Source organism: Aptenodytes patagonicus, chromosome 17 (genome assembly GCF_965638725.1).
Source record: "Aptenodytes patagonicus chromosome 17, bAptPat1.pri.cur, whole genome shotgun sequence".
Taxonomy (NCBI): domain Eukaryota; kingdom Metazoa; phylum Chordata; class Aves; order Sphenisciformes; family Spheniscidae; genus Aptenodytes; species Aptenodytes patagonicus.
Genome location: NC_134965.1, coordinates 299,334 through 424,639, shown reverse-complemented (window position 1 = coordinate 424,639; position 125,306 = coordinate 299,334). Strand labels below are relative to the sequence as shown.

At 55.9% G+C, this 125,306-nt stretch overlaps 4 protein-coding genes across 6 annotated transcripts; 2 read left to right on the top strand and 2 right to left on the bottom strand.

The window, feature by feature from the left end:
• The first annotated feature begins 4,371 nt into the window (after positions 1-4,371).
• STX1A (syntaxin 1A) lies at positions 4,372-101,681 on the top strand. Its single transcript, XM_076354399.1, has 10 exons — positions 4,372-4,436; positions 19,632-19,709; positions 20,939-21,038; positions 67,696-67,770; positions 71,401-71,474; positions 84,938-85,046; positions 95,236-95,309; positions 95,641-95,778; positions 97,557-97,667; positions 98,356-101,681. The coding sequence occupies exons 1-10, from the start codon at positions 4,407-4,409 to the stop codon at positions 98,431-98,433; spliced, it is 867 nt and encodes a 288-aa protein (XP_076210514.1). The 5' UTR covers positions 4,372-4,406; the 3' UTR covers positions 98,434-101,681.
• A 303-nt stretch (positions 101,682-101,984) lies between these two features.
• Positions 101,985-107,538, bottom strand: BUD23 (BUD23 rRNA methyltransferase and ribosome maturation factor). Of its 2 annotated transcripts, XM_076354298.1 has the most exons (13): positions 107,479-107,531; positions 107,356-107,393; positions 106,921-107,016; positions 106,603-106,685; positions 106,409-106,505; positions 105,497-105,593; positions 105,077-105,127; positions 104,390-104,475; positions 104,123-104,168; positions 103,739-103,800; positions 102,527-102,616; positions 102,290-102,375; positions 101,985-102,195 (listed from the first exon to the last, which is right to left on the bottom strand). In XM_076354298.1, the coding sequence occupies exons 1-12, from the start codon at positions 107,524-107,526 to the stop codon at positions 102,321-102,323; spliced, it is 849 nt and encodes a 282-aa protein (XP_076210413.1). In that variant the 5' UTR covers positions 107,527-107,531; the 3' UTR covers positions 101,985-102,195; positions 102,290-102,320. The 2 variants fall into 2 exon arrangements, with proteins under 2 accessions (XP_076210413.1, XP_076210414.1); XM_076354299.1 differs by having other exon boundaries at positions 101,985-102,375; positions 107,479-107,538.
• Positions 107,539-107,616: 78 nt separating this feature from the next.
• Positions 107,617-113,567, top strand: DNAJC30 (DnaJ heat shock protein family (Hsp40) member C30). Of its 2 annotated transcripts, XM_076354409.1 has the most exons (3): positions 107,617-109,163; positions 111,222-111,283; positions 112,601-113,567. In XM_076354409.1, the coding sequence occupies exon 1, from the start codon at positions 107,617-107,619 to the stop codon at positions 108,256-108,258; it is 642 nt and encodes a 213-aa protein (XP_076210524.1). In that variant the 3' UTR covers positions 108,259-109,163; positions 111,222-111,283; positions 112,601-113,567. The 2 variants fall into 2 exon arrangements, with proteins under 2 accessions (XP_076210524.1, XP_076210523.1); XM_076354408.1 differs by lacking the exons at positions 111,222-111,283; positions 112,601-113,567 and having other exon boundaries at positions 107,617-108,746; positions 109,052-110,570.
• Positions 113,568-120,934: 7,367 nt separating this feature from the next.
• Positions 120,935-123,480, bottom strand: VPS37D (VPS37D subunit of ESCRT-I). The gene is made up of 4 exons (XM_076354513.1): positions 123,358-123,480; positions 122,196-122,367; positions 121,762-121,844; positions 120,935-121,583 (listed from the first exon to the last, which is right to left on the bottom strand). Exons 1-4 carry the CDS (start codon positions 123,478-123,480, stop codon positions 121,095-121,097), a joined length of 867 nt encoding a protein of 288 aa, XP_076210628.1. The 3' UTR covers positions 120,935-121,094.
• Positions 123,481-125,306: the final 1,826 nt, after the last annotated feature.

Sequence of the window (125,306 nt, the reverse complement as noted above, 5' to 3'; positions counted from 1 at the left end):
GATGGGAACTCTCCCCGCTGGTGGGATGTGCAATAAAGCTCCTCTGCCCACATGCAAAAGAGCATGGGGAGACACTGGTGGGAGGGGGAGCCCAAATAACACCCGGCCGGGTCCCTCCCAGGAGCCACCAACCCATGTGAGTCCCATCTGCATGAGCCTGGGGGAGCACAGAGGCACAAGGGCAGGTGGGAACCCAAATTAGGGACTTGGAGGAAGGGACACCCTGTCTGGGCCCCTCCTGGCAGAGCCTCAGCCTCAGGGTCCTGGTGTGACGGCACCTGCTGGAGTGAGGGGGGTTATGTCTGCCTGGGGGCATGGGAGACATTTCGGGATGCGGGGGATTGCACAGGACTTGTTATGGGATGTTTAAGAGAGGACGCGAAGGTGGGGAAAGGGATGGATCTGGGTGATTCAAGAACAAGCATGGGAAAATAGAGGGATACAGGGACAGAAAGGGCAGGTTGCATGTGAACAGTTTGCTGGTCAATGTGCTCATCTGGCCGTGCCCCGCACCTAGAGATCAGCGCAGGCTGACTTACTTTCTTATTGCACTCCACCTCCAACTCTGCCCTGGGCGAGGGCTCCGTATCCCGTGTGCACGTGTGTGCGCGTGGGGGGCAAGCGCGGCGACTGGAGACCACGGCTCGCAGGGGTGTGTGTCTGAGCCCGGCTGCTGGGGGGATCCACGCTGTTTATGTACATCCACGCTGTGTCTATACGTACGTACATATATGTACGTTCCCCAGGGAGGGGAACAGGACGAGGCTATCGGTGCTGACTGTGTGTCTGTCAGTGCTGGTCTGTGTGGCTGGCCGTGCATGCGTGTGTGTGTGTGTCTGTGTGTGTGTGTCTGTGTGTGTGTATCTATCGGAAATGGATGCTCAGCCTCGCTGCTGGTTGGAGTGGGGTGGATGGACCTCGCCTCCACTGGCTGCTGGATCCAGCCCGGTTCCCTGACACCTGCCTTCTCCTCCTGGGTTGGTCAGGCCTTCACCCATGCCCCTGGGATGGAGGGGATGGAGCTGTGCTTGGGATCGGGAGCTCCTCCGGGCAGGCTGAGCTGGCCAACCTGATGCAGAGCAACACCTGTATGATGGACACCCGCCGTGTTCCCTTTCTGGCCATAAATGCCAACTTCCTAAAGCAGTAATCGCTGTTCCTCTGGCATCGGGTCCTGCCCAGCACAGCCTGGCTCTCTCCTGACTGTGTTACTTGTGTCGTGCCACTGCTGAACTGCCAAACAGGCAACGAGTCCGAATCCGCAACTCCAGGCTGGGCAAAACCCTCCTGCTTACACCCCAGCGTAGCAGCAGGTGGGACGTAGCCAGAACCAGGGGCTCAGAGTGCCCCTCGAAACACAGCCATGGTCGTGTGCCATGCAAAATTCCCCTTCGCCCTCGCTGCCGAGGAGGCTGCCCAGGCTCCTGCTCCACCCGAGGAGTCCCTGTCCCTCCTCCGCGTCTGCTCCCAGGAACCAGCAGCCCATGTGAATCCCACCTGCACGAGCCTGGGGGAGCACAGAGGCACAAGGGCAGGTGGGAACCCAAATTAGGGACTCAGAGGAAGGGACACCCTGTCTGGGACCCTCTCGGCGGAGCCTCAGCCTCAGGGCCCTGCTGTGAAGGCACCTGCTGGAGGTGGGGGCGGGTATTTCTGCCCGGGGGCATGGGAGACATTTCGGGAGGCGGGGGATTGCACAGAACTTATTATGGGATGTTTAAGAGAGGAAGCAAAGGTGGGGAAAGGGATGGATCTGGGTGATTCGGGGAAGAACAAGCATGGGAAAATATGGGAATATCTGCGGCTGCCGGGAGCCACAGGGCGAGGGCGATCCTGGCGTTAACCCGGGGGGGGCTGTCCCCGGGGGGGGGGGGGGCGGGGGCTGAGCTGGCAACGGCCGTCGCTTTCCCGGAGGAGCGGGGAAGGTGCCCGCCCCCGCCCCCGTGGGTGCCGGGGTGTCCCGCCCGGGGCGGGGGGGGGGGGGGGGGGCGGTGGGTCCGACCCCCCGCAGATCCCCGCCGCGGCCGCCAGGGGGCGCCGCGCCCCAGCGCTGCGCCGGGAGCGCCCGGCGCGGGGCAGCCCCGGCCCCCCCCAGCGCTGCGGGCGGGGGCGAGCGGGCGGCGGCGGCGCGGGGTGAGCCGGGGTGAGCCGGGGCGAGCCGGGGCTCGGGGCAGGGCCCCCCCCCCCCGCCCCGACGGCAGCCCTGCCCCAGCGCCTTGCTGCGGCGGGGCGTAACGGCCCAGCCGCGGAGGTAAAACCGGAGCCGCGCTCCTCGGAAAGTTGAGCAAAACGTCGTTGTTGACGGGCACAGCGGGACCGACCGTCAGGCAGCGCTTTGCCGGCAGAGCTGCAGGCGGCAGGAGGAACAAGCGGTGTGTCGTTCCCCGAGGCGCTGCCAGCCATGGGCAGGGGTGTCTGCCTGTCCCTGTCGCTGGGGCTCGGGAGGACAAGTCACCCGCTAAGTGAGGATGAAGCCTGGGCGTCCTCCCCGCCACAGCTCCGGGCTGCTCCCGTGACGCAGACAGACCTTCGCACCCCCAGCGCCAAGCCCCAGCACCAGCGTCTTGGGATGGAGCACGTGGAGGGGTCAGGGCTCTCGGAGGCAGCGGAGAAGCCACATCCCCGTCCTGGAGCCCAGGGCAGCGGAGAATGAAAGGCCAGGAGGAGGGCTGGAGGGAAGAAGCTGCTAAAACTCACCAACACCAAATTTATCTGTGGCAGAGGTGGTGCAGCACGATGAAGGGAGCTCCGCTGTTCCCCCAAACCCTGGGCTCTCGTCCTGCAGCCACGTCCCTGCCAGGTGCGTCGGGAGCCCCAGGCTAAGCCCATGTCTGACAGGCTCCCAAGAAATCTCTGCGCATCTCCTCCGACACAGGCACGCGGCATCTCCCAGTCGGCTGGTGCTCCTTCATGTCATAACCCACAGCACTTTGCTTGGCAAATGGCATCTTGCCAAGCAGTTGGCATCCCATGGATGTTTAATCCATGCATCTTAATTTTTCTATGGAAACATTAAAACCTGAGCAGGGTTTGCTCAGGCCATTTCTCATCAAGATGTAGGTCCGGTTCCAGGGATTATCTGGTCAGTGTGTGAACCTGGAGGACCATGGGGAAGGGGTCTTTGTCAAGACACTGAGTTTTGATGGCTGGATGTTTCCCAGGGAACAGGAACAGGGTTTTGCTGGGACATTTCTGCTTGACTCCCACCTGCCTGGCTTAGGACACCGAAAGCTGTTCCTGTGCAGAGCCACCCCCCACACTGGTGGCTCTGGAGCTTCTCCCTGGCACAGGAGCACTGGGAGGAGGAGACCCGAGTCTCCGCACCAGGTGCATCCCAGCAGTGGTCACCCCAGGGATTCTGGACACATCCAGGGCTGCTGGAGCTGCGACCAGTGGCCCTGAGGCTGGACCAGCTGGCCCCAGGGCAGTGCTAGGACGTGCAGGAACCCACGGGCACGGGCTGTGGGACGTCCCGTTCCTGCTCTGTCCCTGGGAAAGGGGGAGCATAGGGGTGTCTCCCCAACACTGGCAGTTCCCCCAAAAGCAGCAAACTGGCACCACCTGTTTGAGCCCCGCTGGTGCCTCGCTGCTCCCTGTGGCCCTGCAGTTGGGGTCCCCCAGGGTGGCCTCTCCCCCCCCCCCGCTTGTCCCCAGGCCGGGGGTCAGTGCAAGCCCCTCCTGCCGGTGCCCCCAAACTGGTGTCTGCCAGATCCCCAGCCCCTGCGCTGCCGCTGCCCCAGGGACCCCCGGGTGTGACCCTGCAGTCGGGGCTGCCCTGCCATGTGTCCCCCCGAAGAGCCCCCTGATGCGATGTCCTGCAGATGTGCCCCCCCCAGGTGTTACCCCCAGGTGAGAGACTGCAGCTGAGCCCCGAGTGTGAGCCCCAGATGTGACACACACACCCCCCCCCGCGTGTGGCTCCTCCAGGTGTGACTCTCCCAGTGTGACCCCCCCCCGCGACCCTCCCAGGTGTGCTCCCCCCTTTGACCCCCCCTTCCGGTGACTCCCCCCAGTATGACCTCCCAAGGCGACCCCTCCCCCGTGACTCCCCCCAGCGTTGATCCTCCCCGGTGTGAGACCCCTTGTGCCCCCCTGGGTGCGACCCGCCCCCTCCCCGGTGACTCCCCCCGTTTCGACCCCCCGCAGCTGTGTCCTCCCCAGCTGTGCCCCCTCTTCGGCGTTGCCTCCCCCCCCCCCCGTGAGACCCCATGCGTGTCCCCCCCGCGGTGTGACCCCCCGCTGCCCCTCCCGGCAGCGCCCTCCCCCGTCGCGCCCCCCCCGCCGCCGGCCCCGGCCCGCTCCCGCCGCCGCTCCGCTCCGCACGGCTGCGCGCATGTGCCGCGCCCGCCCCTCCCCCGCGCGGCGGCCGGACCCAGCGGCGGCGGCGGCGGCGGCGGCCGGGCAGGATGAAGGACCGGACCGGGGAGCTGCGCGCCGTGAGTGGGGGGCGCCGGCCGCGGGGGGGGGGGGGGCAGCGCGGGCAGGGCCTCTGCCGCTGCTCGGGAACCGCCCGGCGCCGCCTCGCCCCCCCCCCTCCCCGGGCCGGGGGCCGCCGTGCCCCGAGCGGCGGCGCCGAGGGGGGTGGGTGGGAGGGTGGGCGGCCGGACGGGGGGGGGGGGCGAGGCCGAGCCTCCCCGGCCCTCGCGGGGGTGTCGGAGCGGGAGCGGGGTTCCCCGGGCCGCGCCCCCCTCCTCTCCCCGCGGGCCGCTCCGGTTCCCCCCCGGCGCCGGGCGGCTGCGGCTCCCGGGCGGGCGGTGCGAGGCGCGGGCGCTGCCCCGGGGGACCCCATCTCCCCCGGCACCGGGTGACCGGCTGCCCGGGAGGCCGAGCCGGCTGAAAGCGATCCCAGCCGGAAAAAAATAAAATGTTTTATTTTTACCCGGCGCAGGGAGGGCAGCGCCCGGCGGGGATGCTGCGGGCAGAGGATGCCCCGCGGGCAGCAGGGCCCTGCCCGTGCCGTGCCGTGCCGTGCCGTGCCGGTGCCGTCTCCCGCCCCGGCCGCCCCGCTCTGCACCCATTTTGCTTTTTCATCCTCCTGGCTCTGCTGATGTCATCTGGCCTGGGAAGAGCCCGGGGCCGCGCAGCCCTTCGGGTGCTGCCTCGCCGGGGGCATGCCAGCCGGTGCCCGCGGGCTCCTGCCCGGCGCTGCCCGGTGCCCCCCACTGCCCTCCGCCACCTGGGCCTGGCACCTCCGCTGCCGCTGCAAACGGCCGCTTGGCGCCTGGTGCCGTGGCCCGGGGGTCCCGCCGAGGCCGTGGGAGTGACCGCGGGGGTGAGCGGGGTGTCAGGCACCGTCTGCGGCTGCAGCCTGTCCCGGGGGAACACCTGGGCCTGGTGGCACCCGCACTCTGCCCCACTGGTGGGGCACTCGCAGGCCCTCGGAGACCCCCCGTGGGTCACAGGGGCTTGGGTGGTGGTGAGCGGGCAGCAGCTTCGATGCGTGCCACGGCGGAGCCCCTCACTGCCCCTTTGCTGCCTGTCCCCTTACCTGCCTGGGACTGCGGTGGCGGCACCACCCGCGCGAGCACCGGGACCCCAGGACCCCCCTCGCTCACACTGGGGTGGGGGGTGCTGCCACCCACGGCGTGGGGACGAGCTCTGCAGTGTGCGGCGGGCAGTGGGGATGCCTGGGGGGGGCGAGAGCCTAAAATCCCAGGGCGCTGCTCCAGCATCCAGCCTCCCGCCTCGTGCCATCACACCAGTGCTTGCTTTGCTGCTTTTTATTGTTGTGGTTTTTTTTTTTTAATTACTTCACGATTGGGTCTGCTGAGCCCCCTGGGAGGTGAGCGGGAGTCTGGCCACGCCGTCTGTGCTCCATCCTGGGGGGGTGACCTGCAGGAGGGGAGGGGGTGACCCAGACTGGAGCGAGGGGTAGCGGGGACAACTGTGGGTGCCCAGGCTGGCTGGTCCCTGCAGAGACCCCACCACCAGAATTGCTTCAGCCGGGAGTTTGGCTCGGTCTGGAAAGTGCCAGGAGGACGGAGCTGAGGTGACGCCAGCAAGGGGACGAGGGGGTGGCTGTCGATGCTGGAGGAGGAGGGGGCTATATAAAGAACAACTGCATCCTCCCCGCTCAGCCGGAGCGCCTGGAAAGCACCCAAACGGGGCTCTCTCCACCAACAGCACAGGCTGTGAAATAGGATTGGAAAATAGGCTTTTTAATAATAATAGTAAAAAACCAGCCCCGTGAATGTCCTCTTGGCAGCCGGTGCTGGCTGAGAAGTGATGCCGTAGAGTATTTTAAAATCTCTCTGTTCCTTTAAATATGTCTTAAGAAAAATAAAGTGCATTTTAGGCTCACTGCTGCTCATGTTCCTTATTCATCAGCCTAATGCTGAAGGGCTGCGCAGCCCCCGGGCGCAGCATCGTCCTCGGGGCTCCCTGCTGCATCCGGGGGCTCCTGGGGATGGAGGTCTGGTTTGGAGCATCCGGATGCCCTGGAACTGAGCAGGTGCCCACGCCGGGGCAGAGCCTGGCAGGGCTGCGGGGAGCGGGGCAGCGCGCATGGGAAACGGGGATTTACAGCCTTGGTGGTGGCGGTCACCTGGGAGGAGCGAGATGCTGCAGTGGACGGAGTATAGGGAGTGTTTGGGCTTGTTTTTTCCGTGCTGCCAGTAGCCAGCCTCATTAATAGCGTGGGCCAGTTTCTTCCCGTTTTAATATAGTGTCTAAATTCTGCCAGGGATGATAAAAAAGAAGAATTAAAAAAAAAAAGAGCTGGCTTTATTGGAGCCGAGGAGGGGAAGCAGGGCTTCCACTGCTGTGCAGAACAAGAGCTTCATGTCTTAATGGGATTTTTAAAATGGTACTTGAAATTCAAAATGCTAATCCCGTGTCTTTTCTGAACCTTGGCGCTCCGGTTGTGTTCAAACCCACTTGAGCTTATCTAGTGCCCTGGGGGTGGTGGTGCTCCCAGGCCTGCTCTGAACCAGGGACAGGAAATTTAGTTTACAGCTGAAAAATGTCCTCTTGTTGTGGAGGAAGAGCAGCCGAGGACTGGCTGTGAAGGATGCCCAGAATAAGACCAGCAGAGCTTTGCTCTCAGCTGCTCGTGGGTAGGTGCCATGGCTCTGGCCACGGGTGGTGTTTCCTGCCCATCCAGAGCGGAGCTGGAGCCGGTCCCCTTCCCCGAAACCCCCAAAAGCAGCCCCTCCTGCTGCGGTTGTCCCTCTGCAGTGTTGGTGACAGAGCAGGGATGGGACAAAAACTATCCGAAAAATAATTTGTTTTGCTTTTGGGACAGTCTCTAAGCTGCTTCTCCCTGTGCTCCAGGCACCTAAAATGTCTTGATTTAGGCTCAGCTTGTGTTGTGTCCTACAAAGCCTGAGGAGAGCTGGCGCTGAGGGTGCTGCATTATAAAGAGCCATCAGCCGCTGCGGATGGAGGAAGAGCCTGAAGCTCTGCTCAGTGTGCGAGGGCTCTGCTGTCCTGGCTCAGCAGGGCACCATGGCCAGGGTGCTGCGGGGCTGGGACGAGATGGTGCACGCGTGTAGGACTGCGAGGGTCCCATGCTGCTCCGTTCTGCCTGGGAGGTGACAGCTCAGTTTAGGTGAGACGTCGGGATTTACAGGGTGTGAGAGAGGTCCAAATGGTAAAATAATTATGAGTGATGTTTTGAGAGAGCGCGGGAGGTGAGGGAGTTGAGCAAGTGTCATGGACTCACAGGATGGTTTGGGCTGGAAGGGACCTTCAAAGGTCATCCAGTCCAACCCCCCTGCCGTGAGCAGGGACATCTGCCACTAGATCAGGTTGCCCAAAGCCCCGTCCAACCTGACCTTGAACACTTCCAGGGATGGGGCATCCACAGCTTCTCTGGGCAACCTGTGCCAGTGTCTCACCACCCTCATCATAAAACATTTCTTCCCTATATCCAGCCTAACCCCACCCTCGTTCAGATTAAAACCGTTGCCCCTTGTCCTGTCGCTGCAGGCCCTGGTCAAGAGCCTCTCTCCCTCTTTCCTATGAGCCCCCTTTAAGTGCTGAGCGGGCGCAGTAAGGTCTCCCCAGAGCCTTCTCTTCTCCAGGCTGCACAACCCCAACTCTCTCAGCCTTTCTCCATAGCAGAGGTGTCCCAGCCCTTGTTTTTTTTTTCTCCAGCGATGTCCATGCATTTGTGCCACACCGTCATCCTCCCCAGCCGGCTGAAACCCCCCGTTCCTGCCTGCCTGCCGCGTCCCTGTTCCAAGCGCTGCCTCCTGCCCGTGGGAGTTGCGGGGAGGTGCGCGTTAAAAATAAAAGGAGAGAGAAAGTGAGGTCAGCTCCAGGTCCGGCTCCGTGGATCCACCCTCTTCCCTCCTGCAGCAGCTGAAATCTGCAGCGCGGCCCCCCAGGACTCGCAGCCAGACCTTGCTTCATCCCCCCTTGTTTATAATCCTGTGCTGCTCCTGCTGATGATTTTTCTCTCGGAGGCACAAATGTGAAGTCAACCAAAGTTGCTGTTTGCAGCTGGAGTTGGGTCTTGTCAATCTCCATCTGGGCAGCGGGGCTTTTCTGGAGCCACCCCTGATGCAAAAGTCCCTGCTGACCCTGGAGATAGATATATTTGCTTATTTAAATGCTGTCTTCCTTTCCTTTTTTTAACCATCTTGGTTGCCCAGCGTGCTTTCGAGCTCTTCTATTCAACCAAAAGGGTCACGTAAATAATTCAGTTTTGCGTCTTCCCTCACCCATCAGGGAGCCGGCGCCGTCACGTGGCGGGCAACAGCCGGTGTCTCCATATTGCGTGTCCGCAGCCTGCACAGCTGCCTGGTCTGGCTGTAGTCGACGGGGTGGGTAGCAATGCTGAAAAGCTGATTTTCTGGGGGCTGGAAGGAGCAAAGCTGCTGGGGAAGGCTGTGCACCATGGCTGCCCTTGGACCACGCCTGGCCCGACCGTCTCCGCGCTGCGCGGGTGCGTCTCCAGGGCAGGGAAGCTGCTTTGCCTGCTCCCTCGTGGTCCTGGGGAGCAGGAGGGGGTGAGACACGGGTGAGTCCTTGCTCCCTGGGGTCTGCTGGGCCTGTCAGCTGGGCATGGCAGAAGGTAATGGAGGTGATGTAGAGTGAGCCCACAACACCTGCCTTGCACGCTCTCTGTCTGAGATGTTCTTCTGCTCCTGAGCATTTGTGGGGTCCTGGGTGTCCCTGTGCTGCAGGGAAGCCATTAGCAGCAGCGGGCTAGGTAGGGCACCCGAGTAGGGCAAGCCAAAGAAAACTTAAAATTGGGAAGACCCTTTGACGTGCTTTAAACGCAGCAGCATCCAAAGCCCAGCCTCTAGGTCAGCTCTGGATGGTGTTTCATGTTCCCACCCTGGGAGGAGACTGGGGTGTGCAGTGGGGCTCTGCACCCCGTGGGGGAGCGGGGTGATGGATGGGGGTTTGGAGGACAGGTGGGCTCAGCCCCCACCGGCACCGGCCTCGGAGGGGGACGCTGAGCCCTGGAGTCCCTTGGTGTCTGCTGGGGAGCTCAAGGTCCGGTGCGGTGGGGGCTTGGTGGTCCCACTGAAGTCAGCCTGAATGCAGAAATACCCTTTGCCTCCTGAAACCCGGTGCCATGCTGTGGACGCCGAAGGGTAATGAGACGTTGCATTTGCAAGCCACATACGTTGGCTGCGCGCTGGATGTCTAAAAGGGCTCGAGCCAAAGGGGTTTTGACTAGTTCCTGTTGTTCTAATTGCAAGTGTCTTTGTCTTTGTGCGAGCTGCTCGGAAGCTATACAAATGTTTGTTTTGCTATGTATCTCCCCGTTAACAAGATTTCTCAGGAAGTATGCAAAATTATCACTACAGGCAGAACATGTACAGTAAGGCTCATTAAGCTAAGTACTGTGATAAATTGCTACTTCCAGAAAATTACGTATATTAGCAAAAAGGAGGAGAGTGAGCCCAAGTGGAAGACCCGGGAAGACAGAGTGTGCAGTAACGTCCCGGCTCCGGGCGGCTGGAGGGTGACCTGGAGCAAACCCGCGGCAGGGGATGGCTGAATGTCCTTGGGCCGCAGCATCTGCGGGATTTATCTTTAGAGGAGATGCATGGGGAGGGGAAGGCAAGTGGAGAAGGATGGTGTGGGAAACAGAAACAGAGCGGTGCTGTGTCAGGACCAGACCAGGCATAAAGCCAACGGGACCATCTTTACTTACAAAAATAGAAAACGAGGCAACTCTGGAAGCGTAAGGAGTAGAAAGTTTTGCTGAGCTAGAAGGCAGGGGGAGAGGGCAGGGGCGATGTGCCACAGGCTGCCTGCATCTCTGCCTTTGGCGGCCAGCGGCAGGGCTGGTGTCTGAAATGTACGTGCTGCCTTTCCCCCCAAACGGGGGAGCAGACAGATGGCTGTGAGCAGAGGACAGGCTGTGGCATGGGGTGTGTCATGGACTCACAGGATGGTTTGGGCTGGAAGGGACCTTCAAAGATCATCCAGTCCAAGCCCCCTGCCAGGGGCAGGGACATCTGCCACTAGATCAGGTTGCCCAAAGCCCTGTCCAACCTGACCTTGAAAACTTCCAGGGATGGGGCATCCACAGCTTCTCTGGGCAACCTGTGCCAGTGTCTCACCACCCTCATCGTAAAACATTTCTTCCCTATATCCAGCCTAACCCCACCCTCGTTCAGATTAAAACCGTTGCCCCTTGTCCTGTCGCTGCAGGCCCTGGTCAAGAGCCTCTCTCCCTCTTTCCTATGAGCCCCCTTTAAGTGCTGAGCGGGCGCAGTAAGGTCTCCCCAGAGCCTTCTCTTCTCCAGGCTGCACAACCCCAACTCTCTCAGCCTTTCTCCATAGCAGAGGTGTCCCAGCCCTCGGACCATTTTGGTGGCCTCCTCTGGACCCGCTGTACCAGGTCCATGTCTGTCTTGTGCTGGGGACCCCAGAGCTGGACGCAGTGCTGCAGGGGGGGTCTCAGGAGAGCGGAGCAGAGGGGGAGCATCCCCTCCCTCAACGTGCTGGCCACGCTGCTGGTGATGCAGCCCATATGTCTTTTTATGTGATGCTGGCATGGGATGCGGTGATATTTGGGAGGTGATGGTGTGAACCCGGAGGCACCCCACTGCCATTTCTGCAGAAGGCCGTAGGCATGGCTCTTCTCTACTGCACTTCTCCATTACCTGCTCCACACTACTGTGTTTGAAAGCCTCAAATCACATCAGGAAGAAAGTTTCTTCAAGACCTCAAATCTGCAGGACTGGTGCTGACCCAGTGCAAGCAGCTCCGGGTGACTGGCTTAACCAGGCATCCTTGAATGTGGGCTGTGATAAGAAACCCACTGTGACTCCACTTTAATTTTGGTGCTCACCTTTTCTTGAGCTGCGTACCCGTGTTGTCTAGTTCGAGTTTTGTAAATAGATGTTTTATTTGCTTTTCTTTAACCTGCCTTGAATACAAGGAGATCCTTAGTGCTCAGGTCCCACATGAGAGATGTCCTGAAGCAACTTTCAACCTTCTTCAGTGTGATACTCTGAGTATTTCCAGTGGAGGTGCAGGAGATACCCCTGTACAGCCACTCTCCTCTGGCAGGAGGGTCTCTTCACCTCGTCACCTTTTGCAGGAGCCTTGGAAGTAGTGAGTGGAGCCCAGGACATCTGCTGACTGCTGGCCAAAAACTGTCCTTGGGGGCATCCAGAGGAGAAGGGGAAGTTCTTCTACTGCAGCAGCCACGGAGAGGTCAGGCTAAGGAAAAGCTTCCCCTCAGTACTGGCGCTGCCCGTGGGGAGAGGTTGTCCAGGTCCCTTTGAGGTTGAGGCCAATGCCAATGCCGTGCGTGTGTGGCCGCGTTTGAGACCTTGCTGTTGCACACAACCTCGTTGGCCCATTTCACAACCTTGTCGAGACCTGTTGTAGAGAAGTCGCTTGTCCCTGCTGCTGTTGGACAGCCGTTGCAGGACCACAGTCATCGAATCGTTAAATGGTTTGCGTTGAAAAAATTCAAAGATCATCTAGTCCAACCCCATTGCCATGGGCAGAGACATCTTCCACTAGATCAGGTCCTGACTGGGTTGTAAAATTCCAAATCTCCTGCCCCAAATTAATTGTGTTCATTTGTTCTTAGGCCAGTGTTCTCCTGCTGGAGAAGGTTCCTCCTCCCTGCTGCCTGCTCCTCTGGTGTCCACCGGCACCTTGGCATTCACCGCCAGGTGCAGGGGACAAATCCAGGCTGCAGAGCATCAAAATCTGCTGCAAGATGGGACTGAGCTTTCTGTTAATAGTGCGGTATTTCAGTTTCTAGTGGATACTTACAGACCCGGGTTTCTTTTCATGGGAACTAACTAAAAAATAATTAAAAATAAAATCTTCTGCTCACGTTGTCCTGTGAGTTTTCAGAAGCTCACTGCCAGCCACGGCCACTTCCCGTCGTGCAGTACTTCTGCTGTGATGTCTGCTGCGGATTTTCTAGTATTAAGTCTTCCTCTTTACCTGCCATTGCTTTCAGATCTTCCATCAAGTCCTGTCAGACTTTGGGTTTGTGGTGTATGAAACGACTGTTCGTTTTGGTTTTCCAGAAGACATCTGCCTTCTGGGAGGGTCGGTGTCTCACCTGGATGGTGCTAAGGTTCCTTTGTATGGTCTAGGCAAGAGCACCAAAGAAATGTCATTCCCACGTTTGAGCATTCATGACCATTTGAGCAACCTGGTCTAGTGGCAGATGTCCCTGCCCATGGCAGGGGGGTTGGACTGGAGGATCTTTGAAGGTCCCTTCCAAACTAACACGTTCCATGAGTGTCTGTTTGTAGGCAGCGCAGTCTGATTTGAAAGATAACCATTTTACGGACTGCCTTGATTTTCACATGTTGATCCTCTCCTGGTGACGCGGGCCGTGGGAACTGTGGTGCCGCCTGCGTCACCTCCTCTGCCTGAGGCTTTCCTTCTCTTTTTGCCGGTAGCTTCCTGGTACAGACCTTGCGGTCACTGGTGGGCATCACCAGGGCTTGGTGTCAATCGTAGAGCACTTGGTAGACACCAAAGCATGGTGGTGATCCTGGCAGAAACCTCTCTGAGTGCTGACCCTGGTGAATACACGATGGGGCGGAGAGGAGAGATGAGTGCTGTGGCTGCAGGTGCTTCTGCTGCCCGCATGAAGCTCTGGTCTGCACAGAAGCCGTAACAAGGATGGTGCCACCGTCAGAAGGATGTTAAGAAATTAATTTCAGATTAATTAAGTCTGCTGTTTTTCACCCAAATTATTCTTCAGCTATGATTGCAAATTTGTAAAGTATTGACTGTAAAGTATCGGTGCCTTTCCAGTAGATCATAGTACTGTCCATGTTCTAGAGCTACAGGAGGAGGTCGGTGAGCTCAGCTTGCCCTCTGCAGGACTGGTGGCACCTCTGTCACCTCTGACACTTGTTCTTAATAGTTAAGTGGAATTTAAATGCTTGCTTCTAAAACTGAGCTTAAGAGTTGACCACAGCTCTGATAAAAGGGTTGGGCTTCGTGCCAAAGGCCGGTAACGTAATTCTGCAGCAATGAAAGCCAACACCTAAGGACAAAACTCTTGGAAATCTTGTTCTCCCTTGCACTGCGAGTGTTGGAAATTGGAAACGCCTACTGACTCATGCAGATGTTGCTGAATGCTAAAGTCATTTGTGCCTTAAACTTTTATTCATCAAAAAGTTGTTAGTGGGAAGTATGGGCTGGTTTTGGTGAATATTGGAATTGGACATAGCTGAGTTGAGGCCTGTGTGCTATAAAATACCCAGTTTATTATGCTGCATAGCTGTACTATATATATAATCTGCAAAAAATGCTAAGACTGAGGCTGTAGGTAATTTAAGCCGTGGTCTCAGGTGGTTCAGTTCTCCAGGGCTTTCTCCTGGGAGCAGACCCTCCAGCTGTCCTCGTCCTCAGCCTTGACACCACCTCCCTGAAAACCCTCTGGAGCAGGACTTCTGCCTCTGGACTCCTGAGGAAAGATTTCGTTTGGCTGCTGCAAAACGCTAAAGCAAACTCTAAGGTGTGAAGGGTCAATGCAGCCTCCCAGGATGAGGGTGGTGGTAGTTTGGTGGGTAGGAGATCCATGGGTGCTTTGGACCTTGTTCATGTGAAGCTTCAGCAGCAGAGCCACGGTGAGCTGCTCTTCTGCTGCCGAGCATCGCAGAGCTGAGCTGGGATGTTTCCAGGGATCTGGGCACCCATATGCTTTAATATGTGTCTTGTAGGCTTTTTAAGATGGCTGAGAAGAGATCTCGGTGCAGCTCGCTGCTGAGTTATTCTGACCTTGTCCTCCTTCTCAGCGACGTGTGCAGCTGCACGCCGGAGCCGTGGGGAGCGAGCTGTCGCAGGAGCTCTCGGGTGCCAACAGCAATGCCCTGGGCTCGTGGACTTGGACATGGGGAACAAGGCAACTGGTGTTGGACCCCCCTGTGCCGCTCCATGCGGCGACGCGGTCCCAGCCATGACCCACTGCTGCTCAGAGAGCATCCCCTCACTGAGCAGCCTTGTGTTGTGCATCCCGCGGGGTGCTTTGGTTTTGGTACAGAAAGGGTGGTCATTTTGCAAAGAAAGTCAAGCCCAGATGGCTGAAATTTCTCAGGCTGGGCAGATCACTGCAGAGGTGTCCAGTAAATAAAAAAAAAACAGATTCAGCCTGGAAGTGAAGCTGGCAAGCAGCATCCTGCATCTCTTAGGGACAAGGCCTTTTTTTGCTTAACTTAATGGTCCCTAAAAGGGGGTAGCAGCTGTTGTGGCTTTCTCCTTTCGTTGTGCTTTTGTGAAGCTTGCCTTATCTCAGGTGGGGATGGGAGGCAGCGCGTGGCGTTGGACCCCGCAGCCCTGGGTGGCGGCGGGAGGCAGGGCCAGGGCTCGCTGCCTGCTGCCTGCCTCCTCTTTGTGTGCGGGTGTTTCCTGGGAAAGGGTGGGCTGGCGCGGTTGTGAGTGCCGCCGGCAGGCCTTGGCGGGGGGATGAGCCGGGGGGTCAGCACGGTCACCTGGGATGCAGAGGTGCCCAGCGGTGGCCGAGCCCGTTGCTCCTCTGCCCTGGCGCAGCTCTGCTGCCCGTACCGGCTCCGCAGATGCATCTGGACACGGTCAAATTAATCTGCAACGCTAACAGAAGAGGGCAGGAGCTAAAGCCTGCGCGTAGCCACTGCTGAGATAATAGAGACCTCATTACGCCCTGCCACAGCTCGCCCTGCCTGCCGCCTCTTGCTTTTCAGAGGAGAGCAGGCTTTGAATCTTCTCGGTTGGTTTGTGCTCCTCTGCCATCTTCCAGAAAGCGCCTGCAGAGGGAACGGGGCTGGTTTGAACCAGAGGGATGTAATCTGCTCGATAATGAATTTATTAGCGGTGTGCTTGTTGCAAAACCCACAGAGCTGCGATGCTCCAGGGCTCTGGACCACCTTCCCATCCACTGCTCCGCTTTGCCAGGGACGGTATCGCAGCTCGGCTCTGCCTCCTCTTGGGATTTCCTCTTGGGATTTCGGCCCTTGTGGAGGGGCACGTTTAACCCTGCGAGGCCCTGAAAGATGCTGGAGGATCTCTGGCTGATCTGCCCTCCCCATCCTGCTCCCCACGCTCAGCAGCACTGGAGGCACCAGGGAGGCAGTGGCTCCCAGAACCATCCCTGCTGCTGGCACGCTGCCCGCCGTGCTGCCCGCCGTGCTGCCTGCCGCTTGGCCTCCAGTGGGCTGGAGAAATAAAAAACCCTGAGAAAGAAGGGTTATCTTCACCTATCCTGTGGGGGGGGCGAAAGCCCGGCGACCCGGGGTCCCTGGTGCTGCCTGAAACTGCCTGAGGCAGCAGCGGGTGTCGAGGGAGGTTGATCAACCCCCTCCTGCTCTTCTGCTCTGGATGTGCCAGTGGCAGAGCACCCGCTCCCCATGCCAGTGACGCAGGCAGCGATGAGCACTGCCGTGTGGTACCTATACACATAAAGTGGGCAACACTAGTGACCCACCAAGGCTGCAGGGCAGCGGAGCTGCTTGCTGGCTGGTTGTGTTAATCAACTTGGGCTCGTCGCCTGCTGTAAGCTGTTTTTAGAGCTAGTCTCACCTAAGGCACTTAGACTTGCAGCGCTTTGCTGTGTCTCCGTTTCTTCTCTCCCCTTAAGGAGGCTTGGGGCAGCCTTTGCTGCCTGAGGTTGCAACGTCAGGCGCACCCAGCGGATGCAGAGACGGATGGATGGCTGTTTTGGCAGCTGAGAAGCACCGGGAGGATGGCATGCCCGGTGTGCTTGCGTGGCATTGGGAGTGCATGCTCCTCGCCTGTTGCTGGCAAGCAAGCCCAGGCTTTTGAAGGCTGTGAATTGTTTGCTGCTTGTGTTGAGCAGCACCAGTGGGTAGCTTTGACTTAGGCCAGAGCTTCCCATGTAGCTTTGAAAACCTGGGATGCTCACAGCTGGGATGCGTGAAGCCAGAATGCTGTTGGCTGGGCAGGCACTTTAGGTTTCCTTAGGAAAGGTATTTTGGTTTTGTTTCTACTTTGGCAGCAGGGGAGACACTTCAAGCCTGGGGTGAGAGTGCCTGTGAGGGCCGGCAGCGTGCCTGGACCGAGCCCCGGGATGGAGGGAGATGCTGGGAGCAGATGATCCTTCAGTGCCCTGCATCCTAGGGAGCTATGCTTGCCCGGTGGTATCTCCTCTCCCTTGAGTCCTGGTTAGCCCCACAGCTAACGCTGCTGTTGCCTCCCTCGTGCGGGGGTGTCAGGTTGGGGGTGGTGGGGCCGGGCGATCAGCCTGACGCCATGTGTCGGAGGCGGCATGGCACGGAGGGTATTTCCAGTGACGTGGGTTGGACAGATGGTGCCCTTCTCCAGCCTGGAGTGACATGTGCCCTCCCGACCAGCAGGCTCCATCCTTGTAATTTCCTCTTCACAGGGCTCCCGGCCGGGCTTTTGTGCCGCTCTCCCCGTGCGCAGCAGGGCAGTGCTGCATTCAGTGCCTGCCCTAGATAACCATCGCCCTGCCTGTGCATCAGCGCTCTGCTGCGCCTGGAGGGCGAGCTGCCTTGAAAATAGAAGTGCCTCCAACAAGACTGTGTGTGGCTTTGGCAGAAACCCTCTCCCTGGGCGGTGGGTTGCCTTCCTCTGGGATTTCTGTGTCTAACAAATGGCAGGGTCCAGTGGGCAGCAGGGATGGGACCAAGCAGCGATGTGGCATCCTGCGTGCAATGAGCCAGGACCATTTTGGATGTGGAAGGGATGGGCAAGAGGTGACAAGGAGATGGGCGTCTTTGCAGGCGGCATGCTGACCTGCTGCCTTTCCTCTGCTGCCAGTACTTTCTGGCCTGTGTGGTCATGGTACAAGCCTGACTTCAAAATTAATGACGGGGAATGCTTTCCTCGCAGGCTTCAGAAAGGGGCTCAAAGTTCCTGCAAATTAAGATCCTGCCAGAATGAGGGCAAGAAGAGCTGGACAGGCTTGGGGGAAGTTGTGACGGAGGTGTGTTTTCCTGTGCAGGGCTGCAGAGGCTTGCTGGTGCTTCCTATCCGGCTCGCCCTGGGAGGGGGCTTTCATAGGATCACAGAGTGGTTTGGGTTGGAAGGGACCTTCAAAGGTGATCCAGTCCAAGCCCTCTGGCAGGGGCAGGGACATCTGCCACTAGATCAGGTTGCTCAAAGCCCCGTCCAACCTGACCTTGAACATTTCCAAGGATGGAGCATCCATAGCTTCTCTGGGCAACCTGTGCCAGCGTCTCACCACCCTCATGGTACAACATTTCTTCCTTATGTCCAGCCTAACCCCACCCTCGTTCAGTTTAAAACCATTGTCTTGTGCTGGGGACCCCAGAGCTGGACGCAGTGCTCCAGGGGGGTCTCAGGAGAGCAGGGCAGAGGGGGAACATCCCCTCCCTCGACCTGCTGGCCACGCAGCTGGTGATGCAGCCCAGGAGACGCTTGGCTTTCTGGGAAGCGCACATTGCCAGCTGATGTCCCATTTGTAACCCACCAGTATCCCCCAGCCCTTCTCTGCAGGGCTGCTCTCAGCTCCCTTTCCTTTGACCCTTTCCTGTGGATGGCCATCCTGTTGGGTGCGTGGTGAGGTGGCACGGGGCTGCAGGCAGGACACGTATCCCCTGGATGAGCTGCTCTGCATGCAGAGCCTCGTGGGCCATCTGCCCCCAGCCTGGGCTACAGTGCCAGCCCTCACCCCCTGCACAGCCCCTGCGCTGTGGGGTAGACCTCCGGTCAGGACGTTGTGGTGGGCTGCATGCCGTGAGATGCAGGGATGAGCCAGTCTGTCTGTGGTGGGTGCTGGGACTGGGTCGGGTAGTGGGCTGCTGCCTGAGGAAAAGCTTTGTGGCCCAGAGCTGGAGTCAGCAGAACTGGAAGGACCACAGAAAAAGTAGTGGTGCGGCGGGTGTAGGAGGTAGCAAGAGGTGCTCATCCTCAGGTTGATCTCGCCCAGCTCCATCGAAATTTAAATGCACTGACCCGTTCCCGGGCTGGTGGCTCCCGCCATGCCCCAGCCTCGCTGTGCTGGCAGCTCCTGCCTGCTGAGCCCTGGCTTGGGGGCCCAGCTGTGGCCAAAATGGACAACTCCTGAATTCCTGGCTTCAGGGAACATTTCTTCTTTGTGCCCACAGAGTGGTGGGTCAGGGCAGCAACATGCCTGCTTTTCCTTGTCAGGGTGAGATTTTCACTTGAATCATGGTAGCTCTCAAATCTCAAGGTCTTTGGATAAGCCATTCATGAAGCTGTTACCAAAGCAAACGGTGCCACGAATGGTGGCAAGGCTGAAAGCTGAGGTCTCCTCTGGGTGACTCCACCCAAATCAGTCACCCTAGGTTGAAAAGACAATTTTAGGGGGAAGGATAGGTATTTCATCTGACTTATTTCAAGGTAAGAGGCATCTCTGTGGAGACTGTATTGGCTAGCTGTGCAAAGTGCGAAGGGGCCACGGGGTGACATGTAATCATCTGCAAAATGTGGGACAATTATGACATGAGCAGAGACAGTCCTCTCTCTTAAATCTTCTCCATTCCACTGGCTCCTTCTCTCTAGTGAAGATGGAGTAAAAAGAAACTTTGCCACCCCATTAATTTTTCATTTTCCTCCGTCATGTATCTGCTTTGGATAATAATATTTTAAATGTCTCCTTACACAGAGGACTGTAATTTTTCTTTCCCCTACGAGCTCGCATCCCCTGCCTCGCTGGGACAGGAGGTGTTTTCATCTCTGGTGACAATGACACACACGCTGCTGCACACAAGGACAACCCCTCATTTGCCTGCTCTGGCTTTACTAGTTCTGTTGTACTTTCTGTTCTCTCCCACCTTTCCTGCGCTCCGTGGCACCCCTTTTATTTTCCCATCGCAGCATCCCTCATGTTTTCCCCTTGCAGCATCCCTTGTGTTTCCCATCACTGCTGTTTGCAGAGCTGTTGTGCTCACGCACAGCTGAGGATAGCTCATAAAGTTTCCCCCTCCAGCTCTCTGTAAATACTGTTAGTCTTGTTCTGCGCTTGCCACGGGAGGCCGTGCAGCGTGGCAGCTGGCTGTGGTGGCGTTTTGTGTCATGCCTTTATTGCTGGAGCTGGCCGTCCTCTGCTCTCTTGTGCACAGTGCTCTGGTGTGGCAGCATCTGGGGCATCCCACGCTCTGGCTGGCATTTACCCCAGCTCCTGGGAACAAGTGAGCAAAGGAGAAGGGGAGGATGCCCCTGAGGAGCTCCTGAAATGGAGACGCAAACTTCGCAGGAAGCACTTCTTGATGCCTCTCTCCATGTTGTTGCAGGCGAAGGACAGTGACGATGATGATGAAGTCACCGTCAGCGTGGACCGGGACCGCTTCATGGACGAGTTCTTTGAGCAGGTGAGAGGTTTGTTTCTCCACTGCAGCTTTAAAGCCAGTTCAGACCTTTCTGTTAGCGCTGGAGCAGGCTGTGGGGCTGTGGTATGGTCTCCCACCGCAGGCGGGGAGCAGCGGTCAGGGTGGGGATGGGGGTCCTGCCCTGGCTGATGCCGCGCAGCTGATGCTCGGGCTCCTCGGGGGTTACGCTCAGCGTGCTGATTAGTAGGAACCCGGCTTCTACGCAGACCTGGGGCCGTCGTGGGCTTACCTGGCCCTATGGATGCTTTGCTGCGCCACCTCCTCTTCCAGAAGCCAGTGGGGCAGCTGGGCCAGGTGACCAGTTGGGGGGAGTGGGTGAGCCTTGCAGCCTGCCTGCCTCCAGCCTGCCGCTAGAGCGGACCGGCTCTCAAACCTCTCCTGAAAGCACCTCTGCGGAGTAGCAGTTTCTGCATGGGATTGATTTAATTTTGTGCCGCTCGTTACCAAACAAGAGGTTGTCTTCTGGCATGTGGGTGGCTGTAAGATCTGCATGCAGATTTTTAGCACACCCTTAGCATGGCATGTGTGTAGGGGGTGTTAAAATGTATCTGTGCAGGCAATGGATTGTGGAATGAAAAAAATCTGACATGCAGATGGAGGAAGATGAGCAAAGTGGTGGTGCGAGTCGAAGGAGAAGACAGAGCTAGAGGGTGGGCAGGCCGGCAGGCAGAGGGCACAAGTAGAGGTTCCCCCTCTCGGCAATGCCGGTGTGTCTCCTTGTAGTACAGGAGTGCAGAGAAGATGCCAGCATGGATTTGCTGGCAAATTTGGCCTCCCTGGGCTGTGGGGTGAGGGTGAAACTGAGCTTCTCAGCCCCTGGAGCAAAAAGCCATGGGGGACTGAGCTGGGACTGAGCCTGGCTTGTGCAACCTCAGCAACGTTCTCCATGCCAGAGGTGCAGAGTCTGGGAATCCGTAGATCTGATGCTAATTTAAATAAACCCCAAATGTTTCTCAGTGCATCGCAAGGATACAGGACATAGAGTCTGTATTACATTGCTGTGACTGCAAAGCTGGCTGCTGTGATGTGGAAGGTCTGATTTCACGGTGGTCCTACAGTTCGAGGATCCAGCTGGAAAATATTCGTCCAGCAAGATGTTTGCTGTGATTCAGATGTGTCATGGTTGCTTTGGGATAGGGTTTAATAATCCCTCCCCTTTCCAAAAGTCCAGGCCTCTCACAGGAGACCTGTCTTCTTGTCCATCTCCACAGGTGGAAGAAATTCGAGGGTTCATCGATAAAATTTCGGAGAACGTGGAGGAAGTGAAGAGGAAGCACAGCGCCATTCTTGCTTCGCCCAACCCCGACGAGAGTGAGTGAGCCGTGATCTGCTTGCGTCCCCGTGGGCACCTGGCTGCGCTGGGCTGGACCGTTTGTGGGGTGGACGGAGTCAGAGAGAAGTCCTCTTCTCTTCAGGTGGCCATGGCTGGAAAGCCACAAGCTGTCGAGGTGGCTGATGGCCGGGGTGAGGGAGGGCTGGGACCTGCGTGGGTCTTGATGGCTTTCTGACCTTGAGAGGTGGTGAGGGTCCAGCGAGGCTGCCGGAGGGGAATTCCTGAAGGGTGGGGCAATGTGGAGGCTGAAAAGAGCAAATGGCTGTTTTTATGCTGGTTGGCCATTGTCTTGCCCTGGGCTGCCTGCGGAGGGTATGTGGATGAGGCAGCACTTGCAGAACAGGCTGAGCGTTGCCTGCTTGGCCCAGAAATGATGCAGCTCTTCTTTGAGCCCGCGGTGTGCACTTGTGACGCTGTCCTCTCTGTCCTGAAGGACATTTTGTTGCTGGCTCACCAAAGAGTCTGTCCCTTCCAGACCTTACTGATGTATCACTGTTTTCTTCCCCAGTCTTGTGTTCCTGAGAAGAGGTTTGTTGCCAGGAACAGAAGTTAAGGATAGCAGCACCCAAGAGGTGGCAACATTTGGGAGTCTGCAGGATCTGGCAGAGTTAGAGCTGTGGGTGATGAGTTCCCCTGTCCCCAGGTGCGAGCAGTGCATCTCCCAGAGGAGCCGGAGGAGCCGGCACTGGCCGAGCACCTGGGGGTGGTGGGGTCAGCTGGGCTTCCTTAGCACAGAGGCTTTCCAGCTTTGGTGTCTGCAAACCCCTCGTTGGGGAGCAGGTGGGACTGAGGTGCTGAACTGTGCAAGGGAGAGCGGGGTGAGCACAGCTGAGCAGAGCTGCTTATCGTTGGGGCTGGACCAGGGGTCCACAGGCTCACCCACTGAGGGACATCATTTGAATGTCTCTGCTGCCCCAAGCCCGTCCTTCAGTCTTGCCATGAGCCCATGTGGGCCATGTCCACCTCCCTCATGGTGCTGGTGGTCGCAGGGCTGATGGTTGCTGCAGGGATGACCGTGCAGGATGGCTCTGAGCTGCTGGCAGCCCTTGTCATTGGCAAAAGTGTAGCTTTCATGAGGCAGTGGGCGGCTGCTGAGGAGCTGAATGCTGCTTGTGCCCTCCTGGCTGCAGTGGTCCTCGCACAAAGGTGAGATTGGGGGCTGGAAAGCTGAGACCAGGTCTCTGTCTTGCCATCCACCCTCCTCCCATCCAGTTCTCTTCATTTGCCCAGTGCAATTCCATGTCTGCTTGTCTCCAACTGTGAATTGTTTCTAGAGGTCCCAGGAGGTTGTCTGTACACACAATTTCTTGTGTCCAGCCCTATGTCAAACCAATAGATATTGCTAATTGCTTGGAAGAACCTCATCCTTCCTAAATTGTCTCACACTCCCCTCTCCTGGCAGCTGCTCTTCAGCTAAAATTCACTTGGCCAAGGCTGGAAGCAAGAGATTTTCTCAAGGGAATTCATGTGTCTCAGACTGTTGTTCAATCATCCTCCAGGCCCTTTTGGTCTGCACTTGCACTGTAAGATTTTGCAGTGTTTCTGTTTGGGTGTTTTCAGGGAAGAGCTGTCGTTGCTTTGCTTCTGGCTGCTGGGCTCATACGGCATGCGTCGGCACGGCGTCCGCTCGGGGCAGAGCCAGAGTTTGGGCTGCAAAGGGCACTCGTGGCCTAAAAGAATAATAATCTATTTAAAAGTCCGAGATCTGCAGCGAACAAGATACTGTGACATTGACGTGACTTCCAGAAGCATCCAGGACGTTGGGAGTGCTGGTTTTGTTTTACAGTGTTACTTGCCTTGGTATTGTAGAAAATTCAGTTGATAATGCCAAAAACTGTTTGGGCAGTGAAAGAAGAGCCCACACCTTGTTTAGAAATTAGTGTTTTATAATATTGTGGTGTGTCCAGGAGGTGCAGTGGGGCTGATTAGATGCTCAATGGTAGATAGACTCACAGACTCACAGAGTGGTTTGGGTTGGAAGGGACCTTCAAAGGTCATCCAGTCCAAGCCCCCTGCCAGGGGCAGGGACATCTGCCACTAGATCAGGTTGCCCAAAGCCCCGTCCAACCTGACCTTGAACACTTCCAGGGATGGGGCATCCAGCTTCTCTGGGCAACCTGTGCCAGTGTCTCACCACCCTCATCGTAAAACATTTCTTTCTTATGTCCAGGCTAACCCCACCCTCGTTCAGTTTAAAACCGTTGCCCCTTGTCCTGTCGCTGCAGGCCCTGGTCAAGAGCCTCTCTCCCTCTTTCCTATGAGCCCCCTTTAAGTGCTGAGCGGCCGCAGTAAGGTCTCCCCAGAGCCTTCTCTTCTCCAGGCTGCACAACCCCAACTCTCTCAGCCTTTCTCCATAGCAGAGGTGTCCCAGCCCTCGGACCATTTTGGTGGCCTCCTCTGGACCTGCTGTACCAGGTCCATGTCTGTCTTGTGCTGGGGACCCCAGAGCTGGACGCAGTGCTGCAGGGGGGGTCTCAGGAGAGCGGAGCAGAGGGGGAGCATCCCCTCCCTCGACCTGCTGGCCACACTGTTGGTGATGCAGCCCAGGAGACGCTTGGCTTTCTGGGCTGCAAGCCCACATTGTTGGCTCATGTCCCTTTTGCCATCCACCAGTATCCCCCAGTCCTTCTGGGGGGGACGGGGTGCTCTCCATCCATCCATCCATCCATCCATCCATCCATCCATCCATCCCCCGGTCTGTGCTGGTACTGGGGATTGCCCTGACCCAGGTGCAGGACCTTGCACTTGGCCTGGTTGAACTTCATGAAGTTCACACTGACCCACTCCTCACAGATGCATCACCACAAATCAGCAAGAACTACTTCACCATGACTGACCCCTCCCAGCTGGGTGGACGCTGAGTGTTGTCTCAGACCAGCCTCCAGCTCCCCCAGGCTGCTGTGTACCGGGGTTGCTGGTGGTGTGGTGTCAGCTGAGCCATGTTCCTAGGGCAGCACCCATGTGCCAGAATCACTGGAGCAGGACGTGCACCCCGTTGAGCGCTGCTCCTTTCTGTCCCATGGTACCTGGGGGTGGGGTGTTGAAATGGTCCTCGGTGTCCTCAGGACAGGAGACAACCTTGGACATAGCTGCAGGGGTCTGCTTAGATGATCTAGAGAGGCATTAAACTCATGTGGCCTTGTACTGGGACCGTGGGTCAGCTCTTGGGATAACTCAAGGTTGGACTAGATGATCTTTAAAGGTCCCTTCCACCCCAAACCATTCTGTGATAACTGATGATGTACTGCTCATAGCTTTTCCATTTCCCAGTGACTCAGCCAGACCGAGAGCAGCATTGCTCCATGTCCGTCTGCTCCTTCAACCCCTGGTGAGACGCATGAATGTGGCAGAAGTTCAACCAAAGGCGGGATTAACCTCCATGTTAGCCTTGGCTGGAGCTCAGTCCTGTGCTTCGGTGGGGTGGAGGCAGTGCAGGGCCCCATGGCGGTGAAGGCAGTGCAGCAGGGAACAGCGGGTGCCGGTGTGGTGCCTGGCTGCCCCCCCCCCCAGCCTCCCCGTGCTCCTGAGCCCCCAGAGAACCTGGTAATAAATGCAAAGGCTTGTTGTAATCCAGGGAAGTGAACTTATTGAGATTAATTTGGAAATTAAGAAGCAAGGTTTCCATGAGGCATGAGAGGGGGATGCAGCCAAGGGGCACTGAAACGTAGGCGGTGAAAGGCCTTGGTGTGCGCTCACTGGTGTTTGCTTTTTAACATGGCAAATGAATGACACCTGTGATGACAATCAAGCCAAGATGTTGCTCTTCGCAGGGGCCAAATTCGCTGGGGGTTTGGGGTGCTGCTTGTCCCCTTGGAACAGCACCTCAGTTATTTCTTAGTGATCTCTAAGCACTTTAGCATCATATGAAACCTCTGCTACAAAGGTGATGGGAAGTCATCCTCCAGGGTATCAGAAGAAAGACACAGACTTCTCATTCTCGTCTGGAGGCAAACGTGCTGTGCGTGGTGCAGCTCGGTTTGGTGTGTGGTGCAGCTCCTCCGTCAAGAGATTCAAACTCCTTAAACACCTCCTAGAGCTGGAGGACCTTGGAGTGGGGCTTCAGAAGATCAGGACAGAGCTGGGCTGGTAATTTGGAAAACGGATGAACAGTGGTTGGACCTGCTGTTGGAGCACTGAGTGGAGGGAGGGATGGATAGATGTACAGTGTCTGCTGGCTGAATCGCTTGCTGCTTTTTCAGGGTCTCTTGATAGACGAGGGAGACTCCACAGGTACAATCCTACTGGAACCTGTGTCTTAAATGACCGTGTGCTTAGGCAGATGCAAGCCCTTGGTGCTCTCCTGCACGTGCTCTGCTGTTGCAAAAGAAGGTGAGGTCCAGGTGTCTGTGTGAGACCTGGATTTACCCACCTGCTCGGCGCGGGGCGGAGGTGCTGGGCTGGATCCGTGTTGCACAGAAGGGCTCATCCTTCCCCTCCCCTCCCTTCCTGCTGATCCCTCTTCTGGCTGCACAGACTGTTCTCGGATCTGTGTTGCCGCTGCTGTCTGGGCTTATTTTGGCGCCCGGTGGGTGAGCAGCTGGCTGGCTTTGCCATCATGCCGGCAAGGTGGCAGCCCCCCGCCTGCCTGCCTGCGCCTTGCAGCTCCGGTGGGCTCGCGCCTGGTAGCGGGGGGGTTGCGGAGGGCCTCCCCGCTGAGCAGCTCCGTGCCGCAGGGTGGGCAGCATCATGTCAGGGCTTGAGTGGGCTCAGAGTGGCTGAGGGGCTGTATTCCTCCTCGGGTCAGAGCCGTTGCTGCTGCTACTCCTGATTTGAGTAACAGCTCCTGGTAAACCTGTTCCTAAAATCCTTCCTGGTGAGCTGCTGCATTTGTTGTCACTCCTGGCACGTGAAGCAGGCTGTTCGTCCTCGGTCCTTGGTCCGGGCCACCTCTCAGAGGAGGTGGCTTTGAGTGGCAAGTTGCCAACCAGAGAGGAATGAAAGGTTGTGGGTTTTTTTTCCTGGAGCAGTCGGGAAGGACTTCTCTGCCATTCGTCTTCTCCGTGCATCGCATCCCTCCCCGTGGCCGCGCTCCGCGACTCCTTGTCACTGTGTTACGTAACGGATGCTGTTCACTGAATGCATTGCCTCCAGGAACATAAATCTTCAAATCTGAAGTCGTGTCTTTCAGCCTGTCAGCTCAGTCCATCTCCACAGGCTTCGGAAGTCCCGATAAATATTTCAGACCTGGAAGCAGGTCCATTATGGCTCTGCACCAGGATGGAAGGGGAGGTTCAGTTGCATGTACACTTGACCTCCAGTTTCATAATTTAAGCTTTGCAGACTCAAGGTGGTGGCTTTGGACACCAGGGCGCAGGTCCCGGGTGACTTTGTTCAGGCTCTCTGTCTGCTGGAAGAGATTTCAGTTATTTGGAGAGCGGCTTCTGTAATTCCTAGCAGACCATCTCCTGGCAGAGATATGTGCCAGGTGATCAATGAGACAAATCGTAGCTGCTCACCTCTGTCTAATGCATTGAGGCAACACTGGCCGATGCCAAAAAGGCAATTTGGAGTTTTCTTGGTGGCTAGGCTCTGACCAGACACCCTGAGCAGGCTCTGTGCTCTCGCGAAAGCATAACCTTGCTACTCACCAGGTCTTTTTGGTAGGTGTCACAGCTGGAAGCCCACTTTGCTCAGAGGAGATGCTGCTCGGGTGCTGCGGGGAGGAAGGGAGGCTGCAGCTGGTTCTTGCTGGAGCTGCCCTCCTTGGGCACTGCTTTCCGTGCCCTCTTAGCTTTGTTTCCCACCATACAGTGGTTTTTCTGGGGGTACATTCCCTGTGGTGCCTGGTCCCACCAGGGCAGAGAAGAGGTGTCCTTGAAGACCAGGAGTTGCAGTCATGCTGTGTTGGAGGCTTCAGGCTCAGGCTCATGTGATGTTCCTTCAGGAGGAGCAGTGTGAGAGGACAAACAAGGGTTTTGGTGAAAAGCCTGACTTTGTTCTCCTGGCCTCTCTTTGCTCCTCCACCCTCTGTGCTGCTTCTCCTGGCTTCCCTGGGATGGGAAATCAGAGCCAGCCCAGACTTCAGCAGACCTTGGAGATGGAGGTGAGAGGAGCTGGAGTTGCGGTGAAGCAAGCGCAGCCCCAGCAGAGCAAGGGACCTGGCGAAGGGTGTCCAGGCATGTCCTGGACACAGAAAGCAAAGCAGCCTGTCCCCCCATTCACCATGCTGCTCTCACCCCTGATCTGCAGCCTCGTTGGTGCTGCCCCTGCCCCACTTGTGTCCCACTCAGGTCTGGCCAGGTGAGGTTTTTGGTGCAGGCAGGGCTGTGAGGTTCATCCTCGGTGCAGCACAGGGACATAGCAAAGGTGGCTCCAGCTCCTCAGCCTGAAGCAGGGATAGACACACAGAGTGGTTTGGGTTGGAAGGGACCTTCAAAGATCATCCAGTCCAACCCCCCTGCCGTGAGCAGGGACATCTGCCACTAGATCAGGTTGCCCAAAGCCCCGTCCAACCTGACCTTGAACACTTCCAGGGATGGGGCATCCACAGCTTCTCTGGGCAACCTGTGCCAGCGTCTCACCACCCTCATCATAAAACATTTCTTCCTTATGTCCAGCCTAACCCCACCCTCGTTCAGATTAAAACCGTTGCCCCTTGTCCTGTCGCTGCAGGCCCTGGTCAAGAGCCTCTCTCCCTCTTTCCTATGAGCCCCCTTTAAGTGCTGAGCGGGCGCAGTAAGGTCTCCCCAGAGCCTTCTCTTCTCCAGGCTGCACAACCCCAACTCTCTCAGCCTTTCTCCATAGCAGAGGTGTCCCAGCCCTCGGACCATTTTGGTGGCCTCCTCTGGACCCGCTGTACCAGGTCCATGTCTGTCTTGTGCTGGGGACCCCAGAGCTGGACGCAGTGCTGCAGGGGGGGTCTCAGGAGAGCGGAGCAGAGGGGGAGCATCCCCTCCCTCGACCTGCTGGCCACACTGTTGGTGATGCAGCCCAGGAGATGCTTGGCTTTCTGGGCTGCAAGCCCACATTGTTGGCTCATGTCCCATTTGTCACCCACCAGCATCCCCCAGTCCTTCTCCACAGGGCTGCTCTCCGTCCATCTGTCTGTCCATCCATCCGTCCATCCATCCATCCATCCATCCCCCAGTCTGTGCTGGTACCAGGGGCTGCCCCAACCCAGGTGGAGGACCTTGCACTTGGCCTGGTTGGATGGCAAGGTGTGGAGTGGATTTGATGGACGTAAAATCATGAGTGGCCCAGGGAGGTTGAACAGGGTCTGGTTGCTCACCACACCTCCCAGAGCAGGTCTGGGGGTGGGAAGGACACCAATGCAGCTGGTAGATGGCAGGGCCCCCACCAACAGAGGTGGTTCTTCAGCCTCGTTGAGGTTGGCAGGGCATGGTGTGGCAGCAGAGCTGCTTGCTCGCTGCAGGACCCAGGGAGCACGCGCTTTGCTTGGGCCCTGCTCGTTTAGGGAGTGGGAATGGGGAGCCCCATCTTCCTCCCCTGTAACTGCCCCTGCTGCCTCCAGCGCTGGGAGCAGTGGTCCTGCTGCCCGCCTGCTTCCTCCTGCCACGTCTTTGAGGCAGGTGAGCTGATGCTGAAATGAGAAGCCGTGTCAAAGGTACATTGTGCCGGCAGCAGTGTGCACGGGAGGGCGCAGGTGCTCGTGGGGACGGTGGGGGAGGAGATGCCATCTGCCGACCTGGCTCTCAGTATCCTGCCTCCCTGCGTCCTACTCCTCTTCCTCCTCTGGGCCGGTCCCTAAGGGGAAGGTGTTCTCAGGCTGTCTTTGCACCCCGAGCTTGGTGCAGCCGTGGCAGGGGATGGCCCTGTGGTTCTGCTGGTGCTGCCCGGCGTAGCAAACCTAGTGTGAGATGGAGAAACTGGAGGGGTGCTTGGTGCAGGGACGTGGGATTCCTCTGCCCACCAGGGAGGTCCAGGAGCTCCTGCAGAGCAGCTCCAACACCTGGCTTGGCCTGGGCATCCCGAGCAGAGCTGCGCTAACGATGCCCGTGGTCATCATGGCAATGCCATGCTGTGCTCAGGGGCTGCCTCAGGTGGCTGTGTCCTGTCTGTGTCACACAGAGATGCTTTTCGTCACCCTTTCATGCATTTCTCCAGCTCCATCTTGAACAAGTTTTGTTTCTTCTCCCAGTAATTCTTGTTGAAGGGCTGCTCTAGGACTTAACCTCCAGTGGTCAGGAGCCATCTTCTCATTTCCAGCCTGAGTCTGTTTATGATCGATTTACATACCAACGTCATCCCAGGAACAAATATATTTAGCTTAAATAGCTGTTTGCCCTTCTGGCTTCATCCTGTCAGGTCCACGCAGCAGCTCGGTCGTTTTGCAGGGGCTTTGCGCAATCCCTGCCTTCACTGTCCCCATCACCTGCCCCAGCTCTGGTTTTGAAGGGCTGGGGTACCCCGGGGTGTGAGGTCTCCAGAATTTTTGGGGAGACCTGGCTGCTGGTCAGCATTTCTTGAGCTTTTCAGACTGGGTTGCCCTTCTCTTACCTTGTCATGTTGCTACCCCCATGGAAGTTGGGGTCTGTCTGCGTGGGATGGGCCAGGGCTTCCCGTGCCCGGGGGGTGGGTGCTGGGCCCAGGCACCCGCAGACGATGAGTGTTTGAAGGAGATGAACAGAGTGAGGGTTGGTGGGTTGTGGTGGCACCTCTGTGTGTGGGCAAGAGGCTTGGCTGTACATCAGGTTGTGGAGACGGCTGTCCAGGGAGTGGACAGTCCATCCCTCCCCGGTGTGTCCGGGGGATCCCTAGTGGAGCTGGGGAACAAGCTGGCAAAACGCTTCCCTTCAGTGCTAAACCAGCCCAGCACCTCCCAGCACCGATTCAGTGGGCATCGCGGGGTGCAGGCGGAGCAGGGGCGAGCGTGGGTGCAGGGATGCTCATGCTGGTCCTCACCTTCCCTGGCCACTGCCGCCGCTCAGCACGGACCTGTGTGAGGCTCCCGCAGCTGCGTTGCACCTGGAACGGTGGCACCTGCTGCCAGCCCTCGGGTACTGCCCATGGGAGCAGGACGCATGGACTTTCTGTGCATCATCCTAGCGCCACAGCGAGGGTGCCTGGGACATCTCTGTCCTCTCTCCTTTGTGCCCGTTTGGCCTTTTCTTTCATGTCCCCTTGACATGCCACATGTTAGTCCAGGTGAGATTCCCTTTTACCATGCAGCGGCGGTGCAGCCCCCTTGCACGCCCGAGCTTCATCATTGCCAGCACCTATTGTCTGCTCTGTCATCCTGAACAATGCTGGGTGATCTGCGACACCAAGCGAATGCAGAATAAATATCAATTAACTGTAGTCTGATTCATGGCAACATAAAAAAAAGAATAAGAATCAGCCGCTCTGTAATTATTTTGGGCTTAATTTAGACCAAACAGTTAGTGGCACTCCTGGAAGACGTGTTATTGCTGCCACAAGATGCAACTTTTGCTGAAAAACTTTTATCTCCTTTGGGCTGTGCACCCTGTTGCACCCCAGAGCCCATTGCATGATGGGCAACAAGGAGGTGACGTTTGGAGCAGGAGCCCGTCCTTGCTGCTGGAGGTATTGCTGCTCCTGTTGTAGTGCAGGAGAACTCCTGTGGCTCCTTGGCTTTGTGCATCTTGCAGCAGCGTAGCCCTGGGACGGTACCACAGCCCCTGTTCTTGCTGTGTCCCGGGTGGTCTGGGACAGAGTGACTGGCAGGAGGTGAGCAGCCCTGGGGGTGAGGGGACATAGGGCCATCACTGCCCCGAGCCCCGCTGCCTGTTGCACCCTAGAGTCATAGAATCATAGAATCATTGAGGTTGGAAAAGACCTTTAAGATCATCGAGTCCAACCAGCAACCCAACACCACCATGCCCACTAAACCACGTCCCTAAGTGCCTCATCTACACGTCTTTTAAATACTTCCAGGGATGGTGACTCCACCACTTCCCTGGGCAGCCTGTTCCAATGTTTAACCACTCTTTCAGTAAAGAAATTTTTCCCTCATGTCTTTCTCCGCTGGCTCCTCTTGTCTGCATGTGAATTTGGCCCCGTTCCCCACCCTGCATCTCCTCCCCTTGAGCCTACCAGCCTTGGCTGGTCCTTGAGCTGTGGCTGGGGTCCAGGCAGGTGGGTGAGCCGAGCTGGGCTGGGGCCATGGCATGCTGCGCTGGTGGTCCTGGCTGCATGGTGAGGCTGCCTGCCCTCTCCCGCAGCCCGAGTTGTTTGGCCTGGGGAGTTTGGAAAGAGGGAGGAAGAAGGGAAAGGAGCAAAAATGAGAGGGGATATGGCAGCTGTGCCCTTTGCAGTGCTGGCTGAAGAGTTTAGCCCTTCTTGCCCAGCAGGTTGGCCAGGTTGGGGCTCTTCCAGCAAGCGATGGGTTCAGCAGGCTGGGTTGCTGCCTGAGGCGTGCAGCTGCATGGCTGTCCTTGGGCTCTCCGCACCACTCCCTGCTGGATTCCTAGCAGTTGGCACCGGCTGGGCCCTGGATGCCGGGGTGAGAAGAGGAGCCAGAAGCCCCTCTGCAGCAGCCAGGAGCCCCGCTCCAGCGGGCAGCAAGCCAGGATGCAGTGCTGGCCCCAACAGATGGGATGCTGTGTGGCATGGGGACACGCGTTGCAGTGGCACCGCTCCTGGGTGTTGCTTGCTTTTGACTCCGGCCTGTGTTTGAGTTTCTCTCATCTGCTTACAGCAGCCAGAATCCACTCCCCATCCCCTTCTACGTGCCACAAAAATTACTGTGTTTTCTAATGCTTTTACCTCTCGGGCTTGGTGTTGGTGGGGGCGGCAGGCGAGGGGGGCTTGAAGGCCAAAGGGTGAAAGAGCAGAAACGTGGGGCTGCTTCGGGAAGTGCTGGGAAAAGGAAATGGCAAGATCAGGGGGTTTCAGCCCAGCGTCTGTGTGGTGGGCAGGCGAGCCCTGCCCTGCACGCCTGTGTGCACGTGGCTTTTGCCTCTGACGATCTTTGGAGCCACGTCCCCGCTGTATGAGCAGCCATGTCGCCCTGCAGTGCGTCTCGGTGCACAGCAGCGCGCTCTCACCTTGGGGCTGGCACACCACAGGGCTCTGGGGGTGTTGCCTGCGCAGGCAGAGAGGGGCAGAGACCCTGAGGTGGGGTAGGATGCTCCCCAGCAGACCTCATCCAAACCTAGCAGTGTACACTTTGCAGCTAGATCTCAGCTTTCTCTTGCTAAATCTCCATTGTCTCGGTGTTGACACCGGGGGATAATCCGTTATTTGCAGAAATGAGTTTAGGAGGGCTGAGATGAGCAAGCTGTAAATCCTGTTACCGTGCTTTCCCAGGATTACTTTGGCACTGCTGCACGCTGCGGTGCGGGGAAGGCTTTGTGCTTTCTAGGCATGCCGAGAGCAGGGGGGCAGCCTGGACCTGGCCGGCAGAGCAGGGCAGGGGCGCAGGCAGGAGGAGGAGGAGGATGGCCAGAGGTCCTGTGATCTCCTGGGTCCCCAGCATCACCTGCGCCTGGGGACTGTGCTGCAGGCACTGCTGCGGCAAGGGGCTCCTGCTGCAGGGGGGTTCCAAGAACTGGCTTTACAGAGCTATAGCTAATTTATGGAGAGATGAAAAAGTCGGGGATGGTGAATTGGAAACTGCTGGAAACAGCTTGGGGAGGAATTACTGGTAAAAACCCATCGGGTTTGGGGCAACTGGGAAAATAGCAGCTGTGCATGTGTCTTTGGGTAACCTTTACCTGGATGCCGTGGGGTGGTGTGCGTGGTTGTATTTCAGGTGGAAGGAGGAGAGGAGAAGGAGTTGATTAAAGTGGAGATTTTAGGCAGGTGGTGGGAAGAAGCAGGCGGACGGAGCAGGAAATCTGAGTGCTGAAGGACCCTGAGAGCTTTTACAGTGTGGAGAAACAGGAGCACAGCAAGGAGCGCACGTGGGCTGGGTCTGGAGGAGGAGGTGGGACAGGTCCCTGGCACGGGTGTGCGGGCGCCGTTTGGCTGGGCTGGTTAGGTGGGCGATCACGTGCTGAGGAGCGGAGACTGTGACTGCAACACAGGAGACTTTATGCTAGACAGGGCTGTTGTTTTGCCAGAAGTGTCTCCTCTTACCTGTTAGGCTGTGTCATGTTCAGGTTGGAAATGGGGAGTCCTTGGGTCTTCTGTGTTGTCCTCTGGAGTGAACGGACACGAGCGCTGCAGCCAGTTTGGCTGTCCATGGTTTGAGAACAACGTGCATCAACTGATAAAGACGTTGAGGAGAAACTGAGAGAGCGACCGAAGGGCTGACAGCTGAGGTACCCAGTGGGAGACTGGGCAGCCTGCTGGGAGAGCAGGTTGGATGGTGATGGGACCAGCTCTGAGACACTCCTGCAGGGACCAAAGCCCTGACGGTCGCTCTTGGTGCCACAGAGCACCCAGCTAGACAAGCCCAGCCAGGGAGTGGGTTTGATATCAGGGTGGGTGGCTCGCCGCTGGGAAAGGGGTGCCTGTCCCATCCCTGACAATTATCAGTGGAGAGCAGAGGTCCTCATAAAACCAGTTCAGGAAAGAGCAACCAGTGTCTGAGTGGGTCAGGCTGGGAAATGGCAGGAACTGGTGAAATGAGCTGCTCTGCCTCGGCCCGCGGCAAACCCGGCTGCTGGGCACATCTGCCCCGCGTGGGCAGGACCTGCCGAGCTGCCCACCGCCCTTCTCTGCCGGTCTGCGGTGGGTGCTTACTGCTGAGCTTGCTTCACTCCTTCGAGAACGAGACCAGAGTTGTTCAGAGTTCAGGCAACACCGATAGTGCTGCTGGAAGTGTTCATGAGATACCTATGACCTTTTTACTTCTGAATAATGACAAAATAAGGACACCTAGAATAGGATCGTGGGACAATCCAGTCCAGTTGTGCTGGCCCGTTGCATGGCAGTGGGGCTGTGTGGCACGTGGATCTGGACCCAGAGGGGCAGAAACCACCGCGCTCGAAAAATGGGAGAATACTGAAAATAGAGAGAATTTCCACTCTTGGCTTGGAGACCCAAACCAGTATTTTACCCAGTGCTCAAAAATAGCATACAGAAGTGTGGCCTAATATTACAATGCGGTAAGGCCAAAAAAAATTATTCTTAGGGGAAGGTTTGGAATATAATCCTGTTCCTTTTTTTACAAGGTGGTTAACACAGTGCTGCTGTATATTTGATTGAATTGCTGCAGTAATCAAGTGTTTGAATGTTGTTCCAAATCTTTTCAGCTCTTGTTTTAGGAGAAAATATTCTCACAGAAAACATCTCCTATTTCCCCCTAAACTCTCCCCAAAATCCCTGTATTTTATTGCCTCGCGACACCGCCCACCTTCAGCATGTAGCTCCTGCCTACTCTCCCGACACGTCGCGCCAGCCCCCTCTCTCTCGGGTCTCTGCCTGCCGCACTCCTACTGCACCCGCGTTTTTGATCCTGGGGGCTGCTGCCTGCTTGCCCGCTCCTCAGCGCTGCTGCCTGCCTGCCCCCTCCTCGGTGCTGCCGGGCTGTGCATCCCGCGTTGGCGTGTGGGTGCATCAGCAGCTGCACGGGGGTAGTTGAAAAGAACGATTTCCCTGCAACCCAGGAAGATGATTAATCGCCACAGGGGGTATTGCTGCCCATTTGCCGTTAATTGGGAGCCCTGCAGAGAGCTGGGTGGCGGGGGTCTGCTTCCTGGCAAATGCCTGGGAGCTGCCAATTCGGAGCGGTCGCTGCTCCGGCGGCTGCCAGCTCCAGCCCGTGCAGGCAGAACCCCACTGCCTGCCCAGAGCTGGGTGCCTGCCCACTGGGGGCTCGTCATCTCCGTTGTCAGAGGTGGCCTGATGTTTAACGAGGGCATTGGAGGTGCTGGCAGGAGCACCCGCAGGTAGATCCAGGCTGTTCCTTGTGCCTTTGGGAGCTGCTGCTCTCCAGCCTTGCTCCCACCTGTGCGGATGTCTGCATGGGTGTTCGTCAGCCCTCCTGTGGGGTGTGCATGGACATCCACACTGATGTTCACCAGCCCTGCCACCCGCGCGCCAGGCACGCAGCCCAGGCATCCGTGGGACATTACTAGGTACGACTGTGACCTCCGATTTCCCAAGCTGGGCATTGTTTGTGGCTGGGAGCTGCCCAAAAGCTTGATTAGGACTTGGGGTTTGTTTTTGTTTCCCCTTGTCAGGCTCCTTTGCTGTCTCCCTGGATTGCCCACACTGGGTGGCTTGTGTCCACCTCCCTTCTGCCCAGCTTTAGGTATTGGCGCAGGGGATGCAGGCGTGGGAGGAAGCCTTATGGGCCTGGCACGGAGGGGTTGGCTTCATGCGTGTTCCAAAGCCAGGACCAGTGTGTCCCCTGGCTTCTTCCCCCACCGTGGAGGTGGACTCTATCCTGCTGGACAAGACACCAGCTTATCTCAGGTCCTGGTGAGGCTGAGGCTGTTTGCTCAGGGAATTTGGGGTGAATAGCAGGGACTGTGGTTGCTTTGCAAGTCTGGGGATGGCAAGGCACTGGGGAGCTTGTGGGTGGGCGATGGCTTTGGGTGTCAGGGCCGCAGTTGCAGCTTCAGTTTGCAGACAGGAGAAAACCTGCTGCAGCGCAGGCTCTCCACGGGGTCACAGCTTTCTTCAGGGCATATGCACCTGCTCCAGGGTGGGGTCCTCCATGGGCTGCAGGGGGACAGCCTGCATCACCATGGTCTTCTCCAGGGTCTGCACGGGAATCTCTGCTCCAGCGCCTGGAGCACCTCCTCCCCCTCCTTCTTCACTGACCTTGGTGTCTGCAGAGTTGTTTCTCTCACGTTTTCTCACTCCTCTCTCACAGTTGCTGTTGCACAGTGTTTTCTGCCCTTTCTTAAATACGTTATTACAGAGGCACCATCAGTGTCACTTACGGGCTCAGCTTTGGCCAGCGGTGGGTCTGTCTTGGAGCTGGCTGGCCACAGCTTGCTGTGCCCAGCAAGGGGGCAGCTCCTGGTGTCTTCTCACAGAGGCCACACTTGCAGCCCCTCCGCTGCCAACGCCTTCCCATGTAAAACCAATGCACCTTTGTAAAAGCTCAACCTCCTTAGGCTTAAAAATGAATAAGTGGCTCGCTCATTAAGCCAGCCAGGCTGTTGGCCTTGGTCATCAAACCTCACATCCTTCACTCTGGTGTGTCTTTAACTCCCTTTGCATGGAGCGGGTTCGTCATGCTGGTGCCTGTGCACATTCCCATCCCAGCAGCCCCTGTACTGCTGGGTGTGAAAGTTCATAAAATCATGGACTCACAGGATGATTTGGGTTGGAAGGGACCTTCAAAGATCATCCAGTCCAAGCCCCCTGCCAGGGGCAGGGACATCTGCCAGCAACCCTAGATCAGGTTGCTCAAAGCCCCGTCCAACCTGACCTTGAACACTTCCAGGGATGGGGCATCCACAGCTTCTCTGGGCAACCTGTGCCAGCGTCTCACCACCCTCATGGAACAACATTTCTTCCTTATGTCCAGGCTAACCCCACTCTCGTTCAGTTTAAAACCGTTGCCCCTTGTCCTGTTGCTGCAGGCCCTGGTCAAGAGCCTCTCTCCCTCTTTCCTATGAGCCCCCTTTAAGTGCTGAGTGGGCGCAGTAAGGTCTCCCCAGAGCCTTCTCTTCTCCAGGCTGCACAACCCCAACTCTCTCAGCCTTTCTCCATAGCAGAGGTGTCCCAGCCCTCGGACCATTTTGGTGGCCTCCTCTGGACCCGCTGTACCAGGTCCATGTCTGTCTTGTGCTGGGGACCCCAGAGCTGGACGCAGTGCTGCAGGGGGGGTCTCAGGAGAGCGGAGCAGAGGGGGAGCATCCCCTCCCTCGACCTGCTGGCCACACTGTTGGTGATGCAGCCCAGGAGACGCTTGGCTTTCTGGGCTGCAAGCCCACATTGCCGGCTCATGTCCCATTTGTCACCCACCAGCATCCCCCAGTACTTCTCCGCAGGTTGCTCTCTGTCCATCCATCCATCCACCCCTCTGCGTGCTCCCCCATTCTGTCATACCCGCTGCAAATGGTTGTATTGGTCAGAGGTGAAAAAAATTCTAGAAAATTAGGAAGGGTTTGAGTCAGCGTCTTTCAAACCAAGCGTCGTAATTTTTTTCTTCTTGTTTTATTTAGCTTGAATAAATAAGTTGCAATGTCAGAGCCTGAGCTCCGTTTCCAAGAAGGAACATCAGCCTTTGGGAACTGAAGGACTGAATAGAGGTCATAGATGTCCCAAATCTCTTTTGGCAAATGGGACTGCAGCTGGAAGGTCTGTCTCTGCAGGGCTGCTCTCCATCCATCCATCCATCCATCCATCCATCCATCCATGCCGCAGTCTGTGCTGGTACTGGGGGTTTATCCTACCCTGGTGCAGGACGTTGCACTTGGCCTGACTGAACTTCATGAGGTTCGCACGGACCCACTCCTGCAGCCTGTCCAGGTCCCTCTGGATGCCACCCCTTCCCTCCAGCGTATTGACTGCACCACTCAGCTCGGTGTCATCCGCAAACTTGCTGAGGGTGCACTCGATCCCGCTGTCTGTGTCGTTGATGAAAATATGAAATAGTATTGGTCCCAGTACAGACACCATTCATTACTTGTTTCCACTTGCACATTGAGCCATTGACTGCAACAATTTGGATGTGGCCATCCAGCCAATTCCTTATCCATCTGTAGTCCATCCATCAAACCCATATCTTTCCAATTCCATTTTCTCCAAGTTTCCCTGGCTTTCCCTCTGGTGAGAGCTCTGCTTCAGTGCCAGCTCACTTCAGCTGTGATTCAGCAGTCGTGCTGGAAGCTATCTTGCTTACGCCAGCGTCTCTCTCATTTCTGTACTGGTTTGAACCTCCAAGGTCATGGCCATGCCCGTGTTTGCTAGCAGCGATGGCTGCAAGGAGGTGTGCTGCAGCCATCGGTGCTCCTGTGGTTTTCTGAAGCACTGTGGCCAAGCGCCAGCTTGCCTGCCATGCTGGGAGGAGAGAGATGGCACCGGGGCCATGCACCCTGCCCGCAGTGTGGCAGGGTGCATGCAGCCAGCTTCCAGCAAGCAGCAACGTGAAACACCTGCAGTGAAGCAGCACAGGAGAGGAGCCATTCCCACTGCCCGCTGCCGGGACAGCAGAGTGCCTCCCAGTTGCCCAGCTGAAGATTTAACCAAAAATCATCCTCTGCAGATAAGGTCCCTGCACAAACCCACAGGCTGCACGGCTGAGTTGTGAGTCCGGCATCCTTGCGCACTCTGGGGTCTGCAGGGGCTGTTGCACACATCAAGTCTTCTGCATTGTCGTCCCCCCCCCCAAATCCTCCTATTAAGGGAAGGTGCTGCCATAAGCTGGGACAGTTGCTGCTTATGAGCTAGAGATTATTCAGAAGGAGAAAAAAATCCTGTTGACCTGTCACTTGGCTTCTTCCCCTGCAATTTGCTGCTTAATTATCAGGGCTTAGATCCCCTACCTGTAATAAGTGGGTGCACCCTGGACACCCCCTCACTCATTTGGTGCACCCAGCCCACTGGGGCTGTCCCCGATGGTGATGTCCTGGCCTGTGGCTCGGGATGGTTTCATGGGATGTGGCACTGCTGAATAATTTTTCTCACACCTGAGATGTTCTGCATAACGTGGCTGGCTCATAGATGCAATTAATGCAATCAGTAGATTGCTGGGCTGTCCTTCCAGGGACTTGTCATGTCGTTAGCACAGGTCAGTTCCTTTCCTGTTGGCAATGGCGTGCCGTGTTTGGACCAGTCTCCTCTGGAGACAGTGACATGAGGACGCGTGGGCTGGGGAGGTATTACCATAAATCCTGGCTTGTGACTGAGATATTAGAAATGGGGTTTGGGTTGATATTCCAGACTCAGCAGCCTGAATATATGATGTTTGCAGGTGCTGGCTGATAGGGACAAGGAAATTAGTTGTTAATCTGTCACCCCAATAGCAACGCCTGCACCGTGTTAGTGACAGTGATGGTCAGTGGCTGTCTGGTCATCCCTGGCAAGCCAGAGATAAGAGAAAACTTGCATGGCCCTTTCCTCTGCCCAGTCTCTCAGCCTGGGAGGATTTTCTTTTTTTAGGGGCTTTCATTCAGTTTTATCTATTTTTTCCTTGCTGGTGAGGGCTTTGGTCCAGGTCTCAGCTGGCAGATCCTTCCCTCTTGGCTCTTCTCTGCCAATGGGCACCAGAGCTCGGTGTCCCACATTGCTTCTGGTGGCCACAGGGATGAGTAACACTCTCCTGGAACTGGTTTCTTTTTCCAGTGAGTTCTTGATGACTTCTTGAAGGCCAGGCTTTCCCCTCTTCTCCCTGTGCTTCCTCCACCTCTGGGAGCAGCCCTTGACGTGGTGCATCAAGGGTTATTACCGAAGCCATAAGGAGAGTCTGGAGCTGCGTGAGCTGAAGTTGCTCTCCATGAGTTCACTGCTGCCCTCACGCTGCCTCCACATATTCCCCTGCTGGTGTCTGGTCTTAAGAGTGATTTTCAGGCAAAGGCTGCATTTGAGTTCTTGATGTCTTGGACTGTGGGCTGCTGCATCCTGTGATGACGTGGGAAGTGTTGATGTCCTGCGTGGGTGGCTGTTAGGACAGTGCTGGCACCTTGGGAGAAGAGCGGTTCGGCAGGGTGGACACTGTCTGGACCTTGGGTGGTTTGTGAGCCCTATTTTGGAAAGTTGCTTTTCTTCCTCCCTGCTTTTTCAATTTTTTGGGCAAAAACCTTACAGTAATCAAATGGACCTCAAAATACGCGTTCTTGTCCCCTTAGGGGGGGATGCTCTGATGGAGTTGGAAGTGAGTATCTGCCGGCGGTCACTGACTCAGGGGACTTGTCTTTCTTGTTTGCCAAGTGGAAATATTTCTGAAAACAGGTTGTTTATGCTGGGTAGGTGCCTGCACCAGGGCAGGGACGAGCAGCAAAGTGTCTCTTCCCAGCAGCCGGACGGTGCCGATTCTGTCTGACTCTGGTGATGGAGAGAGCAGTGGAAGAGGCGTTGGGTACAGTAAAGGCATTAGCTCATGTTTAAAAAAGATTTTGGTAAGAAATATTTACTCACCTGGGGAGGTCGGCACTGCAGGAACTCAGTCCTGTTGGAGGGCCTTAAACAAAACCGTGAGAGGTCAGGAAGGGCCCCTGAGATCACTTTGAAAGTCTGGATTAGCGAAGACTGACCCTCAGTAGAAGAGGATTAGGTTTGGGAACATTTCAGAACGGCGTACACAGATCTGGGGGCCCTGATGGGATGTACCCACAGTGCTGGGGGAGCCAGCTGGTGTCATTGCGAGGCCACTCATAATTATCATTGAAAGCTGATGGTGATCAGGGAGGTGCCTGAGGACTGGAGGAAAGCGAATGTCCCTCCTGTCTTCAGGAAGGGCCAGGAAGAGGATCAGGGGAGCTCCAGGCCGGTCAGCCTCCCTGCGGCGCCTGGGAAGGAGCAACTAATCCTGGAAACTATTTCCAGGCACATGAAGGACAAGAAGGTGATCTGGAGCACAGGTTTACGACGGGAAAATCGTGACTGACCGACGTGATAGTTTCTACGAAGGCTGGCTCGGTGGGTGCAGGCAGAGCAGCGGGTGTTGTTTGTCTTGGCTTTAGCAAGACTTTTGACACTGTTTCCCGTAATATCCCCATTGACAAAGTACGGGTTAGACGAGTGGACAGTGAGGTGGATTGCAAACTGGCTGAGCTGCCGGGCTCATGGTGGTGATCAGCACAAACACCTGGTGGGAGGGTGTGAAGAAGACAGAGCCAGACTCAACCACACGGTTGAAAAAGCAGCTGTTTTGTACATGCAAGTCCTTTTGATATCCGATACGGAAACACCCAGCTTCCACGGGAAATGCACGCTGAGAGCAGTTGTCCCTGAGCTGCACTGGGTACAGCTCAGCTGAGCCACCCGCAGGGAAGAGGGAGCTGGTGCCTGTGGAGCAGGGGGTGGGCGCAGCGCGGCGGGGGGACGAGCTGGGTCCTTCCTGCAGAAAGGGAGAAGAGCAGTTCATGGCTCTGGGATGAAGGGGAGGGAGTGGGGAGGAGAGGTGATACCATGCTGTGAGCTCGGTGTCACGGCCAGGATATTATCCCGATACTCGAGGGAGAGATGGGAGCGGTCTGGTTGCTTTGGGAGAAGTGTCCTCTGCCCCTCGTGCCAGTAACCGTGTGCTTTTTGCCCTTTGCTGGGCTCTGCCTGGGGTGCGGTGGAGCTGAATGTTCACCTCCGTGGTGCACGTGGGTGCAGATCCTCCCTCAGCTTGCGCAATTGCCACCCAGCTTGGCTTTCCCCACAGAATCATGGAATCACAGAGTGGTTTGGGTTGGAAAGGACCTTCAAAGATCATCCAGTCTAACCCCTCTGCCATGGGGGCAGGTTGCTCAAAGGCCCGTCCAAGCTGACCTTGAACACTTCCAATGATGGGGATCCATTGAGTGGCAACCAGATGTGTGTGACCAATGGAGGCTTCAGTTTGGTGTTGAAATCATCCCCTATGTGGTCCTGGGTGTTGAAATCATGGTTCTCACAGGGGTCCCCATCGGAGTCTGGGGGGTGCTGTAGGTCTTGGCTTGATGCCCCGCTTCCTGAGTGGGCTCGTGGTGCTTGTTATTCAATGAGGACTTTGGGTACATTGTGAGATCTCATTGCTGATGCCGGTTGTGCCCCCAGGAGAGGGGTGCCGGGTGGAAGTGCTCTGGGAGAGCAGGGGGTGACGGCACCCACATTTGGGATGGAAACTGTTGAGGTGATCCACGGCTGTGCCCATGTGAGAAAAGCTGTCGTGTGTGTCCTGGGTGTCACCCTGTGTAGGGTTTGGCTGGGGGCTTGCTTGGAGGCTTCTCTTCAAGCAGCCGCAGAACTGCCGGGCATGTGATGGGACTGCTGTGGTGGAGGGGTGACGGCCAGGTGACATCCCCATCTCTTTTGGCTCTATTTCTTACGATCCCAGTGTTAGGAGATTGGACCATGTTTTCCCCCAGCACTGAGCCTGCAGAGCTGGAGATGAACAGATGACCAGCTCCTGCCTCCCACTGCTCAGAGGACCCTGAAACGAGTGTTTTGGGCTCTGGACAGGCAGGTGATGTTACTGGGGGGACTGGGACTGAGCCCCACACGGCAGCTGTGTCACACCACAGTGCAGGCAGGCAAGGACCTCAAATCAGGGATTTGTCAGCCACATGTAGGACACCAAATCCCCTTAAAAATCCCAGTCTGAGGTCCCGGTTTAAGGAGCGGATTGAGGTGAATGGTGTGTGGGAAAGACCCTGGGCACGGGAGGGAGTGCAAGGGTGTCTGGACTCACGTGCAGAAGAGGTGGCAGAACATGAGCATCAAAGGGGCTGGAGGATGGAGGATCTTGGTGCAGGGTTACTGGAGGACTTTTCTTCTCATGGCATTTCTACCATCCAGGAAAACTGCTGAGTTATAGCCTCAAATTAAGCAAAAAAGAAAACTCCTCTGACGAAAGAAACTGCGAGTATCAATGGAGTCAAACAGCAGTGGGGAACCTGTGCATTGCTGGCAGATGCTGATGCATGTAATTCACACCACTTCGCAAAGTGGTGATGAGCTACAGCGTCACAGCAGAAACACCCTAAACCTGAGACCTTTGGGGTTTGGGAGGCCTTTAGTTTGCATTTGGTTGGGGAAATGGGGAAAATTATTGCTGTTTCAGGCAGGATGGCTGTGGAGGCTCTGGCTGGGCAGCACTAGGTTTGAAGGCTCTCAGAGGAGAGCAAGACTTGTACACGGCCCTGATGCTTCCCTCACGGTGACATTTCTCCTCCCATGGCCCTGGAGACCTGCCTGCTGATCCTGCCTCAGTTTCTGTGGGTCTGATGGAGAGAAATGTTTTCTGAGGGCAGGCAGCATAAATCTTGAGCTTGCTTTTAATGCCAGAAGAGCCTGCTTAATAGGTTTAAGCTTCTTGCAATCTCCTAACACTGTTAATGAGTTTCCAGGCCCCACAGAGGTGGAGCAGAACTGTATTTTCCTAATCGAGTTATCAGTTTATTAGCAAAAATGCAAATAAAAGAGCTGCTTTGGTTGCAAGTAAAAAAAAGTGCTGTCTGGAGAGGCACTCTGTTGTGAGCACCACGTGGCGGATAATGGAGGATCAGGCAAGGCCAAATAATTGTCAGAGAAAGAAGATAAAATGCAGCTGGGATGTGGCCTCCTCTGATTTCTGGACTGTGGCTCTCCCATGAAAGATTTTTCTTCTTAATCGTATGAAGCTGTAGATGTTAGAAGCATTTATTGAGTCACTTCATGAGTGTACCCTGCTGGTAGAAGAGCTCACGAAGAGTTAATGGATGATTAATTAGCTTTGAAGTAAATAATTAATCAACCGGTGTAGAATCAACAGGTCAGAACTTGGCTTCTGATCTGTAAATACTGATGTGCGCACAGCTGAAGACCATCTTGTGCAGATATTATTTATTACTAGCCTCCAGCCCTTTGTGAACCACTTCTTTGTGCACTTTTAATAAGAAGAGTGATCTATCATTCGTTGCTCAGATAACTGCCAGAGGTTGTCACGGCTGGCAGTGGTGCTTAGGTAGTAGCATTTTGACCTTTAAACCTGAAATAATTCTGCATGGGAAGGGAAGTACAGCTCCTGTCCCATTTACAAGCGTGGCACTGAGGAGCAGAGGGGATGAAGACCTCCCTGGTGTCCTTGCGCTGGGGGCAGTGCCTGGAGGCAGGCTGTGGAAATGGGAGCAAGATGTCTGCGGTGCTGATGGTTGTACAACTTGGTCATCAGCAAGAGGATAAGCTGTGCAGCACAGAGGTGAGATGTGAAGTGGCGCTGAGACATTGCACCTTGTGTTGGAAAGGGCTTCACTTGGGGGAAAACATCTCTGCTCTTGTGTTTTGAGCTCTCTTGTGCTCCCGTTAGTGTTGGCTGAGGGGAATTGCCCGGTACCCAGGGTACCAAGTCCAGCCATGTTATGTCAATAAGGATGAGAAGACTCTTATCCAGGACGAGGCGAAACCTTTCATCCAGGATGAGGCGAAACCTTTTATCCAGGACAAGGTGAAAGCTGCAAGGAGGAGCACAGGATGAGCGAGAATTCTGGTTATTTGTTAACTAGCATTATTCTACTTTTTTTTTATAATGAGGGATCTCCATACCAGATTCACTCTCTGCCTTAGAGAAAAGCACTGGTATTCTGTCCCTGTGGCAAAACACGGGTGTTCCCGTGTTCCCTATTTTGGGCAGGTGCACAGGTAGCCTGCTTGTGGAAGGCTTTGTATGTGCCCAGTTGTCCTTAGAGCCTTTCTGTTTTCGCCATGTGCCCCCCAGTCAGAGCTGGAGGCCATCAGGAGATGCATTGACCTGATAATTTCCTATGGTAGTTCCTGCCTGGACCTGGCTGTTGTACTGTCTCTCCTCCCCGCCACCCAAGAGGTGGCAATGTCAAGACTTGAAAGGCAGCTTCTTTCTATAGGAGCAACAGCAGAGAGCCAGACGCTAAAACTGCTCTCCGAACGCAGGCAGTAAAGCCCTGTCATTGTGTGGTGGAGAACATCTTCCCTGTTGTACCTCAGCTTGGAAGGAGCAGTGGAGTCTGCATCGCTTCTTGTCACCTCACCTACTGTTTTTTGATAAAAGACAGTTCAAACCTCATCCCAGGTTTTTGGGGCCAAGGCCCTCCTGCGCATAGGGTCACCTGTAAAAGCATCAGCCTGTGGTGATGGTAGAAGATGGCACTATGTGTGCGGCATCCTGAGCTGAGGAGTGCTCTTTGCGAAGCGTTTTGAAATGATGTGTGTAGTAACATGTTTTCCATTGAGAGCGTAAAGGTTTTGAATCATGAAGAAAAAACTAGCACGTCCATGACTTTATGATGCCCTTTTTGTTAAGCAGGTTGGGTATGTGAGAGAGAAGTTGGGATTTTTCTGTACAGGTGTAGGCTTTTAGAAGAATGCAGCTGAGTGACTCATGCGTGTTCAACCCAAGTCAGAAATTAGGACACTTTTATGCAAGGCATGTTAACGTCTCTGAAAAATGCTACAGCTATAAGAAGTGCCTTATTCTTGGCATCCATCTGGGTTCTTGCAGAGACGGTGCTTAGAGTGGGTAATGGCACCATGTGTGGATTATATATCTCACCATGACCAAAAGGAATCTGGAGCTCCCAATCTGGAAGATAATTCTGTGCCTTGAGAGTACTGCAGGGGCTTTTAATAGCTTATGGTGCTACAGGAAAGCAGCCTGGTGGGAAAGTGATTTGAAGAACGTAAGCAGAACATCACCCACCTTATTTTCCTCTGAGTTTTAAGAAGATCCTGCTTAGCAGTTCCACTTCTGCAGTGGTGGAGCCACGTCAACTGGAGCTGCTCTCAAGATTTAGCTGTGGAAGGATGTGTAATTTTTGCTCTTAATTGCAAATAAAATGAAGCGATATCTAAACCCTCAATCGTATTCTTTTTTGTTTGTCCTATTGTTCAGTTTTAGGTGAAAAAATGCTATCTAAAAGGAGTCATCAACATATGCCATTGTAGCTCCATTTCCACGGTGGACCCATCTCTGTACCGGCTCTGAGCAGGGTGTTGCTCACAGCATCCGAACCCTGGGGAGCTCCTGCTCTCTCACTAGAGAAGCTCTGAGCTGCTTTTTTCAGCAGCCTGAAGTGAAGAAACTAGTAGTTCACTTTGCTGCTGAAAGGCTTCCCGTCGGGACCAGCCTCTGCCCTTGTCTGAACACACTGCTGGTGGGAAGGTGGTGACTGATGTGGATGGAGTGGCTGGGAGTGGCGTCCCATCAGCTTGCTGGTTGTGAGCAACAGAGGGAATGGAAAGAAATCCATATTTTTGTGATTGAAGTAATTTGTTATGTGAAAAATCCAGAGTCTCGTGATGGAAACAGGCTTTTGTGAGCCGCCAGTGGTGTCTTCTTGCAGACGGCTGCTTCGGTGCCCCTGGCAGTGGGGAGTGCTGGTGCTGAGGCACGAGCCTGCCTTGCTCCATTTCTAGCAAGAGGACCATGATGCTTGGGTGTCGGGGTTGGTATTCAGACAGTAACCTCTTCCTGTTTCCAAACTTTGAATTCAGTAAGAGACCAAATTAAGTTACATGAAGGCACTAACTTCTGAACTGTCCAAGTGTGTTTAAAGCGTGACCTGGAGTTTTAGGCAGCAATTCTGGCTTGGTGGGACCGGGGGCTGGAAACTGCTCCTTCGTTACATGTGGTTGGGGGTCATAGTTAACATCACTGAATGAGTGCAAGTGCAAAGTCCATCCCGCTTTGCATACAGGCAAAAACGTGCCCAGAAGGGGTGGAGCGCACCATCCTGGTGCTGGCTGCCAACCCTGAGCTGTTGCCCCCAGGCTCAGTTCCTGGTAGTGAGACGTGCTCTCTAACCTGATCCTCCAAAGGTAAATGCCGTGCAGGCTCCTTGGCTTTCTGCCGAGCTGCTCCTGCTCTGGCGCAGGTTCACCCTGTGCCCGCTGTGCTGGGACGTGCAGGGTGCTGCTGCTGCTGGGGGTAGTAGGAAGGGGGTTTGTGGGGTTGGTTTCCACATGTGGGGTGGTTCCACGTCCTCCTTCAGGACAGCCCTGTGGGGGTTCCCAAACTCCCAGCCTGGGGCAGGCTGGAAACGAATCTGCCCTCATCTCGAGCAGCCTGTGTGGTGGGGGACGTGGTGCAGGTGGGCCGTGGGATGAGCCTGCTGGCAGCGATGCTCATCTGTGCCGTCCACTGCTGCCACGAGCATCCGTCTGAGGGCTTTGACTCCTGCATCCCCCCTCACCTCCCCCTTCCTCTCGCTGCCCGTGTAGGAGCCCTGCGCTCGGCAGAGACCACATGGCGGGTGGACAAAAATAGCTCCTGCAGAAGCTATGATCTTATTGGCATCACAGAGATGTGGTGGGATGGCTCCTATGACTGGAGTGTTGGGATGGAGGGATACAGGCTCTTTAGGAAGGACAGGCAGGGGAGACGAGGAGGGGGCATCGCCCTCTATGTCAGTGACCAGCTGGAGTGCATGGAGCTCTGCCTGGGGATGGATGAGGAGCTGCCGGAGAGCTTGTGGGTCAGGATTAAAGGAAGGGCAGGGACAGGTGACATTACAGTGGGGGTCTGCTACAGGACACCTGACCAGGAAGACAGAGTGGATGAGGCCCTCTATAGACAGATAGGAGCAGCCTTGTGCTCACAAGCCCTGGTCCTCATGGGGGACTTCAACCACCCCGACATCTGTTGGAGGGACAACACAGCAGGGCATAAGCAATCTGGGAGGTTCCTGGAATGTGTTGGTGATAACTTTCTTCTCCAAGTGATGATAGAGGAGCCAATGAGGAGGGGTGCTGTGCTGGACCTTGTTCTCACCAACGAGGAGGGGCTGGTGGGGAACATGAAGTTCAAGGGCAGCCTTGGCTGCAGTGACCATGAAATGGTGGAGTTCAAGATCCTTAGGACAGCGAGGAGGGCGCACAGCAAGCTCACTACCCTGGACTTCAGGAGAGCAGATTTTGGCCTCTTCAGGGATCTGCTTGGTAGAGTGCCATGGGACAAAGCCCTGGAGGGAAGAGGGGCCCAAGAAAGCTGGGTAATATTCAAGGATCACCTCCTTCAAGCTCAGGAGCGATGCATCCCAACAAAGAGGAAGTCAGGCAGAAACGCCAGGAGGCCTGCATGGATGAACAAGGAGCTCCTGGACACACTCAAACACAAAAAGGAAGCCTACAGAGGGTGGAAGCAAGGACAGGTAGCCTGGGAGGAATACAGAGAAATTGTCCGAGCAGCCAGGGATCAGGTTAGGAAAGCTAAAGCCCTGATAGAATTAAATCTGGCCAGGGACGTCAGGGCCAACAAGAAAAACTTCTATAGGTATGTTGGGGATAAAAGGAAGACAAGGGAAAATGTGGGCCCTCTCTGGAAGGAAACGGGAGACCTGGTTACTGGGGACATGGAGAACGTGGAGGTACTCAATGACTTTTTTGCCTCAGTCTTCACCGGCAAATGCTCAAGCCACACTGCCCAAGTCACAGAAGGCAAAGGCAGGGACTGGGAGAATGAAGAGCTGCCCACTGTAGGAGAAGATCAGGTTCAAGACCATCTAAGGCACCTGAAGGTTCACAAGTCCATGGGACCTGATGAGATCATCCGTGGGTCCTGAGGGAACGGGCAGATGAAGTTGCTAAGCCATCATATTTGAGAAGTCGTGGCAGTCTGGGGAAGTTCCCACTGGCTGGAAAAGGGGCAACATAACCCCCATTTTTAAAAAGGGAAAAAAGGAAGACCTGGGGAACCACAGGCCAGTCAGCCTCACCTCTGTGCCCAGCAAGATCATGGGGCAGATCCTCCTGGAAACTATGCTAAGGCACATGGAAAATAAGAAGGTAATTGGTGACAGCCAACATGGCTTCACTAAGGGCAAATCATGCCTGACAAACTTAGTGGCCTTCTACAACAGGGTTACAGCATTGGTGGATAAGGGAAGAGCAACTGACGTCATCTACCTGGACTTGTGCAAAGCATTTGACACTGTCCCGCATGACATCCTTGTCTCTAAATTGCAGAGACATGGGTTTGATGGATGGACCACTTGGTGGATAAGGAATTGGCTGGATGGTCGCACTCAAAGAGTTGCGGTCAACGGCTCGATGTCCAAGTGGAGACCAGTGACAAGTGGTGTTCCTCAGGGGTCGGTATTGGGACTGGTGCTGTTTAACATCTTTGTCAGGGACGTGGACAGTGGGATTGAGTGCACCCTCAGCAAATTTGCTGACGACACCAAGCTGAGTGGTGCGGCCAACACGCTGGAGGGAAGGGATGCCATCCAGAGGACCTTGATAGGCTTGAGAGGTGGGCCTGTGCGAACCTCATGAAGTTCAACAAGGCCAAGTGAAAGGTCCTGCACATAGGTCGGGGCAATCCCAAGCACAAATACAGGCTGGGCAGAGAATGGATTGAGAGCAGCCCTGAGGAGAAGGACTTGGGGGTGTTGGTTGATGAGAAGCTCAACATGACCTGGCAATGTGCACTCACAGCCCAGAAGGCCAACCATATCCTGGGCTGCATCAAAAGAAGCATGACCAGCAGGTCGAGGGAGGTGATTCTCCCCCTCTACTCTGCTCTCGTGAGAACGCACCTGGAGTACTGTGTTCAGCTCTGGGGCCCCCAGCATAAGAAGGACATGGATTTGTTGGAGTGAGTCTGGAGGAGGGCCATGAAGACGATCAGAGGGCTGGAACACCTCTCCTATGAAGAAAGGCTGAGAGAGTTGGGGTTGTGCAGCCTGGAGAAGAGAAGGCTCCGGGGAGACCTTGTAGCAGCCTTCCAGTACCTGAAAGGGGCCTACAAGAAAGCTGGAGAGGGATTTTTTACAAGGACATGTAGTGATAGGACAAGGGGTAATGGCTTTAAACTGAAAGAGGGGAGATTTAGATTAGATATAAGGAAGAAATTCTTCACTATGAGGGTGGTGAGGCACTGGAACAGGTTGCCCAGAGAAGTTGTGGATGCCCCATCCCTGGAAGAGTTCAAGGCCAGGTTGGATGGGGCTTTGAACCACCTGGTCCACAGTGGAAGTTGTCCCTGCCCATGGCAGAGGGGGTTGGAACTAGATGATCTTTAAGGTCCCTTCCAACCCAAACCATTCTATGATTCTGTGATTCTACTGAAATGTCAAGAGCGAGCAGGCAAAGCCTGGTCATGGTGTGGACAAACCACCGCTGTGTGTGCAGTGGGGGCGAGTGCCCTCCGCTGTTGCGCGAGGATGCGGCACCTGCTGAAGACTCATTAAAATGTCATTAGAGTGTGGCTTGGAGCAAGCACCGGGAAAATGCTAGGTAAAAGCTGCTGCAAAGCTGACCACCCTTGCTGGTGGAGGAAGGGCCACTGCTGTGATTCGTGTCCTCCCCCTCCTGTGCTGCCCAGCCTCGCACTTATGTCTGTTTGAGAGAGCATTGGTGGTGGGGAAGGGTCCTGGCTCCCGTCTCTCCATGCTGTCGGGGTGCAGGAGCACCTGTCCTGGGGGCTGGGGGCTTCATTTGCTGCATGGCATCTTCCACAGTGTGGGGGCAGAAGGTCTCACCTTGCCTGGGCAGGAGAGAGATGCTGAAACAACTAGGAAAAGCTTTGGAATTAACTATTAAAACTTTGCAGGCTCCTAATGTGTAATAATTAATGATAAGAGGAAATGGGCTTGTCCCAGATGAGATACTGGGTGTGCCAGAAGGGGAACTGCTCTCGTTGCCAGTGTTTGTGTGTGTAATCGATACTGAAAGGCAGCACCAACCTTAACTGTTACTGCTCTGGATGGTGTTTTCAGTGTGAAACTGCTGGAATTTTTTGCCAAAAACCATTATGGAGATTCATCCCTTTGGAGCCATCTGGCCACAGAGCACTGCGGGATCAGCAGCACTGCTCCAGCTGTTGGATGTCACATCCTTGTTGAGTGTGATGCTGCTGCATATTCCTGGTTATTCCTTAATTCCTGTGGTGTGCAGGCTGTCTGGGGAAGGAGATGAAGAGCATTGTGTGTTGCAGGACATGGCTAGATACGACATGCAGAGAAAAAGGCAGCCAGTTGGTTTAGTCAGCTGTGGATGGGGGGTTTGGCTGGGCTTTCTAACCAAATGGTGCAGGGTTGGGCAGGACTGCGGTGCTGCTTGGGTGCCCGTAGGCCTTGAGCCATGGTGTTTGTCCTGGTGCTCCCTCCACTGAACTTGGTAACTTGAGTTTGACAAAGGAGGTGGTCCCGAAGATCAAGGTCTTGATAAAAGGACATGGCGAAGACTAACCAGCTCTTCAGTTTTCAGCATTTCCTCCTTGCTAAGGTGATAGCAGATTGTAACGAAGACAGTCTTCTCTTGGGCTCTGGAATCTCCTTCTGTAAGGCATTTTCTCTCGTTCTTGAACAATTTCTGCTGTTAATGCCATCTCCTTACTTTACTGGATCTTCTCCCATCTGCTTCAGCTAGTCTCTGGATGAGGAAGTTCCCCTTGCATGTGTCCAGCAAGGTGCAGGCTGTCCCCCTTATCCCCCCCTTACCCCCCAGCCCAGGGTCCAGCATCAGTGGTGCTGCATGGAGGCAGGTGATGTTCTGCAGCCATGTAACCTCCTGTGGCACAGCTGCTTCTCACAGATTTCATGAAACACACAGCACAGCAGCTTCTCTTGTCTGGTCTGATACATCACAGGGCACTGCAGCTCCTTATTTTCACAGAATCACGGATTGGTTGAGGTGGGAAGGGACCCCTGGAGGTCACCTGGTCCAACATCCTTGCTCAAGCTGGATCACCTAGAGCAGGTTGCCCAGGACCATGTCCAGATGGTATTTGAATATCTCCAAGGATGGAGACTCCACAGCGTCTCTGGGTGACCTGTGATCAGTCACCATCACAGTAAAAAACCCTTTCTTTACAGAACCACAGGCTAGTTGATGTTGGCATGGACCTCTGCTCCACCTCTGGAGACTGTGGTAGGTCAAAAGCAGGAAAGACTGAAATCCTCCCATGCCAAAGGAGTTGGTTGGGTGATGTGTCCTCCATGAAAGAGATGGGGCCCCAGTCAGTGGAGGTTCCTGACAACCCAGGTGCAGATTTGGTGCTTAGTTTGGTCCAGAGCATGTGAGCTTTGGATCAGAGAAAACTTCTTGAGGACACAGATCTTAATTATCAAGTGGACCGTGTCTGGTGATGGCTAGTGTCTGGTCTTCAGAAGAAGTTCAGAGACCATTATTAGTTACTGAGATGGAAACAAGAAGAACCTATCCCTCCCTGACCATTGCACACTGCTGTTATCTTCTGCAACACAGCATTTGAGTGCAGTCCCTGTCCCAGCACCAGGCTGGCAGTCCTGTGGCCTGGCTGAGGCTGGCATGGGAAATACTGATCATCCCTTCACCCCAGAAGGAGGGGACTGAACAGGGGATTAACTATCCACAGACTGCAAGAAGCAGACAAGCCAAGCATTAGTGGACACCAACTACTTCCAGAAAATTGGATTAACTAGATCTTTTGCTGAGATTAGGTAGCGTTCAGACTGCTGTGTGTGTGGGCAGCTTTTCCATGGGTCAGCACCCACATGCGGTGATCAGGCAGCATCTCCAGACCTCTCTTGGGTGAAATTCTGCTTTCTAGCGTCTGTTGCTCTTGATTTTCTCCTGGTACATCCTTGTCTGGGAAATCTGGAAGCACTGTTGGGACACAGGGTCAATGTTGTATTCGGAGGCGGGATCACAGGCCCCTCCTGTCTGCACTGCCCATCCTCAGCACGGTGCTGTGTTGAGCTCGGGGAGGCAGCTGTCTACCTGAGTCCTGCTCAGATTTGCTGTTTCCCCCCCCAAAAATGCCTTCAATCCCTGCATGTATTGTCCTGCCATCGGCTGCTGCCTTTCTTGCTGGCTCTCATGTAACCTCCTCCCAGTGTATGAGTGGATACACTGGGAGTCCTGGAGTTGTATTTGGCCATTAGATTATTGCTCTCCATGGGAACCATCTGAGATTTGTCCTTTTTCAGTATCTCCATAATTGATTTTTAGCCTAGTTTTGTCATTAATCAAGTGTGCCTTTAAATCAGATAGGTGAAGCAAGCACAGCTCTTCTGTGCCGCCTCTGCGAGCCGGTGAGTGGATTTTCCTCCAGCCTGCAAGCTCTTAATGAAAATACTGAATTGAACTTAACCCAGGAGTGACCCCCGCATGGGATTCATTCATCATTTCTCCTAATCTTTAATCATCCGGTTGCTGTGTCCAGCCTGGCGGCGCGGGTGTGATATACCCGTATGTCCCTGCCTAGCCCCCGGCTAGTATATACTGCAGGAAAACCAGAGATAGGCTCTCCTTGCCGCTTTTCCTTCCTTGCACATTTTGCTTTGATTAAAACCTTAACCTGTTCTGAACCTAGTTTTGCTTCTGAGCTGTGTTTGATCCACCCCATTGAAGTGTGCTCAGCAGCAGTGCCTTTTTCACATCTGCAACAGCTGGCGGTTTCTGCTGTCTTTCCTGAGCATCACCTGTGTGTATTAAAGCTGTCATTCACTGAGAGTTAGAGTTGGGCTTTGCAGTCTTGGAGGAAAACGTTGCTCTCCCTGCGAGAGCCGCTGCAGAACTGCATGCACATCTTGATGCAAAGTGCGGGCAATGGCCGTGTGTTTTGTGCATGGAGCAGCCCCACGCCTGCAGTATGAGTGCTTTGGGTTTGGATGGAGGGGCCAGAAATGTGGAGCAGTATAACTTGGAAAAAGGCAGTTGATGGGGAAAAGCTGCTATTAGGGTTTGGTGAGGAGGACCAGCATGCACCATGACTGTAGTGTACAGGGTGGGGGACACAGCCACATCTTGTGACCCAGGTTGCCCACAGATGTTTAGAAGACACCCCAGTATGAGCTTTGCCCAGGGATTCCCCCCAGGGAGTACAAAACCTGCTGTCTAAAAGGTAGAAATACCACCCTGCAGGGAGAGGGACGTCCCTTCCTGGGCAAGCTGGGTAGGAGGAGGGCTCCTATGGCTGTGTCGGGAGTTGCTGAGGTCCTGGGGAGGGCGAGCCTTGGGCAATGCTCTTGCATGAGGACCTTCTTCTGTCAGACGCATGGGGTTGCTCAGTCGCGTGGCAGCAGGGAGGTGCAGCAGGGGCTGTGAGTGCCTGCAGACAGCTTTGCTTGCATAGTAGTTAAATTTTAAAGAGATTTTTTTAAGTATGCAAACGATTAGACAGGTAGTGGTGGTTGGCCAGCCAGCTGCCAACAGCAGATGCTTGGGGCAAAGCGTGAAGGCTGGCAGGGCAGAGCCCGCTGTCGTGCTAGGTAATTAGCTAAGAGTGAGCAGTGCTGCGAATGGGGAAGGCAAATCCTGGCAAAGACAGACATCTGGAGAGTAAAGTGGCAGGGGAAGGGTGAATTCCAGCGTGCGGAGAGGGAACAGGCTGGGGAAGCCGTAATTAAGGGAGACAGACGGCGGGAGCAAGACGAGTCCAATGTAGTGGGGGGGTGGAGGGCTTTGGAGGAGGCTACAGAGATGTGGGGCCAGGAGGGAATGGCTGAGTCGGTGCCGAGGAAGAAGCATGGGGGCCACCATGAGACAGTACACACAAATATTTCCTATGCAAGAGCTGAGGAGGATGAATGAGTACTTGGCAGTTGGTCTGTGCAATCCCAGACCTGCATCCATCCTATTTTCCCCTTCCTTTCTGTACATCCCGAATGCATCCTTGCATTGTTTTGCAGTAATTTTGTAGGGTCTCTACAAAATTTTCTGTTCGTTCAAGCTCTGTTGTTTCATCTTCCTTGTAAAGACAAGCTGGTTTTCCTGCCTTCCTACCACCATTCCCAGTTTCTTCGTTTTTATTTCGAGCAGTCAGAGGTAACCTGCCCTTCTCTGAGGGGCACTGGGCAAGGACAGTGCTGTAAGTTCGGAGCGGTGAAGCAGGGAGCAGGCAAGGTCTGCTGGTAACAGCGGTCCCCTTGCTTTCAGGATTCCCTGTTCCCTCCTCCATCAGAGGGGAGATTTCCCCTCTGATGAATTAATGAGCGCTGTGGAAAAGGCAGCTGGTGACATGCCGGTGACGCTGGTGGCTGATGCCGCACTGGGGAGGAGAGGGAGGCTGGAGTGAGCGTGCAGGGGAGCACGTCGGCACTGCCTGCCATGGTACGCAGCTCCCGGTGCTGCCTGCGGCCGCAGGCTGCTGGGTCCCTGCTGGCTCGGGCAGCGAGGACAGGGGGAGGCCAGGAAGGGCTCACAAGCAGCAGAGCCTCAAGAGTCGCCGGGGCTGGTCGATGGGGAGATGCTGGGGAGGGCTGGGCGATGGTGGCAGGGAGGACTGGTCAGGGGCTGCTGATGTGCTCGCCCTGCGTGGGGAGGGAGGTCTCCAGCCAGCAGTGGGTGTGATCTCGTGCTCGTGAGCCAGATCAGGGGGAAGTTCCTAATTGGGAACAATTTTTTCCTGATTTCTGTAAATTAACAAACAAACAAAAGAGCTCGGCAGCGAGCCAGCCTTGTGATGGGGATCGTGGAAGAGGGCTCAGCCCCAGCACATGCATCTTATGTGAAGGCACGGACCTGGCTTGCTTTTATGTTTGGAGACCTGAGTGCAGGAGAGGATGGATGGACCAAACCTTGCCGTCCCACTGTGGTCACCTGTTTGCCCCTACCGTGGCCCTGGGGGGCCTGGGTGATGCCAGCCTCAGTGAATGAAGCCAGTTCCCGAAGTCGGGGAGAGCTGGCCTTGCCCTGGAGGGTCTTCAGCAGCGGCTTGGCAGAGCAGGCAGCCGCAGAGGCTCTGCAGCCTGTGCCAGCACCGTCCCTGCCAGTGGCTTAGCAAAAAGGTTTAGGTTGGACATAAGGAAGAAATGATGAGGGTGGTGAGACACTGGCACAGGTTGCCCAGAGAAGCTGTGGATGCCCCATCCCTGGAAGTGTTCAAGGTCAGGTTGGACGGGGCTTTGGGCAACCTGATCTAGTGGCAGATGTCCCTGCCCCTGGCAGGGGGCTTGGACTGGATGATCTTTGAAGGTCCCTTCCAGCCCAAACCACTCTGTGAGTCCGTGACTCTATGAAAAAGATATTTGAGCAAATGCCCAGCCCTGTGAGGTGGATTTTTTTCCCTTTTTGAAATTTCCCATCCCTTTACTGCTGCCTCTTTAGAGACACTCTGTGACCTGGGCTGCTGCTAAAGCCTCCCGATGACCAAAGCCCATTTTCCTTTGTAGATTAAATGCATTATGATTATTGCTCGTGTGTTGCTATTTATGAAGACACAGCAGGCTGCCGTGCAGCGGGTGGCTCTTAGGGACCTTCCTGGCCTCCCTGTGCCCAAAGCCATCTACTCTGACACCCAACAGAGCTGCAGGTTGCAATGACTGGTTGACCTGGACAGGGTGTTGCCCTAGCAAACCTGGTGGAAGCTCCAGCCGAAGTTGGGAGCTATCAGATGGCTGCTGCCCTGCTCAGGGCCCAGGGTGGAGAGAATGGGGAGAGTCAGGGGTGAGGGGCACAGTTCTGCACCACAACAGCAGAACAACCTGCCAGCCTGCCTGGGAATGGGCCACGGGCAATGCAGTTTGTCATGGTCCATTTGGATCTCTCAAATTTACAGGACAACATACTCTGTAAATTAAACTGTTTTATGAACTCATTAGGAAAGAAAGCAAACAAGACAAACAAGGGCTCAATACCCTTTGCACAGACTAGTCTAACATGAATTCACTAATCCATCACTTAATTCATGAGGTTTCTAACTCAAAAGTTCTCTAATTCATAACTTGCAAATCATAACTTGCAACTTGTAACTCATGCATCTATGAGCAAAACAGTTACTGAGCAGAGGGTGAGAGTGCTCATCCTTCCTCCTCTGTCACGGTGCAGGCGTTGCCTGTATCACACCGGGAAGCACGAAAGCCTCAGCAGTCTGGCTGCTGTTGGATCCGCTTAAAAAACTTTTTGGGTAAGCTGACGTGGTTATACCTTCCAGCTTGGAAGTTTGGTCTTTACCATTTCCATGAGTTAGTGGATTCTGAAGAAACCGCCAGACAACCAATATGCAAGGATGAAGGCTGCAGGAGACAGCCAGCTGCAGGCATCAGTGGCTGCAGAATGACCTTTAGCCCTTTCTGGCCACCGTGTCCTGCCTCCGTGTTGTCCTCGCTTGGACCTAATGGTGCTGCTCCCAGCGTGTTAGCCAAAATCCGAGCAGGAGTTGAGTGAACAGTCACACAGTTCCCTGCACTTCAGTCCGTGTTTAAAAATATAAATCAGGCCATTTTTTTAAGAAAAAAATGCTGGATTGGGCAGCAGAGGTGTCTGAACTCTTCGGTGGGTGCTTTCTGGGGCTTTATTTCGCACATGCTGCTTTGGGTACCGAATAACAGCATCTTGAAGAGTGTTCTCTTGCAGCTGAAGCTCCAGGTGGTAGGACTTCTTTGGGTCATTTTTTTCCACCAGAGCTAGAAAAAGTTTTCTTTCCAGCTAGAGGTAATACTTGCTCTTTATCATGGAAATGTGCAACTCTAAAAATAACCTTTCCACAGTTCCCTGGCTGGCTGCCTTTCTGCACGAAGCCCTGTTTCTCTTTGTCCAAATGGGGTCACCGTACGTGATCTGCACCACCTGTGCGTGGGGTGAAGGACGTCTCTCCTCCTGTGGACCCAGTCCCTCGATCAGGCCCTGCTTCTCCACCGCCCTTCGGTCTGCACAGTGGCCAGGGTCCCTCGTTGGCACAGGCTCTCTAGCTTGGAGTCGCTCTCTCATCCTGAACAATTTAAATATGGCGTTTGGGGTACAACTGCTTTTGGGAAGAGCCATGGTGTGTCCTGGGTCAAATAACTGCTGGGCCCACGGTGGGTCATGCAGAAGTGGGCTGCATTGGTGGACCTGCGGGACCTTCCCTGTGGGAGCCCTCTGCTCCCAGCAGAGCTGTTCCTGCCCCTGCCCAAGGGGACTGGTCCACCAGACAGGCTAGGGGAGATGTCTGATGTAGGTCCTGATGTAGGCTTGTGGCATGTATGATCGTGCAGTCCTGCGGAGCGGCATCTGACGTGACCTGGGATGGTTGGTGGCCCTCCAGAGCTCTGCCTCCAGCGCTGGGCTCTGGGGTTTGGAGAGGTCCAAAACTGTTTTTTATTATTTTTATTTTTTTTAACTCAGTCTGATTCAGCTGGGGTTGCATTCAGTGACAGCCTTCTAGAAAAGGGTCAGATAAACAAGTGCTATTCCTGGCCCGGGGAGAAAGCAGCATGGGCTGGGGTGCTGAGGGGTGGTGGAGAGCACGGCTGGGTCACCACACTGATCGCAGGATGAGTGCTTGCCTGAGGGTGGATCAGAGCTGACCTCCCAAAGGAGGTGAGGATAAAAAGGGAAGAATGGGTGAAGGTGCTTTAGTATACAGCCAGATTGCTAGGAATAAAGTTATGAAGGCATGTGAAACTCATGAAGTTCAACCAGGCCAAGTGCAAGGTCCTGCACCTGGGTCAGGGCAATCCCCAGTACCAGCACAGACCGGGGGATGGATGGATGGATGGATGGATGGACGGATGGATGGATGGATGGACGGAGAGCAACCTGCGGAGAAGGACTGGGGGATACTGGTGGGTGACAAATGGGACATGAGCCAGCAACGTGCGCTTGCAGCCCAGAAAGCCAAGCGTCTCCTGGGCTGCATCACCAACAGTGTGGCCAGCAGGTCGAGGCAGGGGATGCTCCCCCTCTGCTCCGCTCTCCTGAGACCCCCCCTGCAGCACTGTGTCCAGCTCTGGGGTCCCCAGCACAAGACAATGGTTTTAAACTGAACGAGGGTGGGGTTAGGTTGGATATAGGGAAGAAATGTTGTACCATGAGGGTGGTGAGACACTGGCACAGGTTGCCCAGAGAAGCTGTGGATGCCCCATCCCTGGAAGTGTTCAAGGTCAGGTTGGACGGGGCTTTGGGCAACCTGATCTAGTGGCAGATGTCCCTGCCCCTGGCAGGGGGGTTGGACTGGATGACCTTTGAAGGTCCCTTCCAACCCAAACCATCCTGTGAGTCCATGATCCTATGATTAAAGCATGGGACAAAAAGGAATTATTTAATTGCCCCAGACATCTCTGTTATAAGACCAATTAATAAACCAGAGAATTGCAATTGGTGGTTTGTGATCCTGAGTTCAGCCTAGTTCATGTTACTGAGTCCTGGAAGAAAGAGTTGCGTCGCTGGAGTGTGAAATCCCCTCGCCACAGCCTGGGCGGGAAGGACCCCCTGTGCAGCAGCACTGCTTGTGTGCAGGTCTCAGCACCGGGGCTGGCCAGGCGTCAGCATGACAGCCTTGAGGTTGTAGAAGTGAGAAGCCAATCTTCCCGTCATGCAAATGTGCCATACCCATGCCGAAGAGCCTCGATCCCCTTTTTGTCTCAGCAGATAAAGGGGAACCGAGTACAAGATTAAAAGCGAGCAGCTTTGGTGCAGATGATCATGACTTGCTCCTTTACATCGTGTGTGCACAGAATAAATTTAAAGCACTATATTCTCACTGTGTCCTTTTGCGTTTCTGACCACGTTTCTTTAACTCCTACTTTAGGAGTTTTACTTGCCATTGATTTACATTTGTCTTCATTTTCCCTCATGTGGTGGGGAGGAGGAGAATATTTTCCCACCCTCTCCCAGTGGCACAGAAACTGGAACTGGGAGTTTCAGGGAGCCGGAAAACCCAGCAAGCACCAGCCCGAAGGACGGTCTGAATTTTTTGTGACGTGCTTAAAGAAAGCAGACACTTCTTATCCGTTTTGGTGCATTAATAAAGGAAAATGGGAGAATAATGCACAAAGGACAGAAACATACGGGAAATGCTTTTTTGAGTGTTTGAGAAAACACGTGATGTATCTTATGATGATTAAATTCTTACGTTCCGACAGTAATTCAGGTTGTTGCTAAACAGTTGGTACCAAAAGTAGGCACTACTGGATCTAGTCTACCTGAAGTTATCGATCGGGAGGTTTTCCAAGAGCTGAGCAAGATGGTGCATCTGCCATTAGTGTTGATTTCCAATAAGTCTCCGCATACCTGATGGGCATCAGGAGCTCGGGAGGTAGCACGGCGTCAATTTTTTAAAGAAAGAGAGAGGGAATGAGCTGGGTAATTATTGACTGATTAACCTGACCTTGCTTCTGGGCAAAATAATGGAATATTTGAAGTGGCATTCGATCGAGAGAATTAAACGAGGGTAAGGCAATTAATGCGGTTCAGTGTTGTAAAAACAGATCTGAGCAGCTTTACTTGGTACCTCTGCCCGCTGAGTGCCCACGGGAGGGCTGGGTTAGCTTTGCTCCCCGTGAGCCCCAGCACTGCCGTCCCACTGCGCCCTGCACCCATCCTGGAGCTCCCTCGGGGTTTGCCTCTGGCCCCGAGCGGGATGGGAGCGGGCGGCAAAGGGACAGGGCGCTCGTGCAGCGCAGCTCGTGATGGCGTTTAGTGCCACCCTGGAGCTAATGGGGGCTGGATTAGAGGCTCGGAGGAGAGCCACGGGGAGGATGGGCCACTGGGAAGAAAATGGGAGGAGGCCATGGAAAGGGAAGGAGTGGTTTGCTCGTCAGACAGCTAATTGCTCCCAGAGAGGTGGGTGCCCTGAAACCTTGCGGGCGATGCTGTAAAACAGCCGGGACTGAAGATCTCTGAAAAATGGGCACATTTGCAGCTGGTGGGAGCAGCCATCCAAAGCTGTTCATTCACATAAATTTTGCTGTCTTAATTGGGTGCCCCTCACGGAGGCAGCTCTGTTGTGGGCTGCTGGCTGCAGCCGCCCGCCCTCGCCTGCGCAGCGCCCACCAGATCGGTCCTGTGCAAAACTACTGTGCTTTCATTGGGCCCATTGCCTGCTTTGAGCTGCATTTTAGCAGGACCTCATTGCTGTGCAAACAGAACTACACTGTTCAGCTTGCATTGTAACTCGGGGTATGTAATTGCTGAAAAATTAATTAAAAGATCTCCTAAACTCCCCCTGCTTTGAGCTATTGATACTTGCTATTTCCTGTCAGCTCAGTGACCTCCTGCTTTCCGAACAGCAGCTCTGATGGAGCTGTAAGCTGGAGTCCCAGCATGGGACGTGATGGGCCGGGGATGCTGGAGGCAAGCTGCGGGTCCCACTAGGTTTGCTGCTGAATGCCAACTGTTCCTTCCACAGCTGTGATGGCAGGCGGCTCCATGAGCTTGCTGCAGGCAGGGCGGGCAGCAGATTTTGAGAGCCATGTTGTTGCACGAGTTGGATTCGAGCTCACACGAATGTCCAGGCAGGGTTATGGCATTTACATGGCTCCCCTTCAACCCTAGTGCTTCATCACCGTCTGCAGACTGTTGTTCTAGTGCGAGTAATTGGAAAAAAAATGATATCCCAACACTTTCTCCGAAAAAAGAGAAACTGGAATGAGGCACTGTGCTGTACTGTCTCTGTCTCTTCCACCTTTTGCACAGGTTCATCACCAAACCAAAATGCTTTGTTGCAAGCAAACTTTGATCCCATCATTTGTGCTGCCGGATTATAAGCAACCAACAAGCGTGGCTGCAGGAGAAGCAGTTGATGCATAGCGTGGCTCTCCCTTCAGCCTGAGATTTGCCTCCCAGGTGGGTTTTCTGGCTCTGAGGCCAGCCTGGAGCGGCAGGAGCAGTCAGAGGAGCACAGCCGTGGGATGAGGACACCCTCGGGTGTGTCGGCCAGCTCAGCGACAGGCTGAGAAAGGGCTTTGCATGCTGGGCTCCTGGGTGCGAGGCTGCCCATGGCCACTCCGTCGTTGCAAGTCCAGTTGTTGGTGCAAAACTCCCAGTGTCCGGCCAGTGGACTCGGACTCCATGCTTCTCAGTGACTGCAGCTCAGTGCTTTTGCCTGGCTGGACCAGCAGCCTGCAAGGAGCACGCTGGATTTCCAGGATGTGTGAAACAGGATCCGTCACTGCTAATACAAAAGGGTATTTTATAAGCATAGTCCCACTGATGTTACCAATAAACAGCTTTTAATTACCTAAAAATACGTATTAGAAACATCAGTTAAACATCTCACCTGCTTCCTTTTTTAGTGACTTAAAAAGTCAAAAGCTACAATTTTAGTCTCTTGTGGATCACTTCCAAACACAGCTGGATGGTACAGATGAGGCGTTTCGGGGAGAGCCTTTAGTCCCAGAGGATCCATAAGATCTTTTCAGACCCTTCTGTGCATCATCTCTGTTCTGCTCCTGTGTAAAAGCCTTGTGACATTTTGCACTGACATTAAACCCCAGCAGTGTCTCTCCTTGCTGTATCTTGAGCAGGATTTGTCCCTCCTGGCACGCTGGAAGTTAAAAATCCCAGGGCTGCTGGCCCCTCACTATGGTACTGGATGTCTCCCATGCCCTCGCTCCTGGCGAAGGCAGATGGACGGCATCTCCATGTCCTATTTCTGCAGCTTGGCAAGCAGCTGGAGCTCCTTGTGTTGCTTCTGCATGGAAGGGACAATCCTGGCTCTGCTTGGGGCAGTGATCGCGCAGCTCTCTCCTGCCCACCCCTCTGCGTGCCCCCCCCATTCTGTCATACCCGCTGCAAATGGTTTTATTGGTCAGAGTTGAAAAAACTCTAGAAAATTAGTAAAGGGTTGAGTCAGCATCTTGAAAACTGAGCATCTAATTTTTTTCTTCTTGTTTTATTTAGCTTGAATAAATAAGTTGCAATGTCAGAGTCTGAGCTCCGTTTCCAAGAAGGAACATCAGCCTTTGGGAACTGAAGGACTGCACAGAGGTCATAGATGCCCCAAATCTCTTTTGGCAAATGAGACTGCAGCTGGAAAGTCCTTCTCTACAGGGCTGCTCTCCATCCATCCATCCATCCATCCATCCATCCATCCATCCATGCCGCAGTCTGTGCTGGTACTGGGGGTTTATCCTACCCTGGTGCAGGACGTTGCACTTGGCCTGACTGAACTTCATGAGGTTCGCACGGACCCACTCCTGCAGCCTGTCCAGGTCCCTCTGGATGCCACCCCTTCCCTCCAGCGTATTGACTGCACCACTCAGCTCGGTGTCATCCACAAACTTGCTGAGGGTGCACTCGATCCCGCTGTGTCGTTGATGAAGATAGGAAATAGTATTGGTCCCAGTACAGACCCTTGAGGGACACCATTCATTACTTGTTTCCACTTGCACATTGAGCCATTGACTGCAACAATTTGGATGTGGCCATCCAGCCAATTCCTTATCCATCTGTAGTCCATCCATCAAATCTATATCTCTCCAAGTAAGAGGCAAGAAAGTTGATGGGGACCATATGAAAGGCCTTACAGAAGTCCAGGTAGATGACATCTGTAGCTCTTCCCTTGTCCACTGATGCAGTCACTCCATCGTAGAAGACCACCAGCTTAGTCAGGCACGATTTGCCATTGGTGAAGCCATGTTGACTGTCTCTCATCACCTCCCTGTCATCCATATGTTTCGACACGTCTTCCAGGAGGATCTGCTCTATGATCTTATCAGGCATGGAGGTGAGGCTGACTGGTCAGTAGTTCCCAGCTTGGGGCTGGAACAGCCTTTTTAGCCAATCTCCTCCCTGGTGGTTTTTAAAACGTTTCATTTTTATTACTTTAAGGCCACGAAACACTATGGAAAATGTTTCAACCAACTCCGTAGATCCCTAGGAAGGATTCCTTATGGTTTGCTCCCAGAGACTGGATAGCTCGTGGGGCTGCCAGGTCTGTGCTTCCTCTTTGCATTTGCCTTTAAAAAATACCCTACAATTCGTAAATGTAAGTGCCAAGATAAACAGGCACATCAATGGCAACCTGCAAGAGACAGAAGAAAAATTTTAAGGCAAGAAAGGTTTATTTTTTAAAATTTCCTTGGAGGAACTGTGGTCAGGATCTTCTTTAATTTTTTATTGGAAGAGCTAACTCTTTGCCGAAAAGATCCTTCTTCCTAGCTTTGTCAGGTAACTCAGCTATGAATTAGTTTGAAATTGTACTTTTCTTGATAACGTTGGTTGGTTGTTGTCAGTAAAGAATTGCAGGTCACAAAGAGGTGAAGGTTTATTAATCCGAACAACAAGTGAGTGAGGAAGCTTCGACGGCTGAGAACCATATCATGTGTGCAAAGTCACCGTCACGGTGATGCTCAGATGTGCTGCAGCAGGCAGGTGTCAGTCGCCTGCGGTTAACTGTGAAGGGTGGTGGTCTGCTGCCTGCCTGCCTGCCTGCTGCTACCCTCCTGCTCACTGCTGGGGGGTTTGGAGGCTTTTTCCCTCCTCCTTTATTGATAATGGTGAACGTCAATGCTAAGCGTTGGGCTGCAGGCAGGAGTCCCCCCCCCGCCCTGAGTAGCATCCTATGTGGCAGCTCTGGGTGCTGGTTCCTTGTGTTTGTCCCCTTTGGGACAAGCATGGGGGACGCTTTTGGGAACTCGGAGAGCTGCGGGGAAGGGGAGCATGAGGGAATCAGTTTTTCCTCTTTCCCAAGCAGCTGAGGATGTGCTGAAGCTGAGTGGTGTTACCAGCCTGGGCCGGGCATTTGCCCTCTGCCAGGTCGGTGCCCGGTGCTGTTGGCAGAGGGGGGGGAGAAAGAGGTCCCAGTGCTGCCTGCACCCCTGCCCTCACCCCTGCCTCCCCTGTGTTGCCTGGGCTCCCCTCCAGGGCAGGTCACAGTGGGCCCTGGGGCTTCTCGGGGGCGTAAGGCTCGACCCTGGATCAAAGCCTCCTCCCCCCTCCCAGCGGGGACTGGGGACACGGCCCCACGGTGCTGGTGGCCATGGGAGCATCCCTGCTGCCCTGCTGTGCTCAGTGCCAGCAGGAGTGGAGCAGCCGTCCCGGTGGTCTGTGAGACGCAGGGAGCCTGGCCCGTCCTTTTAAACATCACGTCTTGCTCCTTAGCACTGCTCTGCTCGCCGGGGTGACTCCGGCCGTAGCGGCGGTGATGTTGTGGTACTTCCAGCTTCCTGTTGCTGAATGTTACTCGCCGTGAACGGTTAAATAGATTTGAGTGAGTCACTTAAACAGACGCCATGGATGTGAAAATAATTGTCTGGGAAGCCTGTGCCTGCCAGGTCGCCAAGTAATCCTCACATGTCCTGTGACTCAAAGACAGCCAGAAGGAGTGTTTTCCACCTGCTGCTCAGTTGGAAATATTGTGAAGGAAGTCAGCCTAGCTCCCCATCCCGTGTCCCCTCCATCCGTTCACGTGGTCCTTGTCCCCTTCCTGAGTGGCCAGCACGGGGGGATGTTCACCTGCGCTCACCACTTGCCTTGTGCGTCCTCAGTGATGGCATCACTGCAGTGTATCCCTCAGCCTGAACTGACAGGGAGAAGGAACAGTACATAGCAGTGAGTTACGTGAAATTGTCTTGTAGGATTGAAGGTGGATATGGGTGGGAAGGGACCTTGGAGGTCCCTGGTCCAGTACCCTCCAGCAGGTACATTAGATCAGGTTGCTCAGGCCTTCACCCAGCCACATGCTGAATATCCTTAAGGATGGACATCCCACAGCCTCTCTGGCTCCAGTGTTTGACCGCCTTCATGATGACAATTTTTTTTCCTAATATCTAATTTGAATTTTGTTTGTCCCCGCTTGGTCCATCACTGCTTGTCCTGTCCCTGTGCACCTCCAAGCTTCAGCAAGAAGCTGAAGGTCACCTCCAATGACCAGCAGGAAGTGTGGCTCCAGCTTCTCTCTACCCTTCTGCTGGGTAGTCGTAGGCAGCAGTAGGAACCCCCTTCTCTTTCCCCTTTCCAGGTGAACAAACCCAGTTCTCGGTCTGTCCCCGTGTTAATGGCAGCCTGTTGTCCCCCGGCACTCCTGGGTCTTTGTCTGCTTCCCCGTCAGCTGGCCCCAGCCTGTCTGGGTGCAGGGAGTTACTCAGCCCAGGCTGGTTTATTTCTTTATTAAATACAAGTTCTTCAAGAACGGGGAAAAAAAATAAATAATTAGTCACTTAAACGAGAACTCAAACTGGAAATGTCCTCTTCCTTTCCCTGCATTTGTGCTTATTCTCTAGCAAATACATAATTGTACCACTTCCCCTGGTGAGGCCGCTGTGTTGGCTTGCTTAGAAATACTTGGAGCCTGGGGTGAAGGTATTCGCAGACGTGTTCATTTTCTCCTTTTCCCAATAGTGCTGGAGCTCTTAGCTCTGAGTCAGAAATGTGTACAACCGTCGATAGGATGTGACCTTCCCCCAGCACATTCCCATCATCATGATTTTCTAATTATGCCTGTGACTGCCAGCTGCGAGCGTACAGCATCAGAGCTACCACAGCCATTGAAATGACTCAGTTAATGTGCCTAGAGTCTATTAAACAAAGTTTATTTAATTAAGTAAGTCTTGATCTCATCAAAATCAAGAGGGAGCATTAGGGTGGCAGCATTTCCGAGAAATCATATTTGAATGGCAGGTGGTTTGTACTTTCTTTAGTATCTGGATCTTGAGATATTGCAATGTGCTGGTCTCACTGCTGAGTTTTGGGGTTGGCTGGTCCCACGGTTGGGGCACAGTTACGTCCCTGGCAAGCCAGCTGGGCTGCCACAAGCCCATGGGCGAGCACAGGGCATTTCGTACCGCCCAGCCTTTTTGCAGCTGCGCAGCATGAAGGGCTGCCCAGGCAGAGCATGGTTGGGTACCTGCGTGCTGGGCACAGGTGCTGTGCCCCCCAGTCCAGCCCTGCTGCTGCGCTCGGAGGGGTCTGGCAGTTTCTGAAGCACAGCGTGGTGAGGGGCACACCTGCACTTCTCGGCTCCTTTGAGGACACTCGTTTCTGAGAGAGGAACCTGGCTGAGATCAGACTCACAGAGCGGTTTGGGCTGGAAGGGACCTTCAGAGATCATCCAGTCCAACCCCCCTGCCAGGGGCAGGGACATCTGCCACTAGATCAGGTTGCCCAAAGCCCCGTCCAACCTGACCTTGAACACTTCCAGGGATGGGGCATCCACAGCTTCTCTGGGCAACCTGTGCCAGCGTCTCACCACCCTCATGGTACAACATTTCTTCCTTATGTCCAACCTAACCCCACCCTCGTTCAGTTTAAAACCATTGTCTTGCGCCGGGGACCCCAGAGCTGGACGCAGTGCTGCAGGGGGGGTCTCAGGAGAGCGGAGCAGAGGGGGAGCATCCCCTCCCTCGACCTGCTGGCCACACTGTTGGTGATGCAGCCCAGGAGACGCTTGGCTTTCTGGGCTGCAAGCCCACATTGCCGGCTCATGTCCCATTTGTCACCCACCAATATTCCTCAGTCCTTCTCTGCAGGGCTAATCAAGGAGCTTTGCTCCGATCCGGGTTTGCCAAGCATGGCTTGTGGCTTGGAGATGCTGCTGCAATGCAGAGAAAAGTCCTACAAGACACAAGTGCCCGGAGACATTGCAATGGTTGTGCTGTCAGTGGTGGTGAGCTCAGAGCCGATTCCTGGCATTTGCTCAAAGGAGTAAGGGCAGATAGCCCTGTGCCAGATCCCATCGGTCAGGCAGGGCTCAGAACTTTCCCAGCTGATTTACTTCTCTCAAGTGTGGCATATGCTGTAGTTTCCTCCTCTCTCTAGCTGAGTCAATAGTCCTGGCAGCCCGGGAGACTCTTGAAAAAGCCCTCGCAGTCTTGGAGAGGCGGCCTTGGGGAGATGCTGAGACTCACGACGGGCTCCGTGCTCAGCAGGGCTCTTTTCCCAGTGGGAGCGCATGCAGGTCGCGCAGGCACGCATGGGATGCCCGTGGGGACAGAGACTTGCTTGTACTTGTTTTTATTTGCAACTCCTGTGCCCCTGCCCCTGAAATACGAGAATTGCTTTACACCCTCCCGTCACTGCTGGGCTGCTCAGAGTCATTCCTGAGATGTGGGCTGTGGGACTGGGGGGCCGTTTCTGGCTGCTTCAGCTCCTACTTTTCTGCCAAAAGCAGCAAATTCAGGCTGGGGAGTGAACACACATACACTGGCTGTTAGTCAGGGGGTGCCAGTGGAAGACGTGACCTTTTGTAACACCCTGGGGAGGGCTTGCCTGCATGGCAGGGGCTTGGGGAGATCAGCCCTTGGTGAGCAGAAGGTTTTTGGTTTGCAGCAGTGGTTTTCTCTCCACTGCAGGAACCGGCACTGTGGATTGTGTGTCCCTTCCCTTCCAATTTCTGCAGAGTGGTGGGTATAGGGTAGGTTAGGGCTGTGTGGGCAGGGGGTCCTGCAGAACGGCTCCCCGGCTCCCTGCTTGCCTGACCAGCAGCAGGGTTATTTCCAGGCTCAGGACAGTGAGGAGAGTCCAGCAGGGTGTGTGGAGTGGAAGTGCTCCCAGTCTGGAGGTGGGAGTGCTCGCAGCTCTGGTCTCCACATGCTATGGGGCCAGGCAGCAGATTTTAGCTGTCTCCAACACATCTGTGTTTGCTCTTCTCTTTCTCCCCAGAAACGAAGGAGGAGCTGGAAGAGCTGATGTCTGACATAAAGAAGACAGCGAACAAAGTGCGCTCCAAGCTAAAGAGTGAGTATTTGCCTGTGATGCTGCTGTGGGGCTCTGCCTGCTGTGCTCCTGCCCTGCAGCCCCAGGCAGTGGGTACCACAGCTCCCATCCTGGGCTGGGGGTGCAGCAGGCAGGGAGCATTGCTGCCCTGGGTCCTGCTCCGTGCTCCCACTGCTCAGCACTTCCCATTCGTCCCCCATGACCAGAAACGCCATGGGGCCCTGGCTGTCATCTCAACCCTGTGCCGGCAGCAGCTGATGTTTGACTCAGGTCAAGACAGTTTTGGGGTGGTTTGCTCTAGGTAGGAAAGGGCAGGTTACAGACACACAGCCTGGCCCCGTCTGTGCGTCCTCTGGCAACCTCAGCTGGTGCTGGGAGGGGTCGTAGAGCTGGGGGAAGGGACAGACAGAAGTGGCATCTGCCATTGCTTTGCAAGGATCACTTGGGGATGGGCATCACCTTCCCTCCCCCTAGCATCCTCTAGCTGCTTTTATTTGCCCTTTGTGAATTTGCCCGCTTGTGCCCTGTTCCCAGGATAGCGGTGAGGGAACGGGGCCACAAGCAAGTCCCGTGCCGCCAGCACTGGTAGGCTTTGTGCTGTCCGGGTGAGCCCTGGCTCTGAGCAAACCTGCGGCATGGTCAAACAAGCTGCCAGGGCTGAATGGTTGAAGAGGTGCTGCTGTGGGACTTGCAAGCCTCCAAGAAGAGCTTGCTCTTCCCTGGTGAGCCAGGTTGGCACGGGCAGCCTAGGCAGGTGCAGCACCGAGAGGTCCCATCCAGACACCCATGGTCCCTCTTCCCTGTGTGGCTCCGGCTGGGCCGGGTGGTGCAGACGGCTCTCCGGCGGGGTACTGGCATGGGGTGTGCTGCCCTGGGGCTTGTGCTTCTTGCTGCCTCCATCCTGCTCCCACTGGGCTGGTCTTGCTTTTCCATTCCCAGTGCAGGCTGCATTGCTGGTGGCTCTGCCCAAGGCAGCAGTGCCTCCTGCCCATCCCGGCTACGCTAGCAGCATAGCCGGGATGGGCAGGAGGCACCGCTGCCCCCAGACATGGGCTCTGTGGAGCAGGTGGTGGGGAAGAAAGGGGCTGTTGGGCTCAGGGAAGGTTATCCTGTCTCATCAGCATGCCCTGTTGTCTTTGCGTGCGTCTCCCTTGGGCAGTGCAGGGACAGAGCACGGCCAACATGACTGTTAGTTTCCACCATCAGAAGAGTCAATCAGTCTCTTTGACAAGTGGGGAGTGAGAACAACACGACTGTCAGCCCCACCGATGGCCGGGGTTGTGCTGGAGCACTCGGACGAGCCCAAAAGCCCAAGATTGGACCCCAGAAGATTCAGGGGGTCAGTGAGGACGGCAGCATCTTGAGGCAGGAGGCAGATCACCCCAGCACGGCTCGGATTTGCCTGCAGTGGTCTTGGACATCAGCGTGGGATTTAGTTGAGATTGTTGCAGGAGACCCAGCCGTGTCTGAAGGGTGGGAGAGGAGCTGGTGCTTCCCCCAAGGCAGCAGTGTTCTCCCTAATGCCAGGGTTTTGTGGGAGCCCCGCAGTTGTGAAGGACTTACCTATGGCTGGAGCCGTTGGTTAGGTTCATCACCACTGGCGTGGCCATGTCCCATGTGTATGCCAGAAGGAGACTTGTACCTCCATTGTCCCCTTGCTGCCCTCTGTCCTCCTGACATGTGATCTCAGCTAGACCCAGGAAGGAGAGCTAGGGGCCAACTTACCCATTTCATAGACCAGGGGATCCCTTCCCATGGACCAGAGCCCCCCACAGCTATACTGGGATCCCTGGTGTCCAGGTGGGGACAGGGTTTAGCCTGTGCAAAACAAAAATCCTTTTCCATAGGTGTTTTGTTTTGTGTTTCTTAAGGGACTTTGAGAGCCTGAAGGATTGCAGGACAGGCTCCGATTCCTGTTTCCTTCTTCCAGAAAAGACTCACTGGTATCGTATTTACCTGGAGCAATGGATGATTAGTCCTTGTGCTTTGTCCCAAATCGCCTCGTGGCCGGCATGATCAATGAAAGAAAACAGTCAGAACTGATCAAAAACACCATCTGCTGACAACAAATTGGCTTCTTTAGGACAGACATTGCTCATGCAGTGGCTAATTCTAATTACCAGCTTCTTGGGAAAATGTGATTTTATTAATTGTCATAAATGCACAATGTTTGCCAATACTGTTCCTTGGGAACAGGGAACCGTTTATGACAAGTGTGGAGGAAGACCAATTGCTGATGAAATATGCTGGGCAGGCAGCAGCCAGTGCACTTGCAGGCAGGGGGGTGCACAGGAGAAGTGCCGTGGCTGTCCGGCTGTGTGGGACGGGACTTTTCAGATAAGCTCTAGATACAGATGCCTGTTCCAGGATAGACTAGGAGGGAGTGCAGAATTTGTGCTGATGTTCTTCAGCACTTCCCCCGAGCATGCTGTGCTGTTGGATGCCCTCTGCCAGCACCACGAAGGGTTCCCCAGGCCCACAGTCTTCCTTACAGCGCTGCTGCTCTCTGCAAGGTGGTACTGTGGGGCCACCCACGCTAACCAGCACGCAGCAGAAACACAGATGCCCACTGTGGTGGTGGTGTCCTGCACTCTGCCCTGCTGTGCTGGATGGTGATGGGGAGCTGCGGGGCAGCTCCAGGGAATGGGGATCCCCTGCTGCAGGAAGAACCTGCCCCATGCCTGGGCTCATGGGACCTGCTCCAGCGTGGAAGGTGCTGGGGACAGCCAGGCTCAGAGAGCTGTGGGACATCTGCATTGGGAATGGGGTCTTCAGCCAAACTCAGGGGATGCCACCAGCTCACACCTGGTGGTCTATATGGAGACATGTATCTCTGCACACTGGGCCAGCCTGCTGACGGGAGCTTTCTTACAGGCTTTTTAAGTCCCTGAATTTAAGTTTTTGAATTAGCATGTCCCAAGCTGGCCTTGAGGAGCAGATTTGCACTGCCTTGCTCTGTGCCAGACCTCCTGCCCTGCAACCCCGTGCTCTCTCCCTGCCCAAACCACGGTGGGATGCTGAGCAGGGCAGTGTGCCTCCCTGCTGTTATTTATGGTCTTTGGACAAGTGAGGAATTCGTCTCACTTAGCTGCACTACCGGGCATAATTAAAAGGGAAAATCTCTGCTTTGCTGCAGAGGACTGTTCAGCAAGATGAAGCGCGCTCTTGCCAGCCTGGTGGGTCCTCCCTGTGCAAGGCCGGGCAGCTGGCAGACCTACTGTTTTTAGGGTCCCTGGAGAAGTCTTGAGCTTTGGTATTTTGCAGAGACATTTTAGCTCTGGGTTTCCTCGTCCTGCGTAGCAGGGGGAGAACAGCACTCCATTTTGTTTGAATACTGGAAAGTGCGGAGATCAGACCTGAGCATTACGTCAGTTTTGTATTGAAATCCTCACCAGCCTGGGGGTGACAGATGCTGTCCTTGACAGCACCAAGTCTCAGCCAGTGGCCAGGCACTGAGTGCTTTGCAGTAATGAAAGGGGGCTTTGCTGCCAGTCCAGGCTAAATCGCGGGCTAGAGTCAGGAGCTGGGGGCTGCTCAGTGCCAGATGCTCCTCGATTCACAGGCTTCAATCTTTTACAGTCCCTTTGCCAAACAATCCCTTTTCCTTCTCTAAACAGCACAAAATAATCTGTGTCCTTCTACCCTGACCAGGTATTGAGCAGAGTATTGAACAAGAGGAAGGACTGAACAGGTCGTCTGCTGACCTGCGGATAAGGAAAACTCAGGTGAGTCTCTGCTCTGTGGCGCTGGGAAGGGGAGGACGGGAAGTGGCTGGAGGCAGTTGAGGGATCCCAGGAGGTGATGGGAGAGGAGGGCTGTGCTTGGGTTTAGAGCAATCAGGTTCTGGTGTGCAAATACTGGGCAAAGTAATGCAGCACATTTCCGAATAGATCAGCAAAAAAGCCAGCCTGAAAGACCCGTGACATAAGTATGCGCAGAGGGAGCTGTGGAGGGGAGGGCAGCGTGCATCGGCTTCGTCCTTGTGTGCAAGTCTGAGCGTCTGCGTGGATGAACAGGCGGGTGGGTTTCTGCACATCCGTGTTAAGCATCTCACTAAAGGTGATTTTTGACTGGAGCAAAAATGCCTTCCTGAAGTGCCAGGTTTGGGGGGAGAACATTTGCCTGCAATGTGTTCAGAAACCTGAAGTCTCTGTGTGTTTCTGTAGTGCCTGGAAGGATGCTTGAGCAGCTCGTAAATGAGACCAAGGCTTACTGATGCAGCTGGGTAACTCACCTAAAATTTCACTTAATCAAAGAAGATGGGTGGTCTTTCAGAGAGCACTGTGCGGGCCTGCAGCCTGCTGGAAATGTTCTTCCCTGTTGGGGTTGTGGTTGCCCCTCCACCGGGCATCGATGTGGCTTCACAGTCCAGGAAACGTTAGACTTCTGAAGGGCTGACACAATTCTTCCTCTTGTTCCCATGAAACCACCAATAAATAGCACCTTTTCCTGAAGATGGGCTTCTTAGCAGGGTTATCCAGGGGTAGAGGTAGAGATGGGGTGCACCTCTCTTTCCTCCACCTGGGTGGTCCCGAGGCTGCGTTATGCTCAGTTGTGATGAAAGGTCGTGCTGTTCATGCTTCTGTCTGCAGCCAAGGCGGGGTGGAGCGTGTTGGCTCTACAAGAGATGGCGGTTGAGGGACATGGGGCTTGTCCGTGGGTCCAACAGCACGCGCTAGAAACTGGAAGTCACTGACCTTGCTTTGAGCCTAAGGTTGGGCTGCATGACCTTCTGAAGTCCCTTCCAGCCTGAATTTTCCTACAATTCTGAGTAACTCCCCTCCCACCCCCCTGAAGTCAAGAAATAGCTTAGAAATATTTGATGAAAGAAGTTTTGGAATGTCTTGTAGAGAGGCTTTTCTCTGTCAGGAGCAACTGATTGCAGTGGGAAGGTCTGATTGCTGCAGAACGTGCCTGCTGGGCACTGCTCGGGTCCTGGCCTGAGGCAGCTGGAAAGTGAGGACAGGTCACAAACATCTCTCTGATGTCCGTGGTGGGTGCTAGGGGGAAGACTTAGAGAACATGAACAGAGAGAGCACAGTCAATGGGGTTGTGGCAAGGCCAACGACTTGGCAGAAAGTGCCAAAAGAAAATGTCCTTGGGGAAGCAGCAGGCAGGCACGACCCAGGAAGGCAGTGCAAAGCGCTGGGGGGGTGCCGAGGGAAAGCACATTGAGGGGGAGCTGGGGACAGGGGAGATGACTGAGCTTCGTACACCCCTCATACAGGCTGCGGAATTTTACAGATCTCAGGTTAAGTCAGAAGCATTTGACTGCTGATGACCTGAGGTCTCATAAGACAAGGTTACCCATGGTCTCCAGCTGCTTTTGAAACTAGGGCTTGAATTCCTAAATAATGTGTACTTTGTGAAAATAGGACATGCTTTTACTGATTTTCTGAGGTCAGAGCTATGCAATTGTCTTGGACATCCCAGGATTGCAGAGCATGTCGGGATGGAGGCAGGAGAGACCAAGGCCGTGGCTCTAGTGGCCTCTGTTGGATCAGCCAGCAGTGCAAATTTACCTGGATCAGGCATAGGCATGCGGTGGCACCTTGGCCCCAGCATGTGTGCAAGACTTCGTGCTGGCCAGAGCTGCCATAATCTGCTTGCACCACGTGCAGGAGGGTAGGTGGCACCTGACACTGCACCCACAAACACGTCATTAACTCCAGGTTTTAGAGGAAAGTGGATCCAAAAGAGTGAATTTGTGCTGGGTTGGCATCTTGTGTTGTGTGACCATGGCATTTTTTTATTGAGTCCATCCGTTGTCAGCTATGGCCTGAGCTCTGAAAGCTGAACTAGTTTAGCTTGATGAAATGGCACTAGACAGAGGAGATTTGTCTTCTCCAGAAAAAGTGTACAAAGCAAACAAGTGTTTCATTTAGAGGTGGTATAACTTGGCCATACTACTCAGTAATGGGCTGAAAATGTGGGTTAATTCTCATGGGGAAGTGATTGTGAAAGAACATGATGTTTTACGGCTTCAGATCCTCCATCTGCCAGAAGGAAAGTCAGAGGCTTGATTGCATGAACTGTTTGACAAGAGCTTCCCCCGTCATCTGTGTATCACCCTCGATGGAGCAGCTCCCTCCAGGGCCTTCTAGAGAGGTGTTGTGTCTGCTCGGTGTTGGCTTTGTTGTGTCACCCAGGCCATGGGCGCGGTGGGGAAGTGCGTCCATGGGGGCCTTCTCAAGTGTGGGGTGTGACCCGGCTTCTCCCTTCCACTTGTGCTGGGGTACTGCTGCTTTTGGGGGCACCAGGGTGATGCTCCAGCAGACCCGTGTTGAGGATGGGTGAACCTGTCCCTGCTGTACAAGAGTGATCAGGTCCTGATGGCAGGATCAGGCCATCCACTGATAGTTGTGTGCCTAAGCCGTGGCCGGCTCCTGGGTGCTGCTGCACCCTGCCGTGGGATCTGACTTTAGCACTGCCCCCTCTACAGCTACCTGGACTCTAAAGCTACTGGCTCATGTATAGGCTGAGAGAGTCCCTTCTCTCCTGCAAACCACCGTGTGTCAGGCTGTCGTGGGGGTCTCGCTGCAGGGGGGATCACACGTGGGTGACCCCAGGTGCCTGCTCAGCCCGCAGGTCCCCTTATCTCCAACTTCCCACGCGTGGTTCGTGGTTCTCTGGACTGTTCTCTGTGCTCTGCAGTGTTCATTTTCTTGGTCCTTGCTACAGAGATGTTGTTGAAATGTTTATGCCTTGCGAAATGGCACAAGCACTTCTTTGTGCTCTCACTTTGTCCTGCAGAAGCGGTGAGTCTGGGGACCGCTGCTCATGAGCAGGCAGTGTCCTGTGTGTCTCCTGTAGGGAGAGGTAAGAAAGAGTTAGATAAATTGAATGGAAGTATACAAATGGAAGCAGCAGAGGGAATGGCAGAAGGGATGCAAGACTGGCATGGGTTGATGGCACCTAACCCAAAAGGTCATCGAGATGCCAGCATGGATACATGCAGCTTCTAAGAAGGCTTAGGTGGAAAACCATTGGGCAGCTTGCTCCAGGACAGGAGGTGAGAGGACCTCTGAAGGTCCCATGCAATTTAAATCTTTCCGTAATTGTAAATCAGCTGTGCTGCCTAATGGCCCTGAGGCAGGACAGGTCAATGGGGTGGAAGATCAGTGTTGCTGGCAGCTCCTGGCGAGCACAGAAGGTGCATCCCAAACCCCTCTGTGGCCACCAGTAACAAAGAACCCAGGAGATGAGGGGGACCTGTAGGACATGTCACACACAAGCGCTGCTGGCTGTACATCTTGTGATGCAATGTGAGTTTGGGGCACCAGAAAATGAGTGAATCCAGGAGGGAGTGAAACCCGCTTTATTTTAAATTTATTTTTATTGAATAAATCGCCTTCTGTTCGGTGCAGTCTCACGCTGAGCTTTGCTAGCTCAGTTGCAACACTCTGGTGCTGAGCTGCTTTGGTGCATGTCTATATTTTAAGCAGCCTTGCCTGTCCTTGGCTTGGCCATGGGCTTGTGTGGTGAGAGCTCAGCCAGGCTGGAGACGTTTCCCTGGGGGGAGTCACAGTGTGGTGGCCAGGCAAACCATCTGCGTTGCAAGGGTCCAGGGCACCCGCGGGATGACTGCATGGTTGGTACAGGGCGTATGAGCCTGTCACGCGTGTCTCATCATCGCAACTTCTTAAAATCAGCCTTCTCTGGGCTGAAGCTTTGTCTTCTGCCCCACCATGCAGGGTTGCTGTGTAGTTTTTATTGCAGGTTGGCCAACCTTCTGGTGATCCTTTGGTGAGAGAGCACCTGGCAAGACGCAGTCATTGGTGCAGCAGTGGAATCTGCCTCTGCATTGCTGCAGGGCGAGCTACAGTGCCTTGCCCTCGCTGGTCGTACTGGAGGATGTGGATGAAAATGAGGCGTCTCAGAGCAGAGGAGCAAGGCCTTGTTCTGCAGCGAAGATTGTGTTTTAGCAAATCATTAAACTGATAAAGGCCAGGGGAGCTGCCAGCGTTGCTCTTCAGCACCCGGGGTGGGGATCCAGGCATGGATCTGCTGCTCTCACAGGGGGTTTATGCACAAATACAGCTCAGTAAAAATCCTACTTTCTCTGAGCACTCTGCAGTGAAGCCAGAGGAGTTTTGGCGTTTATAGTTTATCTCCTTTTCAGTCTGGGAAGGCACTCGCGTAGTCTGCTCTCCCATGCCGCAGTCGGTGCCGAATCAATACAGCAGTGACGTTAACTGATCACCTCTGCAGAGACAGCTTCCAGCTTGGAGCCCAGCATCCTCCCAGCCTTGCACAAGTGCTGAGAGGCTGTCATGGCTGAGCCTGAGGCAGTGGGGAAACAGCCTTCTGCAAAACTGGGGCAAGAGAAAGGCTTGTCTCTAGAGCAAGTGGGAAGGAGAATTGCTGGGGCATAGCAAAGCCAAAGCAAAGTATGGTGCAACAGCACACCGCAAAGCAGGACAGCAGCTTTGTCCCTCTGCACGCTAGCTCTCCTGTCCCTCCCCGGGGCGATCCTGTTAGGGCAGAGGTCTGCTCTAGCTGGGCATTGTCGGGGGGAGTCAGCAGATCTCTTCCCAAAAAAAACCCCTCTGCCTTTATCACTCCAGAGACACTGCTGTGTGCTGACAGCAGTGCTGTGAAACCCCCACCAGGCCTTCTGCTCTGCTGTGCCCTTCAGGAACTGTTTGCCATCTCAAATGCAGGTGCCGGGTGGCAGTGGCAGGGAGGGGGAGAGCAGGGAGGTGGCAGTCGAAGGTGACTGTCGCTGGTGGCAGCTGTGGTGTGTCCATGTTTCCCAGGCAAAGGCATTACTTCTGCAGTTTCTGAGGAAACTAGAGGTGGCCACAAATTGGTGCTGTGTAGCCCAGGGCTGTGAATTTGAGCAGGGTTTAGATTTGCTTCGTGTTGAAGCTCTGTGGTTCAGACATCATCCTGGTACATGGGAGAGCGGGATTCAGGGCTCTGCTCCACCACAGACTCATGGAATGGTTTGGGTTGGAGAGGACCAAGATCATCTGATCCAACCCCCCTGCCTGATCTTCCACTAAATCAGGTTGCTCAAACCCCCAACCTGACCTTGAACACTTCCAGGGATGGGGCATCCACAGCTTCTCTGGGCAACCTGTGCCAGCGTCTCACCACCCTCATCATAAAACATTTCTTCCCTATGTCCAACCTAAACCTACTCTCATGCAGTTTAAAACCGTTGCCCCTTGTCCTGTCACTGCAGGCTTTGGTCAAAAGTCTTTGTCCATCTTTCTTATAAGCTACCTTTATATATTGAACAGCTGCAGTAAGGTCTCCCCAGAGCCTTCTCTTCTCCAGGCAGAACAACCCCAACTCTCTCAGCCATGGACCACTCAGTCAAGGAAGTGGGAGATTTTCTTGTAATTTGGGCATTTTTTAGCATTTCTCTAGGCTCTGCAGGTAGTCGGGGAGAGGAGCTCCTCCGGGCTGCAGCTTGGAGCCCCTGCATTGGGAGGCCGAGGTGGGCGATGTAGCACACTGCTCCACTTCGGGGCTTTGGCTTCTGACCTGGGTGGTCTCCAACTCCGGGCTTCTGCAGCTGTTCACCTTCCCAGGGATGCCGACCCCATGCTGGGGCCCTGTGCCCAGCGGTGCGCGTGCCCAGCGTGCCTGCTCGCGTGCGCAGGGCGGGAGGTGATCTGGGCGCAGAGCGGTGTTGTCCCAGGGTTACGTTGCTGGCTTTGCTTGTCACCGTGCACTGCTGGTAAGAGGAGCTGACAGCTCTGGCAGGGCTGGCAAGCAGCACTGCTGGGCTGTGTGTGCCTGACGGGTGAGCTGTACCGATGCGACTGCTGTAGCTGTCACCCGGGGAACAGTGTGGGGTGAGCTTGAGTTAAGGCAGTTTTCTGGCTGGAACATAACATTGGTGTGAAAAAGTCCCTGGCCCTTGCTTGCATTGGTTTTGCCCCGGTACCCAGTGCATTGCTGGTGTGATTTTGAATTTTTGGTGCCCTGGGACAGATCCTCAGTGGGGGCACCACACTGCAATGGAGCTATTGCAGCTGGTGTTGGCTGTGTTTGTAGCATGGGTGTCCCCCTTGGACTCCCGGCCATCCAGGGACAATCAACAGCCTAACTAGAAATCTGGCACACAGGTTTGTTCCTTGTCATGGGATCACAGCACGCTGGTGAGAAGGGAGCTCAGGAGATCCCAGCCCCTGCCACAGAGCAGTGCCAGCCGCATCAGGTTGCTCATGGCCTTGTCCAGCTGCGTTCTCAGTATCTAGAAGGATGGAGATGCCATGGGCATCGGTCCATGGGTCCTCTGGGCCCCAGTCCAGTGTTTGACCACCCTTATGATGATTTTTTCCCCCTTAATATTTAACTGGAATTCCCTGTGTCCCAGCTTGGTCTGTCGCCTCTTGTCCTGCCCCTGTGCACCTCCAAGAAGCGTCTGGCTTCAGCTTCTCTCCATTCTTCCACTGGGTTGTTGTAGGCAGCAATAAGATCCCCCTGAGCTTTGTCACCTTCAGCTGGCCAAACCCTGCCTGTCCTCATTTGTCCTGTGCTCCAGCCCAGACCACCTTGGTGGCCTCAACTGGCTTCACTCCCGTGCGATGTGTTGTGGGGAGCCCCAAGCAAAACACAGCACTTTAGTTGTGGTCTCACAAGCGCTAGGTGGAAGTGAACAATCCCTGTCCTCGCCCTGCTGGCTGTCCTCCTGCTCACCCAGCCCGTGATGAGTTTCACCTTCACTGCTGGCTCCTGGGCAGCCCTGATGTCCATGAGGACTCCGGGAGCTCTAGGTGCTTTCTGGCCAGCTGGCCCCCAGCCTGTCCTGCAACGTGCATCCCGTCCCCAACACAGGACGCTGCATTTGCCTTTGAGCTTCCTGGGGTTCCTGTCAGCCCCTTTCTCCAGACTGTTGAGGTATCTCTGAATACCAGCCCTATCATCTGTCGCTCTCCCCAGTTTGGTGTCTTCTGCAAACCTGCTGAAAGTGCACTCCGCTCCACTGTCCCAGGTTACCGACGAAGGTGTTTAATTGTATTTTCAGACCCAGCAATGCTCATGGAGGGATTACCGTTAGGAACTGGCCACTGGTTGGAATTTGTATCGCTGATCACAACCTGGCAGCCCAGACAATTTTCCACTAACCTTATCCAACCTCTGTCCTATCAAAATGGCTATAAGGATACTGTGGGGGTCTGTGTCAAAGGCCTTAAACTCAGGGTGTGCACCATTCCCTGCTCTCCTCTTATCTACACAGCTAGTCATCTCATCAGAGAAGGCCATCAGGATGGCACAGCATGATTTGCCCTCGGTAAATCCACGCTGGCTGCTTCCAATTACCTTCTTGTCCTTCTGGGAGGATTTACTGAATGACCTTCCCAGTGACTGAGGGGAGGCTGAGCGCTTCCCCAGATCCTCCTCCCAGAAGATGTGTGGCGTTTGCCTTTTTTTGCCAGTCCTCTGGAACCACCCATGATCATCACCATCTTTGGAAGATGATGGAGAGGCCCTTTGCAGTGACATTGGCCAGCTCCGTCAGCATGGTCAGATACATCCCGCCTGGTCCTGTGTATTCTGTGTGTGAATTTCTGTGTATTTCCAGTTCACTTAAGCACGCCCAAAGTCTACATCCCTCTCCATGGGTAGTGTTTCATGCCACCGGCCTCTGCTCAGAGGGCACTGGGAGGCCATGGACAGACCTTACCAGTGATCACCAAGACAAAAGAAGAAATGGAAACCTTAGACTTTGCCATGCCCCTGGTCACTAGAGCTTCTGCCCCTCTGAGCCGTGGGACCACAGCTTCCTTAGCCTTCCTTAAGCTCTTTGATACTTAGGGCAGCCCATCCTGCTGCCCCGCACCCCCCTCACACCGCTCCAGTTGAGCTCTGGCTCTCCCAGCTCCTCCCTGGGTGCTTGGGCAATGTGTCTGTGTTCCCCCAGAGCCCGGTCCCGCTCCCACCTCCCTTCCTACATTTGCGCGTGGGATTTGGGATGAGTTGAACTGGAGAGCTGATTTAGATATGCCTGGTACTTTAAGCGTGGTCCTTGTGTAGGTATTTCTGCAACAAGGGCTTCACTAGTTTGTATGGACTTTGCTGTGAGCAAATCACTGAGTAAAAGGAGGAATAAGGAGCCGATTACCCCCTTGTTAACATGTAAATTAGGAGTAACTGAGCATTAAGATTATGGACTTTTATTCTGGCTTTGCTGTTGTCATCTCCAGCCAGAAGAGCCTCATCAGACCTGGACCTTTCATAGGAATGGCTTTGTCTTACCCCGGGCCAGCTGGCTGGGCTGTGTTGGAGCCCACAAGGCAGGGAGGCTCGTGTGAGCACGTGCCCCAGCACATCGGGCAGGGCTGGTCCTCCGGCCATGGTCCTGGGGCAGCCAACGGTGCTGGCCTCTTCCGTGGGAGCCCTCAGTGGCTGTCCCAAACTCCACGAGCCCGCAGCAAACTGGTCCCAGGGGCAGCCTGGCTCCTGGACTGCTTCTGCACCCCGGAAAAGTGTTTTCATGTTCTAAATTCGTTACATTAAAACCACTCTGTCCCCATTTCACAGCAGCAGTTTGAATAACCCTACCTTGGTCAGCTCACCAGCAGCAGAAAGATACAGGAGGCTTTGGGGTCGCAGCTCCCAAGGGCATCCCCAGCCTAGAAACCTGCCAGTGGTGCAGGGTTCCCAGATGTCTCAACAGTATTTTCCATGTTTCTATAAGTATCAAATTCTGAGTTCGTAACAAAGCAAAAGCTGCTATTTACATTCTTCCAAATGTCAGTACTTTCAGTCCTTGTTATTCAGAATAGCTTTTGCTCTAGTTGCTTTTGGGCTTGGTTTATCTAGCCGCTGCGGTGGAAATATTCACCTCGCTTGGACTAGTTCGAACACTGAAACAAACCCAGCCGGTGGAAACTCAGGAGTGGGATCTCTGCTCCCCCTCTAACCCCGACGGGCTCAGGAGGAAGGCTGGCATCCCCCCCCCGGGCTCTCCCACGGGATGAGCACTTCAGAAATGTCTTTCTCTTAATTAAAAACATTGAAGGCCAAGGTCCCAGGTTTCAGTGTATGCTTTGTGGGGGTTTCAAAGCCCCCTGTGGGTACCCAGAACTATGTGAGCTCTTTGGAAATCCAGCTTGGTGGTTCAGCAAATTGGGCTGCTTTCCCCATGTTTGGGCAGTGAAGAGTTGCTGGCCCTGGGTGAAACAACCCCATTTCCTAACTTTAGTTAATATTTTCTGTTTAATGAGTTTCTTTCAACCGCAAGGTACATTTTGATATGCTTTTTATTTACTCTGAATATTCAGGTAGTTTTATTTAATGACTGAAAGCCATTTAAAATGCTTTTTCCAGCCCATTTTGCATGAAACTCCGTGTTCCTTCAAAAACTAAATGCATTTTGTAGACATGTGGGATGCCCGTGGGAACATAAAATAACAATCTGACAAAATAAACACTAAGTTAAATAACTTCTTAAGTAAAAGAGGTATGGTGTGGTATACTGATTAGCAGAAAGGGGTGTCATTCAACACCCAGGCTATATTTGGCTGCAGATCAACATATGTTGATACTTTTCAGCTGAATGAGAATGAACCGGATTTTAGGAAAACAATTTTGAAAAGGCAGAAGAAGAGTCGCTTGGATGGCACATCATGTCTTTGCCGGATGCTCAGGAGCTGTTTTGACCTTGCTTTGGGCTGGGCACCTCTCAAGCAGAGGCTGCCTGCTGAAGCTGAAGCTGCCGGGGGGTTTCATGTGAGGTTCGCCAGCAGAGGAGGAATAAGATGAGCTGTCTGAGACTCTGCCATAAATACTAAGCTGCTGCTTGCTTAGAATAGCTGCAAAGCAAATGCAAGTATATCTTCAAGATGTCTCCAGTGCTGTCTCCTGGAGGTAGGGATGTGTTGGCTGGGGCTGCTCTGGGTGTACCAACACCCGGTAGGAGTGTCTGAGCGCCAGTGTGCACCAGGCACATCTGACCCTGCAGAGACCAGTGTGCACCCAGTGTGACCAGTGTGCACCCCAGAGACCAGTGTGCACCCTGCAGAGACCAGTGTGCATCCAGTGTGACCAGTGTGCACCCAGTGTGACCAGTGTGCACCCAGGCACATCTGACCGGTTGCCTTGCACCGGTCCCCCCCGGCATAGAGGCTTTGAGAGCTGCTCCAGCTCAGCAGGGCTGGGTACAGCCCTTCGGTTCAGCTCTCTGTGAGCTGGAACCAAGGGTGAGCTCAGGCCGTGCTGGTGGACCTGAAAATCCCAGGGGAAGCACTCACTGGGAGTTTCTTCATCGTGTCAGTCTCTCCGTAACTTCTTTCTGATCCTTTCAGAGTATTCTTTTTTCCTATCCCTTTTCCATTGCCTCCTCTTCTTTCACCTTCCACCATTTCTCCATATCTCCTGTTGCTCCCCACTCCCCGGGTTGGGCTGCACGAGTAGTCCACGGGGTGAGGTTGGGTAACGCACCCTTCTTCCCCCTGCGGCAGTACTGTCGGCTGGTCCCCCCTTGCAGGTGGCTGTTGCATGCAAGAGTGATGCTGAGTGCCCAGGACAGGTGTGTGAGATGTGGCCCATCAGTCACGTGCTGTTGCTTCTGCCGCACGGTTGAAGAAGCGCACAAGCATTTCTTGCTTGACGCAGTATCGGATTTGGCTTCGCTTGAGACTCATGCACCAGACTTGCCTTCTCTGGAAAGGGAGGCTTTCAGCACTGCGAAGAAGGGCTTGGGGATACTGGTGGGTGACAAATGGGACATGAGCCGGCAATGTGGGCTTGCAGCCCAGAAAGCCAAGCGTCTCCTGGGCTGCATCACCAACAGTGTGGCCAGCAGGTCGAGGGAGGGGATGCTCCCCCTCTGCTCCGCTCTCCTGAGACCCCCCCTGCAGCACTGCGTCCAGCTCTGGGGTCCCCAGCACAAGACAGACATGGACCTGGTACAGCGGGTCCAGAGGAGGCCACCAAAATGGTCCGAGGGCTGGGACACCTCTGCTATGGAGAAAGGCTGAGAGAGTTGGGGTTGTGCAGCCTGGAGAAGAGAAGGCTCTGGGGAGACCTTACTGCGGCCGCTCAGCGCTTAAAGGGGGCTCATAGGAAAGAGGGAGAGAGGCTCTTGACCAGGGCCTGCAGCGACAGGACAAGGGGCAACGGTTTTAAACTGAACGAGGGTGGGGTTAGCCTGGACATAAGAAAGAAATGTTTTATGATGAGGGTGGTGAGACACTGGCACAGGTTGCCCAGAGAAGCTGTGGATGCCCCATCCCTGGAAGTGTTCAAGGTCAGGTTGGACGGGGCTTTGAGCAACCTGATCTAGTGGCAGATGTCCCTGCCCCTGGCAGGGGGGTTTGGACTGGATGACCTTTGAAGGTCCCTTCCAACCCAAACCACTCTGTGAGTTCATGATTCTGTGATAAGAGTACCCCTAAAGCCCTGAGAAGCTGTTGCTTTGCAGCAAGAGAACAACCTGACCCCTGTCTGTATCCCCATGTGAGCTCATAGCTGCAGGTGAGGGGTGAGCTCTCCCATCTGAGCTCACAGGTATAAGGAGCTGCATAATGCCAATGTCCCCTTGGGTCAATCACCCTCCCCACCTTCCCCAGCTCCGGGAAGGGTCCATAGCCCATTTCCAGCCACCATTACGTGTTTTAGCATGACAGAGCTTCACTCCCACCAAGGGCGACCCGCAACACCCCCTTGCCAGCCCTTCCTGCGTGGTTCAGTGGACAGGAGGGGAGCATGCTGCAGGGAATGGCTGCTGCCTACAGCCATGGAGGGTGAGGAGCTCAGAGTGGTGTGAGGGCAGCCGGCACCGGCAGAGCTGCTGCTCCAGCCCCACTCAGTGGGCATAGCCAAGTCCCATGTCCCATTGCTGGCGGTTCTTCATGTTATGCAAGTGCCATCGGTCAGAGTGAAGCTCCCAGCTGCAGGGTGCTTTTTTCTGTGCCTTTATAAACAACCCAGCTGCTCCCAAGAACAAGACGAGGGAAATGCATCCCTTTTTTTAATTGCAAGCAAAACTACCTCCAAACGAACCCTTCCACAACCCCAAGAGCAGTCCAAAGGCTTTTACGTTCTGGCAACCTGATCTATTGGAAGATGTCCCTGTCCGTGGCAGTGGGGGGTTGGCCTGGATGATCTTTGAAGGTCCCTTCCAACCCAAACCGATCTGTGAGTCCCTGATCCTATGAAACTCAATTTCTGGCATATTGGGGAAAGGGTTCATTCAAGAGATACAAGCATTTGGATGGAAGATGCACGTGATGCTCTGTCCTGACCTTCCTGGAACATCTTCAGGGCTGTTTGCTGTGCTCAGCCTGGCAGCTACATCACACAGCAGGTCAGGCCCCAGTGTGGGTGCTCACGTGGGGGTGAGCTTCCCCCTCAGGGGCAGCAGCCAGCACTGGGGGGGGTCAGTGTGTTCAGCTGGACAGGTGTAATTCAAAGGTTTTCTGGCACGTTTCCTGGAGAACAGAAAGCAGCCTAATAAGATGAGGGTGCTCTGTGTGGGGGGGCTGACAGCTCCGCCACACCATCTGCCCTGGGCTGGCAGCTCTGCAGGCAGCCTCTCGATTTAGGGCAGGCAGTCATCCCCTGCGTCCCGTGGGGCTAGTGCTCGGGGGAGCCCTCTCGTGTGGGAAGGAAAAGCGGGACCGTGCTTCTGGAGCGGGGACAATCCTGGACATCCCCTGCCCCCCTGGGCTGCCCCGCCAGCTGTGCCCACGCTCCCAGCAAGGGAGGAGGTTTGATGGCTCAGGGTGCGGCGTCCCCCTGGGGCCTTCCTGCCCAGCTCCAGCACTGCAAAGTGACCACTGCGGGTCCATCCTGCACCCGTGCCAGGTCCGGCACATCGTGGCAGCATGGCAGAGGCAGGCAGGGCTTGGTGCAGGGCACTGTTGTGGCCTCAGCTCTGGGCTGCTTGGGCACAAGCTGTGGTGTGATGCAGGAGGGTGCTGCCAGTCATGACCCACAGGTCTGCTGCCACCCCAGGGTGTCCTCTGGGGGCTGAAGGCTATGCTTGGGCTGGGCTTGGATGAGGGGTGTGCGTGGATCACCCCATGGGGGCCGTGTCTCCTGCTGTCACCTGCTCCCCTTGCACTTCATCACACTCCTCAGAGCAGCTTTTGGGCTAGAAATGCTTTTTGGGCTGCTAGAGGTGCAGGGGGTGCTCAGGGCTGAGCCTTCCCCCAACTCGGGGGTGGCAGGTCTCTCCCTCCCGCGGGACACTCACCCCCGCTCTCTCATCTCCCCTCTGCAGCACTCAACGCTGTCGCGCAAGTTTGTGGAGGTGATGTCCGAGTACAACGCCACGCAGACCGACTACCGGGAGCGCTGCAAGGGCAGGATTCAGAGGCAGCTGGAGATCAGTGAGTAAACCCGGAGAGGGAACGCAGCTGGGCTGTGCGCGCCGTGGGGCCGCATCCTGCACCGGCTCTCGCCAGATCAGAGCTGCTCCCGCAGCTGTGCAGAGCTCCCTCGTGAAAATCTGGGGGTGCACGGGGGCTGTGCACACACCTGTGGGAGCAATCGGGACACGGCTCCTGCTGGGGGATAGACAAGTGGTGGTACCTTGCATTTCGGTGTCAAACTGCTCCAGCAAAGCACAAAAACTTCCCTCAGGTTTTCTTAAATGCTGCGTAGAGAGTGCAGGGAGCAGAGAGAGAGAAGTTTCTTCCTTGTTTGCAGCTAATTTTGAGTTCAAAGAAGCTAGTGGGAATTCCTGACTCCCGTGTGTTGCCTTGCCTTTCCACTGGGCGCTTTTCATTGTGGGAGAACTGAACTAAATACAAAACCAGAGAAGTGAGCTCTTGAGATGGGGGCACTCGCTGCTCCCAGCGGTTTCCCTTGCCACAGGAGGAGCACAAGCCTCAGTGCCTGCCCCAGGCATCTCCCTGGACCCAGGACTGTGATGGCTCTTAGCAGCAGTAGTGGTGTCTTCTGGCCAAAGGTGGGCCCCAGGTGACACCTCTGAGGCTGTCACCACTGTGGCACTAAGATCCCCCTGCATCATCCAGAGCCCATCACTTAGGAGAAGTCTGGTCCTGCCTGTCCACAAAACCTGCTCTCCTGGTGGTTCTTCTGGGAAATTGGTGATACCTGGGTAGTTTTAGAGAAACATGGTCATCTCCCAGCAAAGAAGAACCATACCACCACTGTAATTAGGGGAATAAGCAAGCAAGGGAGAAGTCAGGGCAAGCAGAGATTAAAAGAGATTTTTGCAAATAATCTCATAGTCAGAGAGGTGTCATGGGTTTTTGTGCTCAAAAGGAAAGAGTCTGAAGCCTAGTCCAGTTTTTTTTTCTCACAAACAAATGGGTGTTCTTCCCTTTCACAACTCAGGGTGAATAATAAGGTAGGAGATCTTTCAGTCAGAATGGTGTCCTGTGGGAATGTCCTTCATGAGCTGCAGATGCCTGGGAATCTGGGTGCTAGTGGGGTATGGCAGTTTCTGTGGAGGGCTGGAAGAAGACTTGGCTGTGCAAGCCTTTCCTCTGTTAATATTAGTCTTTATGATGTATAATAATAATAGAAATGTTTCACACTGGCTGAATGGAAAGGTTGACTGACATGAGACTCAACAAGAGCTTGACGTTTAATGTAAAGCAGGATGATGAGTGTGTCACTACTCCAGCTGACTCATTTGTCAGCTAATGTCATTCTGTAGGTGATACCCAGCCACAGGGGTGGCTTGTAATGTAAACAGGAATTTAAGGTATCCCTATGCCTCCCTTCTAAGAGAGGAGAATATTTGAAAGGACTTAGCCAGGTCCTTAATTGTCTGCAGACCTGAAAGAAACCTTCCTCTTGTTTTTCTACTCCCAGATTTTGGAAGGACTCTGCCACATTGCTTAAATTATGCAGATACATTAAATTATACTTGTCTTTGCTCTGTCCATCCTGCCGGCCTGTCAGTGCCCGACAGAGCATTGATGGGGCACAAGGAAAACGCTGCTCAGGATTCACTGTGGCGCAGTGGTTGGGTGCAGAGGAGGTGTCCTAGTTAATGACGGTGAGGGACCTGCTTTCCCTTTGGGGTGGAGGTGTGGAGCAGATGCAGATGCAGGATGGGGTCTGTGCTGGGAAGGTACACAATCCCGTGCATAGTCCTTTCCAAAAGCTGGGTTCCTCTGTCAGGACAGTGGAAAAATCTCTTCTGGCAAAAAGGCTCATCAAAAGCAACAAGCTTATTGAGGTTTTATCAGGAGTGCTTCCTGGGCAGAGGGCTCTGCTTGTCCTGGGGTGTCCCAGCCAGCACTTTCAGTCCCTGCTGCTCCGGGGGCTCTTGAACAGGCTCTTTTGAACGGAGCTCAGCTGGGATGTGGTGACTGCACAAAGCTCTTCAAAAGCCTCAGCTCTCGTTTTCAGCTGATGAATCCAAAGATAGAAAGTGCCAGGAGCTCTGACAGCGAAGCCAGTAAATCATTTGGGTTTTGAAAGTATGAGAGCAGGGACTTCTCAGCTGCTCTGGGGAGGCTACTCAGCACCTGGCGAGCTTCTCCGTCCTAACCGTGTCTGCTTCTTGCTCTGGAAGTGGGACAGTTGCAGAAGAAATGGTGATGTAGATTCACTGCCCTGGGCCATAGCCATCCCCTGTGGCTCTCCACAGCCCTCTCAGGATCTGCTCCTTCTCTTTGTGTAGGCTCTGCCGTGTCTGTGTGTGCCAGAGGTTGTGCCTCAGTGACCCTCACTGTCACCCCTGCCCGTCCGGCACACGCTGAGCCCGGGAGCCTGTCTGATGTGATGAAGTGGATGTCCTCTCCTCTCCCACTGCTTCTGCCCCAGCCTTAATCGTTGCCCTCACCCCCCCCCCGCTACTCACTCGCTCTGCTCCCAAACACACCAAGACTGCAGATACCATGGAGGGATCGCAGGATGCGCTGTGTCCTGGGGTTGATCACGGCAGGACAGATGCTCGGTGGCTGTCCTCTGGCTGGACTGTGCCTCCCCCCAACGGTGTCCCTGTGTATGCTGCTGGCAGCCGTGCTCCCCAGGCACAAGCCTCCGTGCTGCCTGCAGTGGGAGGTGTCACTCCTTCATTTTTTTCCTCTGTTTTGTCCGTTATGAGAAATGACATCTTAAATCTAATTAGGTTTTGCTCCCAGAGAAACTGGATTTGAGGCTTGGAGGAGCTTTCTGTGGTGGGTGTGCAGCTTTGAAGCCATGGAGGTGCTACACAGACGCTGCTTGTTTTATGAACAGTTTTGTTACGTGCAAGACCGAGGAGCCAAAAATAAAGCACCTGCCATCTCCAAAGGCACTGCGAGAATTAATCAGCCCCCGCCCCACTGTGCAAGACCAGGTTAATTGATGTGCAGAAAGGCAAGCTGCGGATGCATTCCAAGCTCCCCTTGAGCCAGGAGAGTCTGGGGGCTGCTCCGGCCCTGGCGGCTCCTCCGGGCAGCCCTGGGTAGTCCCAGAGCCCCCAGTGCGGAGACGGGCTTATTTAGGACTCCTGTGACACTTTCATCTCAGGAATGACCACGGGATTTATCTGATCTAAATATGTCTCATTGGGTGAAAATGCCTGCACAGCGCTGGAAGTTGGCCCTTGCAGCCCCCCCCTTCTGAGCAGAAGGGGTCCTCTGGGGACAGGGAGGCGGGTGGCAGTTTGTGACGTGCTGGGCAGGCTTTTATAGCTGAAGTCTGCTCATCCCGACACCACCGCAGGCAGTGCTAGACCTGTCTGAGCTGGGGGACAGCCAAATGGGTTGGGTCACTCATACCCGTTACCTCTACAGGCACGGGTGGACGGGGCAGCGTTATCCATCTCTCCATGAGTTGTACGGATTTGTATCTAATGAGAGCTTGAAAGCCAGATCCAAACAGAGGATCCCAGCTTTGGGAAGGTGCGTTGTCCTCGGTGTTTCCAACCTGAGCCCTAGCTGTTGCTCTGTGGGTGCTTGTGCAGCCCTGCCGCTGGGAGGAGGGATGCTGCGAGCCGAAGGAGCACAGCTGAGCCGTTACAGTTAATTCAGCCATGGCATGTTTGACTTCTGCAGCCCCGAGGTGCCTGAAGTCTTCCCTATTTATAGAGCGTCTGGCATGCAGAATTGGGCAAACTGGCGTTCGGTGTCAGCTGTGTGATAGGTTTGAGCTGTGGCACCGGAGGCTTCCCTGGGAGCTTCCCCAGGGTCCTGCGTGCCCTGATGGAGCTGCTCCTGCCTCATCCCCTGGGAGCTGGTCGATGGGGACGGTCACTCCATCCAGCTGGGCATTGCAGGGCCAAGGACTGTGCAGTGGCCTTGAGGTGGAAAGTCTCCTCGGTGGCTTCATGTCTCTGCCTGTCCCAGAGCTTCTGATGGCCCTGCTGCACTATGACCTGTGCATCATCTCTTGCCATTCTCTCCTTGCCAGCTCAGGGCTGAGTTTGCTTCTCCCTCTGTGCTGCAGCTCCCAACGATGCTCTGTGCTGCTTTGCTCATTGGCAGAGCTTCTTCTCCCCAGGAAACTTTAATTTCTAGAGATGCCAAGTAAGAGGCAAATGTACTCTGGAGCTCTCTGGGAGACAGAGGTCCAGTTCTCATGATTTTCCAGTGTTTTGCCAAGTTTCAGGGCAGGGGTTTTCCCCCAGGCTCTTCTCCCTTTGTGGGCACCTTGCTTTCACTCAGTCCTTTCATTCGCATTTGTGGCTGTGCAGTAGCTCTGTGGTGATGTGGGCAGCAGATCAACCAAGTATCTAGCACACTTTCATCTGATTTTATTGCTGTTGAGGAGCTAATGACAGCCTTTCCAAACCAGGAAACCTAGCCAGAAGGCGGTGGACTCCCTGGGAAGTCCTCTGGGGTCCTGCAGGTTGGTTATATGGCTTTGGCAAGTGTTGTGCTGGATGGCGTGGGCAAGATGCAGCCTCCAGACCTCGTGCTTTGGCTCAGCATTAAAGCAAGCTCTTCCTGACCAGCTATGGCCTTTGGCCAAGCCTGCACTGGCTGGCCAGTTGTTAATCCATGTGATGTCTTTGCTCTCATCCTTCGCCTTGCCGCAGCTTTTACCGGCCCTGTGCTCTGCAACAGGGGAACGGGGCAGCGAGGAGGTGGTGAGAGCCGGGATGAGAATGTGTATCCTGCATCTCATCCCACCTCTGCCTGGAAGAGACGTGGCATCTCCTGGAGCTGATCCCACTGTTTGCCCTCGGGGCTGTCTCTAGGGCTTGAATGGGGCAGAGCAAGTAGCCCTTGATGCACTGCGCCTGGCACGCTCCTCCTTGTCACTGTGCCAGTGACTGCTTGGAGTTGAGCACAGTCAACAGGAGGGTGTGTAAATTTGTGCTGTTCAAGCCCTTGTTCTCCCTTCCTGGAACCAGGGCAGTTTCAGCTGAGAGCGAGGAGCCAACAGGCAGGAAGAGCTGGCAGGTAGGTGTCGCGGGTCACCCTTGGTGGAAGTGATGCTCTGTCATCCTAGAACACGTAACGGTGGCTGGAAATGGGCTGTGGACCCTTCCTAGAGCTGGGAAAGGTGGGAAGGGTGATCAGCCCAAGGATACGTTGGCATTATGCAGCTCCTTAGACCCACGAGCACGCAAATGGCAGAGCTCAGCCCTCACTTGCAGCTATGAGCAGGCTGCACTGAGCTCACACAGGTTACAGACAAGGGTCAGGTTGTTCTCTTGCTGCAAAACAGCAGCTTCTAAGGGCTTTGGGGGCACTAACAGGTCTTAGTTGTCCAGACCATCCTCACACAGGACTTCTACCTCTGCCCGTGGGTCCAGTAGCTGTGTAAGATCAGGCCTGGGCCACCCAGTCCATATCTGAGCCATGCTGCAGAGGTACCTGTCTTTAGCCTTGACTCTGGCCTTGCTCCTGGGGTGGGCTCAGGTCTATGTTCAAGATAGCTTATCTCCAGCCCTGTCTCCTGGGACTTTGGATCTTTGTTGTAGTCATTTCATAGGGTCATGGACTCGTGGAGTGGCTGGGGTTGGAAGGGACCTTCAAAGATCATCCAGTCCAACCCCCCCACCAGGGGCAAGGACATCTGCCACTAGATCAGGTTGCTCAAAGCCCCGTCGAACCTGACCTTGAACACTTCCAGGGATGGGGCATCCACAGCTTCTTTGGGCAACCTGTTCCCGTGTCCCCAGTCCTTTTCTGGCCATGTCTCCTGGAAGGACCCCGGCCCTGTGTTGTAGCTTTGTCTCCAGTCCTGTCTCCAGCCCCATCTCCTGTTGTGACTCTTTGGAGCTACCCCAGACCTGATTTCACAGCTTGTGTTGTCTGGCCCTGCTGCTGGACACCATTCTCAGCACCCTGCTCACATGCTGTGGGATGGGTGCTGGCTTGGTGAGGGCCCTGCATGTGCTAGGGCCACACTGGCTCCTGGCTTCCCCTCCAACCCCAGAGGATCCCCATTCCTGCTGTGCGAAGGGACGGCTTCGGCTGTGGGGCAGGGGTCCGTGTTGCCTGGCTCTGGCTGCTTCTCTTTGGGGCTGCAGACCAAGCACGGAGGAGGAGGTTGCGGCTCCTCTCCCTCTCTGGTTCTTGGTGCTAATGTCACACACGTGGATCATGTCTCTGCTGCATTGGGCAAGTCCCTTTTCTTCCTTTTTATAAACTTCATTGTACTTTTTAAAGATGTTCTTAAGGTCTGTTCTGTTCATTATTTGGTCTCCTTGCAGTACACAGATGGATTTGAAGATGTACACCATTTGCAGAGGAGAAGCGATGAGCTGTGGGTTTGGGCTCCCTGCTGAGCCACTCAGCTAAGTCCCTCCCTCCAGCCCCCGGTACCACAGGAGGGGAGCAGGCTCATTTGAGGCTCCTCGTGTCTGTCGAAGGCAACTTGCTTGTCCCCCAAGAGTTACAGCAGTAGAAACTGCTGCTGGGAGAGCCCAAGGCCGGGAGACTTGGCGACGCTGCCCTGGTGCTCTCCCTGGTCTCAGTGAGGTCTCGGTGCTCCAGTTCCCACGCAGCACCACAGCTTGCCGTAACCTGGACCAGTGGCCCAGGAGCCATCCCGTTACCTTGAAAGTTTGGTGTCCGGACACAGCAGGACCGAGCTCATCCCATTTTGCTCTCTTCCCATGCATCCTGGGCTGCCTGTCCCAAGCTCCTGCCAGACAGTCCTGGGTGTGCTAGGAACAGTGCCGGCTCCTGTAGGGTCTGTGCCCTGGAACCCTGCTGCGAGAGCCAGCTGGGCCATGCTCTCAGTGTCACTCAGCTGTTCCTATCAGTTATTAAAATAAAAATCCCATTAGCTTTTTAGATTATGAGATATTAGTCACATAAATAATAGAGGAATTCCTTCCTGGCCGTGGGCAGTTAACTTGCAGGAAGTATTTAATTTCAAGAAAACCAATAAAAGAAAAATTTTGTTTTAAGGAATTTCCATTTTTCTCTCCTGGCCACTGTTTTTTCTCTTGTTCTTTTTTTATTTTCTATTTCTCTTCCAATTGTAACTGGTTTTCAGACACCTCAGCAAATGTCTCCTCCTCTTGTGCCACCTGTCCATCACAGTTCCATGTTGCTTTCAGAAGTCCCATGAGCTCCAGTCTGCAGCTCTCAGCTCCTGCTCTCTCCTGCAATGTCCCGTTTCTGCTGGTTGCTCTGGACAACCTGTTGCAGGTGCTGGGGGAGCTGCTGCACTGGATCCAGCCCTGCCCAACGCAGCTGGGATGACACAGGCTTCAGACGTCACCTCTTGGGTGCCAGGCCCCTTCACAACCCTGTATGTAGGCTCTGTCCCCTGTGCTCGGGGCAATGTCACAGCCCTCTAGATAGTCCTGCTCCTTGGAGGCCTTTGGGAGAGCTGCTCCCCTCAGCTGCCATCCCTTCAGCCTACTCCTTGCTTCCTTGCCTCCTTGCCTGTGCTCCCAGGAGGAGAAACAAATCTGGTGCGGGCAGCAAGGAGCCATGCAGCACTCTCACTGCCGGGTGAGGAGGTGCAGGCATGAGGCAGATCAGGGGAACGATTGCAGCTGCCCACTACACATCTTGGAGTGTGCCCTCCAGCCTCCCCCCAGAGCTCCAGGTCCCAGATGGCGTATGCAAGGGACCCCAGCATGTTTCTGCACCCTGCTACCCTTCCTGGTCTTGGTGCTCTGTTTATCACGTGGCCCAGAAAGCATCCAGAAAGCTTTGTTACCTGCTTTTGATGAGGAGGCTGCACATTCCTGGCCCAACCATGGATGTAAACCCTGTTGGTCTGGTGGGAAATCAGAGCTGATGAACATTAGCAGATAACAAAGCCTTTGTACTGGAGTCTCCTGCTCGCCAGGTGTGCACGGTTGGGTTTATTCCCTCTCCTTTCATGCAGCCTCCTGGTGCCAGGAGACAGCAAACAACCTCCACGTGGCAGGCCCAGAGCCTGCAGGCTCCCACATGTTCCTGGCTGCCACCACCACCAATATCTGCTGATATGGCATCGTTTTCGTGAGGTGAAACCAGAAACGCGCTTTCCCGTCATGGACACTCAGAGCGCCCATGCGTGTGGGGCCCCAGCAAGGAACAGAGCACAGGAGCTCCAGGTGGTTTCTCATTTCTGCATCTCAGGGCAAGAGAATCATGGACTCACAGAGTGGTTTGGGTTGGAAGGGACCTTCAAAGATCATCCAGTCCAAGCCCCCTGCCAGGGGCAGGGACATCTGCCACTAGATCAGGTTGCCCAAAGCCCCGTCCAACCTGACCTTGAACACTTCCAGGGATGGGGCATCCACAGCTTCTCTGGGCAACCTGTGCCAGCGTCTCACCACCCCCATCATAAAACATTTCTTCCCTATATCCAGCCTAACCCCACCCTCGTTCAGTTTAAAACCGTTGCCCCTTGTCCTGTCGCTGCAGGCCCTGGTCAAAAGTCTCTCTCCCTCTTTCCTATGAGCCCCCTTTAAGTGCTGAGCGGCCGCAGTAAGGTCTCCCCAGAGCCTTCTCTTCTCCAGGCTGCACAACCCCAACTCTCTCAGCCTTTCTCCATAGCAGAGGTGTCCCAGCCCTCGGACCATTTTGGCGGCCTCCTCTGGACCCGCTGTACCAGGTCCATGTCTGTCTTGTGCTGGGGACCCCAGAGCTGGACGCAGTGCTGCAGGGGGGGTCTCAGGAGAGCGGAGCAGAGGGGGAGCATCCCCTCCCTCGACCTGCTGGCCACACTGTTGGTGATGCAGCCCAGGAGACGCTTGGCTTTCTGGGCTGCAAGCCCACATTGCCGGCTCATGTCCCATTTGTCACCCACCAGCATCCCCCAGTCCTTCTCCGCAGGTTGCTCTCCGTCCATCCATCCATCCATCCGTCCATCCATCCATCCATCCCCCGGTCTGTGCTGGTACTGGGGATTGCCCCAACCCAGGTGCAGGACCTTGCAAAGAAAGAAATGTGTAATGAAGTGTGGAGGTGTCCTTGTTGCAGGAACTCCCCAGGCAGGGGAGTATGCACTGGGCCTGTGGGGGAGTGGCCAGGCATGGCTGGGTGGTCAGGGCCCTCCGCGATGCTCCCTGGAGCACTGACACACTTGTGGTGAAGGTCTGGACTGGGTTCAAGGTTTTGGGCACCTCCCTGGTCTGAGCCCCAGGTGCAGTACTGCTGGAAGCAGGGAACACTGTCCTGTGGGCTGTCCCTGAGCTCTGCCACATCTCCTCCAATCCCCCCCAGTCAGAGGTGCCCTGGACTCATCCTGGAGGATGTTATTGTCCCTTTCGATACCACTGACAACAGAGCCTGCGGGCAGCATGTCACAGTGGAGCACTGTACCAGACCCCAGCCCTTCTCTGCCTGCCCTTCTGCTGGTTTTGGATTCATCAGGCTTGGTAAAATTGCTTCATTAGCTGCTCCTGCCCGTCTGCCCCTGTTTGCTCCTGATCACAGCGGTGGGATGTTTCCTGCCCTCTCTGCAGGTGTGACCTGCTCCCACTCCCCCTCCCCGCTCCCACTGGGCAGCCCCAGCAAAAGCCTGCCTGACACCGTCATCTCTGTTTAGCACTGTAATTTCACGGGTCCTACCTGGCTGTTATCCTGAAGAACACGCTGCAATTAATGGTGGAGGATCAGTATAACCCACAGAGTGATTAATACCTCTCTCCTCTGTAGCAGTGTGGAGTATGTCAATGGGGAGGGGAAGGCAACCATGCACAATGGGTGAATTGCTCCCAAAGGAGCTGTGGGGCTGAAGGTACCACCCTGAGGCCAAGGAGGAGGGCTGTGTTGCAGGGGGAAGGCTGGAGCCTGGTTTCTGTTATGCAGCTGCAGGGCTAAAACTCAGGCAGCCCAGCGCCTGCAGCAGTGCCTGCCAGGCCAGTGAGCCCTGATGAGCCCAGTGTCCTCGTAGCCTTGAACTGTCCCAGGATGGAGTCCTGCCCCGCAGGAATGGGCAGCTTGACCAGGAAGGACAGACGGGCTTTCCTGGGTGAGCTGGGCCAAGCTGGCAGCTTGACCCCCTTAAACAGAGGGGTTGCAGGGCTGGCACAGAGCCAGGCTGCGGGATGGCATCACCTTGAACCGCCCAGTGCGCTCTCGGGGCTGGAAGATTTGCTCCACTCCACTCTCAGGAGATGCCATGGAGCCAGCAGAGCCAGTAGGACTGCGGGACCCGTGGCTGGGACAGGGGGCTCACAGCTGACCCGTGTTTTGTCACTTGCAGCTGGCAGGACCACCACCAGTGAGGAGCTGGAGGACATGCTGGAGAGCGGCAACCCGGCCATCTTCTCCTCTGGGGTAAGAACTGCATGTCAGCCCTGGTCCAAGCCCGGCACAGGCAAGAGCCAAGCCAGCCCCCTCGTCCTGGGGAGGTTGGCTGGTGGACATGCTGCCACGGTGGCTCCAGTGCAGGAGTGATGAGCACAGCCCATGCAAGAGGTGGGACCTGGGTGCTCAGGTCTGGCCTGAGGATGCTGCCTGAGCAGGGGCTGCGTCCTGGCTGGAGGGTGGGGGTTTGCTGCAAACTGCCTGGCTGGGGTGGCAGAGGGCTGCTCTTCCCGCTTTGGTGCCCCTAATCCTGGCATCTGAGGAGCTGAGCACGGTGCTCAGTGGCCCTGTCTTCTTGCAGATCATTATGGATTCAAACATCACCAAGCAGGCACTGAATGAGATTGAGACACGGCACAGCGAGATCATCAAACTGGAGAACAGCATCCGAGAGCTACACGACATGTTCATGGACATGGCCATGCTGGTGGAGAGCCAGGTAGGGAGACACCGCGGCCCAGTGGCCAGCTCACCTGGGGAGGTTGGAGGGGGACGGGGGTGCCGGTGGTCCCCTGCCTGGGTGGGTGCTGAGGGGGACAAACTGCATCTGGGACTGACGTGGCTCCCACTGGGGCTGAGCTGGGCTCCCCACGGCCAGAGGCACCCACCCACCCAGCAGAGCCGGGGGCTGCTGCATGCCTGGGGCGGGAGGTGCAGTGATGGGCTCTGGAGGAGGGCAGCGGGTGGCTGCCACGCAGGTGATGTCTCCATCTACCCTGGAGCACTGGGCCCTGTTGGGTGAGCTTGGGGTGCTGTCAGCCTTGGTGGTCCTGCCAGGCTGCCCCTGGCTGTGCCGCTAGCCCACGGCATCTGGCCCTTCGGCCGGGCGTGTGCTCCGGTGTCTCTGCTCACCCCTCTTCTTGCCCGCCATGCTGCCATGGCCTGAGGAGACCGTCAGTGGCAGGTAAAGCCCCGCCGAGCCCTTGCCAGTGCTGCATGCTCCGCTCTGCATGGCTGCGCCCTGCATGTCTGTGGCTCTTGTGTGGTGCCAGGGCCTGTCCGTGGCAGGTGGGCGAGGGTGGCCGTCCTGTCTGCCTTGGGGACAGATGTGGGGGATTCGCAGAGCCCCGGCCCCACTCTAAGGGCTAGCCTGTGACAGCACCCTGTATTGCCTGGCGGGGTGGGAGGCTCCAAGCTGCTCGCACCAGGAGCAGAGGAGTGCCAGGCTGGCAGCAGTGCTGGCAGCTGCCTGCTCTGCCCCAGGCATAGCACAGGTGGGAAGGAGAAGCAGCAGCTTTAGGCAATGCAGCCAGGCTGGCATGTCATGGACATGCGACAGGGGCAGCAGGGAGCCTGGTGGGCGTCAGTGCTTGTGGGGAGTAACACCAGAGCACCTCTGGGCTTGCAAGGCTCGTCCTCCCCATGCTCTCCAGTGTTAAACTGAGAAATGAACATTGCAGAGCTGCTGGCGATGACTCCCCGATTCCCTGAGTCCCTCTGTGCCGTGCAGGAGGGCACTGAGCTTTGAGCCCCCCCAACCCCTGCCAACCCTGTCGGTCACATGAACTGTCAGACTGTCTCCAGCTACTGCAGGACCTGGCTGCTTCCCTGTGCAGTCAGGAGGGGGCCAAAGGAGGTGGGCAGGCTGGCGGGGGAGCTTGTCCCAGTCCATGTCCCCATGTCTGCAGGAGTCCACATCCCCAGCCCACCCCTGCAGCCCCAGGGGCAGAGTGGGGCAGGAGTCCCTGCAGTGCCCGGCAGTCCGGCCTCGCCAGCCTCGCTCCGGGGCCCTCCACTCTTGGCAGGGCGCTCGTGCGGATCAGAGCGGTCGTCCCTGCATGTGCGTGGCTTTGTGAGCATCCCATGTGGTGCTGCTGGTGCTGTCCTTGCTCCCCCCGCCATGCCTCTGGTTTCAGCAGCGTGCAGCGCGGTGTCAGTGTAGATCCTGTTGTGGCTTTGATGTCACCTGAGATATCAGACAGGGCGGCCACTAGGCCAGGACCAGGCTGGGGAACCCCCTTGACCCTCACCCTTGCTTGCCTCCCTGCTGGGATGTGCACAGAGGTCCCAGCTCTCTGGGACAGAGCCCATGGCCCAGACCCCTCACTCCAGGGTACCCCAGGGCACCCACTGCCTGCAGGTAACTGATGGTCCCTCTCTCTCCTGTGCAGGGCTGGTGGGCAGGGTGACATCTCTGTGGTGCTGGGGAGCAGCAGAGCAGGAAGGAGCTCACGTCTGCATGCGCGCGGGCGCGTGGGCTCTGTCCCCGCTCTGCAGGGTGAGATGATTGATCGCATCGAGTACAACGTGGAACACTCGGTGGACTACGTGGAGCGGGCTGTGTCTGACACCAAAAAAGCGGTGAAGTACCAGAGCAAAGCCAGACGGGTGAGTCATGGCACTGGCTGGGGCCTGTCTTCCCCTGCCTACACTGCTGACACCTCCGTCCCGGGGACAGGCCCCTGCCTGGCACCGCTGCCTGGCACCCCTGCCTGCCCCACTGCCTGCACGGAGGAGCGGGCAGTATGGTGCAGCCTCACGAGTGCCTGGGTACTGCTTTACCCCACACCACTGGGTGCAGCGCGGGCCCCGCTGGTGGCACCAGCTGAGGCAGAGCTCCCTGGCACAAGCTGCGTGAGCGCTGATGACGAGCCGTGGGGCAGGGGTGCTGCTTGGGGGGAGGAAAAGGGACAGAGTGGACCCTGTGGGCCAGGCCAGCTGTGAGAGCCATGTCCCTTGCCAAAAAAAAAGTAGAGAAAAGGCATGGTCCAGCTCTGACCCTGAGCGCACTGCCAGCTGCCTGTCCCAGTCCCCACAGCTGGTCCTGTAGCAGCTCGGCAGCTTGGGGACCCAGGGGCCACCAGCTCAGCTCTGCCAGCCCAGGGCTGAAGGGGGAGCTGGGGTGCCCATCCCTGCCCCAGGGCTGCCGGAGCCGCTCTGGCTCCCACAGTGCTGCTCAGAGCCAGGCAAACAGGAACAGGGCAGGTTGCAACCCCCAGCTCTCGGGGCCAGCCTGCCCCCAACACTCACAGTCCCTCTCCCCTCTCTCCCTGCTGGTGCTGGGACACCTGAGCAGAAGAAGATCATGATCATAATCTGCTGCGTGATCCTGGGTATCGTCATTGCCTCCACCTTCGGCGGCATTTTCGGCTAGACTCACCCCACGGGACTGTTTGTGTGCGATGGACGGAGCCGCGCGTGCCATGGGGCCGCAGCCACGCCGGAGCGAACCACGCAGCCCCGGAGCCTCCCAGCAGCATTTCAGTTTCTAATGCATGGTTGTTTGTGACGCTGTGTGTGCGGTGCGGTGCGTCTGTGTGGAGGGAGCGCCGGCCCCGGGGCGCAGGCAGGGTGCAGGGGACGGTGATGGGTGCAAGGGGGACCCTGGGTGGGAACCCGAGCTCTCATCACTGCTCCAGCCTGGGTGGCTGGCTGGGACCAGGTGGGGACAGAGGTGCCCTTGGGTGCTGCTGCTCCTCCTGTGCTGGGCAGCCTGTGTTAGTGACAGCTGAGGATGAGGAGGGACCAACAAAGGGTGTTAGGGGTCCTCGACAGCACAGTGCCCAGTCGATCTCCCCCAGCTTCCCCATCACCTCCAGCCAGAGCTCTCATGTCTGTCAGCCGAGTCTGTGCTTGCAAACACCTTTCCTTGGGCTGCTTCTCTCACGGGGCCCTTCCCCAGGGGTGCGCTCTGCCAGGCCCTGCCTTCCCCCGTCCCTGCCTGTCCTGTGGCTGTGCCCGGCTGTGGGGCTCCATCCCTGCTGCTCTGCCATGGCAGGGCTGCCCCCTCCCTAGGCAAGTCCTTGCCCCAGTGTGGGTGCCAGGGGCTAGATGTGCCGCTGCTGGCGGTGGGTGCCTGATGGAGCAGTGTGGGATGAGGAGCTGCTGCCTGGGACCATCACAGTTGCTTGGGGACGGGGACAGGCTGAGGACCTGTGCTGCACTCTGGTGCTGGCCCGGCAGGGCAGGAGGGCACGGGTACTTAGGCCAGCATGTTTCACTGGCCGCTCGTCCTGCACCAAAGCCTCATCGTTCTGTTCTCAGCCCCAGTACATGGTGGCCCTGGCTCCCGCTGCCCCCAGGCCTGGGCTCTGGCCATCAGGGTTTGGGGCTGGCTCTGATGCCCACAGCCCCCAGCAGTGCTTGCCTAGGAGCAGGGCTGCTTCCAGCCTCACTTCTTCACATAGGCACCCATGGCTGGGGGTTGGAGGCAGTTGGGCTTTCTCCTGCCGTGGTCCCAGGAGCAGCCCTTGTTGCATCCACCCCCCTGCAAGGTAGGAGCAGCAGCCTTCCTCCTTCCCCTATCCTACCAGCTCCTGAGCAGGGCAGTGCCTGACTGCCCCTTCCATCTCTTTGCCACCTCTTGGTATCTGCCTGCCCCTGCCACCTCCTCCTGACGCAGTGCCCTTCTGCCTGCTCATCCCCTGGGCCATCCAATGAGGCACCCGCACTTGGTGGCATGTTGTGGGAGCAGCTGGATGCCCTGTGCCCTCCTCCGTGCCCACTACATGGATGCAGCCAGTGTGGCGTGGCCTGAGCCTGCTGGCAGCTCGGAGGAGCCCTGTGTTGCTACTGGCCATTTTCCTCAGGCTCAGGGCAGGGCTCTGCCCTCACATTCCTCGGGAGACTCCAGGGCTCCAGCTGGCCCATGCACATGCCAAAGCACTACAGAGGAGCCCAGAGCAGGGTAGGCCAAGCTCATGGCCACAAGACTGGGACAGGGACTGGACACGAGCCCAGATGCTGGTAGCAGGAAAAGGGCACTTGATGGCAGCAAGTACTGCAGCTGCAGGTAGCGCATCACCTCCCCGCTCTGATCGGGGCGAGGGCAGGGCTGCTCCAACCCCATGCTCCTCCACCCTGGCTGAGTGCTGTAGCACAGGCACTGGCCCCGTGTGTGGTGCCTGTGGGCACGGGGTGAAAGGCAGCGGGCTGTAGCCAAGACACGGCGCTGCCTTCCCCAGGTGCAGCCCTGCCCAGCAGCAACCCAGACACTGCTCTTTCCCTGCCATTGTTACCCGAGGTCCCACAATACAGCCCCTGGTTGCATTCAGTCACCCTTGGGAAACGTGTCCAGCCCAGGTCCCCTGCCCCGCCCAGCCCAAGCCCCCACTGGGTGCGGCCGTAAGAACATCCAAGACCGGAGCCCGCTTCTTTCACAGTCCAACGACTGATGTGAGCTACAGCACTCCAGCCTGCGTGCGCAAAAGGGCTTGGGGCACTGGGACCGGCTCTGGAGACCCCCTCCAGGGCAGGAGGCAGGTGTGGGCAGGGTCCTAGCTCTGTGGGGATGTGTCTGCCTACAGGAAAGGGAGCTGGAGGTGATGCACGAGTGCCTGCTGCTCCTGCCCCTGTGCAGCTCCCTGCCACCACAGTCTGCGCTCTGCTCTGCTGAGCCAGCAAGAGCGCTGGGCCCCCTCCTCCGGGAAGCAATAACACTGCTGGCAGGGCTGCTCCTGGGCAGGCAGGCAAAAAAACTCCTCTCAGGCTCTCACCCTGCAGCGATGCCCACTGCTAGCACAAGGTGACTTTTTTTTCTTCCAAGCAGCGGCTTTTGTGGCACAAGCTCACATGACATCAGGGCTGTGACCCACCCCTGTCAAGGCACGAGGCCAAGAACAGCACTGGGGGGATTCTGGCACTTGCTTCTTCCTTGTTGGTACCACCACTGCCAGCAGCCCCCCAGCAGCAGGAGTCGGATGGAGCCACAGTCAGTGATTCTGCCACTGGCACTTTGCTGGGATCCTGCAGGTGGCGGTGGCCCCAGGCTCCGACACGAGGGAGGCAGAGGAGCAGGCTGCCATCGCTGCCCCACAGGCAGGCTCACACTGTCCTCGCTGTGAGGGGAGGGTGTTTTGGTGCAATAATTACCCCTGCACTACGGGAAGCCCCGTTCAGTTCCTTTTTACCTACCTGTCGTTGCATGTACAGACCAAATCACCAACAGTGTGGTTGTGCTTTGGAGAGACATTTCACTTTTTCTTTCCAGCCCCCAACCTTAGACCACCTGTCCTTTGGGTTACACCACCTCTGTTCCAAGTGCCACCTGCCCTCCCAGTGCTGGGAGCATGTCGATGCAGTATTCCACGAGCAGTGTGGGGCACGCACAGCTTGCACTCGAACTGGGGATTGTTTTTTTTGTAATTAATGTACTTGAAGGCTTTCCGAGCCCCCCGTGGAGTTGTACTGTTGCTGTACTGTGAGCTAAGTGTCCTTGTTTTCTATGTGGATCTTGACCCTGGCTTGCTGTCTCACTGGGCTGGATGACACTGTATGTTGCCTCTTTTCTCCTTCACCCTTTCCCTCCCTGCTAGCCTCCCTTTCTTCTCCCAAAGCTTTGGGTGCAAAACAGCTTCCCATTTTGTGGAATTTTTATGTAGAATAAACATTTGTAACTGTAAAGCTCTGGCTGGCACCTCTCTGTTTCAGGGGAAGGGAGGAGGTGATGGGGAGCAAGGGCTGGGGTACGGAGAACCCCAGCACCCTGGCAACACTAAAGCATACAGGGTAGGCCTGATGCGAAGTGCCCACAGGAGTAATCGCCACAGGAATAACACTTCTGCCAGGAGGAAGATTTGCCCTCATGGGACACACCTGTATACTACCTGACTCCCTGCCTGTGGGCAGAGGGGAAGCTGGCAGGGAACTAGGTGCTACCTAGTACTCCCCTGCACTGAGGGGCAGGACACAGAAGACCAGCAACACTTCTGACTCATTGACTGTTTAGTGAGGAGGCTGGATATAAAGTTCTGGCTCACCTGGAGCTCCAGATGGCTTGCTGCACTCTCAGGAAGATAAGCAATGGCATTGCAGACACCAAGTGGCCAGAGCACTGTCTGCCACTCTACCTTCACCAGAAAAACAGGGCTGGAAGCTTTGCAGTTGGCTATTGGGCAGCACCTGAGCCAGTTTACACCTGCAAGAGCCACAATGACCTGTCCCAGCAAGTCCCAGGCCTGGGGTGCCCATCTGTGCCATCCACGGGAGGCTCACTGGAGGGACTAACACACCATCTTTCACACCAGCAGTGTCCAGAGCAATTCAGAAGCGAGGGCGGCGCTTTCGACCCGTGTATTTCGTGTCTGCTCGCACTTCCCTGTGGAAAAAAGAAGAGAGCAACTAAGCACAATCCACAGGTCATTCTGGGAGGGGAAGGGAAGCAGGTTCGTGGCAGGAGTTTGAACGGGTGACAGCAGGCCAGACCAGCACAGTCGGCCTCAGCTGAAGCAGGACCCAGCTGAACTTACTTGCCCTGTCGTCGTCTACGCTCTTTCTTCTCAAGGATCCAGTCCCGGCTTTTCTTCACAGACTTACCCTTGGCGTTTCTGAACCGTGTCCTACAGAGAAAGCAGACAGCAGCTGGAGAGGAACTGAGGTGGGGGGCACGGTTTTCTGCCCTGGAGGATTGCCACCCGGAACTGGGCATGCCCTCTGCCTCATAAAACCAGAGAGTACCCCTCCCACCACCCCTGGGATGAAAGAGGCTCAGCCAGCACTGGGGCAGGTGGCCACAGTCCCAACCGCAGATGCACTGGGGGAGGAGGCTGCTTTCAGCCCCAGCTCTGAGCTGAGGGATACCTACCCTTCATGGGCTGCAAGCAGGCCAGCTCTCCCCTGTGCCATGTCTGACACACCAGCAGCACGCTGGGATCTGGGATCTCGGGGGAATACGGGCTTAAGCACAACCACCTTCTCCTTGTCTGCTCTACTCCGAACAAAGCAGACAAAGCCTCTGGCTTCCCAACAAGTTGCCAGTTCTGCTATTGCCCTCCAAGACCAGGTACCCCCTGGACTAAGTGAGCAGAGAATAGCACTGTGAGAGGCAGGAAAACATGGCAGCTACAAGCTCCTGGCAGCCACGACGACTTTCCTCTGTTTTTTGTTCTCTGTCTCTCCCACTGGCTGCAAGAGGGGCTCCTCCCTGCACCACTACTGTGGGAGGAGACCTGGTCAGCAGGAGAAACCCCCAGGCCACAGCTAAGCAAAGCTAAGCAAAGAATTTGACAGCAGAAGAAATGGAACACCAGGCTTCAGGCACAGCAGCCTGCCTCCCCAACAAAAAAAGCCATGCTTGGCATCACCAGCACTGCAAGCATTCCACCTGCCATCACCACTGGCCTACACTACAGCGCTGAGCTGGAAAGCCAAGTGCCGGACAGAAAGCGCACCTCAAACTGAATGCTCAGCTGCAGCTCTAGGGTAAGCATCAACAACAGCCCCACGACACCACAGCAAAGCCCTCCAAACGAACCCATTCCATTCCTTGTGTCTGGGGCCCTTCAATAAGATAAAGCAGTGCCCATCTGGGCTGCCACGAGTCCTCACAGTGCCCCCAGTCCCTTCCCTTCAGTCACTTCTCACATGGCAGCACTGTGGTCCTCAGTCAGCAAAACCCAGCCCCTATACCCCTCACACTCCTTGCTTCGGGAGGACTTGCAGCTTCATCCCCCACACAGTACCTCTCATTGGTGAACTTTGCCTGGTGTGTCTCTTCTCCATCAGCACGCTCAGTACCAAGGCCCTGAAAAGCAAAATTGGGAAGTTTCGCTCTCCTCTGGAGCAGACAGAGCTAACAGTTATGCCACATAAATTAAGGGGAACCCAGGTCTCTGCAAGGCGAAGGACTGGAGCAGCAACAAACTGGTCTTCCAGAAATTGTGGCAAAGAAACCAGATCTCAGGGAGAGCAGGGGTTGGTGAGACTGACAGCAAATGTATAAATGAAGTCACATCTGTATGCACAGAGCTGCCTGGCTGCCACTCTGTGACTTCCCCTCGCCCACAGCTCTTCCCCATCACCCAGCAGCCAGGAAGGCAACTCTGTGGCCTCACGGAGCTCCTCACCTTCGGTAATGTGCCAGATGCCCCAACAAAGAGACAAAGGAAGAACCTGAAAGAACAAGAATAAGGAGCATGAAGCTGGATCCAGCACGCGATTCCCAGTCCCCAAGCAAGACTGAGATTGTTTATAACAGAGTCAGATCTAAGCTGTAACCTCTGTCCAAGTAACCTGACTGTATCATGGGAGAGAGAACAGCTCAGAAAAAAAAAATCACTGCTAAACCCAGGCCTCACCCCAAACACACACATACACAGAGACACAGGACTCACTTCTTGGCTTTGGCGCTGTTGGGGTAATCTACTACCATTCCTCCGGTAAAGCCAGCTCTCATGGCTTGGGCCGTGATGAGCTCCAGCTGGAAAAAGAAGCACGTGCAAAAGTTATTTAGGGGTCATCCACCAGCAATGCCCAAGAGACCTCTGGGCTTGACCACAGCTAACTGTGCATGCCAAAGGTGGGTCATTCCTGCTCCTGTTAAACTCTGCACCAAGCTCCCAGTTCTGCAGTACCATCTGGACACCAGTCTGCTGCCTTTATTTGGTTCTCCCTGCTCCTCAGTCTAGCCTGGGTTAATTGGCACAGCAGACTCTCTAAGAGAGGGATACTGGGCTGGATTTTCCAGCCCTAGGGAGTTACAGTACAGTGCTGATGACTACAGGCCGGTCTTCAAACCCAGCCACGCAGGGGAAAATCCAGGACAGCAGATTCAGATTGTGTTCTGCCAATTTCTTTGATTTTAAGGCTCAGCCCAAGACAATCTGTGAAGCAACAGAAATTGCACAGGGCATTCTCCTTATAGGTTTTTTCTGCGCTCTTGAAGAGCTTTACAGATGGTGGGAAGGACAGAGACACAGACCCAATGTGTAGAAACATGATGCATTCAGAGCCCCAAGCAGCACATGACTTCTCTGCCTGGCTCTGCCTGTACCTCTTCCCCACTGACTGATGTCCTGTACCTGTTCTGAGTTCTCGGGGTACAGCTGCAGAACGGCTCGGGATCCTCGGGCCTACAGGAAATAAAGTCGATCACAAACCTGTCTCAGTGCAGGCAACCCCTCTAGTCACCCAATCCCTAGCCCAGACACTAGCGCCCACCTCCCCAAAGCCTCCTGGAGAACTCTCCCAGGAGAGCTGCTCAGACTGCAGAGCCAGCTCCTCCACAGCACAGCAAGGCACAGGGGTAACAGCAGGGATCAGAGAAGCATGAGACACCACGCAGGCAGGCAAGGAGATAGGAAATGGGTGCTCCTGCCAGTCCTCTGTTTCAGAGCAGCATTTACTTAAAATACCCGACTTAAATATCTTGCTAAAATGCACCAGCGAGGATGGTGCAGAGAGCACCAGCAGAGGCCTGACTGGGAGAGCATGACACTTACCAAGGCAGTATAAAGAGTTGAGAAGAATCGGTAAAGGCGTTTTGGAGGGCTGTGTGATTTCTTATCAGCATTACAAAGCCACTGCACTGCGGAAATACTGAGAAAGAAAACAAGACCCCCGGGACACTGAGCCATCGATTCTTTCGCAGGGCCTTTGAGCTTACTTCCAGCACTAAGCATGTGCTAGGCTTCAGGGAAACGATTTAATTTTCTCCATGTAGCTTTGCCTTCTGTTTTGCAGTTACATGAACCCCTCTGGAGACTCACTATGCCAAAACCCAACAAGGCGCAGTAACTATTCAAGCACAAAAGAATCACCAAGCATCCCCTTTAGGCCAGGTGCTCAAATAATTCAAGTACTTAGCTGTGGCCCTTGCATGGCCATGCAGGTTTTGCCAATGAGCAATCCCAAACAGAGCATTTGGGATCAGCAACGGACAGTCCTTGCTCCTTTCCAGCACCTTTCTGAGGTATTGTCTAAGCAGAAAAGTGTTTCTGTCCCCTTCACCTAGCCCTTCATCCGAAAACCAACCATCAAACCTTTGATCCAGGGACTAACGCTCCAGCTGAGCAATGGTACAGACAAACTTTCTGTTTTCCTCCTTGGAGCAGGTCTCAACCCTCCTGGCAACATCCCCAATTTTATTTTATTTACTTCAATAAACTTCCTAGCTCACCAGCACAAAAAAAGACAAGCATCACTTGGGAAACAGCTGTTGGAAGCTGCTTCTACCATCCAGAATCTCAGCAGCTTGTCCCACAGAGGTGGAGTCAAGTTGCATGGAGCAACGAAAGCGACTGATAAGGACAGTTGCACTCATCTGTTATGTACCGTATGTGGACCGTGTGTGCTGTACCGACGATGCAGTTACGTGAAGTATCAAGAGAGCTCGCTTATGTACACAAACTCACCTGATACAGCCGTCAAACATGCCGGGCCTGAAGGGAATGCCATGACCCACATCTGCAAGGAGAAGGTCTCCTTCCACCTCCCTCTCCACGGCCACATCTGCACAGAACAGAACGTGGCTCAGGCAACCAGCTCACACCTTCGGGGACCACCTCTGAGGTGAGGCGAGGGTAGCAGGGGAGGAGGGCCTGCTCACCCAGCATGGCAGGGCTGATGTCCATGCCAATCCAGTAGTGACCCTCGTTGGAGATGTAATCCCCACTCAGCCCAGAGCCACAGCTGAAGGGAGGAAGGGGGGAAAGCGCAGGGATCATGGGCCTGGTCTGAGGGTGACCCTGTCCAGCCACAAGGTTACAGCAGCCCGTCCCTGTTCTTCAGCCCTCAACAGAGAGGTGCCAGTGCCATGGGGCCTGGATGCCCCTCGCCCCCGCACGCCCAGCCGGCCCCAGCGCTGTGGCCAGCTGAAGCCCCAGATGCCCCGTGTGCCATGAGGCAGGGCAGGGCCCCCTCTCACCCCACGTCCAGGAGGAGGCACGGCCGGTCCTCAGGCAGTCCCAGCAGCTCCACAGCCCGCTCCGACATCTGCGACTGGATCTCCACCACCCGGGAACTGCAAGACGCGGCCAGAGCACGGGCAGCAGGCGGCAACCCCGCGGCGCGACGCCCCCCGCCACCGCCTCACGGGAGGATTTCACCCCCCTTACGCCTCACGACGGGGCCCGCCGCCACATGGGGGGTTACCCCCTCCCCGCCTCACGATGGGACTCCTCCGCCGCTGCCATGCGGCGGGGGCGTCGTCCCCAGGCCTCACGGCAGGACCCACCCGCGGCGGGTTCCCCTGCTGTCTGCCCCATGACGAGACAACACCCCCTCCCCCGCCACCGCCTCACGACAGGACCCCTCCCCGCCCGCGCGGCCCGGCAGCCCCGGAGCGACCGCGCCGCCGTACTTCTGCGTGTACTTCCGCGCCTCGGCCTCATCGTAGAACTGCAACGAGAGAGAGGCGGAGGCGGTGAGGCCCAGGACCCCCGGGAGCGGCCCGGCTCTCCCTCCCGCCCGCCCCGCCGCTCACCAGCTCGGGCGGCCCGCGGTGCTCGGGCCGGCGGCCGCTGCCCGCCATGCCGCCGCGTGACGTCACTGCCCTGCGCCGCGCGCCCAGGGCCCGTCGCGTCCAAGGTGGCGGCGGGGGACGCTGAGGCGGCGCGGCCCGATGGAGCCGGCAGCGCTCGGCCGCCTGCGGCGCCTCCTGCCCGTCGCCCCGCGGGCCCCGCGGCCCGGCCGCGCCCTGGCGCCGTCCCGCGGCGGGCAGACGGGCGGCGGCCGAGCTCCGCGGCCGCGCCGCGACCTGTACGAGGTGCTGGGGGTCCCGGCCACGGCGACGGCGGCGCAGATCAAGACGGCGTACTACGAGCAGTCGTTCCGCTACCACCCCGACCGCAACGCCGGCAGTGCCGCCGCCGCCGCCCGCTTCGCCGCCGTTAGCGAGGCCTACCGGGTGCTGGGCAGCGCCGCCCTGCGCCGCAGGTACGACCGCGGCCTCCTCAGCCCCCAGGACCTGCGCGACGCCCCCCAGCCCTCGGGCCGCCCGCCCGCCCCCGCCCCGCCGCCGCCGCCCCGGGCCCCCGCCACCGCCCGCCGAGGGCCCGTCCCGCCGCCCTTCGACTTCGACGCCTTCTACCGGGCGCACTACGGGGAGCAGCTGGAGCGGGAGCAGGTGCTGCGGGCGCGGCGGGAGCAGCTGCGCCTCCTCCGGGAGGAGGCCGCGGCCCAGGGGCGCTTCCAGCTCCTCTCCAACCTCTCGGCCGGGCTCATCTTCTTCCTGGGTTTCGCTATCCTCTACGGCCTCAAGTGACGGCAGGGCTGGGCAGCCACCGGGACACCCACTCAGCTCCACTGCTGCGGCGAGACGGAGTGTCACCAGTGGGCATGGCAGCTGGCTGGGGGGTGTCCCCTGCACCCACACAGTTGGCAGGCACCGTGCATGGGGTCTGTTCCTCAGGCTGTGATATTTCCCCTCTGTCGGTGTGACCTTCAGAGATGGTAAACAACCGGCAGGCTCCATGTGTGGGCTCTGCTCTGTGGGCTGTGACCTGACCCCTCTGCTGGTGTGACCTTCAGACACCAAGTGCAACTGGCAGGCACAGTACGTGGCTGTGATGTGACCTCCACAAGTGTGACCTGCAGACAGCGTGTGACCACTGGATACCACGTGTGGGCTCTGCTCCGCAGGCTGCGATGTGCCCCTGCTGCCAGCGTGACCTTGCAGATGTGGTGTAGGGGCTCAACAGGCTGCGATGTGCCCCCTCTGCTGATACGACCTGCAGACATAGTGCCTGACAGGTAAATGCGGTTCACGGACTCTTGCTTTGTGGACTGTGACATGCCCCCTCCATTGGCACTGCTGTTTGACCTTGGTGGGAACCACGTGCCTGTTTAAGCCGCAGCAGAGATTAAATGGCTGTCAGTGGCGTTTGTGTGCCGTGTGTGTTCGTGGGGAGTGCTCTCACCGCTGCTGGCTCTCTGGTTTTTGGTTAATCCGAGACCTGCAACCTCTGTGCTGTCACATCTGTTGTTACTACATCTTTGGGAATTTTAGGAGTGTTCATCTTCAAACTGCATCATTGCCCTTGTCTGTTCCTGTTCAGGGCTTGCCTCGCTGTGTGGCGAGTACAGAAGTCTTGGCTTCAGCAGCCTGGAAGAATGAAGCCTGGGCCTGTGGCGGCTCGTGTCCTGGTCAGCATACAACATCGCCTGGAGGTACTGCCCAAAACATTTCTGTGTTCAGAACAGCCTGTCCTGTCTAGGGCTTGCCCGGAACTTTGCACAAGACAATCCCGCACAGGTTTTCGTGGCTGGGAGTGGTACACTTCTGAGCACTGAGTGGCATTACTTGGGTCTAAGCATCATTTGCACATAAAAGTATTTGCCTATTTAAGTATTGAAGTGCTTTAAGAACTAACGATTGTGTCTCTCAGAGCTTCTGACTTTCCTTGGGTGAAGATTTTACCTGTGTTATGCTGGTACTACACGGAGTGAGTGAAGCTTCATGGTATTGAACTCTGTGCCGAAGACTTCATCTGCATTACTTTGCACTGGATTTGCTGGGCCTGGCTGGCAGCAGTCTGCGCAGGAGCCAAGCCCTCGCCCCTCACTGCAGTGACTCTGGGTTATGTTTTCTCCCAACACAAAAACGTTAAAAGCAAATGCCCCGTGTTTTCCAGCTGCAGAGTTCTGTGATACTGAACTGAGCCTGAGGCGGTAGCGTGGCAGGGAGTGTAATGTCTACTGGTACCGGGTATATGCTGTACAGGAGAGCTTTCTGCCTTTTCTGGAAAGCATTGTACCACTTCCAGCTGCAGACTCCAGAGACTGCTGTGTGTTTGGAGCAAATTCAGCCCAGGGGCAGAGAGAGAGCTTTCCAGGATCCTCTCTGGTTGTCAGTCCATCCGTCTGTGTGGGATTATAGTGCTGAAATGTCAGCATGTGAGCCTGGCGTTCAAGGGCATTGGTTACAGAGTGAAAACCTCCGGAGTTGCGGCTCTGTGTCACATGCTGATGCATTTTCGTGCTATAAACCAAATCACTTGAAAGACCAGAGGTGGCTTCTTTGGCAGAGTTTGGCAGGAAACATTCTCTTCTAGGCTGGAAAAGCTAGGGATGTCCATGGGAAGCAGTGGGTACTAGGGAGCACCTCTCTAGTTCCTGGTGTTGTGGCTTGCAGGTTTTAAGACAGCCCTGCCCAACACGAGGTGTCCTCTGGATCAATCTTTCTTAAATCTGTGTAGTGCTGAGGCCTGGGACTGTGGGCTGTTCCCGCGGGCAGGCCCTGTACCCAGCCCTGAGCCAGCTTCCTGGCAGAGAGAGGGTCTGGTGCAGTGCAGTGTGGAGCAGGAAGAACAGGCTAGCTGGTGTGCCGCCTGCATTGCTTTGCGCCCTAACACCAGGACAGGGAAGAGCTGCTCCAGTAAGCCAGCTGGGCTGACTCTGCTGCTCTGTGTCTGGTGCTTGTGTCTGAAATTTGGGGGTGAAGTACGCAGGCACCAAAACCGAGCTAATCCACGTGCATTTCAATGGGTGGTTTGGGCAGTTTATATTACTGGTTCTTCCTCTTCTTGCTCAGGTCTCCATGATGTAGCTTGAACATAAAAGATATCCAGCCATAAACTGGTGATGAAATGACATCTTTCTTTTGGTGGGCTTGGGTGGTAAATATTCCTTGCACTTGCTGGAAAATGGAGGGTAGGGGACAGGCTGGTGTTTCACATAGTGACTGCAGCAGGTTGAGGAAGAGGGTGGGGAGGGGGGTCCTGTTTCCCTGAGGCCGTGCTGGGAAGGGTGGGCATGCTGCCTGCAGTCACTGGGGAGTGGGTAGGATGGCCTCCCTGGGCCACCATGGACTTCATTCCTGCCTGCTGGACACCTATTCTGTTCTGCCTCTGACATACGGGGGTTGGTGTGCACTTGTGATATACCCTCTGTGCTCACTGTACTCTCTGCATGCACATGCTGCAGGCAGCATTTAGTTTTGCTGCTGAATTTGGTCAGAGGAGGGGAAGCATGGCATGCAGTGTATGGAGGGATGCTTTGGGGCATCCAGTCTGTCACTTTTGGGTAGTACAATGTATACTTCTCCCCAGCGTCACCTTCACTCTGGCCGGGCCTGAATGGTCCTCTGCTCCAGGAAGGATTTCAGGAGCTCGGGCACAAAGTGGCTGGGGCTAATCCAAATGCACAGAGACTGCCAGCTCCCAGCACACCAGGTTTCTACCCCTTTTCTTGTGTCAATACTGTTGTCACGTTCTTGTCTTTCCCCAGTTGTTTCCCCGATGGAGAGGTGCCAGGAGCAACTGGATTTCTTGTGGCTTTCCTTTAGCCAGGTGAGTGCATCCCTTGAGGGGTGCCTGTGGCACAATTGTTAGGGGAAATACAGCAGGGCCTAACCATGACAGCAGTGCTGTGAAGGTCCAGGATCAGAAGGTCAAAGTGGAAAAGGAAAGGAAACAGGGCACAAGTGGGCCTGATTGGATGTGTGAGGCTTGCTGCACAGGGACCTACTTTGTATTTAAACCCCATGTTCTACCTCTCCTGTGGCAGTGGCTGAGCAGTACTGTTGTCGAGAGGTGACTATTCAGTGCTCCCATCAGTGGGATGCTGAGCAATCAGAGAGGGTTGCAGAGCCGTCTTCAGACAGGGAGAAGCGCCAGGCACATCAGTGAGAGCCACGAGGAGTTTGCTTTCCCTCACACTTGCTGTGAGGGGGATAGGCTTGTGCACTGGTGGCTGGATCTGAGCCATGGAGCAGAGGGTGAAACTGCAACTGCCTGTGGCCTTGGCTGTCTTCACACCTCAGGGACAACAAGGACGGATCCTTGGGGGTACTGAGCCACAGAGGGTCGTTTCTGTGAGACGGAGCCCATCGTAGGATCATTAAGGTTGGAAAAGAGCTCTAAGGTCATCGAGTCCAACCGTCGACCCAACACCACCATGTCCACTAAACCATGTCCCTAAGTGCCACATCTACACGTCTTTTAAATACCTCCAGGGATGGGGACTCAACCACTTCCCTGGGCAGCCTGGTCCAATGTTTAACCACTCTTTCAGTAAAGACATTTTTCCTCACATCCAATCTAAACCTCCCCTGGCACAACTTGAGGCCATTTCCTCTCGTCCTATCGCTAGTTACCTGGGAGAAGAGACCGACACCAACCTCGCTACAACCTCCTTTCAGGTAGTTGTAGAGAGCGATAAGGTCTCCCCTGAGCCTCCTTTTCTCCAGGCTGAAAAACCCCAGTTCCCTCAGCCGCTCCTCATAAGACTTGTTCTCCAGACCCCTCACCAGCCTTGTTGCCCTTCTCTGGACACGCTCTAACACCTCGATGTCCTTCTTGTAGTGAGGTGCCCAAAACTGAACACAGTATTCGAGGTGCGGCCTCACCAGTGCCGAGTACAGGGGCACGATCACTTCCCTGCTCCTGCTGGCCACACTATTTCTGATACAGGCCAGGATGCCATTGGCCGCCTTGGCCGCCTGGGCACACTGCCGGCTCATGTTCAGCTGGCTGTCGACCAACACCCCCAGGTTGTTTTCCGACAGGCAGCTTTCCAGCCACTCTTCCCCAAGCCTGTAGCGCTGCATGGGGTTGTTGTGGCCGAAGTGCAGGACCTGGCACTTGGCCTTGTTGAACCTCATACAGTTGGCCTCGGCCCATCGATCCGGCCTGTCCAGGTCCCTCTGCAGAGCCTTCCTACCCTCGAGCAGATCAACACTCCCGCCCAACTTGGTGTCGTCTCCAAACTTACTGAGGGTGCACTCGATCCCCTCATCCAGATCATTGACAAAGATATTGAACAAGACCGGCCCCAAAATTGAGCCCTGGGGAACACCGCTCGTGACCGGCCGCCAACTGGATGTAACTCCATTCACCACAACTCTCTGGGCCCGGCCGTCCAGCCAGTTTTTTTACCCAGCACAGAGTACACCTGTCTAAACCGTGAGCCGCCAGCTTCTCTAGGAGAATGCTGTGGGAGACGGTGTCAAAGGCCTTGCTGAAGTCCAGGTAGACCACATCCACAGACTTTCCCTCACCCACTAAGCAGGTCACCTGGTCACAGAAGGAGATCAGGTTGGTCAAGCAGGACCTGCCTTTCATGAACCCGTGCTGGCTGGGCCTGATCCCCTGGTTGTCCCGCATGTGCCTTGTGAGTGCCCTCAAGATGAACTGCTCCATAATCTTCCCCGGCACCGAGGTCAGGCTGACAGGCCTGTAGTTCCCCGGATCCTCCTTCCGGCCCTTCTTGTGGATGGGCGTCACATTGGCAAGCCTCCAGTCGTCCGGGACCTCCCCCGTTAACCAGGACTGCTGATAAATGATGGAGAGTGGCTTGGCGAGCTCCTCCGCCAGCTCCCTCAGCACATCCAGCCCCTAGACTTGTGAGCGTTCAGGTGGCATAGCAGGTCATTAACTGCTTCCTCTTGGATTATGGGGGTTTATCCTGCTCACTGTCCCTGTCTTCCAGCTCAGGGGGCTGAATACCCTGAGGATAACTGGTCTGACTATTAAAGACTGAGGCAAAGAAGGCACTAAGTACCTCAACCTTTTCCTCATCCTCGGTGACAATGTTTCCCCCCGCATCCAATAAAGGATGGAGATTCTCCTTGGCTCTCTTCTTGTCATTAATATATTTGTAAAAACATTTTTTGTTGTCTCTAATGAACGACAGCGGCCAGATTGCGTTCTAGCTGGGCTTTTGCCTTTCTCATTTCCTCTCTGCACAACCTAACAAGATCCCTGTACTCTTCTTGAGTCGCCCGCCCCTTCTTCCACAAGTTGTAAACTCTTCTTTTTTTCCTGAGTCCCAGCAAGAGCTCCCCGTTCAGCCAGACCAGTTGTCTTCCCCACACGTTCTTCTTACGGCGTACAGGGACAGCCTGCTCCTGCACCTTTAAGACTTCCAGCCTTCCTGGACCCCTTTGCCCTTCAGGACTGTCTCCCAAGGGACTCTCTCAACCAGCGTCCTGAACAGGCCAAAGTCCGCCCTCCGCAAGTCCATGGTTGCAGTTTTGCTGCCCCCCCTCCTTACTTCACCGAGAATCGAGAATTCTATCATTTCATGGTCGCTAAGCCCAAGACGGCCTCCGACCACCATATCTCCCACCAGTCCTTCTCTGTAAACAGCAGGTCGAGCGAGGCACCTCCCCTGGTAGGCTCCCTTACCAGCTGTGTCAGGAAGTTGTCTTCCACACACTCCAGGAACCTCCTAGACTGCTTCCTCTCTGCTGTGTTGTATTTCCAGCAGACGTCCAGGAAGTTGAATTTCCCCACGAGAACAAGGGCTAGTGATTGTGAGACTTCTGCCAGCCACTTGTAGAATGCTTCATCCTCCCCTTCATCCTGGTTGGGTGGTCTATAACAGACTCCCAGCAGGATATCTGCTTTGTTGGCCTTCCCCCTCATCCTTAACCATAAACACTCAACCGTATCATCATCACAATCGTTGAGCTCTAGAAAATCGAAACACTCCCTAACATACAGGGCCACCCCACCGCCTCTCCTTCCTCGCCTGTCCCTTCTGAAGAGTCTATAGCCATCCATTGTAGCACTCCAATCATGAGAGTCACCCCACCATGTTTCTGTGATGGCGACTAAGCCGTATCTCTCCCGCTGCACAATGGCTTCCAGCTCCTCCTGTTTGCTGCCCATGCTGCGTGCATTGGTGTAGATGCACTTGAGCTGGGCTATCGATTTCGCCCCCAGCATCGGCACGCCGCCCCTAGGCTCATCTCTAGTGAGCCTGGTTTTATCCCCTTCCCCCTTCGAACCTAGTTTAAAGCCCTCTCAATGAGCCCCGCCAATTCAGGGGCGAGAATCCTTTTCCCCCTGTGAGACAGCTGAACTCCATCTGTCACCAGCAGGCCTGGTGCCATGTAAACCTCCCCATGATCAAAAAACCCAAAATTCCTCTGATGGCACCAGCCCCTGAGCCATGCGTTGATCAGGTGTATTTTCCTGCTCCTTTCAGTATTCTTCCCTGCCACTGTAGGGATAGAGGAAAACACTACCTGTGCTCCTGATCCTTCAACCAGTCGCCCCAGAGCCCTGAAGTCCCTTTTGATCACTTCAGGACTTCTCTCTGCAACCTCATCACTGCCAGCCTGTATAACCAACAGCGGGTAGTAGTCAGAAGGCCGTACCAGACCAGGGAGTTTCCTAGTGATGTCTCTGACCCGGGCCCCAGGGAGGCAGCAGACTTCCCTGTGGGACGGGTCCGGTCGGCATATCGGGCCCTCTGTTCCCCTCAGAAAGGAATAGCCTATAACAATTACCCTCCTTTTTTTCTTAGCAGAGGCAGTCATAATGCATGGGGCTGACCGCCTCACCCTAGGCAACCCCCTGGATGGACCTTCGGCTACATCCTCGTTTGCCTGGCCCTCAAGTTCCAGGGCCCCATATCTGTTCTGTAAGGGCAACTGGGAAGGTGAGGGAGACCGGGCGGGCGTTCGCCTGGCACCCCAAGCAGGGACGTGTTTCCATTCCTCCCCGTCGCTTAGGTCCCCTCCTTCTACCTGGTGGCAAGAGGGCAGGGGATCCTCTGCTTCTTGTGGAGCCTCCATCTGCTGCCTTTGCCTCAGGGATGGTAGGGTGCGGCTCCACCAATCTATCTCCCTCACACTCCCGGATACTCCTTAACCTTTCCACCTCCTCCTTCAGCTCTGCCACCAGGCCGAGCAGATCATCCACCTGGTCACACCGCACACAGGTGGTGTCTCTGCTGCCCTCCGGCACAAGTGACAGGCTCAGGCACTCCCTGCAGCCAGAGACCTGGACAGCTGTATGCTTGCGTGTGAGCTCCGTCTGGGTCGCCACATGCCTTCTGGCGACGGCTTTCGGTTGAGTGGAAACCATAGCCGGTCCTCTTCTGGGAGGGTGATGACTGCTAGTTGAGTTGGCCTCTAGAGCCAGGAGGGGGACTGCGCCCTGCCTGCTCGCCTTCCCTGCACGAACTGCTGCGCCACGCCCTTCTGCCACGCCACGGCCTGGTCGCTCCTGCTCCCTGGGGGCTGCTCTTGTATGTGAGGGGGTTTGGCCGCCATCCCTCCTGTCCCAGCCCACGCCAAGTCAGAGCTGCCGCTTGTCAGGAGCTCCCTCCTCCGGCTCGGGGGGAGGGGGGGGCTGGGGCACCCTCTCACTCCCTGCGCTTTTGCCTTCGTGGATTTTGCCACGGTTTTGCCGCTTTAGGAAGGGTCCCCCCAGTGCGATCCTCCGCTCCAGAGCCCTTCACCTCGGTGGCTTCCTGCAGCTGGGGGCAAGGCAGCTGTGCGTGGGGGGGTCACAGCACAGAACAGCTTCCCCTCCCAGGTCTACTGCGGGCTTTGCGTCCTTTTGAGGATGTATCCAGTTACTACAAAACAAATCTCAGTAATATACTGCAGTCGCAGCTGTTACACAGCCCCCTCCTGGCCTGTGTTCTCGGGGTGGTGAGGATGGCAGTTTCAGCTGGGGAGGAGGTCACCCGTGAGCTGTTGGAATCCTGAGGCCTTTGCTGGGAGGAGTGTGATGTTCACAGTGGGGATTTCTTCCTCCTCACTCTCAAGTCCACTGGGGCCACTTTTAAACATTGTCTAGCACATCCTACCCCTCTTCATTGCTCTGCAGCTCCACATTACGTCTGCCTTTATAGTAAGTGGTGTGTTGTATGCATGCTGGATGCTGGTTCTTTACTCTCTTACCCCTGACACTGATTTTTGCCAGCTCTTAAATTTGTGTCACTGAAAGGAACTGCCGAAGGGTGAGTTCCTGGTGGGGCCTCAGCTACCACTCTATGCCCACCCCTCCAGGCTCGTACTGCTCTACCCTGCACCTTCACCCCAGAGTTTATTCTGTGTAACTTCCTGTTACTCATTCCCACCCTTGAATTACTAACAACAGTCACCACACCATGCCACTGTAAAAGGGAAGCAAAACTAAAGCTAAGTAGTTAACAGCCACTTGGTAATTAGATGCTGTTACAAACTGAGTAAATCAAACAAAAACTCCAGGCGAGCTGAGACAAGCCTGGATGAAGCCTGACAGCCCCAGTCCTGAGGCTTTGCAAGCTCAGTGCAGACCCCATTCCCCAGTCCTATCCCAGCCTGTTTTCATGGGCTGACGTCCCCGTAACCACAGGTTTGGGGTGCTGAGCTGCTCACCTTGGCTGCTGGGTGGTGCAGCCTGCGGGCATGGGGTCTCAGTGCCTCATTAGGGCCTCTTCCTTCCATTTGGAGAAGCTGGGCTGTTCTTTGGGAAGGAAGGGGTTAAACCTGGCTCCTGGAAGGTCTTTGGGGGTGCCAGCTGGGCTGGGGGCATGAGGGGCAGAGGCAAGGAGCTGCAGGCTGGGTGAGCAGGATCCTGTGCAGCACTGTAGGGGTGGCCATTGCGTCCCCCCCAGAGGGGCTGGCCTGGCTGGGAGGGGGGTGAGGGGACGGCGCCTGGGACAGCCCCAGCCCTCACCTGCCCTGGGATCCACGGGCAGAGCTCTGCACCTCAGTCCTGCTGCTGCTGGGCCCTCGGTGGCTCTACTCCCCCAGGGAAGGGCCACACGGTTGGCAGCACCTGTGGATGGGGGGGGCAGTTCCCCCTCCCTTCAACAGCATCCCCTGCTGCGACTCCTCTGTTAATAGAGTTAACTGTTAACAAAATTTCCTCCGTTAACAGCCCTGCTGCCTGCGCAGTGCCTGCTGCACCGGGGGGCCCAGCTGGGGCACCCTGGCACCACCCCTCGCTGGCTGGCCCCAGCCTGGGGTTTTGTATCCCCTGCCGACCTGGGGTTGCGGCTCAAAGGGTCTCCTGGAGGCTGCCTGTGCTGGGGGCATCTCTTCTCTCCCAGGTGTCCTACCCCTCCTGGGCTGGGGGGCTGCTGCTTGCCCAGCCTGGCTTCCGAAAAGCCAGGCCTGGGGGGGCCGGGGAGGCCACAGAGCTGGTAGGGCCAGCTCCCCGCCTGCCCCTCCTGGGTTTGGAAGCACACCAGCTGACAGAGGGGCTGAGCTGGCCCCAGGCTGCTGCCTGGCCCAGTACAGAAATGAATGCAGGTGCACACCTGGTGGCAATGCTTCCTCCTTTTCCCCGGGGTGAGCAGGGGCACGTTGACGCCCCTCGATGTGGCCCTGCAGAGCAGGCAGCGCTTGGTGCAGGCAGGGAGAACCACTGTGCAGGCAAGGAGGGGCACAGAGGGATCACCCTGTGCTGCTGCCAGCTCCTGCCTGTTACCAATGTCCCCATCTTGCCCACCGTGCAGGACTTTGTCCTCAGCCCAGGCCTGCCTGCGGAAGGGGCTGGTGCTGCCGGTATGGTGAGGTGCTGACTGCACACTCTGGGAGTGAAGAGGCAGACACCCACTGCTGCCACGTTCCCTAGAGGCGCAGGGTGCACTGATGCTGCACGTTCACTCCCCACCAGGGCCACTGCCACTGGGGGGTCTGGCCACCCTCCTGGGGCAGTACGTGCTCCAAACTGGACAGGACCAACTCCAGGGTTGGAGGAACCTCCTCAGGGCAGGGGCTCGCCTTGCTTGGCAGCTTCCCAGTGGTTAAAGGACCTTGGCAGAAGTGGGGTGGTGGCCAGCCCAGCAGGACCATGGGGCTGCCAGGGCCTGCCCACTGCTACCTGAGCTGGGCAGGCACCCAGGGGTGCTGCAGGGCTCCTATGGATGGAAAGCCAGCCAGGGCCACAGCAGCCCAGCTCACTTTGTTCTTTGGACCGTTACTTTTAGTGCTGTCAGCTTTGGTGGGACATACCCTCCCCAGGCTGGAGAGAGGCAGCTGCTCAGCTTGAGGGTTCACACTCATGGGGCCACATGTGCCCTTGCTGTAAGGTGACTCAGTACCTGCTCAGGGCCAGGGAAGTTTGTCCTGGAGCTGGTGACAGACCCATGCAGCATTGCCTGAGACTGCCCAGCCCTGGGGAGCCATGCAAGGCAGGCACTGACTGGGGAGACCCACTGTTTGTGCCTGGCTGGTTTTTGGGCGGCTTGGCTCCTTGTGCATGGTCGCATGTGCGCTAGTGCCAGCTCCAGTGCTGCGCCCAGTCCCATCTTGCAGGGCAGTGACACAGCTCATCAGCATTGCCTTTGGCTGGCATTCAGCCCATACAGGTGTCTGGCTCTGGGCTCCAGCATGCACCATATCCTCATGCCATTGCCTTGGGGTCCTTTCTTCCTGAGCCAAGTGCTAAGGTGGCCTTCCTCTCCCAGGTGGCCATCCAGATCCCAGGGAAAGGCCTTGTGCTTACCCACCACCGCCCCTTGTGTGTGTGTGCTGAGAGCCCTCATAGCTCGAGACACACACACACACACATCACTTGAGCCCACATCCCCATGCTACATCCATAGCTCTGGTCATCTCACATGGGGTAGCCTGGGCAAATGTCCGGGGGACGCCAGGACATTGGGTAGGAAAGGGCTGCCTGTGCATCGTGACCCCCTCCAGACACAGCACAGATGGTCCCACACAGACCAACTGGCCCCCTAAGTGCTACTGCTTGGCCCCCTTATTTCCCTGGTTAGGTTAGCCCTGTGGGGCTGGTACGGGAACCCAACCAAGCTCTTGTGCCATGGTTGCCAGCCTACTACTCTCCTTCTTCCTGGCATGTGGCAAGCCACAGAGCCTGACTGTGGCAGTCAGGCGTGTCCTGGCACCTTTCTTTGACAGGCTGAGCCCAAACTGAGCCTGGTGGGACCCAGGAAAGCAGGAGGTGCTCTGTGAAACCCCAAATATTGCAGTGACTACCATCTCCTTGCCTGCCAATAAGGCCACGGCGGCTGGTCCCCAATTTATCCCAGTCTTAAACTTGTTTTAACTGGTTATACTGGATGAGTGGCCCCAGTCCCACAAGTGAAGGCTGGAGTTTGGAGTAATGGTGGGGTACCCTCAGTGGTGGAGGGGGTGATCAGACATTGCAAGGCAATGGTCCATATTTTGGGGTGCTTTGTAGCCAGAGCCAGGGCCCCTTGCTGCTTTGGATGATTCCTAAGTAGTCTACATTAACAGTGCCAAGCTGCAGGGTGGGCAGGCTGGGAAAGAAGAAAAAAACGCTACAACCAGACAGGGGCTGAAAGCCTAAGAAGAGCCTGAAACCAAATCAAAAGCTAGAAACAGCACAAGAGACACCCCAGAGCAGGGAACAAGTACCCCAGGGGCTGCAGCTGGAGGAACCAGGGCTATTCCCTGCCCAGCCGTGTCTCACCATCCATTGCGTGAAATTAAAGAAAGCAACAGAGGAGCCTGGGATGCAACAGGGTGAGCTCAGGCCTCCTGCCGCCTTTTCCAGTGGTGGCTGAAGTCAGGGCTAGTGCAAGAGGGTGGATGGGGAATGGGTACTAAAAATGCTGCAGAGCTGCACACAGGTCTGAGACCAGCTGCTGTGGAGCCATGAGCGAGCCCGGCTGGCTGCAGGGTATAACCCTTCATGGGCGCGAGGGCTTGGCTGCTGGCACGAGGCATCTCTGGTTACCAGAAGTCTTCACCATGTGCAGGGCCAAACTGCTGGGAGATGGTCCCTGGCACTTGCCTGGGGGGAAACTCACACTCACTGGGCTCTCTGCCCCCCTTGCGGGGGCTGTCACCTTGCTCAGGGTGTTGATGGGCTGAGCCAAGTGCAGGTGCAACGCCTGGGGGCTCCCCAGGCTGGAGGACCCTCCTTGACTGCCAGTTACCTCCAAGCCTGGCAAGTGTCCCCCCACAACCACTTCCTCCCTGCCTGTCCCATCCCTCTGTTCATAGCCAGAGCCAAGGGGTAACACAGAGCATGGAAAAGAGCCTTTATTTAGAAAGCACGTGGCGCCCAGTGCTCCCGGGCCCTCTTCCCTGCTATCTCCCACCCGACTGAGCACACTGACATCCCTCCAAACCACCCGCCCCCACTTCCTCTCACTGTTCCTTTTGCTGTGGATGCAGAGACCTCCCCCTGCCCCGGCAGCTCCTCAAGTGCAGGACTCACTGCCTGGCCACGGCACCTGCCCCATCCCGCCCTCAGCCACGCACCTCCATCCCCCTGTGAGCACCCACCCCTGTACCTGCCCAACAGACACCGCAGCCCCTTGTAGCTGTGCCTACGCCATGCACCCATCCCCATATGCTCCCCGGCCAGGGTGTTCCTGCACAGCCCCCATGGAGGCACAGGGCCAGGAGCAGGGACATTCCCCGTCCCTGCGCTGCTACCGGTGTGGAGGCTCCTGCTTCTGGTGTCGTGGCCACTGCTGCCTGCGGAGGGGCTGGGGGCTGAGCAGGGGGATGTGTCCGACGAGGCGCAAAGGCGAGCCCGGGCTGGGAATTTTGGAGCAGGGAGATGCTGGCTGGTGTTCCAGGGCTGGGAGATGGTGTCTGGGAGGTGCAGCCGGCACGGCAAAGGGCACAACAGCCTCCGAGGGGATGAGAAAGGCGGGCACAAAGCCATAGGAGAGATCGAAGGCTTTGGGGGCTAATCCACTCCGCAACGGGGCAAGGCGGCCTCGTGCCGGGCTAGCCAGGGCACCTGGGTGCCCCGCGGGGCCCGCAGGGTCCCTGCCCACCTGGTCCTTCTGCAGCAGCTCCTGCAGTTTCTCCAGCTGTGTCCGGCAGATGTGGGAGCGTGTGCGGCTCTGGCAGAAGGACTCCAGAAAGGAACCGAGGGGCAGGTCCTGGGCCAGGAACTGCTCTATCTGTGCCTGTGGGACACGCGGTGGGACAGCATCAAGCCAAGAGAGCCATGGGACCACGGAGGGAGCCCAGACGGCTGAGCCCCCCCGGGCTCTTCTCCAGGGCCTGGCACGTGGGAGGGCATGGAGAGGAGTCCGGGGCCCAGGCAAGGAAGGGGCAGCAGCACAGGGGTCTTGCCTGACTCACCTCCGACTCTGCCTCGGAGGCATCGAGCTTGGCTTGGAGCTGGCCCAGGGCGCTCTGCGGGCTCCAATTCTCCAGGTATGCCTCTGTGTTGGGAGGGGATGGGGCTGCCAACAAACCTCTCCCCAGATGCCCCCACTGCTGGGGCTGCAGTCTTTCCTATCCCCAAGCATCAGTTCCCCCCCCGAACTGAAACACCCCCAAACACATCCCTGGAGCCGCCTGCACACCAAGGCCTGCATCCCACTGCGGCATTGGTCCCAACCGAGGGCTGGCTATGTCGCAGGCAGCATCACCCCCCACTGCTCCTGATCATGGCTGGGCCATTTCCCTGGTGCAGGTTCAAGGGTGCTGAGCCCACCCGGGCCCTCGTATTAACATGGGTTGCTCTGGCTGTGCTGGGCTCTGCCTCATCCCATCTGCTGCGCCCCACTCACCCAGGCGCTGCTGCTTGTCCCAACAAGCCTCTCGTATCTCCCGCAGCTCCTGGTACTTGATGGCTAAGGAAGCCTTCCCGTCCTCCAGCCGTGGGCGCAGGGAGAGGTTCACCCTGGCCAGGGTGCAGTTTGAAGCCAAACACATCTCCCGCTCCAGCTGCAGACTCTGAAACTGTGGGAATGGGAATGGGGGGTGGGGGGTGTCAGCACTGGGAGAAATGGGCAGAACCAGTCAGAGCTGGCAGCCTGCTGGGAGGGGGTCCATCTCCATCCAGGGGCGAACCCTCTCCTGCACTGTACCCATCCCTCTGCTCTGCCTAGAAAGGGGGTACGTCTCGAGAGGGATGCAATGGCTGGACCTGGGCTACCCATGGCACAGGGCAGCTTACCCTGAATGTGGCAAACCTCACAGCTGGCTACCCAGCCCCCTTTGCAGAGGAAAGGACTTGTTAGCTAACAAGGATGTCAGGAGAGAGACACACACCCTCTCTTGCTGCGCACACATCTTCTGCCCACGCAAAGAGGGAAGTAGAGCATGGTGCCGGGCTGCAATTTGAGATGCCCAGGGGAAAGATGCTGAAAGCAGGCTGAGAATTGTTTCAAAATAACCTGACCCTGTTCCCGCAAAGGAGTGCCAGGAACCACTGGAGCCAGGGAGCACTTGGGGCTCATCCCAGCTGCAGGGAATGAAGGCAGATGCGGAGGGCACAGTGAGGGGCCAGGGCCTCCCAGCCTCCCCCAAATCTCTGGACAGTGAGAGCAGCGGGGGCAGTGGCTGCGGCCCTGCTCCGTGTTTTGGTGGCCCGAGGCTGCCTGGCAGGCGATGGCTGCTGAAACCCCGAGCAGCACCAAAAGCCCCGGGGCAGCCGCCGGCCGGGACGCCCAAACTGAGGTTTCCCCGCGGCCACCCCAACGCAGCCGGTGGGTTTTGCTACTCCTCCAGAGCCCCCGGGCTCGGCGGGCGGGATTTCAGGTATCAAGGGAACGCCAACGAGCAGCGGTGCCAGGGACCGGCGGGCGACGCCCGGTCCCCGCGGGGCACGGCCACGCAGCGCCCGGCGCCCGGGCTGCGAGCCGCTCCATCCCACGCACCGGGAAAGCCCCGCTGGGGGCGAGCACTGCACGGCCCCCCGGCCCCCCCAAGCTCCCCCTCCGGCCGTACCTTCCTGCTGAGGCGGGCGGCGCGCTGCAGCCGGGGCTCGTCCTGCAGCAGGGCGCGGAGCTGCGCGGTGCTGAGCGCCCCGAAGCGGCGCGGGGAGCCGGGCGGCGCCGGGGGCCGGGACATGGGCCGGGGCACAGGCGGACACGGGCCGGGACCCCCCCGCCGCCGCCGCCGCCGGGAGCCGCCCGCACCCCGCGCCCCGCCCAGCGCCCGCCGGTCTTAAAGGAGCCGCAGCTGAGCACAAGGCGCTCCGGTTCTGCACGGCGCCGCCCCCGGCTGGGGGGGGGGGAACCGGCACTGCACCCCGCTGCGTGCATCCTGCTCCCCGCTGTGTGCATCCTGCGCTCCACCTCGCCGTGCATACCCTGCACCGCACTGTGTGTATCCCGCACTGCACCCCGCTGTGTGCACCCTCTGCGCTGCACGCTGCTGTGTGCATCCTGCACCTCCGTGCATGTATCCTGCACTGCACCACACTATGTGCATCCCGCTTGTCACCGCCTTGATCTCACCCTGTGCTTCACGGCGCTGCACGTGTGCATCCTGTGGAGATCCTGGCACCGCTGCACCTGTCGGTTCAGGAGAGAGGAGGGAGAGAGTAATGAGGCACCCTGCACTGCCGGCTCTGTGCAGGTCCCCTTCGTCCCTTGGGGAAGGGAGAGGTGGGAGTGCTGCCCCGCTTGTGGTGGGGAACTGCTCGCCGCGGGGTGCTGTGGTCACTAAATGTTTGCAGGGATTCAGAGACCTGAAAGAAAAATTCAGGGAGGAGAAACCTGCCTGAGGACTATCAGCTCCGCTTCAGGACATCTCTGTGCTGGAAACTCGCCTTGTATCTTTGCCCTGTTCTTACTCTTTAAGTAAAGATGTGGTGGAGAAGCTGGGGAAAAGTAGCAAACCAGGAGCTCATGGGAGGTGGGGATTGTTTCCTGGGGAAGTTTTACCTTGGTGAAAAAACAGAGCTGCAGGGAGAGCCATGCACTGCTGCTGGGGCGGGGACTGCTCTGTCCTGGCCAGGACATTTCCACTGAGCAAATATCTGGTGGGAGACAGCATTTGATGTCCACTGCTTGACTTCTGGTGTCATCTCAGACCAACACTGGCTGCTGGAGCTGAGTGAAGGGAAGCTGCCAGGGAGCCGCTGGGGGCTGGAGGTCACTGCTGTTGGGTGGTCAAGAGCCCAGCAGGATTTAGGAAGCATTTGGATGGGTAGCTTGGAATAAGGGGCTGTGTGGAGCTGGTGCTGTTGTAGGAGAGATGAGAACCTGTCTGTACACTGGGATGTGCTGTGGTGGAGGGACAAGACGGCAATGCAGAGACATCCACTCGCTGAGCCCATCCTCCTGGGCCAGTGGGTGCCAGCCCTGTTGTACTGTAAGGATATTTTAGGATGTTCTCCTGCATCTCCTGGTCAGTGTCTCTCCACTGCCTTTGGAGAGCCCTAGCAGAAGACAGCACTGCTGGGATGAGGATCATTTGTTCCTTAGTCCGGCAGTGCAAATGCAACTCCAATTTTGCCTGTTGCTTGGAAACCCCCAGCAGCAGTGTCATTTCACAGTCTGCCCAGTGCCACCTGATGTCATCGAATCTGCTGACTTTGGAAGCCAAATCCACCTCTGAGGGCACCAGGGGTGGGGTGGGGGCACCTTCATGACAGCCATCCTCCACCTGGTGCTACCATCTCGTGCCCCTGGTGCAGGACAGCCTCTCTTCCAGCCAGTGTCAAGTCCATCATGGAGCTGCCTTGTGCTCCCCCCGTCCTGTGCTGTGGTGCACATTGCGAGGCAGGCATGGCCTTTGCTCAGAGTGAATGATCCTCTCTGTCTTAGAGGGTAACTAGTGTTGGGAGAGGCACTTCTGGGATTTCTAGTCCTACCTCTGCATGGCAGAGTTGATCCCAAAATCAGATCAGGCTGCAGAGGGCTATGTCTCATTGAATTTGGGTTGCCAAA

Coding starts and splice junctions, on each gene's coding strand:
- STX1A (XM_076354399.1), top strand. CDS start 4,407: ATGAAGGACCGGACCGGGGAGCTGCGCGCC. Junction 85,047..95,235: donor TCAGAGGCAGCTGGAGATCA/GTGAGTAAACCC, acceptor TGTCACTTGCAG/CTGGCAGGACCACCACCAGT. Junction 97,668..98,355: donor ACCAGAGCAAAGCCAGACGG/GTGAGTCATGGC, acceptor ACACCTGAGCAG/AAGAAGATCATGATCATAAT.
- BUD23 (XM_076354299.1), bottom strand. CDS start 107,526: ATGGCGGGCAGCGGCCGCCGGCCCGAGCACCGCGGGCCGCCCGAGCTG. Junction 105,594..106,408: donor ATGTTTGACGGCTGTATCAG/GTGAGTTTGTGT, acceptor TTTCTTTCTCAG/TATTTCCGCAGTGCAGTGGC. Junction 105,128..105,496: donor CAACTCTTTATACTGCCTTG/GTAAGTGTCATG, acceptor TATTTCCTGTAG/GCCCGAGGATCCCGAGCCGT.
- VPS37D (XM_076354513.1), bottom strand. CDS start 123,480: ATGTCCCGGCCCCCGGCGCCGCCCGGCTCCCCGCGCCGCTTCGGGGCG. Junction 122,368..123,357: donor CCGCCCGCCTCAGCAGGAAG/GTACGGCCGGAG, acceptor CCATTCCCACAG/TTTCAGAGTCTGCAGCTGGA. Junction 121,845..122,195: donor GGACAAGCAGCAGCGCCTGG/GTGAGTGGGGCG, acceptor CTCCCAACACAG/AGGCATACCTGGAGAATTGG.
- DNAJC30 (XM_076354409.1), top strand. CDS start 107,617: ATGGAGCCGGCAGCGCTCGGCCGCCTGCGGCGCCTCCTGCCCGTCGCC.